Source organism: Drosophila innubila (genome assembly GCF_004354385.1).
Source record: "Drosophila innubila isolate TH190305 chromosome 3L unlocalized genomic scaffold, UK_Dinn_1.0 0_D_3L, whole genome shotgun sequence".
Classification (NCBI taxonomy): domain Eukaryota; kingdom Metazoa; phylum Arthropoda; class Insecta; order Diptera; family Drosophilidae; genus Drosophila; species Drosophila innubila.
The window spans coordinates 22,462,260-22,596,942 of record NW_022995376.1 but is presented as its reverse complement, the minus strand read 5'-3'; the positions used below and the strand labels follow the sequence as shown (position 1 = coordinate 22,596,942).

General features: G+C 36.5%; 11 protein-coding genes, 1 long non-coding RNA gene and 1 other non-coding gene across 17 annotated transcripts in view; 7 read left to right on the top strand and 6 right to left on the bottom strand.

Moving 5' to 3' along the window:
* The window catches only part of LOC117788741 (paired box protein Pax-7), a 12,646-nt gene extending 1,865 nt beyond the window's left edge, over nucleotides 1–10,781 (top strand). Inside the window, exons 2-6 of one of the 2 annotated variants that reach the window (XM_034627584.1) lie at nucleotides 3,035–3,268; nucleotides 7,384–7,524; nucleotides 8,995–9,405; nucleotides 9,468–9,652; nucleotides 9,802–10,781. In XM_034627584.1, the coding sequence (XP_034483475.1) occupies nucleotides 3,035–3,268; nucleotides 7,384–7,524; nucleotides 8,995–9,405; nucleotides 9,468–9,652; nucleotides 9,802–10,398 (1,568 nt within the window). In that variant the 3' untranslated portion in view covers nucleotides 10,399–10,781. The remainder of the gene's footprint in view (nucleotides 1–3,034; nucleotides 3,269–7,383; nucleotides 7,525–8,994; nucleotides 9,406–9,467; nucleotides 9,653–9,801) is intronic. The other variant, XM_034627585.1, reaches the window with a different exon arrangement.
* A 5,572-nt stretch (nucleotides 10,782–16,353) lies between these two features.
* On the bottom strand, nucleotides 16,354–17,130 carry LOC117788404 (moonshiner-like). Its single transcript, XM_034627167.1, has 2 exons — nucleotides 16,566–17,130; nucleotides 16,354–16,446 (listed from the first exon to the last, which is right to left on the bottom strand). The coding sequence occupies exon 1, from the start codon at nucleotides 17,057–17,059 to the stop codon at nucleotides 16,574–16,576; it is 486 nt and encodes a 161-aa protein (XP_034483058.1). The 5' UTR covers nucleotides 17,060–17,130; the 3' UTR covers nucleotides 16,354–16,446; nucleotides 16,566–16,573.
* Nucleotides 17,131–18,124: 994 nt separating this feature from the next.
* On the top strand, nucleotides 18,125–20,904 carry LOC117788009 (ADP-ribosylation factor GTPase-activating protein 1). The gene is made up of 5 exons (XM_034626662.1): nucleotides 18,125–18,487; nucleotides 18,677–19,269; nucleotides 19,455–19,659; nucleotides 19,752–19,811; nucleotides 19,899–20,904. The coding sequence occupies exons 1-5, from the start codon at nucleotides 18,428–18,430 to the stop codon at nucleotides 20,424–20,426; spliced, it is 1,446 nt and encodes a 481-aa protein (XP_034482553.1). The 5' UTR covers nucleotides 18,125–18,427; the 3' UTR covers nucleotides 20,427–20,904.
* Nucleotides 20,905–21,212: 308 nt separating this feature from the next.
* On the top strand, nucleotides 21,213–35,146 carry LOC117786304 (calcium-binding mitochondrial carrier protein SCaMC-3). 3 transcript variants are annotated; one of them, XM_034624487.1, is made up of 9 exons: nucleotides 21,213–21,414; nucleotides 23,119–23,880; nucleotides 24,670–24,796; nucleotides 24,860–24,947; nucleotides 25,014–25,125; nucleotides 31,920–31,988; nucleotides 32,125–32,283; nucleotides 32,875–33,448; nucleotides 33,509–35,146. In XM_034624487.1, exons 2-9 carry the CDS (start codon nucleotides 23,344–23,346, stop codon nucleotides 33,742–33,744), a joined length of 1,902 nt encoding a protein of 633 aa, XP_034480378.1. In that variant the 5' UTR covers nucleotides 21,213–21,414; nucleotides 23,119–23,343; the 3' UTR covers nucleotides 33,745–35,146. The 3 variants fall into 3 exon arrangements, with proteins under 3 accessions (XP_034480378.1, XP_034480379.1, XP_034480380.1); XM_034624488.1 differs by lacking the exon at nucleotides 31,920–31,988; XM_034624489.1 differs by lacking the exons at nucleotides 21,213–21,414; nucleotides 23,119–23,880; nucleotides 24,670–24,796; ... (1 more) ...; nucleotides 25,014–25,125; nucleotides 31,920–31,988 and adding an exon at nucleotides 28,578–29,169.
* An 822-nt stretch (nucleotides 35,147–35,968) lies between these two features.
* On the top strand, nucleotides 35,969–39,256 carry LOC117787223 (SET and MYND domain-containing protein 4). The gene is made up of 4 exons (XM_034625691.1): nucleotides 35,969–36,683; nucleotides 36,738–37,083; nucleotides 37,550–38,308; nucleotides 38,854–39,256. Exons 1-4 carry the CDS (start codon nucleotides 36,110–36,112, stop codon nucleotides 39,161–39,163), a joined length of 1,989 nt encoding a protein of 662 aa, XP_034481582.1. The 5' UTR covers nucleotides 35,969–36,109; the 3' UTR covers nucleotides 39,164–39,256.
* Nucleotides 39,257–39,889: 633 nt separating this feature from the next.
* LOC117788302 (RNA polymerase II-associated protein 1) lies at nucleotides 39,890–45,726 on the top strand. The gene is made up of 14 exons (XM_034627031.1): nucleotides 39,890–40,097; nucleotides 40,161–40,471; nucleotides 40,531–40,777; nucleotides 40,833–41,244; nucleotides 41,309–41,791; nucleotides 41,854–42,017; nucleotides 42,077–42,234; nucleotides 42,298–42,383; nucleotides 43,228–43,462; nucleotides 43,902–44,059; nucleotides 44,124–44,661; nucleotides 44,723–44,861; nucleotides 44,920–45,332; nucleotides 45,391–45,726. The coding sequence occupies exons 1-14, from the start codon at nucleotides 39,971–39,973 to the stop codon at nucleotides 45,562–45,564; spliced, it is 3,645 nt and encodes a 1,214-aa protein (XP_034482922.1). The 5' UTR covers nucleotides 39,890–39,970; the 3' UTR covers nucleotides 45,565–45,726.
* LOC117788303 (general odorant-binding protein 69a) lies at nucleotides 42,194–43,137 on the bottom strand. 2 transcript variants are annotated; one of them, XM_034627032.1, is made up of 5 exons: nucleotides 43,002–43,137; nucleotides 42,865–42,943; nucleotides 42,717–42,808; nucleotides 42,557–42,659; nucleotides 42,194–42,495 (listed from the first exon to the last, which is right to left on the bottom strand). In XM_034627032.1, the coding sequence occupies exons 1-5, from the start codon at nucleotides 43,071–43,073 to the stop codon at nucleotides 42,395–42,397; spliced, it is 447 nt and encodes a 148-aa protein (XP_034482923.1). In that variant the 5' UTR covers nucleotides 43,074–43,137; the 3' UTR covers nucleotides 42,194–42,394. The 2 variants fall into 2 exon arrangements, with proteins under 2 accessions (XP_034482923.1, XP_034482924.1); XM_034627033.1 differs by having other exon boundaries at nucleotides 42,865–42,937.
* A 3,187-nt stretch (nucleotides 45,727–48,913) lies between the features above and the next one.
* LOC117787788 (bumetanide-sensitive sodium-(potassium)-chloride cotransporter) lies at nucleotides 48,914–73,375 on the top strand. The gene is made up of 19 exons (XM_034626402.1): nucleotides 48,914–49,244; nucleotides 60,904–61,412; nucleotides 63,149–63,325; nucleotides 63,880–63,994; nucleotides 65,245–65,503; nucleotides 65,563–65,816; nucleotides 65,889–66,003; nucleotides 66,208–66,347; nucleotides 66,410–66,575; nucleotides 66,641–66,783; nucleotides 66,852–66,961; nucleotides 67,643–67,778; nucleotides 67,981–68,574; nucleotides 69,719–69,947; nucleotides 70,127–70,156; nucleotides 71,076–71,173; nucleotides 71,241–71,470; nucleotides 72,621–72,844; nucleotides 72,907–73,375. Exons 2-19 carry the CDS (start codon nucleotides 61,162–61,164, stop codon nucleotides 73,149–73,151), a joined length of 3,516 nt encoding a protein of 1,171 aa, XP_034482293.1. The 5' UTR covers nucleotides 48,914–49,244; nucleotides 60,904–61,161; the 3' UTR covers nucleotides 73,152–73,375.
* On the bottom strand, nucleotides 61,488–68,637 carry LOC117787790. Its single transcript, XR_004617699.1, has 3 exons — nucleotides 68,625–68,637; nucleotides 62,463–62,469; nucleotides 61,488–61,685 (listed from the first exon to the last, which is right to left on the bottom strand). It is a non-coding gene; the product is annotated as an uncharacterized LOC117787790 (long non-coding RNA).
* A 24,307-nt stretch (nucleotides 73,376–97,682) lies between the features above and the next one.
* LOC117787546 (gonadotropin-releasing hormone receptor) lies at nucleotides 97,683–107,707 on the top strand. The gene is made up of 6 exons (XM_034626094.1): nucleotides 97,683–98,721; nucleotides 104,417–104,567; nucleotides 105,016–105,048; nucleotides 105,141–105,349; nucleotides 106,745–106,896; nucleotides 106,962–107,707. The coding sequence occupies exons 1-6, from the start codon at nucleotides 97,879–97,881 to the stop codon at nucleotides 107,380–107,382; spliced, it is 1,809 nt and encodes a 602-aa protein (XP_034481985.1). The 5' UTR covers nucleotides 97,683–97,878; the 3' UTR covers nucleotides 107,383–107,707.
* On the bottom strand, nucleotides 102,576–102,647 carry Trnad-guc. Its single transcript has one exon. It is a non-coding gene; the product is annotated as a tRNA-Asp (tRNA).
* Nucleotides 107,708–110,205: 2,498 nt separating the features above from the next.
* LOC117787547 (U6 snRNA-associated Sm-like protein LSm2) lies at nucleotides 110,206–111,042 on the bottom strand. Its single transcript, XM_034626095.1, has 3 exons — nucleotides 110,976–111,042; nucleotides 110,849–110,916; nucleotides 110,206–110,765 (listed from the first exon to the last, which is right to left on the bottom strand). Exons 1-3 carry the CDS (start codon nucleotides 110,976–110,978, stop codon nucleotides 110,549–110,551), a joined length of 288 nt encoding a protein of 95 aa, XP_034481986.1. The 5' UTR covers nucleotides 110,979–111,042; the 3' UTR covers nucleotides 110,206–110,548.
* A 1,276-nt stretch (nucleotides 111,043–112,318) lies between these two features.
* Nucleotides 112,319–122,319, bottom strand: LOC117788510 (LIM homeobox transcription factor 1-alpha). Its single transcript, XM_034627293.1, has 3 exons — nucleotides 121,735–122,319; nucleotides 112,800–113,658; nucleotides 112,319–112,730 (listed from the first exon to the last, which is right to left on the bottom strand). Exons 1-3 carry the CDS (start codon nucleotides 122,077–122,079, stop codon nucleotides 112,477–112,479), a joined length of 1,458 nt encoding a protein of 485 aa, XP_034483184.1. The 5' UTR covers nucleotides 122,080–122,319; the 3' UTR covers nucleotides 112,319–112,476.
* Between the last annotated feature and the right edge of the window lie 12,364 nt (nucleotides 122,320–134,683).

Genomic DNA, 134,683 nt, shown 5'->3' with positions numbered 1-134,683 from the left:
TGTCAAAAGAAATAAATAATTCTGCTCTAATAAGTATGCTTTAAGTCATAGTAATGACATTTAAAGATACCCTGTACTTTACCAACTTATATAAAAAACCTCTTAACATGGTAAAAGTCTAGTGACAAAAGCATATTGCTGTTATACGAAAGATATTAAATAAAATACAAAATTTTTCATAAAAAAATCAACTATTCCTAACAAAATAAATTAGGCATTCGTCAGAAAGGTCTCGATACCCCAAAATAACTTTTAGGCCTCAGTGATGAAAAAAATCTAAATTTCAGTGACATCAGTTTCTGACTAAAAAGAAGATAGAACAAATTATTTCTAATATCCCACTTGTAATCTATAGCTAGTCCCTAAAATCGAGGGGACAGTCAAAACTATTTCGACTTGGCGTTTGAGCTTGATTCTACTAGCGAGCATCTAAAAAATAATTAACCTCCCTCTCATATGGGTTCTCCAAGTTATAAAAACATATTAAGCTAAATACCCTATACTATTTCAACTAAACACAAATATATGTCTTGATTCTGAACTTAGTTGATATACCTTGTACACCCAATCGACATATCTGAAGCCTAAAGAGGACTTTTTTAAAAGCCATGCAAAATCAGTTATAAAATTTCATCCAAAAGTAGTTTTTAAGCTTTCTGAGATACAATAAAAGACCTGTTACTTACAAGGAGAAAGACGTACTATATTCTTTTATCAAGCCAACTTAATTGCCTAGTCGTGCATGCCCCATATAGAGTACAGATCACAACATTACGCATTGAAAACCAGAAGCCCCTAGACAACGACTAAATGGGCTGCGCGCGACAAACAAGATCAGCGAGCATGCGGCGGGAAGCAGGGATTGAGGACGAAAGAGAGAGAGAGAGAGAGAGAGAGAGAGAGAGAGAGAAAGAGAGAGAGGGCTGCAAAAAAAAGAGAGAAAAAAGCGGGCAAGTTTAATTTATATGCAGTGCTGGCCGGCTGGCAAAGGCAGCAGGGGCAAAAACTCACCGGTAGCAATAAATCAAACTATCAATTGAATTCCGAGGCGATCATCACTTGTGCTTGTGGCCAGCGAATTCACATACGCGATCTTGCGATCTGGATCTGGATGTGGATGTGGATGTGGACTCTGGATGTGGACTCGGACTGTAGCTGTAGTTGTAGCTGTGGCGGCGTCGCTTCTTGTTATAAGTCGCACGGTGACGTGCGAGTGCGTCGACTGGGGCAGTGGCAACCTCTGTGGCAGCGGCAACAGACAGAGTGTCGGACACAGCGCCAACACTGTTAAAAAAAAAATATTTTAAAATCAATATTTTGGTCTCAAAACTAAGAATTTTGATCTAAAAATGCGTCGAGAACATACAATTCTTGAATTAAGAAGACACATCTTGGTTTTAAGAACATTTAAAATGAGACCATTATTCTTAATTTAAGAATAAATGCTCTTAAAGTTAAAATAAAAATAAATTAAAAATGATTCTTTTTTTATTTTTTTTTTTAATTTCGATTATTATACATTTTATTCTGTCTTGATAATTTTATAAATGCTATTTTAATTTCTTACGAGTGGGATTCGAACCGGCGCCTACTACTGAAGCGGTTTCTCTAACCAGAGCGCCACGGGCCACCATTTGTTTTATAAATGAAATATACAAATAAGATTTTTATTCTTTTATTATGAACTTTGATTATTTAGATTAATTTTCTTAGTATTAGTAATGTGGTCTTAAAATGTTCTTATATCAAGATCAAAATATTTGAGTTAAATGTTCTTGATTTTAGAAGTTGGTCTTTTTTCTCAGTGAAGTCGTGCGATTTTAAGCCGATTTTGCAATTGACTGAGGTTCGTCGTGGAGGCAGCCGTAGCTGTCGCATTGCCGGTAAGATCGGTAGTAAATCATCGCTGGACTTCGATTCCGATTCTGACTACAACTCTGCCAACTCTCCAACTCTCTCGACTGCCACATTCAGTGGCAAGCAGCAAGTTGACATCCGTGGTATAAGCGCAGCCAAAGCGTACTCCAATGTGAACGTCAATTGTGTGTGGAGAGTGCGGCATAAATCAGGCATAACCATAGCCATACCCATAACCACAACCACAGCCGAGACTACAACAATTGGTGCAACATGCGGCTGCAACAAATTGTCGACTAACCGGGAGCTACTACAGCGAATCCGCATCGCCTTTTAATTAGCACGACTGCCAAGGGGTCGACGAGGTCAGCAAAAAAGAAACCAAGTGGCTGAAGAGCATACCAAGGCATCCCACAGTCTCAGAGAGATGCCACACACAGAAGAGAAGCGCGGTAGACGCTCCAAAAAAAGAGGTGTTAAAATGTGTGCAGTTCTCGCGATCAGATAAAATGTCAAAATGAACATAAAAGCTTCTACATCTGAGGAATTGGTAATCGCTGCCACAACAAACGATTTCAGAGCCCATTCCATTCTCAAACGGATCCTAAGTAAACCCCAGCAACAAATTGCCTTGCGACTGTAGGACGGAGACATCAGGAATTTCATAAATTCCAACTCAAATTAGCAGTTGGCACTCGGCACTTGGTAGTCGATAGTCGGTAGTCGATAGTCGGTAGTCTGTCGCTGTCATTGGGCTTGGGCACAACTGATTCACGACAACGTCTTTCACGACGGTAATGGACCACACCACGTCCACTTGACACGCCATTATGACCATAAACGTTGACACTTCCGCCAGCATCTGAAGCGCTTGTTTGTAGTCGTCACTTGGCTTCAATGTCTTCGTCGCTTGCACTCTCTGTCGATCAAAAACAGACCGAAATTTGTCCAATCATCACTGCCCCTCTACCCCCTAGGTCCCCCTAGGCCACCAAGGCCCTACTCCTACCCCCTGACCCTAACTTCACTACAAATTTCTTGGTGTTTGCGTGCCATGCGCGGAATGCTGGCAGCAGCTTCGTTTAAATTCCAATTGACATTTAATGATTCTCTTGCCATCTCATTCACTCACTCTTCTTCTCTCTCTCTCTCTCTCTCGCTCTCTGTCTGCTTTTAGCGCTTACGCACAGCCACTGCTCGTCCAGTTCTGTGGCTCCTGGTACACCACCCGCTCCCACGTTGGCTCTCTTTGCAGGCAACGGCAACGGACCTCCGGGATCGGCGGCAGCTACCAATCTCAGCGCCCTGGCCTCACAGCATCGTCTGCTGGAACTGTCACGCTTTGGACTACGGGGTTACGATCTGGCGCAGCACATGCTTTCCCAGCAAGGTGCAGTCTCTAAGCTGCTGGGTAAGTCTATAATTTGGCACCTCTGTAATGCGATCATGGTTAAGGGATTAGAGAAAGGGGGCAAGTGGTTAAAGAAAAGCGGTAAGAAGTTCAATAAAGGTGCTAAGGCGAAAAGCGTAAGGGAAAGTATATGGTAAAGGGAGAAGGAGAAAAGTCGAAAATGACTAAGGAAGAAAGGGAAGATGGGAAAAAGGTAGTGATGTATATCTTAACTTTAGATCGAGTTTTGAATCGAAATGGAAAATCGCCAAAAATAAGTATTGAGTTGTCGATATCTCGAAAAATAGTAGATCTTTTATTAGAAATCTTATTTTTCTTGCATCGTTTTTATGTTTTATTCAAACCTTGGCAATTTGGTACGACCAAACTTAATTCTACAAATTTCCTACGATGAACAACCTGTGAGTTGTCGATTTTTTATGCAAATCGATTTATTCAACTTGATAGGTCGTCAAAACAATCATCGAGTTGAAGTACTCGATAATCGCTTCCGTGAAAATCGAGCTGTCGATACTTCGATATATTTTTACATCACTAGTAAAATGGTAAGGCGAACGATCATAAGATGTGTCAAAAATGGGTTATGGGGAATGGGTAATGAGAAAGGAGTACGGGATAAGAAGTAAGGAGTAAAGTAAACGAAAATGAGAAAATTTTGAAGGAAAAGAGGAAATGAAGTTAGAGAAAAGGGTTTACAGGAAGGTGGTCGGACATATGCGGATAAAGGAAAAATGAAAACGAATTAGGGCTAAGAAGTTAAAGAAAAGGAAGAAATAGATACGAAGAAAGGATTAAGGAAGCTTTCGAGGGGACTTAAGGGGAATAAGTTATGGAAGATGCAAAAGATGAAAGAGGCTAAGGAGTTAAAATAAAGAGGTAATGAGAATAGGGTTAGAGGGGTAGAGGCTACGGAAAAAGGGAGTGAAACGTAAGGGGTAAGGGTAAGGGGCAAAAAGATGTAAAGTTAGGTAAAGGAATAAATTTAAGGAGTTAAAAACAGAAAAAATAGATTGAGAAATGGGGTTACGGGGGTAAGGTAAATGTGGTTAAGAAAAAATTGTAAGACGATAGAAAGAAAGGTCGAAGCAGGAACGGGAAGATGTTACAGAGGTGGGTAAATGATGACTAGAAGAACAAGAGTAATGGAAAGAACAAAGGGTTAACAGGTTAGGAGAGTCGGGGGAAGAAGGTATAGTGTTATGACTAGGGCTTGGCATTGGCTGTGTGTCTAAGCTCAGCCTGACCAATGTAATCAGTGCTAGCGACATCTTTTGCATAACGCGGAACCACAAAACACGCGCTCCAAATGCAATTGCCATGTGTCCAGCCAAATTAGGGTCTCAAGCGTCCGTAATCGATTTGTGCAGCCTGCAACGGCAACTTTAACTGCAACTGCAACTGAAACTGCACTCCGAGGCCAGGGTCACGTATACACGACAAATCGATTGCACCTTACCATGCCCAAAGTGACACCTGGCCAATCTCTATACACATACACTCAATTCCAGCGTGTGTAATTGAGGTTGCGGCAATCGCACACCTGTTGCCATCTAAGACAAATCTTAGCGCTCCAAATTGAATTCTATGCACTCAATGAAGTGCAGTAACAACAACTGATTTGAGGATATAAAGAGGGGGGAAAGCAGGAAGGCAGCAGGGGAAAAAACTGGAAGAGAGCAGTGGTTAGAGCTGAAAGAAATAGCTATAGATTCCGATTGTGTGTGAGAAGAAGAGTTAAGAGCGAAGTGAGCTGAAGTCAGTAAGTTATTTCATAGTTCTTCCATCCAAGTATAAATCCATTCAAAAATCTTAATTTTGACTTAAGGTACTTTAGAAAAAGCTATCTAAGTAGTTTTTAATTTGTATTCGCTTATGTAAATTATTTTACCTTATTAGTATTATTTATCCATTCTTCCTGTACACATTGCTAGTCTACTTTCGCGCTGCTTTCGTCACTAGCGCGGACTGGCGTCCAGTTTTACTTTTACTTTATAATGAGTCCTCATTGTTTTAAGTACTTCGCTGTACTTAGTCTTCCTTAGACTTTAATTTGGACTTTTTCCTTGGAACATATATTTCCAAATACTCAAGAAAACATTTTAAGCAGGGAATTTCCTTAGTCTTCCTTAGACTTTAATTTGGACTTTTTCCTTGGAACATATATTTCCAAATACTTAAGAAAATATATTAAGCAGGGAATTTCCTTAGTCTTCCTTAGACTTTAATTTGGACTTTTTCCTTGGAACATCTATTGCCAAACACTCAAAAAAACATATTAAGCAGGGAATCTGAGATTTCATTGCCAGTCTTTATTTATAATTAAAGTATACAAAACTAGTTAAACAATAGAACTTGACTTGTAATCATACCTTGATACGTCGTGTATCTAGTTGATTTACTGAGTGCAGTTGATTGTTGAGCACAGCTCAATTCGGTCACTACAACAATTCACTGAGTTATCTTTGAATCATACTCACAAATTGTTCTGATCTGTGCGCAGCCATCACGACGGCAATTCATTCATTTTCAAAGTGTACTCGCCTTCGGGTAAGGGAAATGTAGGGGAGGGGGAGAGTGCCGAAGCTGGTTAATTTGAACTGTGTAAATGTATAAATAATTTCCGTTTTGCGCAAAATCCAATTTACATAAGTACACACACACACATACACACTTGCATTTTACCTGTGCCACTAAAGCGACAAATGCATATATTGACTGAAGCGACTACACTGAGCGAAAGGCATGCTCATAAGAACATATAATGCAATAAAAGCTAAAGCTTGATAATATGAAATTATTTTTATAATTTATTATTTTTTCTCGTTTTAAAGTTCTTTTAATATCGTACTATTTTATTTCGTTTTATTCACTGTAAAGAAAGAATAGGCAAATTTTGAATAACTTAATTTTAAGTCTTGTTTTAGTTAAGCATAATAATGTAAAACTAAATAGTCATAGTCTTGAAAAATTCTGTAAGAATTTTCCAACTATGCCTTCCACAGGTTATTCAATTAATGATCATCCAAATCATACGACTGTAATAAGGTACCAAGCATTATAAGAACAATACGTTTTTAAAGAAACCATTTTTTTTTTTCAATAAATTTTAAATATTTGTAAATATATTAAATATTTTTAGTAAGCAAAATTAGACAGAAATTAAAAATATTTGGCAATAGTTTATTTCACTCATTTATTTGAGAAATATTTAAAAATTGTCAATTTAAATCAAGGAATCAAACCATTAAACGGTAAACGGTTATATTTCGGTTATTTTCTTTTAGTTCCGGTATCAGTACCGGTACGTACCGGTACGGCAGATAAATTAAAACAAAAATAATTAAATGTTAAAAAACAAAAACAAAAAATTTCGGTTAACGGTTCCAGTACCGGTTCCGGTATTACATATTAATATAAATATGTATTAATATATATATGTAGCTGGTATAGAAATAAATTATTTCTATCTACGAGTATTTGATCTAAGCGTTATTTAAAAATTGTCTTTCTAACTTTCGCTAAATATATTTTAAGCAAATGAGCAGTGACAGTATTTTTATTATTATAATCAACTTATCGCCAGTATGTACATTTATATTATTCTTTGATTTCTGAAATCTGTACAAAAATATATGATTTTTCTGCGAGTGTACTCTGAGCTCAACGCCTAATTCACAAGATAAACAGCATACGCCTGTCAGTTGCTTCCGACAAATTATCATTCAAGCTGGGCTGAAACTGAGGCTGACATTGTATATGGAATTGTAGTTGTTGTATTCGTGTCATTTACAAATATTCAAATTAACGCGCTATAGAAAAACGAAACGCGAGTTCAATTGTTTAGCTAGTTAGTCAGTCAGTTAGTCAGTCAGTCAGTCAGTTGGTAAGCTTGTCAGGTAGCCGACGGGCTTTTGACCTGTTGAGAATAACGCCCACACGATTGAGTAAAGTGCGGATTCCAACTCAAACCGGGAGCTGCGATTGATAATGTGAAAATTATGCGATTTGGCCTGAGGCAGAGGTCGCTGGAAGCGCAGAGGTCACACCTGTGTTGGAATGAATGAAAATTGAAATTAGCATAAATCAATTAAAAGATTTCTCTTTCTATTTGGCAGGCACACTGCGTCCACCGGGTCTGATTGGTGGCTCCAAGCCCAAGGTGGCCACACCAACAGTTGTCTCAAAGATCGAGCAATATAAACGCGAAAATCCAACGATATTCGCGTGGGAAATACGCGAGAGACTGATTACCGAAGGTGAGTGAGTAAACTAAATAGAACAATGAGAACAATGCGAACAGAGATGCAGATTAAGAGAGCAGACAAAAAGGGAGCGAGGACAGTCTTCAGAGTTGAGCTAATTAAAATGGCAACTGATGGGAACCCCCCAAAAGCGAAATTGCAGAATCATTGACAAGCCAAGTCAGCAAGTCAGCAACTCAACAATCAATGGTTCATCCAGTGCGTCTGGACGCGCCTCCAACTCCGAACTCAAGTCCAGCTCCAACTTCAGCAGCTGACAGCATCTGCAGCATCTTATTGATGTGTTTATGGTCAGTACTCTGTACTCGTAATACGAATTAGCCAGCAAATTGATCCAGACAGCAACTGTTTGCGTCCTGGCCAAGTTTTCTTCCTCATTTAATGTTGTAAGTTTCGTTGTATTGTTTTCGCTTTTGTCCAAGATTTATCGATTGCTTAATTTATTAACATCCGCTGCAGGCTTAGTCGATTGATATGTAAATGTGCTCACATTTGTGTCACTCACTGTGGTATCCCCCGACTACCCCGACTCCCTGACCAGCCGACTGACCGACTCCCCGACTGCCTGCCTGACTTTCTAGGGGGCCCAGTTGAATTCGCGCTGTGCGATGAATCGTCCGATTGCCATCGCTCACATGAGCTGCTTGGACACACAGAAGTTGGAGACTCAGACTCCAACTCCAACTGAATGATTGTAGATTCGAATCGCAACTGGTCTGCTCATTACAGTCAATCTAATTTGTGTCAGTCGGAGTTCATTTGGAGTTCAAGACGCACTGCATCCGGTTGAAATATCTCTTTATATAGTCTCTGTATTCGGCCCGTATTACTTGTCTTCATCTGTGATCTTTTGCATTTCAGGTGTCTCTACATAATTTGTATTTAAAGTTTGTATTAATTGTCTCCTTGTGTGCTCTTTTCGTCTTTGTCTTCGTCTTGATATTCGTCCTGTAGTACACATTTCCATTCGGGTATCTCTATATTCTTCCTTATATTAAATGTTCCGCTTATGATCTCTTTAAATTAAACTTGTGATCTCTTTCTCTCTTTCAATTGTCAATTGATCTCTTTACTCCTATCCTTCCGTCTTCTGTTGTCTCTATATTGTATCCGTATTAGATATCTCTTCTTCTCTCTTCAGGTGTCTCTGTATTAACTCTTTCCTTTTACGATCTATAGTTCCTTTGGTGTCTATATATTTTAACTACAATATCTCTGTCTTAGATTTCTCTTCCTGTGATCTTTCCCTCATTCCCTTTCTGTAATCCTCTTTTCTTCAGGTGCCTATATATTTTCTCTATATTATTTCTGTATTGCATCTCTCCTTCTACGATCTTCTCCTTTTCAGAATTTCTCTATAAATATTATTTCGCTAATAATTATTTCCTTCTGTGATCTTCTTTTCAGTTCTCTTTATATTCTCTCTTTAATCACTGTTTTCTTTTGCGATCTTCCCATCCTCAGGTGTCTGCACAAATGCCACAGCTCCTTCGGTGAGCAGCATCAACCGCATCCTGAGGAATCGAGCCGCAGAGCGTGCAGCAGCGGAGTTTGCACGAGCTGCCAGTTATGGATATGCCCTGCATCCCACACATCCGCATCCACATCCGTATACGAGTTTTCCGACTTGGCCAGCGACGTTGCCGGGTCACCATCCACTTTGGAGTGCTGTGCCCTTGCCAGGAAGCAGCTCCTTGCCGGGAAGCAGCTACAGCAACTCCGACGGCAACTCGAATCCCAATACGAATAACCACAGCTCCAGTGTCTGTGGTGGCAGCAGCGCCGGCAGTGGACGTCTATCGTTGCCAGCTCTATCGCCGGGATCGGGCAGCAGGGACAGTCAATCGCCGGATGTGGATGCCAATCGCATGATCGGTGAGTTATTTGACTCTTAAGATTCTTCAGCGGATAACAAGCAATCTGCCTGCTTTCCCCAGACATTGAGGGTGAAGATTCGGACTCGGAGGACAGTGATCAGCCGAAGTTTCGTCGCAATCGCACAACGTTCAGTCCGGAGCAGCTGGATGAACTGGAGAAGGAGTTCGAGAAGTCGCATTATCCGTGCGTGAGCACGCGAGAGAAGCTTGCGGCACGCACATCCTTAAGTGAGGCAAGAATCCAGGTGAGTTATGTTTCCCGATGGACAATGGACAGAATATGCTTTATTCCCTCCTGCCTACTAACCAGTTTATACTTAGACCTTGGACATGGACATAGCCCACACTTTTTTTATGAACTAACAAATTATCTCTCCATTGATTGATCAATTAGGTTTGGTTTTCCAACAGACGAGCGAAATGGCGACGTCATCAACGGGTCAATTTGCTGAAACAGCGCGACTCGGCCTCAGCATCGGCATCGACATCCCCGACGCCGCCGCAAATCCAACCCGCAGCAGGATTGGGTGCACTGCCTCTAACCGGGAGCACTACGAGGGAACACAGTCCACAGTCCAGTTACCAATTTGCTCAACATCCCGCCGCCTATCAGCACACGGCACAAGAGCGCAGCACTCGGAGCACCCTCATCTCCAGCACCAGCAGCATAAGCCCTACGGTCCGAGACCCCGATCCGGCGACAGGAACAGGAACACCAACAGCACCGCCGCCTGCCTCACACACAGCATCAGTTCCATTATTAATGGGCGGTGAGCATAGTGCATTTCGTACTGCTCTGCCCACATCTTCAGGATCAGCCTCTTCCACCGCTTCAGCCTCCGCCTCCGCTGCTGCATTTGCTCTGAACTTTGCCCGTCAATATTTGTGGCGACATATGGCAACGCCGCAGAAGGAGCCGAGTGCGGAGGAGCTGGAGGAGGATGAGATCAATGTGGATGCAGAGACGGAAACCGAATCGGAGGCTAACTAAAAAGCAGTGCAATTCAAATCAACTGTACCACAAGGATATGCCCTAGAAAATATATTTGTAATATGTGAATATCCTTCAATATCTATCAGTTTCATTTTCCTAACGCAATTTAGTGCAATTTTTACAACTCTACTCGTAATTTATTCAGTTTCTATATCTACACGCATAAATAATACACGTGCTGAGTACAAATAAAGAATGAATCAATGGACATATAAATACAATCATTCGTGTACATACATATATGTGTGATTGTATCTGTGTGCCTATAAAACAATATAAAATGTTTGTGAAATTCTCACGGGTTTTGTATAATTGGTCGGGAATTCAAGAGTTGACACCCATTGAAAGAGGATCGGTAAAGAGCAGAGTCCAGAGCGAGAGAGGTGAAGCGGGCAGAGTGCAGAGTGAAGCTGGAAGCTCGACGCGCATTCGAAAATAACTCAAGTGGACAAATCTGACAATTTTGTGGCTACCAAGCGAGGCAAACACACAGACACACACACACCAATACAATACACACTCTCACAGAGTGAAGTGCCTGCGACTGGAATTGGAACTGAGCCCAAAAGTCTTCACGAGCCTGGCTTTGAGTACGGGGGCTGGATGATTAATGTGGCTTTAATTACATGCGCTGAGAAGTCGTCGACGTGGTCGTCGTCGTCGTCATCAATGTGTATGCTCGGATGGATCACTATAATTATATAGATGGCCGAATTAAATTTTAATTTAACGCCTGTCAAATCAAAAAATCACTTGTATAATCGTTCGCTTATGCGAACGCTTCGACTCTCTGTACATCCACACATCATCCACACAATATCCACAACGGCAGCCGCAGCACAGTTATTCATTTCACTGTCCGACTGTGGAGAAAATTGAAAGAATCAATCGAAGAGTGCGCCACAACGGCTATTATTAATTGTAATGAGCCACCGAAGGCGTCAACTTCATCATCAAAATCCATAGATCCATAGAGAATGAGAAAACAATTGAAACTATGAAATTTACATACGCTTACCTGCGGCTTTTGATGAGTTGCTGAAAAGCAGCATTGTGTGCGCACTTACATACACAGATGGGATACACAGCGAGAGAGAGAGAGAGAGAGTAAGCAAGGTTGTGGCTGACGTGGCGCTCTGCTTGCATTCTTAATGTAGTTGGTTTTGTGCATGTATGTGTGTATGTGTGACCCATTGGAATGCCTCGATCCACATCCTTGCCATACACTCTCGTAGCTGTGGCTCTTAATTGCCAAAGGCGTTAGTATTAAGTGGTTTTCGTGCTTATTATAAATATCTCTTAATTTTTGCAATCCTCACACAGTTTGATTGTATGTGTATGTGTGTGTATATGAGGGGCAAAATCTTGAAATGGCAATCACCGACTGCCTTCTCAGAGTCACAGTTAAGCAACAACAACAAGACAAGTGGAGGACGACGCGACGTCGTTCCTGTCGTCGGCTTTGTTGTCATTATGTTGTGTTATTTGGCACGATTTGTTGAACCAGAAGGAGCTGTTCAGAGTGAGGCAGAGACTGTGGAAGAGGCAGAGAATGTAGCAGAGACTGAGGCTGTGCGCGGTTGCATGATGCTGCCGATCGATTGAAAATCGATCAGCAACGATCGGCGAATGGCAATGCCAATGCCAATGGAAAAAGTCAGCAGCAGTAGCAGTAGAATCTGTAAGTGTAAATGGCATCCTTGACTCAGCGGCAGCTTCAAATGCCGTCCCTCTTCTTTATTATACCCGTTACTTAAAAAGTAAGTGAAAGGGAATATTGTAAGGGTATAAAATGTATGTAAGAGGAAAAAGAAGGCATATTCGACCCTATTCAGTATTTATATTAAGGCTGTAAACCTCCAAAATTTTGTTAAAGGTTCGAACCATAGAACAAGACATCGGTTCGGTTCGCGAATTGGTTTATATACCCCCTGAACCCAAGGTTTGGTTTCGAACCTTGGTTCATATTGTTATTGTTATACATATTTCTCTACATTTTAAGCTAATTAAATATTTTTTTTTTAAAGAAATCAAATTTTGATGATAATTAAAATTTATTTGAACATTTAAATATGACTTATTTTAATCTAAAGTCTGAAATAATTGCGTAATATTAAAAAACCAAAATAAAACTTATGTAACTATTTTTTTTCGAACCTAACCTCTTATTTTAGAAAGCGGTTCGGTTTAGGTTCGGGCTCGCGAAGTAAATAATTCCAAGGATTCGGTTCATTATCCGGCTCAGGCTGCTTAAAAAACCGAACCGAACCGGTTCTACGAGGTTCGGTTCAGAGCCGGTTTGCAACCTTGGCTTTTATATAACTTTGAAAGTCCTGGTCCTAACAAGAGTTTTAATACTAATCTCGTCCGGATCGGAATTCCGTAGAATTTTCGAAAAAGTACATATTTCAATTCTAAGCCCGGGGACTAGGAACTGATGTTAAAACTTTGGTTTCTTAAGGTTTATGGTTTCTTGGTTAACAAGATTTAATTTTAATTAAAGCGATGTCATCTCTTAAAAGTATGTAACGGGTATTCCAATAGTCGGGCTCTCGACTATAGCCTTTCCCGCTTGTTTTTTGTTTGCCATGGGAGCGGGAGCCAAACTGGCGTCGCTCAGCGCGTATAATTGTCGCATGCAACATCGCGGCTATCACAGACACACACACACACACACATTGATACACTTATACCTATGCCAAGTTGTGTTGTAGAACGACGACGACACGGAATCGTCTGGGACAGGTAGACATGAAAGGTAACGCATTGCGCTGCTTTTGGCTTTAGAGAGGAGAATAAGTAATTCACTTAACGCTTTAATATCGCTGATAAATGCGAAGCAATACCACGATGATACCCTCGACAATTCCCCGTCTGATCCCTATTCCCTTAACCCACTTCATCCCAGGCCTCTTCTCGCCAGGACAGACGGCATACATTGCCACTTAATTGGTGCAATTTTCAACGATTTTGTTTTATTTGCATGTGTTGCACATTTCGGGAAGATCTTGCTGCCTGCGCAGACTTTGTGGCAGCGGCGTGCGAACTACGTTGCGCCTCATTTGCATAAAGTTGCCCCCCTCTCTCTCAGTGTATGTTTGCTTCTTAGGGATATATGTAAGTATGCATATGTGCACAGGCAAATAAAATAAATTAATTATAATAATATTTAGTTGTTAAAAAAAATATACTCATTAATATGACTTGTTAGAAAAAAAGCGTATTTGATTAAATTAATATTACCTTTTTTTAAAAACAGTAGAAATAAATCATATAGAAATATTATATTATAGATATATAATATTGTATTCAAAATTATTTGCGCATAATAAGGGGTGTCCTAAAAATTCCTTTCAACCAAGTTTCCCTTAAAAACCAAATTGTTTTAAGTTCTCAAATCCAAATTATGGCAGTCAAACAATTAACTCCTTTTCTTTTTCCGAGTCAAGTGACCAAAAAATGAAGACCCTAGAAGGAATCCCTACTTTATTTGCGTAAACGGATGCTTAACTTGGGTCTTTAAGTTTTTTTTCTGTTACACCCCCGAATATAACTTTTTAAATACAAAACAAAACAATTAAGTTATTATTACATTGACACTGACATTGCAGACTTCAACCTGTACAAAATTCTTGACTTCGTGCGAGAAATAGTATTGTTGGAGGAGATATTGTCTCAGAAGAGGGCACAATAGTTCCGGAAGGGTCGCAGTGCAGGTTTTCCCATTATAACTACCCATTATAATAAATGTTTATACAAATAATAAAATAAATAATGTGAGTACTAAGGAATTGCAATTATTTTAAATAAAACAAATGGTAAATTCATATTTTATTATTACACTTTTTTTTAAATATACGCTTGCACTCTTTACTTTATTATTTTTTTAATATTTAAAATGTACTACTAATATTATCTTAATGTATTTTTTACTTATTTACTATAACTGATAACTATAAAAGCTTACCTTGAAATTGTTCTTTTACCATATTTGTTTTCTTTTCAATTTATTTATCTACTATTCAAAATTAGCCCATATTTACATTTAATTGATTACCATATTATTTTCTTTAGTTAATTTCAATTTAAAAATTTTCTGTTTAATAATTAATTAACTAAATAAGCTTTAGAAATGTTTTGCTCCTTATTATGATTATAAAACATTAAAGATTAATCATGTATCTGTGGTCACATATGTATGTACGTTGACCGGATGCCAGTTGGCCAACAAAAGCTGCACATGCTCACCCTGGCCAGCTTTAACGTCAGCCACATCCTCTCGGAGCTGCAGACCAAAGACGACGTCTATGCGAGTTTAATGCCAAAGCTAAGCCTATAATTTGATCATATCCACACTATAACTCAGGCTGTGGTGCAAAATGGCCAGTGGCGCTTTACGAGAAGCACAAGGACAAAGGGAGGGGTAGAAGGAGAAGCAGTCGCTGCCCACCAACGGATCCCAGAGAGAGAGCAGTGACAGAGCATGGATAATGAATGCGCAGCAATGCCATTTTTGGCAGCTTGGGGAGTACACAGCGGCTTCTGATAAGACCACCACCAAAGGCAGACCGAGAACCATTCCCAATCCCATTCCCAATCCCATTCTCAGTTCGCATTCGCATCTGCAGTAGTTGTTGAAAGCGTCGAGTGACCAACGAGCCCCGCCAAAAGCCAAGTTAACAGGGCTCACTTAGCAGGCATGCGTCATAACTCAGAGACAGAGTCTGGCGTGGAGTGGAGTGCAATGATATGGAGTGGAGTTCGATCGGATTACCCGGCAGGCATTTCAATTCAACACATCCTTTGGGTCGCGTCGCCTGCCCAATTATACTCGACTCCGACCACGACCACAGCCACGCCCATTTGTGACGCAAATTATAGCAATGCGACTGACTTAAATAAATGCGCGAGTTTGAAAATTGAAAAGAAATTATCCAGATCTGTGAATTGCAAAAATATTGTGCATAATTATATGCTAATGTTCCGATTGAATTCCATATTTATGGTTGTCTACAAAGAGTGTGTGTGTGTGTGTGTGTGAGAGACTGAGAAAGAGGAAGAGAAAATGCTCCCGGCGCCAAAACTCTCTAATCTCCATCTAATTCCATTTGGGACCACACGCGATCTGTTTTTGTATTGGAATCACTCATGGTACTCGTAATTTCATTGTCTGATATTCACCGACAATCGGATGGATTACTGTAAAAGAGTGTGATAAATCTCTGATTTTTATTAATTTTCGGCATGACGTTGCGGAAAATGTGAGAGTCGGAAGAACATGAATGAAATTAATATGAAAATCAGATCAGCATGATTAGTTATAATTTGTTAGACTCGTCATCGATAACACAACCTTAACACGTACCTGAAATTCCAAATACACTCCAATCATAATTAATTACATTTGCTTCAGTTCAGTTCAATAGCTCAGACAGTAAGAAATTACAAATACTTTCAACCAAGCAAAAAAAATATGTTTTACGTTTTAAATTTAAAATTTTTCTACAATTTAACTTTATTATTTATAATTTAAAATAAGTTTTAAGTTTTTAATTATTTAAAACTGGGATTAAAGCCATATTTGAAACCATAACCTCTAACCGGTATTAACCGATTGAAATTGGTTAAACTCTTTTATTCCACCGAATCCGAAAAACCAATATTACTTAAATTAAATTACCCGAATTGTTTAATTCATGTAAGTCGGTTTAATCCAGCAATAAATTCAATTATGTTTTTTAAGGTGTAACATCGTTATTCAAGCTTATTTTGATTTTATATATGATTATTAATCTTATGTTAAATAATATATGTTAACATATTAACCTTTGTCTTTTTCATTTTTACAACTAACTTTTTATCAAGTACGCCGGCTTGCAGTAAAAATTTACTAAAACTAAGTCAAACGATTATTGTTTTTAATTTAAGTTTAACTCAACACTTTTTATTTTCTCGTAACATACTTTTTTATAACTTCGAATTTGGAATGCATGTACATATATTTGAAATTCGATCAAATGCCGTTAAGCAATGTATGGACAGCGACTGCAAAAATTAAAACACAAACAAAACATTTGCAAATGCGAAAATAAACGTGTTAGAAAATTTAAATTAAATTTAAACTTAAATTCATTTATTTTATCAACATATTTGATATTACATACATTGATATTTATGCAGTCTTCAGCATTTCGTCAATATGACGCTGAAATATATTTGTGGCCTCTTCCAGCGGCAATTCCATGACGGTATCCAGTAGCTCCCAATTGATCAGCGGTTCTATTAAATTGTTTTTGCATATATACGCCTTTATCTGGAGATCAATACTGCTGTGGCGCCAATGAGGCCGTAAGCGTGGAATGTTAATGCGATACACAATGTCTAGGTTGTCATCCAAAGTTGTCGGATCCACATACTGTTCATTTTGCATCTCTGTCTTCTCGGACGATATTGTTGTTGTTGTTGTTACTGTGCTTTTACGAGGTTTTCTTGGCGCTCGTTTGGGTTTTGGCAATGGACAAGGATTCGACTCTGGCAGGCGTTCCAAGGGCTTATAATTGATCAGCCACAATTTCTCCAGTTTTTCCAGCTGAGTTTGCTCATTGCGACTCAATTCAATCAATTCATTCTGGTGAAGACTTTTAAAAGTATCCGTCATTACATTCGTAAAAAAGCCGCGGGATTCAGGAATCCAGCTGTCGGCTTTATGATTTGCTTTCTTTCTACCAGCCATTATGAAATCCTTTGACTGGCGTACCAAATTAAAGCCCCTAAACTTTACTTTTATTTTGAATACTTCAATTAAAAACACGCAGTATTCGCAATCAGTGTGTCCACAAGTCAGACAGAAGTGGCAACCTAATTTCTTAGGTGTCAAAACTGCAATAACGTTGCCAGTTGGCGGTTAAAGTTTGAAATTTATCAAATAGACTGTGTGGCGCCACTGTTTTGAAAAGCGCAGCAAACCTCGGTTTCCAGAAAACTGTGTGGCAGCTTTCGTCCCCAGAATCCCGCAAAGTGGAGTTTTTTTGTCATGTCTCTAATTTTCATAATTTTTAACATTTATAATTGTTACCACATTTATTTTATCTAATTTTCAATTAAAATTTGGTAACTAATAATTTAAAGTAATTCTTATAATTAAAAAAGATTTAATATTTTTTAATTTTCGCGCCATGATTCACTTGCTTTAATTGCTCAAGTCGAATGTTGGGTATTCGAAAAATCTGCTATAAAAACAACAATAATTTCCAGTGTGGCCAAGTCTGGTATAGTATCTGGTATAGTATGGTAGAAAGTAAAACAAATTTGCATTTCAAATAAAGGGAAAAAAAATAACGCAAATCGGCGAAAAATGTATTTATTTTTCGTGTGACCATTTTTGACACTGTACACTGTAAAATGGTGCATGCTGCCAGAGCCAAAACATTAGTGTATTTCACAGCACTTGTCCTAAAATAAATCGATTTTTTTAAATCGATTTTATTCCACCATAAAATCAGTGCTGCCAACTTGTCAGGGCCGGAAAAAGCTAAATCAACATTTACTGATTTTGTTACAACAACTTAATTAAAGTGGTGCCAAGCTTTAATATATCGATATGTTGCCAGAAGTTTATTAAAAGCAAAAAAATAACCGTTACAATTCTTAAAAAGCTAGATTTTCCGCCGGTCACAATGTTTCCCGCGTTTCGCATTTGAAATACGTCAGAACTGACGGGAAAAAAGTCAAGTTGGCAGTACTGATTCCAAGTTGAATTGTGTTAAAAGATTTTTTTTGTCAATTAATATTTAAGCCTGCACTTAAGGTTGCGAAATCAAATGCACAGCTTGATTAAATGTGTTAATTCACATGCAAAGAGTTAGTTGGAGTCACCGCAGTTCCAGTTTGCGTGGATGTCGAGTTACAGTGCCTACAAGATTGCAAACTACGCCAACGTCAGCAAAAAAAGTTTTACCCCAACTATAAAAATCAAGGCAGTGTGAAATTGAGTTACAAAGGCTTTTGTTAGTTGTTAGCTGTTGCCATGGCCAGTCCCAGAACACGCCGCGTGCTCCAGGAGCTCAAACCACAAGACGATAATTCGGTAAGCTACCATTAAGAGATTGCACATATTTAGCAAACAGTTGGTCAAGTAATTATTTTGACAAAGATATAATAGCTATTGGTTTATTTTATTATTTAAGTAGATTGTCACAACAATTACTTGAATAGCTATACAACATATTTAAATAATGAGTAATTAAATAAAAGCATTTAATAATCTGCTGCATAGAAATGCTTTGAATGCGGAACCCACAATCCTCAGTGGGTGTCAGTCACCTATGGCATTTGGATCTGCCTGGAATGCTCCGGCAAACATCGCAGCTTGGGCGTACACCTTTCCTTTGTGCGCTCCGTGACAATGGACAAGTGGAAGGACATTGAGCTGGAGAAGATGAAGGTGGGTGGCAATCGAAACGCTCGCGAGTTTCTAGAGGATCAGGATGATTGGAATGAGCGTGCACCGATAACGCAACGTTACAACTGCAAAGCGGCCGCTTTGTATCGTGATAAGATATCAACTCTGGCGCAGGGCAAGAGCTGGAATCAAAAAGACGCTGAGACGCGTCTAAGCAGCAGCAATTCCTTTAGTGGCAACAACTATGGAAACAGTGCCACAGCTGGTGGCAACAACAATTCGCAGAACCGCTCAAACGCAACAGGTTACGGTGGAAACGGCCAGGGTGGGGGCGGAGGCGGCTATCAGAATGGAGGAGGAGCCTATAATGATAACGCGGGTTATCAGCAGTTCCAGACACAAGAGTTTAAAGATCAGAAAGAAGAGTTCTTCAGTCGTCGTCAAATGGAAAATGCTTCACGCCCTGAGTATGTACATAAATTTATAATCAAAAATAATACAAAAAATATGATTAGATCGGAATATGACTAACTGCATCTATACATACAAAATTCCTTGACCTGACTCACTGACTGAAATTTTAACACAACATAGTTAAGATAAATTCATCGTATTAAACATATTTCTATCTAAATCTAAATCCCATTGACAGAAACTTGCCACCGAATCAGGGCGGTAAATACGCTGGTTTTGGTTTTACCCGAGAGGCGCCACCGAAAACGCAATCTCAGGAGATCATTGACTCCACGCTGACAACTTTAGCTTCCGGCTGGAGTCTCTTCTCTTCGAACGCCTCCAAGCTGGCCAATACGGCAAAGGAAAAGGCCGTAACTACAGTAAACCTGGCTTCAACCAAGGTATGCGGAAGTCATTCATTCTACTTTTCATTTATTATTATTTGTATTTTTTGGTATGTTTGTTTTTTTGTTTCCTTTTCATTTGTTTGTAGATTAAAGAAGGCACTTTGCTAGAAACTGTTCAAAGCGGAGTTACAGACGTGGCCTATAAGGTCGGTAGTCGTTTATTCCTATTATCAGTTATTATGTAAATTATTTAGCTGCTTAAACCATTGGCTAACATTTGGTATTTTTTGTAGGTGTCGGATATTGGCAAACGTGGCTGGAATAATTTGTCAGGCAGCAACAACTCCAATTTCCAGGGCGGCTACAACGATCCCAGCTTGGAGGACAATGCCTATCAGCGTTCCCACTCGGTGGGCGGCAATTTGGCTGGTGGCCTGGGACAACAGAGTGGAGCCACAGATAGTGACTGGGGTGGTTGGCAGGAGAACGCCAACAATAAGTCGCACCTAACCAGCTCCAGTTCATATCATAACCAACTTGGCAGCAACATTGCCAGCAGCACACCCAGCAGCGGTCTTACCAATGATGATGATTGGTCTGGCTTCAATACATCGAGCTATCAAAATGCCGAGACATCGTATCAAAATACGCCGTCTGGTGGTCAAACTGCTCGTCGAAACATGAAGTTACAGGAGACATCGCATAAGTTGACCGAAGGATTCGATAATTTGGATGTGAAAAATGTGAAAGCTACAACTCCAGCATCGTCGAGTGGAAAACCAAGCGCCGAAGATGATGCCTGGAATTTGTTAATGAATTAGTAACAGAAACTATCTACTGCAAAGTGTATTTAATTTGTTTTGTACTATTGTTTGTCCTTTTGTTAAAGTAATCCCAATTTATTTGTAAACGCATTTAATGTAATCGTCAACAGATATTAAGTTCAAACTTTCCAACGAATAATTTAACAGGCTAGACCAATTTTAAATGAAAACAAAATATTACAAAACGAATTAATTAGCCAAAATATATATATATGGAATCAAAATTGACAAGCATATTATAAAATCAAGGAATCAAACGTTTCTCAGAATTCACCCCCTGGGGTTGAAATGGGCAGTGCAAGGTGGCTTGGGAGAAAGTTTGCATTCGAATGATAATCTTTCAATGTATATTAAAACAGGCTTCATATAGTATAAGCTGCTATTTGTTATACTGGATAAACTTCTAAATTGGGCGCGAATGGAGTAGTAAACTGTTATAAACAATTAAATGGAAAAATATATATAAATAAGTGACTAAAGGAGCTAAGAAGTTGTATCGGAAAACAAATTAAAATCGCTCAATGTGAAAAATGTCAATGACAATCTACAAACCTTCATTAAAATGATTAGCTGTATTTTATTTAATTTTGAATTAGAAATTTCCATCAAATTATTAATTTATTGCAAAGCTATTGCATTTTGCAATTTGCATTACCTGAAATTTAAACTCGATATGGGGAAGAAAGGTATCGTATTACATATCGTGTATCATATTGCTAATTACGGTTTGAGAATATCGATATATCGATAAGAAAGTATAAGCATTTTTGTCATATTTTCTCTTTTCTTTCATTCTTTTTCGTTTGAACAAACAGAACGGACGCGTTTTATCGTTTTATCGTTTTTGTAGCATACGAGTTGGCAGAGCGCACAGTTTATCCCAAGTGAATTCCGCTGATAGTGTTCTCTATAAAATTTAAAAGTTAATAATATATATATATAAAGAAGTGTCTAAGGACAACCAAAATAAAAGGGAGTTTCGACAGTATGTAGCGCCACGCGTTTCACTTTGATTTTTCGTATTTCTTTGGTATCCATTCGTATTTGTTTCAGCGTGCATGTGTGAGTGTGTGTGTGTGCATGAAAAAAGCGTTTCGCTGAAATTGAATTTTGCCAATTTGGCAAAAATCACAAGAAATTTACGTGAAACTTGAGCCACTGCAAAGTGAAACTAAGCAGATGCCAATCGTTAAAAGCATAATGAACTATTAAAACAGCAAACATTTGTTTAAAGAAAGTTCCAGCATCGTCCTGACTGCTCCCACCTTCACCCCCGCCACAGCACTCTTCCATGACACATGTATTGGTTTCGTGTGCGTGCGTGTGTGTGTGTTTGCAGTGGGAGTTGTTAATTTTCAAGGCTTCTGTTTCTTCCGGGAAAACGCAGCGAAAAAAAAATCAATGATTCAATAGCAATTGCGACTGCCCAGCTGGCAGCCACAAGAAAAGATTACAAATGCAAAAAAATAAAAAAAGAAAAATTAGAGAAAGTGCCCACAAATGACTTCATTTCCATGACATCAAAACTGGTTGCGGTCTTCGCAGCTGATTCGTATCCGACGCCTTGTGGGAATTATTGCACTGAAAACTGTGTGGATTTACTGATGAGCAAGCTGTAGGATTGTATAACGAAAAAAAAAAACACTTTTGCTATCAAGATAAATTAAAATGCCATGCAGAAATGAGCAGTGAACTGTTCAAATGCTGAAAACATGGCTGACTGCCTCCCACTGTATAGATAGTGCTTTCCATTAAGAAGTCCTAATGGGTCGTGTCGTCTGTTTTTGAACCCAGCGAATGAAGCGTGAATGAAATGAATGAATTGTTGCTCATTTAAATAATTTTTCTTTTATAGATATTTAAACAATGCCATTTTGATTATCTCTAGTGTATATATTAGGGTGCATCGATTTTTTAATAAAAAAAGTAACCTGAATTCGAAATTATTGGTCAATTCTTAGATGCTTTCACCAATAAACCATTGTTCAAAAATCAATTTCTTTAGTCCTTGCATGGACAAAAATAATGTTTTAAGGAAAATTGTTCCTTTGGTTCTATGAAACTTAAAAAGTCCTGGTCCTAGCAAGACTTTTGATACCAATCTCGTCAGGATCGGACTTAAAACACTAAAGATAGGCTAAAAACAAAATGTTAACAATTTCAAGTCAAAAAGTGGGGACTAGGAATTGTTTTTAGAACTATGATTTTGCTGGGAAAACATCTTAGAATTGACCGTAGATTACGAACTTGGGTTACCATCTTTCATTTTTGTTGACCCATATAAATCGATGCACCCTAGTGTATATATAGTTCGTAAAGTAATTGTCCTGACAAAATAAAAATATTCACATAGTTTTTTATTTATTGTTTGTTTTTTATTTGATAACATGATCGTATTTAAAAAAACTTTATTTGTCAAAACAACTAATTGACAAATTCATAAATATGTTTGATTTTAAAAAGTAGCTAAATCCATTGGATCGTTTTTTTTATTATTATTTTTTTAAATTGTTTGTTTTTAAATTGTATAAAGAGTCAACAGTAACCATAATGAAAATAAGAAAGAATTAAAAAAAAGTATATGTGCATTTTTAATGTTGTCAAAACAATTACCTAAATAGCTGTATGTATGTAAACCTTTAGGATAATGTGAATAAATAGCGAAAATTGAATATTTCTTTATTTATAGACCTTTTGCAAAACGAAGCGACGCGACGCAACATTCAGTTTCAGTTGAGAGGCAAAAATCAAAATGTGCCAGCCATAAAACAGAACGAACCGACGAAGCATCAACGATTGCTGGGGCACATCTGGGTACCTCAACTTGCAACAGCAACAATACAAGCACTCAATTTTATTTAAACGACTGCAAGAGCAAGTAATACTTGATACAACGTTAAGACGAGTCTGGAGAATGGTTAAAAAGCAAGTCGGTTTTGAAAACAACGCGTCCTTAGTAGTAAGTCAGCAGGTTGAGCAGCTTAAGCAGCAGCAGCAACAACTGAAGGAACAACAACAGCAGCAGCAGCAACAACAACCAAAACCACATCTCGAGCAAGAGCAACGCATTGACATCGACTTGACGCCGGAACAAGATCAGGGTTTTAATTACGCACAGCAGGCAAATGCTATTTATGCACCAGCATTGAAGTCACCAGCAACTCAAAGCTATGAGAAAGTCCTGCCACATAAGTTGCATCAGCAACATGCTTTACTCGCCACAACACCCTACAATCTCAACATTGTGCCGCCGCAGCAGAGCAGCGTCTCTGTCGCCGTCGCCGTCTCAAGCGTGCCGCTTTCCATCATGCCGACTGAGATACCGGCCGAGGATGAGGAGAGGCTCGAGAAGATCTTCAATCAGCTGGACCGCGATGGCGATGGAAAAATCGATATACACGATCTATCGGCGGCATTGCACGATTTTGGACTCTCGAGCGTCTACGCGGTGGTAAGTTGCCATTGCTGTCATTTAAGCTATTTAGTGGCTAAATTTCGCAATTTTGTTATTGCGAAATCAAAAAAATTTATAGAATAAGCTTGGGGTCTAGTTAATTTTTAAGGTGAAATCACTGATGACTTCAATATATATTAAAATCAGTACTACAAAAAAAGTACATTTTAATAAGGAAAATATTGACCAGATATGACTGTACTAAGAAAAACAAGACAAATTTTTTCTTGTTTATGAAAATTACAATTTATAGATTTGTAATTTTTATATTTATTTAAATAAATTTTGACTCTTAAAAAAATAAAGCTGTGGTTTATAGTGGTTTTGATAATGAAGAAATAGTTTATTTTTGTAAAAGATAAGAACAATATGTTATTTATTTATTAACCTTTGCATATAATGGATTCTTTTTTGGTCACTTTTAAAAACTTTAACTATTTATAGCTAAACTTTCAAAGTTTAGTCCCCAAAATGCTGGGAACATTATGTAGATGTTAATTTATTTCCTTATCTTAGGAATTATATGTCAGACTAATTTGCAAATGTTTTTGTTGTGCAAATATGTGATCTTTTGCACGTGCCATTGTCTATTTCATTTACAATAGCATATTATGTATTTACATAGATATATCGATCTTGCTTATGCAATGAATTAATTTCCGCTAACAAGTCATAAGTTGGCAGACATTTTTGGGGACAAGGCCTCGCAAAGCTGTTGCCAAAAAGGGCGGTCAGTCAAGCATATAAATATAATGATTTTACCCATTACTCTTTCACTTGCAACAGAAATTTATGCAGCAGTCGGACAAGGATCAAAGCGGTAACGTAGGATTCGCCGAGTTTCTTCATTATGTGCGTGAGCATGAAAAGAATTTGTGCCTGCAATTCTCGCATCTGGACAAGAATCGGGATGGTAAGTTGTCCATAATATACATATATATTAACACATTTATTTACAAACTATCTTGACTTGCAGGAAAAGTGGACTTGGAGGAACTAATATCGGCTTTTAAGGATCTGGGCCTGGACGTGGACCTCGATGAAGCTAGAAAACTGCTCAGCAGGTGACTTAAATAGTTTTCCAACTTGTGAACAGTTAAAAATTGAATCACTCTTTTATATATTGTTAGAATGGACAAGGATGGCAGCCTCAATATAAGCTTTAATGAATGGCGCGACTTTATGCTGCTCGCTCCGTCGACGGACATTCATGATCTAATCAAATTTTGGCGGCACTCTACTGTAAGTCGAGGAGCAAGTGTTCCCATTAGTTTGTATGGAATTGTTTGTAATTTAATAGATTTATATATAACGCTTTTATGGCCAGAAGTTTGCACAGACGTTTGCCTTTGTTTAGATTGTAAACAGAGCCTGTGCAAACTTGCTAACTGTTTCAGTTACAGCCAAACAATAACTGCAATTTGTACTCTGTTGCGTTCCTTTGTCTAGACTAACATAGTTGTTTATTTTTGTTAATATCGTATTGCATTTGAAACTAATTGTTACACCTTTCTAACCTCCCTGCCCATAAACAAACATTTATTTACCAATATTATTATACTTGACATACTTTCGTACTATAATGCTTAAAATGTAGTTCCTGCAAACACACAATTCCTGACTAACTGAGGATGATTTGAAGGTACATATCAAAGTCAAAGTTAACCTATTACAATAACCATTAATACTCGTAGTCGTTTCTAGTCAACTGCTAAGTAGGGTAATGCTCATCTCATTTCTCTTTTGCTCCTCTTGCACAATTGTGCCGAATGACACTCGCTCACTCACACACATGCATTAGTCAAGTCACGGGGTATCCCAATTCCAAGCAAGCAATGGCCCAATGCACTTAAGAGAGTAAAAAGCTTTACTCAAAGCTTTACTGCTCCACACGTTCTCTTTTGAGAATGCTCTCTTTCGCTCTCGCCAACCTGTTGACTAACGTAAGCTGATCGCTTTATTTCATCACACATTTAGTTGAAAATTGCGACTAGCACAGTCTAGGATGATATTTTATTGTACGCTTATCAGGCTTTTTAGCTATCTAATGATGCGTTGGCATTTGTTGCTGCTGCTGCCATATCAATTTGGGGGACTGACACTTTCATTCATTTATCGGCTTTGTTGTCTGTGAATAATCATTTTGTTTACACTTTTGTTTGTCGTTGTTCTCAGTTCATTCATTTCAATTAATTCGAATTTTGCATATTATGGTAATGTTATGGCACATCATAATATAACAGTTGCTCCCAAGTGATAGTTTCAAATATGCCGGCTAGCTTACTGCAGTTTTTTTGGATTCGTAAGACATTGATTATTCATTAGCTTAACCGGTTCACACTGTCTGCGAAAATGTAAAAGATACAATACCAGTCAGATAATAGAACTATTATATACCTGTCTGGCAGCCGAATATTCGTTTTGTTTCTCGTTGCTACGCAGCCTTTTTTCTTTGTTCCTCATTGGACTAATGAAATATCAAACCCGAATTTTAGTTGTCTTGACATTAAGCATTAGAAAAGCCTGAGTATTAATTAAATTAAGCAGAAGGCTCACATTTGGTAGAATGAATTAGAATTTGCCATAATTAAATTGTTATTTTTGGGCTTAGATATTTTGATGGAATGTCATTAAGGTCTATGGTACAGCTTATTTGCTGAAAATGTAATTGCAAACAACACTAAATAACAAATTTTAAGAACAAAATATTTTCTTGAAAAAATAAATATTTACTAAATTCTATAATCACGTACGAAACAAAGAACCTCTAAGTCTGCCAGTGGGGAAAGCTATTCAAATGGGGGTTTACCGAAACATTCGTATTGCTCTCTTTTTTTTGTATTTTTAATTTTTAAATATTCCAGTACCTGTTTGTAAAATTAGCTTTTGTTTCCCAGTGTAATTGGGCGCTGATAAAGTATTTTTGTTGTTCGTTGATGTGCAAAATGTTTACGCTAAAAATCATTTGTCATTGTCAATAATCATAGGACAACGATGTTTATTAAAGTCAAGTATCCCATAATTCCTGTCTAGAAAATACTTAATTGTAGCATTCCACAATTTTGTATAATTTGAAGACATTTTGCAATTTTGGCTACAGTTTTGATGACATTTTTAAACTACTATAATTAGTTCAGGTAGGTAGCCCTAAGGGTTATACACTTAGTGTAAAAAACCCACAATTTAGCTATTTTTGTATACTGATTTTTTTATGATTAAGCTGCTCTTTAGACTGTTAGTGGTTAACATTTCTCGTCTATCCATTAAAATTTAAATGAATGACTTGATTTTCTTAACATTACTTTAAAACTAGAGTTTAGATGTGTTAAAGTTTCATTTACTTTCTTCTTATTACACATTCTTTGAAAAGCCCTTCACCTTTACATTGACCGTTATCATTATATCTTTAAAAAATGAAATTAATATCAATTGTTCCCTGCTGTTTCCCCATTAATTCAATCTATTAAAGGCATTTTCAGTGACATGCAGCTCGTATTTCTTGTTTATTGATTTCTCGGATACTTTCTGTTGTAATTGTTGTGTCCACTTCCTCCACAAATAACATAAAAATACCAATTGTATTTCAATGTACGATATTAAATGGTGTCGTAAATTAATTAAAACCTCCTGAGTGATTGCAAGCAGTCGAGAAGTTGACTAAAACATTTCCAAGTCATAATAAATGGGTGTGTCAACGTTTTTTATACTTTCCTGGAACTTTCCACCTGATCTATAATCTATGAATTTTGCTTGTTTTTATATTTAATTGCTATTTCCAAGCTGTATTACATAGTACATGTACTGATAACTAATATATTATTGGCTTGTGTACTTTATACCCCGTAGACAGATGCTAAAGGGTATGCTCTGCGTCAGAGATAATCTGCGATGACATAATGAAAGTCTCTTTGGACTTTTGCAAAACATTTTGCAAGGTAACATTCTGACGTTAAATTGCAATCTGTAAAATTTCCATAGCGACAGATAAATGGCAGGCGCGCTTAAATAAAGTTGTAAACATTAGATCCATAACGACGCAGTAGTTGGAGCGTCAGTCTAGTCATACGCCCGTCATGTGGTTATCAACAAAGCCTTCCCCACTTTTCCCAATTGAGGGGAGGTGTGCCCTTCAAAAAGTGCGAAATCGGTGTGAACTGGTTTAACTTGCGAAAAATTGAGTCTGTGATAAAGAAAAGAAAACGAGTAATAAATAGGCAATAGCTTAATACTACTACATGGCCAGACTGTCTGGTTTATTGAATGAAGATATCGTAAATTCAATATTGGGTTTTTTCACCCCCTTTCCAGTCAAATACAATACACATTCCTGCATAAACCACATCTCAGCTTGTGTTTGTCTGCATGCAAGCATCTAATTGACATTATTCGTCGTGCTTTTCTTACTATTCGATGGCTGGACGGGCAGTGGGTGGGAGCAGGGCGGCGTGTTGATTTGCCACCAAATTGTGGAGGCCAAACAAAGAGGAGGGACGCGAGAGCGCGAGTGAGAGAGGGCGGGGAGGGAGAGAGCCACGCGCCAGCTGTTTTGATAAACGAGCAAACGGAACGACAATTTGTACTTTGCAGCGTCTATCGCAGTTGCTCGCAGCGTTGACGTTGACGTTGACGACGACGGCTTCGACGGCGGCAGCGGCAGCGGCGGTGACGTGAGCGCAACGACAGCAATGATCGTTGTTGCTCTTGCTCTCAGTCTTGTGGCAGCTGGCTCACGCGTAGGTTGTGCGCGCGTTAAAAAGCTTCAATCCGCTCCCTGTAGCATTATTATATAATCTTACTGAAGCGAAGAGACGGCTTTGCATTTTTTCGTTGCAACTGTTAACGCGATTTTTGATCAAGTAACGCGTTCTGTGTGCGAATCAAGCAAATGTCAAATACCGCTATATACTCAAATCGTAATTCATAATTAAAAAATTACCAAGAGACTGAGACTGAGTATTTTGTAACAGTGAAAGTTTGCAATTATTTGAAGCGCGGACTGCAACAAAATAGTGAAAGCTTTAAATTAAAAATACATAAATACCCACATTTGGTATACACACGTGCCGCACTTGTAAAAGCGGATATCGGAAATCGGAAATAATACATAACTCTGTGACTTAACACCTCCGTTGGGGTGTTTAAATAATTGTGTTGGCCTAAAAAATGTTGCGGAACGGCACTTACCAATATAATTTACCAGTCGATTACCATAATATACAACAAATGGCAGTCGCTGGCGACATGATGGAGGATTTCGTGGTCATATTCCGTGACATGATGGGACGGGTAGGTGCTCTCAATACTAGATGTTATTTCCCAATGATAAGCGCTAATACTTGGAAAAGTTACCCATGCTTGATGTTTTTCCCCCATCCAGTTGCTGGAATTTGATTACTGGAAGTGATTGCTGAGTCACTAATAAAGCGACTATTGCCCACTTCAATCTTATCGCTTCCAATAAATATTCAGTTGCCATTGTTTAAAGCAGTCTGCCAATTGCAGCTAAAAATACACCAGAAATTGCTAGCGTTGCACATTCCACACTCCACGTTCCACATACGCTCCCTCTCTCCTATCACTGCACTTGTGTGCTGTACGTGTTGTAGCATCTGTCAATGCTTTGATTTGACTCGACTTGACTTCGGCTCGACTTGCCTTTCGCTCTTCGTTGTGTAGTACAATGGGGCGCATGGCAACAGCAACAGCGTGTTTAAAAATTGCCAAGTGCTGATATGGAACCGGTCGATCCCCCCTCCACCGTCCCATAACAGTCGACCTCCCTATTGCCCTAGTCTTCGTCTTAGTCTGTGTCTTCGTTTGTGTCTTCGTCTTTGTCGATCGCTAATTCGTGACGACGACATACTTTACCACACATGCACACACTCACACTCTTGTACTCCCAGCTGATTTGGCGCTCACACACTCTTTGTCTTTAACACTCTCTCTCTCTCTGTCCCTCTCTCTCTCTCTCTCTTTGGCAAGTTGGCGCCTTGCGGGGTTTCAGTTTGCTCTGTTGCTAGGCGCTCTGCGACGTCATTATGCTTTGCTCTTGACAAACTTTATCCATGTACTGCGCTGAGTCATGTGTCTGAAGGGGCGCGCCTATACTCCCTTTCCCTTTTACACCCCCACATTTGAAATGTGCTGTGGTGACGACAAATGCGTAAACAATTGTTTATAAACTTGTTGATCTTAATGTTGCTTACATTGTTTTTCATATCGATGATGCTTGTTTAAGTGAATTGCTAATTCGCCTCCTTAACTGTTTGCGTCATTGGGTCAGACTGCTGACTGGATGATCGGTGATCCACAAATGATCTTGTGAGTCAACTGATTAACTTATTTATCTGATGACGTTCCAAACTGCCTTCTTGTCCCCCTCTTGGCCCAGTTTACCTTCATGCCTTTGCATTGATTACTTAACCTTAAGGCCCACTTCAGTTACGGCCTTGGCTTCGGGTTTCCAAAGCCCGTCTTACTACTGGCCTTATTGTTGAAGTTGTAAGCCAAGTTTTGTATGTGTATGTGCGTTTATGTGTATGTGTGCTTACTGATTGTTATTGCCTTTATGCATTCCACAATCGCTAGCGATAAAAATGCGAGAGCTTTATAAATAGACCCAATTCATAGAAAAAAATAACATATTTTTTGTTTTTGCTTGTCTTGTCATGTGCTCGCTTCCGTTGGCCAAGAGCTGAATAAATACGAATGCGAATACGATTGTGTGTATTCACATAAATATTTGGCAAATGAAAAATCCGCAAGTCAATGCCCATTGAGATGAGACTGCAGCCAATGTCAGTGCCAAATAAATACTTTTATTTAATTAGCAATAACAAAAAGAAATAATTAAAATATTGAATTTACATACATTTTCGTTTGACATAAATTTGCAAGTGTTTCAACAAAAGGAAATTAAATTAGAATGCATTAATTCTATAGTATTGGAGACAGCAGGCAAGAAATTCTTTTATTTAATTAACATCAACAAAATAATTGAAATATAGAATTTACATACATCATGGCAAGTGCTTAAATAAAAGGAAATTAAATTAAAATATACATTAGTTCTATAGTCTTTGAGAATGCAGTGCCAAATAAATACTTTTATTTAATCAACAACAACAAAATAATTGAAATATACACTTTTGTTTATCATACATTTGCAAATGCTTAAATATAAAACATTGATAGTATAGTACAATATATTTAGCTAGTTGAATACTTGTACTTTGCTTTTTGTGCTTGCATTAACTTTTATATGTTGTTGGCTTTTTATTATAATTAATTGCACGCTCGCTGACTTCAATAATAATTGGTGGCTGAGAGAGGCAAATGAACTTTACAAATTATATTAAATTGTCTGTGTTTGCTTTACCTTAAAATCGCATTGTTAATTTACTTAAGTAGTTGAATATTCAAGCTGAAGGTTTCCCGATTTCTTTCTCTTCTCTTCTGGAGTAGGAATTTGCGAATCTATAAAATGTTTTTAAAGATCACAAGACGACTGCCTCGCGCCGTTTGTTTATCACCTTCAGACAGCATTGACGTTCAACTTGTTGTGGCTTATCAACTGCCTCATTGCGTCTTATCAACATAGGGATGTTTGAATCCGCTTGTGAAATGAAACAGCCAACAGCGAACGACGAACAACTCAAACAGCCCTCGAGTTCAAAGTGCACTAAACAGAATTGCCAAATTACGCAATTTGCAAATGGAAGGAGGCACGTCTGGGATAAATAGAAAATCACGCAAATAAAAATTAGTTGTATTATATATACAGACTCGCAAGTGTACATATACATTATATAAAACTTTGCGAGTATTTTGCCTCAACAGTTTTGTTCTTATTTTAGAACACACAACAACTAGAGAAAACACACGTAGCAAGTAGTTTCCGCATTGCTTTTTTTTGGCTTTCACACTGATAGAGAGGGTGACAGAGAGGGGAGATAGAGAGCGCTTAATTTGATTACATTGTGTTGCAATAGGACTTCAATTGGATGATCACAACTAATGCAATACCCTTACCACAGGCAGGCGTTCAAAGCTGGCTAATCTCAGTGATGTGGCTCTCACTCAAAAATGCAAGCAATAAGGATGTGGTCTGAATATAGTTTATTTTATATTATTTTATTTTATTTAGCCATATTCATTATCTTCCATTTAGCATAGTAGTTAGCTAGTTATTAAGAGTACATGTATTTTTTATTAACCTCTGCTTGTCTTGATCCTTTGCAGTACCTCGACATTGGCGAGGATATGAATGTACCTGATGACTTCACGCAAAAGGAAATGCAGACGGGTCTCTGGTGGCGACACCTGGTGGCCGGTGGCATCGCTGGTGCCGTGTCTCGAACTTGCACAGCTCCGCTGGACAGAGTTAAAGTATTTCTGCAGGTAAGCACATTATTTATTTATTGAACGACATATACAATCAATTCAGAAAAAAGTTTAAAAATTGGACATGAGATTTTATAAATAACAGGAATTATCAATATATTGTACATTATATATATTGTTAATTCTTGTTTAGGTGTTTAATTGCAATAATAAATCTTATTTTAATAGTAGATCGTTAATTTTCCTTTGAAACTATTTAATTTCTCCCAAAGCCAAAGGTGGATTCAAAAATTTATTTAACTTAAATTTATACAATTAAAATCATTGGACCACCTAAACAAGGCAATTTAATTTTCTTAATAAAACTAAAAATTTTGTTAGTTTGCGCAACTATCTTCGATGTGCAAATAAGCGAGTTATGCTGTTAAACTATTTTTTAAAATTAAAGAATAAATTACTCAAAAAATTTAAGAATTGCCAAGCTTAAACTAAAACGCTTTAAATGAGATTTTAAAGTAATTGAAATAGAGAATACTCTCTAAAGTCTGTTAAAACTCGCAAAGAATACTTAAAAAAGTTTTGCTTAGTAATTTTAAAATTAATTAAATTAAGCAATTATATTAATCCAACCTTTCTTCGCCTTGACAGGTGCAAACGTGCAGAATGGGAATCTCAGAGTGCATGCAAATCCTGCTGAAGGAGGGTGGCTCTCGCAGCATGTGGCGTGGCAATGGCATCAACGTGCTGAAGATTGCCCCCGAGACGGCGCTTAAGTTTGCCGCCTACGAGCAAATGAAGCGACTGATACGTGGCAACGACACGACGCGGCAAATGACAATTGCGGAACGCTTCTATGCGGGTGCAGCGGCAGGCGGAATTTCCCAGACGATCATATATCCCATGGAAGTATTAAAGACAAGGCTGGCACTAAGGAAGACGGGCCAATACGCGGGCATTGCCGATGCGGCGGCAAAGATTTATAAACACGAAGGCGCACGCAGCTTCTATCGGGGCTATGTGCCCAATATACTAGGAATCTTGCCCTATGCCGGCATCGATTTAGCTGTATACGAAACCCTCAAACGTCGCTACATTGCCAGCCACGACAACAACGAGCAGCCCAGTTTCCTGGTGCTTCTCGCCTGTGGCAGCACATCGAGCGCCTTGGGACAGCTGTGCTCCTATCCATTGGCCCTGGTGCGAACTCGGCTACAGGCACAGGGTAAGTTTGCCACCTCATTTCATTGTAATTCAGTCACTAATTGATTAATTATCGTTGTAGCCGCCGAGACAATTGGTAGTCAAACGCGCAAAACACAGATTCCAATGAAGAGCAGCGATGCACACAGCGGGGAGGAGACCATGATGGGACTGTTCCGCAAGATAGTGCGGCAAGAGGGATTCACAGGACTGTATCGTGGGATTACGCCCAATTTCCTGAAGGTGCTACCCGCCGTATCCATCAGTTACGTTGTCTACGAATATTCAAGTAGAGCGCTGGGCATCAAAATGTCGTGATTTGCTTACTACTCAATCCGATTTGCCGTCTGCAGTGCGGATGGGAATTTCTCTTGTGTTGTGTTGTGGCGATGGTGCGATGTGTCGGTGGTGCGGTGGCAATTGCACCATTTTGTATAGTACTAGTGGAGAGGTGTATGGTGGTTGTGGCATGCCCCACGGCACCCGCCCCCTCAGACATACGCTCTCTCGCCCTTTGGTGCAACATCTCTTTGGAAGACAAACGACGATGACTAAGCTGCTGCTTTCCTTAAGGTGTAGATCAAGTCTCTTCCATGCTCTTGGTGTATATTTCTTTATAATTTCTAGTTAAATTAGTTTGGTTACTTTCTAAAAAAAAATACAAATTAAGTGATACTACGGCTAATTTATTTATAAATATGCAAAATATGATGTTATACATAATTAGGCATGTGTGTGTGTGGTTGTGGTATGTGAGAGATGCAACCCGCAAGTTTCTTAACTTATCCTACAAGCCGTTGTAACTTTAAGTGCTTATTTATTTACGAAAAAAAAAAACATGTGTAGGCAACCAGTCCGTAACAATTGTTTAGACTTATTGCTGCTATATTATACCAAAAACAGATGTAAAACGAAATCAGAAAAACAAATACTGCAGCTGCTTAAGTGAAACGAAACTTTTTAGTTTAACTGCAAGCATTCGTTATGTTGTTAACAAATGAAACGAGGCAACTGATAACAAAATAAACTAAAATCTAAACATTGTGAAAGGGGAGGGAATAAGAAATCAAACGAATAAATACTTAGGAGCGTTTTAAGCTTGTAAACAAAAAGACATAATTTAAAACTACTTGTATTTGTTTAGCATAAAGTTACAAGAAATAACTTAACATTTGAAATGTGATGATAATAGTTAATAATATAAAATACATCTACACATATGCATAAAAACACACACACACACCCACACCCATACATACATAAAATACCAACCTATGCGCTTCTAAACACAGTCGCGGTTTTGTTCGACGGCGAGGCTGAAACTTTTTTGTAGCATTTTATTTGTTTAGTTAAGGTGACATTTGTTCTTAGATTGTATTGCAAGTGAAGCCAACGAGATTAATTGTGACTAAAGCTAACGGATAACAAAATTATATTATTTATTTTATATATCAAACTGAATACAACATCTGTAGTTTAACTGAAAAACCAATGTGTAAATTCTGATTCTGGGAATTATAATTATTAATTATCATTATTATTATGTATGTCACTTACACTTAATTAGCCAATTGAATTTTTTTGTACATTTTTAGTGAAAATAGAACTACAAACTATTGTGAATTCTCTTAACTATTTACTTACGCATTTTTTGTAAACTGGAAGCTGAAAAGTGGAACAACAAATTCAGTTGGATAAATACAAAATTAACACTCATCCATTGAAAACAAAGACAAAATCAACGCATAATAATAAATTCAAACTTTAAACTACAATGACTACTTTTTTGTCTATCAATCGAGCAATCAATTAATTATTTAATTGGTATTTCTGCAGAACGAAACGTGTTAAACATGCTTAATTCTAGTCATAGAAAAAGAAGAAACGTTAAGCTACAAATATCCAAATTAAATGAGCTGTGAGTTATGCTCAATTTGTTTTTTATTTTTCAGAACTATACCCTATACTCCCTATACTCGTAACATGTATGATGTCTAAACAAAAAGTCTTTTCCAAGTAGTTGCAAATCAAATTTAATGTTATTTAAATATATGCCAGTCTACAATTAAATACTTATATTTAAAGAATATACTCCATTAAATTAATATTGTATGAAGGAATTCAACACGATAACTATTTAATATACGAATCTAAGTATAACTGCATATATGTATGTGATGCAGACAGATATACAGACATATATATTGTTATATTTTTGTACGTTTAGCTAATTTTTAAATAAATTATTTAATGTGATTTATATGCCCTACTCAAGTTCAACATATAAACGACTTAACTTAATAAATGCAAAGCATACTTCCTATGTGTACAAGTATTTCCATTTAACATTTTCCAACCTTTTTTTGGCTCACACGGCGTATGCGCAACTTCGATTTCTTTAAGCATTGCACTTGAGCGAACCCTGGCGGCGAACTGGCTAAACTACAGAAAGATTTCGATGCGATATGAAAATAAACTAAGAACTTTTCAGACACTATATTATTTTAAACGTGGCGATACAAGTGATCGGTTGGTTCTATTTTTGGAGGGCAATCGCCCGCCAGCTGTTTCCTATACTCAGAACGGAAAAACGGAAAACGTAGACGAGATTTTCATCGTTTTCACATTGCAACAGTCAAATCATATTGCATTTTACATAATTCTCGACGTGTTTTTGGATGAAATGGAGTACGATACAAACTATCATCAGGTGTGCTCGACCCGTACTGTGCAGTCGGATAAGAAGGGTTTCTTCAACGAGTTCTATTTGGATGTGAAAGATGCATGTGGCGACAAGTGGCTGCAAAACTATTTCGGCAAACTAAAATCAAATGAGGCTCGTATTCTGTCCATATTCAGTGATCGCGAGGTCTGTGATCCCGTGCTTGGCGTCCTGGAGCATGTGCAGCCGGTGTACAAGCAGAAAGATGTGCTTCTCTCGTCACAACGTCGTGCACAGGCTGATAAGTTTTATCTGATGAGTGTCAGCTCCGAGTTGCCGGAGGAAAGCAAAGAGTTGCTGCAACAGTCGTTGGGGCATGCCAATCTGGCTGTGATGCGGGCACCAGCTCCACATTTGGATACAGCCATCGATAATGGTCTCACTCTGGCCATGGCTTATCGTTCCCGTGCTGCAATTCTGATTGCAATGGGCGAGGGGGAGGCGGCCTTGAACGATCTCAAGTTGGCCACCAACTTTGGATTGGAGTCGAAGGAGAGCGTGGATTACTACTGCAAGATGGCCAAGGCGTATGCAGGTTTGAATTGTTATCTTCTTCCTTTAAATATGTCTACAATTTCTGTATTTTTAGTAATGGGCGAGGCTGCACGCGCTGAAATCTCTTTAAAGATTGCTGAGAAGTTGGCTGGCGTTGATTCCAAGGTAGTTGCAGCCTGTCGCAAGGAAATTGCTGCTTTGAACCCTGGCAAACGAGAGAAACCCAAGGAAGCGTTGGCTCCGACACTAACACACGGCGAGAATCCTGCACTTAGTGGGGCTGCCAATGTGGTGAAGCTGGTGGACACCAAGGAGAAGGGCAGATTCGTAGTTGCCAATGAGGGTTTAAAGACTGGCGATGTGGTGCTCTGCGAGAATCCCGTTGCAGCTTGTCTGCTTCCCAGTTTCTTTGGCACCAATTGTCATCATTGCTTCAAGCGGTAAGTTCCAAAGCATTAATATTACATATTAATAAGCCTTGGAATAAGTAGTACCAATAAAATCTCACTTCACTGAAATTTAAAACAAAAGTGCTAATAACATTGGCATTTTATAATCGTTAAAAAAAGTTATAATTAAAATTTTAACCAAAATTACTATTTTTCTTTCGGCATTAAATAATTATTATGATTTTAATATTTCATTACTTTTAATTTAATTTCAATAATCAATATTTTATAACTTTCATTACTTTTAAAATTCAATTATTATAAAAAAATAATATTTCAATAATTAAGATTTTATAACTTTCAATACATTTTAGTTTCAATTATAATAAAAAAAAGTATTTTATTAGAACCACATTTTTCAATTTATTAAATTTTAATTAGCACTAATTTTGCAATACAAATGCATTAAAAATAACTGTAATTATAGAATTTCCGATTAATCTTAAAATGTTCTTAGGCTACGCACTCCGGTTGCCTGTCTAAATTGTTCGGGCATCGCCTTCTGCTCCGCCCAGTGCATGGGAGAGGCCTGTGAGTCTTATCATCGCTTCGAGTGTCAGTTTATGGACTTGTTTATTGGCTCCGGAATGTCGATACTCTGCTTTATAGCGTTGCGCGTCTTTACACAGGCAGCCAGCTTGGAGGATGGTCTAGCAACAGCGAATCTGCTGTTTGAGCACTTGTGCTCCCATCAGGATGTGCGTCAGGCGGATGACTATCTACAACGTGCTCTAATGGCTGGTTTTCTCATGAGAGTGCTACAGAAGGCACAATACTTTGGACGCCGGAAGACCGAAGGCGTCAATCCCACCGCTGTGGAGCTGCAGGTGGCCACAGCATTGCTGGGATTACTCCAAGTTTTGCAGTACAATGCACACGAAATCTATCATACTCTGGTCACGGATGAGCATTGCTTCGAGGGATGCAAGGTGATTTATTTGGGCGCTGGATTGTATGGCACCGGTTCCTACTTCAATCACGAGTGCTGGCCAAGTGTAGCTGGCTATTATGTGGGTAAAAAGTTGGTCCTAACAGCCACAAAGCCGCATCGACCCAACGAGGTAGTTGCTGTTAATTATGGACCCATATTCACCAAGACGAATCTCAAGGAGCGCCAAAGATCGTTACGTGGTCGCTACGCCTTCAGTTGCAATTGTATGACCTGTCAGGAGAATTGGCCATTGTTGCAGAAGATCGACAAGCAGGTCCGATTCTGGTAAGTAAATTAAATTAATGGCGGTTAATAATGATTATTTTGTTTATTTGTTCATTTAATTGAAGAATCATTCTCTTATAGTAACTTTAAGCGATCGTTAAATATACTACTATTATTTCTTAAGGACAATCTATAAAATTTGTCATGATCTTGAAATTTACAATTTTCATTATTTTACTTACGACACAATTATTAACTTTGAGTTATACTCTAAAGCTTAAACAATAATCATTATTTTATGAGATTTTTTTTGGTTATATTATTGTTATTATTAATCATTATTTTATGAGTTTTTTCTTGGTTATAAATAATGATTATTGATTATTAAAACTTAAACAATTATCATTAATTTATGAGTTTTTTTTGCTTATAAATAATGATTTTTGTTTCAGTTTTGAAGAATAACTCAAAGTTAATCAATATTTCGTAAGTAAAATAATAAATACTAAAAATAATGATAATGATGTAATTTTTATTAAAAAAAACGTGTAATAATTACAGCCCTAAATGAAGTTTCATAATGTTTGACATTTGTTTATTTTAAGGTGCACCTCGGCCAATTGTGTGAATCTGCTTAAATTTCCCAAAGATTTGGCCAAGGATGTGCGCTGTCCTCGTTGCCGCAAGAACATTTCATTGAAAGAAAGTGTCGCCAGACTTATAAAGATTGAGGAGTTATATCGGGAGGCTGCCGAAGCAATGCAAGCCCAAAAGACTAGTGAGGCCATTGAGCTCTTCAAGGAAGGAATCGATGCATTTTTCCAAATCGCAGCACTTCCACACAAGGACACTCTAATTGCCCAGCAAGCGTTGCTCAAGTGTTTGGCCGACACGGGAACCACATTTAAAAAGTAACCTGATTTATAGCTGATTTTGTATTGAATGTTTTAAGGAAATTAAATATGTCTATGCGAATAACCAAAAAAATAACAGTTTTAAATAGAACCAGGGCTGACAAATTATTTTCAGGCTACCCAGGTTGGCACACCAAGCAAACTGCATCCAGGTCTCAGCGAAATGTAGATTTTTACCTGAATTATATGCAAACATATTAAACTTGTCAAATAATACCTTCAAAATTAACTTAACCGAATTCTGATAAAAAGATTATCTATGATCATTAATATGTTTGTTTGCTTTTTCATACAATTTGAATTCGCGTCATTTTACGCAGATAAAAATATATCGAAAACCATCGAAGGGCTACCCTAATAGCTCCGCGATAGTGCTAATTGATCAATAGTGCCATCGATAGAGCAGTCTATCGACTCTCTCTACTTCAAGACAGCTATTTTTTCGATTAAAGTTGGCAGCACTGATGCCAACGATTATTGCGATAGATACATTTTTTTTATGTTCTGCACCTAATTTAAATTTTTTAGTTTTTCTGTTTGGCAAAATGTAAGAAATTTGATGAAAATTTATATATTAAATTTAAAGAATTTAAAAATTTATACAAAAAAAAGAGAAAGTTAAAAAAAATTCCGCTATTAAATAAAATTTTTTTTCCGAAATTAACCTATTTTTTTTGATTCAAATCGAGCCAGATCCGAAACTTGTATCGGATGGGCAACCCTCGGTTTAAGGGACTTCTACAGCGAACTTCGCTGTGTTTTATTATTGTTTGTTATTGTTTGTTTATGCAGAAATAAGGGGCGAACAATGTTTAAGAAACTCAAGCCTGGAGAGAGCGAGGATGATGTTCTGCGTATGGCTGCAGAGTTTAATGCAGAGCGACAGAAAAACCCGAATTTTCAACCGGCAGCCACAGTTGTGCGTGTGGAAAAACGTGAGTTTTACAAGTTGTTTATGTTTGTACGAAATTAATGAACTGTTTTGATTTTGTGTAAAGCTGTTGGAAAATCATTGTTTGCTCAAAAGCGGGAGTTAAGCAAACTTAATAGCAAAGCAAGTTTAAGTAATGCCAACACAAAATTAGAGGAAGCACCTTTACAGTTACCGGCAAAAAAGGTTGTCGATGAAAACAATGCCAAAATTTTAACAAGCAAAAAAGTTTTGCTTGATGAAATACATGAGAATATGTTGGGTGACGTTCGGGGAACAAAAGTAAATCCTAATCTGATGGATAATGTGCTAGGAGAAATTGTGGAAAGAAAGGAAGCCGAGCTACGACCTGCAATAGAATATCAGCAGCAAAATCAGGTGAGGTTTAATAAATAAATCAATTAAATTGTATAGATTAAACTAATTAGATTTTAAAGTCCAACAGCAACAAAACAAAAAGTATATTTGCTCAAAAATTCAATGCAAAACACCAAACTGTAAATACAAGCGGTTCTTCAAAGCATATACAAAACAATCAAAAAGCTGATATGGCTTCGGAACGCAGCCGTATTGTTCAAGATCCAAACCATACAAAGGAAATTCACGCAGAAAATATGAGTTTACTGAATCAAATGCGGGAGGAGGATATATTGGCAGAACGCGAAAAATTGTTAAGTTCGTTAGGTAAGTTATTTATTTAATTATTTCCATTGTATACTTTTAAACCCTTGCTCTACAGATCCATCTTTGATTAACCTTTTAACCCGGAGACAAGAAACGCAAAAGAATCTGCCAAAAACTATCCAAATGCCACAAAGCAAAGAGTCACAGCAACTGCCAGCAGTTGATGGCATAAATCTATCAGAGGATAATCCAGCACTGGAGCTACTTCAGCAAAGTGATGAGGGAAATTGGTTAAATTTTAATTTAATTGAAGAGCACAAATTGGCCTGGATGAGGGATATTCCTGCAAAGGTGGCACAGCTTAAACCTGGACATCAATTCAATGCACGCTTCGATTGGAAGGGAGTATTATTGCCACATACAATTGAGGATCTACCGCAAAAGGTCGATGAGCGCGAGTTGTATTTGCACGGCGAGGAGCCCGATCGACCTGGATATACGCTGCAGGAGATCTTTCGTCTGGCGCGGTTGGTGTGACATTTCTACGACTTTCTTATGTTTCTATAATTGATTTAAAATTTACATTTCAAGCTCAACAGTTTTACAGCAGCGTATTTCAGCATTTGGATCAATTGCTGGCATTCTTAGCATCTATAATCAGGGCTTCTATGATCAGGTGCTAACCTTGCCGGTTTCCAAAATATTCTTTCTGTTGCGCTTTGGCCTGGACGATAATACGCCTGCTCAATTGGAAGTTGTGAGCAGAGCTTTAGCCAGATTGTTCTACAACGAAACGGATGAAGTTCTGCTTGATCATATCTGTGAGAATGCCTACTGCCATTGGCAACCAACGCTGCAAGTGCTGATTGATAACGAAGAGTCTGGCGATCCCACATCCTTTGCCTTCCTACAACGTTATATGAAACTGTTGCGCACTAATTCGAATGCTATAAATGCCGATGTTGATGAGGATCAAAAGGAACAGGACAGTCGCCTTTCAATGGATGACTTTCAGCTGGCTGAAACAGATTTGATGAGTTGCCTGCTACGTACTAATATATTGCAGCGCATCTGGTAAGCATAGTTTAGGTCCAATATTTATTTATTAATTTCAATGTACTTTCTATCTATTGTAGTTTTATACTGCGCTCAGTGCGTCCTGAAAACAGTACAGTGGAGTCCTGTTTAAAGCTGCTCATTCGCATCGCTCGCACAAATGTTGACTCTGCCAGGAAATTAGTTCAGGAAAGTCAACTGCTAAATGTGATATTGATGAATTTTATGCCTAAAATATCTTCAGGTAGTAAGCGCATGCTTAACAACTAGTTAGATCATAACATACTTTTATGTTTATTTTAGGAGCTACACAGTCAACATTCTATGGTCATCCTCAGTATCTGTGCCTTAAATTAATACGTGTCCTGATCTGTCAGCACTTGGACATCGCCAAGCAATTGACCAATGATACATTAATCGAAAGTTTGAAAGGCTTTTTATTTTATCGTGATGACATTAAGGTAGCTGATTGTCTTCAAATTTATAAATAATGTTTATTTTAAGGGTTTCATTTGAATTTGCAGGGTAAATTGATACGCGTTCAGATCGAGTCGCTGCGTATTGTACGCTGTCTGCTGATACTTGGAATTCTGGATCGTGAATTGTTTAAGTAAGTTCGCACTAACCGAGTAAATCATCTACAGCCGACTTTATAAAGGGTCCTTCCACATCTATGTAACATTTAACAGATTGAAACGCAGTATCACATCCATCAATGCCCTCTGTGAAGTCAAAAACAAAATCAAAAACAATAATTAATCAGACTACAAGTGTTCTATTTACTTATTGTGCCACATGTTTCGATCATGTTTTTAATCGTAGGATGCGTCTCCTCAGGCAAGACATCCAATAATGCGTCCATGTGCATGACGTGCTCGCTATCAATCTGTGCGAATTGTAAGGAATATGAATATGTATAAGAACTATATAATATTTCACATACCAGACCAAACATTTCAAACATGCAGTGAAGGAAGCATTTAAAGGCTGGATCGTTTGGCAAAGTTAATCCCTTGTGTGCCGCAACGATTGTTTCTGCAAGTAGGAATATCCATTAATATAAGCTCTGATTTCAAAGGAGAGCTGCTCACCTTCAACGACGCCAGTTTGATTCATACAGCGCACATGAACTTTTTTCACCTGTTTCTTAACCACTTCGGGAACCTGAAACTATTCACCAGTTTATAGAACTTTATAAAATTCTCACAAAACAAAACGAAAAACTTACAGCATGTTGTGGTTCTATGAGAAAGTATAAAACGAACATCGCTAAGGCAAGGCCTAAGGACTTGGAGCACATTTTTAGAACAGAATTTTTAGTGCTGATAAATCGAACTGCAAAGCAGATGTTGTTGCGCCTCCAACTGAGCCTAGAACACAAAGAAATTGACTTTTATAGCTGATCAATTTGACATTTATACTTTAATAATACATGTATTATTTTATTGTCACAGGCAATTTGTACCTGCACTAAGGCAGATGCTGGATTGGCATTATAATCATTGCGTTTTCGATGTGGGCGGTCCGGCGCTTATTCGCCAGCACGCAGCTGCCTTGCTGGTTGCCATTGTGGCCAGCGGCGAGAGCGACGTTTGTGATGTTGAGGCACAGAAGTTGTTGATGGAGCCATTGCATAACTGCTGCTGCAGTTGGATGCACAAAGCCACACGTGGCGATGGCCTTAAGGATGTGAGTATATTATTGAAATTGTCTGAAACAGGCAATTAAACCGAAACAAATATCGGTACCAGTTTCGGTTCCGGTACGTCTCAAAGCAACTATTTCGGTTTTTTCCTTTCGATTTCGGTATCAGTACCGGTACGTAACGGTACAACAATTAAATAAATTCAAAAACAAAATTAGATGTTATAAAACAAAAATATATTAACAGATTTATACATATGTACGTATTTTATAGAGACAAACCTAACTTAAACTTTAAGTTATTTTTTAATAAAAAATATATGATATACACATGAAAGTACTCGAAAAATAAAATGTTTTTTCGGTTACGATTCCGGTTCTGTTTTTCAAAACAAAAGGTTAAATTCGGTTAACAGTTCCGGTACCGTTTCTGATATTATTCGCTGGTATAAACAATTTATTTTCATACATTTGTCTCTTGCAGTACGCACAATTGACTCTTTTGAGTGCCGTGCTCTATGCTGTACGTTGGTTTGCCGGTTTTGGTTATCTGGGAACGTCATCTTTTCGTCAGTTCCTGCTTAATATTCTGCCACAGTATGTGTCCTCTACAGGCTTTATTGGTTGCGTGCAGCAGTTGTCGTAAGTACACAGACTCGTTGTTGCAATTAAGTTGCTTTAATTACTAACTCTTAATATTCCACAGCCGCGGGTCTATAATTTTGAGAAGCTTTGGGGATCGTCGCAATGTGCATGCACCGTTGCCAAATGTGGGCGCTGTATTGATGCACGACTGTGGTCCACAGTTGGTTGTCAGCGATTTATATCCGGTACAGTTGTTGAGTAACCTCTGGGCATTTCTGGTGGAGCCACTAGAGGATGGCCACGATCTTCTGCTCAAAGCTCTAATGAAACCTTCTGTGCTGGAGCCCTTGAGCGATTACCTTAAGCAGTTGAGCCTGCAGCTAAATCGATTTCTGGCCAGCAACTTTTTTGCACGTAGCGAATTGAAGTTTGTCCATCAACTACTCATCACCGACGGGATTGAAACCTATTTATCCAACACGCAGTTGCTGCAGTTGGTTTACAATTATCTGTGCTGTTTGCCGTCGGCTCAGGCCAGGCAAATTAAGAGTATTTTTGAAAAATACATCTTTAGTGGAAAGTACGTTCAGTTAGATGAAGTATCCTTGGAGCTGCTACAAACAACTTGCCTGGAAATTATCTACACACAATTTATAGCAGTAAGTTTACTGCTTGTCTAGAAGGGATCGAAATTAATAATTATTAAAATGTATGTTACAGGACAACAAGGAACCCAGCTTGACACTTTCTTACACTCAAGCACCAGTTTTACCCGCCGACTGGCCTTACATTCAGCTGCGTCATATACTTAACAACTATTTGCAAAATGTGCAACAGCATCCGGCTGTCATAGTTTCAGGTGAGCATAAAGACAAGTCATTTACAGAGAAACTTAAAAACGCATTTCTTGCCCACAGAGAATCAGGTGGTGCGTATGACCTTGACGTTTGTAGAGCAGCTGGAGCAGCAGGGTCTGCAAATTGTCACTCCCCTTGAAAAACTCATGTACCTGATGATAGCGTTTATGGGTCCCGACAGTCAGTTTCTCGAGCCGGAGCTTCACATGCTACTCATTGGCCAACTGAACAATTTCTACGCTCAGAACGCAACACATCATTTCGACTTTGAGGCCACGTATGAGGACAAGGCGAATTTTGAGCCACTTTACTACTTGTTTGTTAATCACTTTGAGGCTGCCAGCTACGGAGATGAGCTTTTCAGTTCCCTGGTGCTGCTCCCATTGGCTCAAAAGTACGATAACAAATGGCGGCGACGCATTTGGTCTGAGCACGTTCAGGCACTGCGATTCTTAAACTGCAATGAGAGTTTGGTAGGGTCTTTATACAATTTTGTCAGGGATCTTCTTACAATTTTATTGCTTTTTTCAGCTGATCGGTGGGCTGTCTGCCTATTTAGAACCTTTAGAGGAGGAGCCCTCCCTACTTCAACTTTATGGGGATGCATTGGAGCGTCAACTGGTGCGACCAGGCAGTATTGCTTACAAGATTGCCAGGCATCATTTCAACAACTCGCAGGCAATTCAAAAGACAAAACTATTTTGACAAGGACACCTCCTTGGACATTGAAGATTGTAATTTGTTGTCCTGATTTAATTTGTAATTAATTCGAAATACATGTGTATAACTGAATTTATTTTTCGTCTCGCCAAACGTGGTTAAATTGCTATTCTAGGCCATTTGCACAATAGATTATGCAGAAATCAATTAATATTGTGTCTTAATTTTTTGTTGTACTTTGGTTCGTCGTCGCCTGCGGATTGTTATTCAATTAAATGGCCGAGTGGAGCTCATGCACCAGTCTTATGTAAGAATATATGTGTATGTATGTTGATACATTAAAAATATGTCATTTGTAATTGCATGTGAGTTAACTGCTTCTAGCAGGTTGTGCCTGCCAGTTGCAGAGCATTTCACTATCACCCTCAATTAATTAACATCACTTGACTTATTGACAATCGCCACACAAGAGCCGCTGGCTCTGACTGCTGATAAAATATATGTAATTATAGTGAACGCAATTGAAAGGCCAGTGCTAATTAAATTATACGCTCGCAATACGCCATACGGCTTTTTGTTTTATTTCAGCATGTGTGTGTGTGTGTGTGTGTGTGTGCACACACAACTAAAAAGATGTTTCGCCCACAAACCTACAGTCAAATGTCAAGTCATAAGGTCTTTCGTGTGGCATGTGGCGTATGAGTAATGTGCTTACCGCACAATGCGTTGTGGCAACAACAAATTGCCAGGCGTAAGCATTAAACTTACAGTTATCAGCTTTTGAAATAAATCATAACTAAAGTTTCCTGTTTTCATGAGCATTTAAATAATTTCAGTTTTAAGTAAACTGAAGATTTTATAAGTCCACTGGGATAGCAATATACAATTAGTTCAATGCATATATTGGTCTATTTTTTTTATTGTTAAAATATAAGTCATTTAAAGCTTTTATAAATTTACATTTGTCTTACCTTAATCGCGTTTTAAAATATGTTTGCTTCATGTACATAATGAAATATGTACTTTGCTGCCTAAAATTTCCTCAGGACTTTTTAAAATTATATATTAAATACATTTTTGCTTATACTTTTTGGAGTTTCCTTTCCGGCTTGCAATCATACTCATACTATGTACTCAAGCATGATAGATGTTTTCACATATCTCCTCGCTGTGATATGTAGGCGCATGGTAGGGGCACGTGCACCAGTTGGGTCTTATGCCCAATGATTTGAGTTTTGGATGGATAACATACAAGTACATTGCCATATGGTTGAAGTATGAATATACAATTTGAGTTTGATTTATTGCCAATTTTGTTTTTTTTTTTTTAAACAAAATTTTAAGTAATGGCTTTTTGTCAGGCTGTAAATTTAAGGGGAACAGTTGCCCATAGATATGAGCTAACTTTGTTTTAACTATATTTATAAATTACCTTTAAGTAATTTATTCGTATTTTTTTTTAATTACAAACATCACAAAAAATCCATTGCATTTATTTCAATTTTTATTAATACCAAGTCCACAATCCTTGATTAACTTGTGCAATTCACGACACATAATTTCAAGTATTATAGATAAACACAGACAAATATTTGTATTGACATATTTGTTAAAGGATTATCATGTTTACTATATATGCACATTTTATTGCATATTTATTTGTAGCAAATGCATACTCCCAACTGAAATGGGTACAATTTCTGTTTGTCAATGATATTCAGACAAAAATTTGCATGTGTCAATGTAAAAGTAACTTTCAATATTCGATATTTAGGGCTTCCTCTCTTCTGCTCTCTCTCGCTCCTTCTGAATGTCATACAGGCAAGCTTCACATTTCCAACTTTTTTTTAGTACATTTTTTTAATTACAGTGTGCACGTTAATTATGAATGAGGGGATTAAACAAAAAATATATATATTTTTTTTTGCTTTTGAGTTCAATAATTTTTTAATAATCAATGGAGAGATTAATGGAGATTTTTCTGGCAACAGAAAGGACAGACTGTTTTTTCCCATATTTTGGAAAAATCAAAAATTCAAATAGGAATGAGTATGAAGATATTAAGCCAAAAGAATCTACTGATTTAGTTAAATAAATTTATTTAAAATGCATTTAAGCCTTTAGTTTTCATTTTAAGCATGAATTTATTTTAATTCTAGCAGATTGACATTTTCATAAATTTCTTTTTTTATATTTTGATTTTTAAATGTCACTAATGTGGCTTTCAGGTTGTTGGAGACTTGTAGAATATGTTTGAAATCTTTTATATCTAACTGTAGTTTTATACATACACTGGCAAACTAAATTAGTGATACAGTAAATGCACTTGTGAGTATATGTTCATTAAGTTAATAAAGTACTCTAGGCGGTACATTAAAGAATTCTCAATAAGGGTGTAGGAAACTAACCACCCTAATAGGCAAAGGCAAATAACTGAAGCTCAAAAGAGGCAGAGCCATCGCTGCTGAATTGAGGCATCTGTGTAAGAGCCACACACACACTCACACACACGGAGACGCAAGCAGCGACACATAAAAATGAACATTCACACAAACTCAGAGTTTTATTTTTCGCTCATAACTCCATGTACATATGAACGTTGAGTGGAATTTTAATATTGCCCGCTTCAGCGATTTGTCATCGATCACGTCACAACTTTAAGCGTGAGGGGAAACGCTGCTTTGCATGAGTGTTTGTATTTGTTCACGTATGTGTGTGTGTGTGTGTGTATCTATGTATTCATCGCATTTTAGGTTCGTCGTCGCTTTGCGGGTTCGTCGGGTTCTGTGTCGCTGCTTTTAGTATTTTTCTGCTGATCGCGCGAACTGTTCGTTTCAGTTTCTCTTTGGCTCTCTGCACGTGCGGAACCGTTGGATTGGCTTCTTCGCCTTTGCCATCTCAAGTCAATAGTCGCTTGACCGCGCAGGGTGTGTTGTAGTCGAAGTACAAATTTCCATTTGAAAATTTTTCAAGTGCCAAAGAATACAAAGGAAAATAAAAATATAGAGTTTATTTTCGGTACTGCATAAAAAGTGGATATTTACATATGTTCCAAAAGAATTTAAATACTCGGGCATACTAAGAATTTTCTGCTTGGTGAATCGAGACCCCTTGAGTGTAGATTGTGGCTACAGGTGATCGCTGGAATACTTATCAGCGTGTGGAAATGCATTTTCCACACACATAACAAAAGTGTTGTGATTTAAAGAAAAACAATGCATTGGTACAAATTTAAAATTGTTTCTTATTTCAAAGCTGCACGTGTATTCCACGTGTGTTCAAACATGCTTACTTCCACATGTTTGTTAGATTTATAATTAAATTCAATTCTTACGAATATGTATTTGTATGCAAGTATTGTATTTTATTATACAATTTTTCTAAATACAAGTAAGCATGTTATATGGCGGTGTTTTTGTGCCATTTGCTGATAATAACCATTGAATTGTGTTTCATTTACAAAAAAATACGTGTTTTGTTTTGTTTTTTCGTGTAGATAAAAAACTGTTTGCATATTTGCTTGTTTGACTTCTTGCCGGATGGCAAGTCTAGAGCGAGTGTATTTAACGTATCAATTGTTACACAAATATTAAGGGCTCTATTGTGGAACAAGACAGAGAAACCCATGAACATTTAAAATAGATTCAGTTATTAAATATCCGTCCACGAATGTCTTCACAAAAGCTTCGTTCTTAATAGGATTTAATTTATGCTCAATAAACTTGGTAAGTTTCCAAAACTAAAAAATACATTATATATATAGCCTGTAAAAAATGTATTCAATAAATTAATACTGGCACTTTTTTCAACGAAATCTGTAACTTATGAGACTAATAACTTGGTACGGACTTCATTATGACCTAAGACTTGCTGACAATTCGTTACTTTTTTTTTTTGGGATTTCCGGTTTTAAACTCATAATGAATGTTAATGTTTTTTGAGTAGTTACTTTTTTCTGCATTCACTTTTCTTTTGTCCTCTCTGTGCAATTCTACTTTAAGCATGAAAATTTGTATAAATATTCACATTTAGTTTGCAACTGACCCCGACCTAAAAAGTTCGCCTAACTCAGCTTATATATTTTTTTTATAAGAGAAAAAGTATTCGCTGAGTGTAGCATTTAAAATAAAGTATGTATGTAAGTATAGTGGTATACACTTACGTACATAAGTATTCATATGCCATTTTACTTCAAGTGTCTCTTAGTTAAAATGCACATGAACTTGAAATCTGTAATTGTTATCTGGCTCGGGACCCGGGTCTTGAGTTATGCATATATATACGAGTACCTTCATATTGTAGCCCCTGTGCTTTGGTACTTTTATTTTGACTTCCTTGTTAGTTTCCTTAGTCGTTTCTCTGCCCACTTTCATTTGGCGCTTTTAGCTTGTCGTCGTCGTTTATTGTTTCAATAGATGACAGTGAACCATATTGTTTAAGTATTTGTAATAGGAAACCAAGATCTCAGTATCTACTTACTGCTACATACAAATAACTAATATATCATATATATGACGAAAAACAATGTAATAGGTGACAAGTCATCATGTTTCTTGTTACATGTGGTATCTAAGCGAATGGAGCACTCATATCATATCTACATTTTTGGAATACTCGTATTTATCGGTTGAGTAATCGAAGACTCGTTGATGGAACTTTGGCAGTACAGCAGAGGGTAACATATTAGAACTACCACAATTTTGAATTGTTCAGAGTTTAAAATAAGGAAGAAGAATTTCCAATTTGTGTATAGAAATAAAAAATACTTAATATTATGTTGAAAATTTAAAATAATTTTTCAATACATATTATAGTTAAGTAAAAATGTTAAAAAAAAACTACTATATACATTTTTCAAGTGAACTCGAAATATTAATTTATGGGACCACATTTAAACAGTTAAAAAATTTGACATTTTGCTAATTTGTACTAACTAAAGTGGTACTAAAATGTGAAAAACTACTGTACTTTAAATTAATATTTTTGTTTTTTTTTTTTTATCAGAGTTACAGCCAAATAATTATCTTTGCCCTACTTAACTGACAAATGCACAACTTTTGGGTAACATTTCTGAAATTAATATGAGTACGTACACCTGCCTGAGGGTTCTCGCATTTGTATATTCCGAATGTTTGGTAGACTATTAACTTTCCTGAACTGAGTGCATCTGCTATCAAGTTAGCTGCACATGCGCACAGATGGCAATCAACCCTTAACTGGGAGTAGAGCAATCGTATTCGTATTCCCTTTCCTTTGCATAGCAACAACTCGTTGGGCAAGGGAAGGGCTGACATAGGATACGTTAAGGGGGTTGCTTTTAATGATGACGATTGTAAAAAACACATATTTATATATATATAAACATATGGAATCGCAGCTGATAGGAATGCGACTCTGCCTCTGCCGGCTGGACACGCGCTAAGACTCAGTTGTCAGAGACTATATTGCTGTGCATTCATCAATCTAGAGCGAATTTAATTCAAATGCAGCTAATGGACTAATAGCTTCTGACTTGACTCGACACTGAGCTGGGAATTCTGAGAACAAGTGGCGCTTGCGTTGGACTCAGCCAACGGCTTTTCATGTCAGCAGTAAAACAGACAATAAATAAAGAAAATGGGAAAAGTAAATGACACTGTGTGACAGGCAATGGCACAAATGGACAAAGAAAAGTCATAGCAAAATGCACGAGTTGAATGTAGAATGAAACTTGGAGACACTGTGCCAAAGCCGCGAGCTAAACTATTAAATCATTGACCTTGCGAACCTTGACAAAGAGAAAACACGACACGACAGTCTGGCAGAAGAGTCTGAAACTTGACTGCACCCGCCGATAAGTGAGCTGAAATTCTGGTGGTTGTGGTGGTTGCGGTGATGGAGGTGTAGGTGGTGATGTGGTTTGTCGGTTGTCGGGTGTGTCTATCGTGGCACAACGGAAATAATCGTACGTATAGCTATGAAAGCGACATGGAAATTATGCAAAAATCGTCAAACAACGAAAATAGTAATCGTCTCTTGCTTAAATGCGGACAATTTTCACCTTTTCGCTACATTTTCCGCTTTTAATCAAGATTTATGGCAATTGACGGAACGACAGACCAAGTAAAGCGTAGGATTGAAAAGAAGCAGCAAAACAGCAGAAAACCTTTTGCATCAACAACAACGATGAATTTGCCTCGTGTTCTGCTAATCAAAGCGATTTTTGTCTTGTCGGACCCATAAACCAAATCTTGCGGTAGCGGCTATTAATTGAATACGCCTTTAATTAAAATCGCGCGGAGTCTGTTACCCGCTACCCGCTACCCTCTAACCGTTACACGCTTAATCCGCTCCCTTGAAATAGATTTTTGAAGCTGAAGCTGAAGCGATTGTGCAGACCACTTGAAGATTAGAATTTGAATTTCTTGCTTTGATGTGTGCCGGAATTGTTGGGTCTAAGGTCAAAGTCAGGGTCAGCTTTGAGTAGATGAGGTCTCAGCCCTCATAAATTCCAACCGCTGCCATTAAATTCTTAAAAAAAAGCCCTGAACTAAACTGACAAGCGTATTGGAATCAAAAGCAAATTGAACAATGTTCATAATCCTGGCAAGCTTACAACGTGCTTACGTGGATTAGAATGAGAATATATGAAATTTATAATTTACATATGCACTCAGAAAAAAATATTGTTCTGCGTACTAGCTCGAATGAATACTCAAATTTAATTTTCTACATATTTTGAGTATGCACGGTCTCAATATAAGTATTTAAAATAATAAATATAGTCTGAAACGCGCTTGGAATAAGTACAAAAAGTTCTTGAACTTATCCCAAAAGTACTTAAAAAGTCTAGAATCAAGTATTTTAGGATTAAGTAAAAAATACTTGAAATTAGAATTTTGTACTTGAATCAAGAATTTTCGGGATAGGCGCAATTCTGACATCGATCGTAATTGATTTGAATACGGAATACATGATTTTTTTCTGAGTGTGGCAAATGAAAACAAAAAACGAGGCTTATAGAAACGTATAAACGCTCAGCCGTACAATTATGTAAACTATTTTCATACGGATTCACCCAATTAACAGGCAGACAGACAGACTACACATAATCACCTGGAGAGCGGACCGAAGGGAAGGTTGTATAAAGGTGCTTATGTGTGTTTTGAGCTAATTTTAGATTTTGATGAAGTACTCGTACCTAATGCGCTTATTTCGCTGTGAATCTATCGCAATCACTTGCCATGAATTTTCTTAAGCTCTCTTGTATTTATTGTTCCATCTTTCAACCAGTGTTCTCAAATAAACAATTTAATATTAATTGTTTTTTGAGTGTCTATCACGTGAGATGCTTAAGTGGCTACACACACAGTCATTTCTGTTTATCAAAGTTCTTGATTAGCTTCGATTTTAGTGAATTCGTTTAATAAGTTAGCTCGTGCAAATGACCTTTGACTTAAGTTTCAGTATTATAAATAATTTGTTAGATTCTGGAACCAAAACTTTGCTTCTTCGCGTGCTCCAATGCAATTTCCGTTTCCCTTAATGCCACCTCAAACTATTCATTAGTTGGGTTCTTTATGAAACTTTCGGCTTGTTTCATTATGGCATGCAGGGTATTTAACAACTAATCAGCATACAAGTATAATTCCCAATTATAATTTGGTAATGAAATCCCGACCTGAATACGTAAACACTGCCTGAAATTACTTCTGGATGTGTTTTTGATGTAATTCAAATTATGGGAAATTACATACTCGAAAGAGCATCGATTGCTTAGGTCAATGTCGGTATAAATATATATTTAATTTCATAAGCGAAATGACTCTCTTCATTTATAATTAAGCAATAATATAAAGCATATGACAAGTAACCTTGATTTTTAAAAGCAAAAGGATTATTTTTCTCACATTTCTAGGTAAGCAATAAAATTGAGTATACGACAAGTAAGCTTGATTTGCAAACTTTTGACGGTTAAATTCTTCATGCTAAATTTAAAGTTACTGTCAAGTACGTGTATGATTCAAAGGAATCTGTCATGACTTTTTTTAGCATTATAGAGTTTGCTTTTATTAAATTCAACGAATTCATTTCATGACTTTTTTTCATTTTGTACCTGGAAGCGGACTGTATGCAAGTAAGACTCGGACATGAAAAAATGCACATAGAGTCCAATTACGTGAAAAACTAAAATATTTCTGAAATGCCTGTAGAACATTCTCGGAAATAACTTTTTAAGCTCTTCATAAAGAGGTTCTCACCAGAGAACTGCAACGGGTAAGAGATGTTCGATCAGACTCGAACATTGACTCGTACTCGTTGTGATTTTTTCACTTTGCTCAAGCGATCGGAGCGGATCGTTCGAACTGAGCGTTTGATTCGAACGGTCAGTTCGAATCAAATCGTCCGCAATCATGCTGATCGTTTGTGAGCGTTCGTTTCGATCCAATCACGTTCGAGTAGCAATGATCGAAATGATTTTTGAGCGTTTGTGAGCGTTCGTTTCGATCGAGTCACGAGTCATGATCGAACTTGCTGACTGATTTGATTTGATTGTGATTGTTCGAGTACGATCGAAAACGACACTGTTGATTTTGTATTTTTTTTCCTGCTTCTTCTTCTAAGTAAATGTGCGCATATATGTACATACATTTATATTTATGTAATTATATTATATTTATGTAAATGCATATTTATATGAACGCAATTATGTACACACATTTTATTAAAACTATTATTTATAATTTATTTATTTATTATTAATTATTTATTTAGATTTAAATATTTTTTTATTTATTTAATGTCAACTTAGAATAGTTTATAAAATTTAAAATAATATGATGAAAAATGTCTGTCAAAAATTTAAATTTTAAATTAAAAGTAAAATGAAAAAATTAAATTAATTAATATTATAAAAGTATAATTTATTTTAAATAATTTAAAGTTTGATAGTTTTTCCAGTCTTTAAAAAAATTAAAATAGTATTATTTTATTATGGGCATGTGTAATTGCATGTATGTATGTACGTATGTATACGCAGCCCGTAATAAATTTTACAATAAACGTCTTAAGCATAAATACTATTGCATTTATACACATATTTCCGCACATAAATACATATAATTGCAAGCGCAAACGCTGCCACGTGCGCGCTCTGCCTCGCACATTTTCTGAACGAGTCAACTCGAGTATGACTCGATGATTGATCCGATCGTTTGAACAAAACGGGTATGAATCAAATCAAATCAACCAGCAAGTTCGATCATGACTCGTGACTCGATCGAAACGAACGCTCACAAACGCTCAAAAATCATTTCGATCATTGCTACTCGAACGTGATTGGATCGAAACGAACGCTCACAAACGATCACGATCCATGACGATCGCTGCTACTCGAACGTGATCGGATCGAAACGAACGCTCACAAGCAATCACAATCAAATCAGATCGTATGACTCGAACGCTACTCGACCCGAATTGTTCGAAAGCAAAAAAAATCATACCCGCGACTTGATCGTAAACAAAGAGACCCGTGACTCGATCGAACCCGTTGCGACCGAGTCTCTGAGTTGATTTGATCGAACTTGTCGCTCTGGTGCTCAATCATACTCGAACATACCCGTTGCAGTTCTCTGGTTCTCACATGATCAACCATCCCAGTCAGTTGCATTCATTTAAACGGTCGTCACAAAATTGAGGCCAATGCCATTTTCTAAAGCTTCTAAGTCCCCCCTTGCATAGCAAATCTTAGCATTTAGCCAATCGGCACGATTTTAAAATGACCAACTGGTATGAAAAACAATTTGGATTGAAACTCGGGCGTATGCGTAATTTATTTCTGTTAACTTTTATTAGAAGCAATTTTAGTTTCTTAAATGATGAAAAGCTTGAGCTTGTTGTGAGGGCCACCTGAATCGCTTCCTTTTTTATGGCTTTGTATGAATTTCGTTAAAATCCCTCGCATTTTCTGCTCAGCAACTTTATTTATTGCAATGGAAGCGAAGTTGGAAGCGTGGGAAGTGACCATAAAAATGGAACCGGCCAAATGCCATTGATTTTGTCAAAACAATTTTCCTTATGCTCGTAATACATTTTTTATTGACCTTTTAATGCTGGCAGCATTGTTTCGTATGCATGTATATGGATATACGTCTTAGAGTAGTCATACATATGTATATTTGTATGCTTGCATGTATTTGTTTTTTGTAGATTTTTGCACTTAATTTATGTTGCCGCAAATGAAGCAAATAAAAGCCGCAGTCAGAGCATGTGAACTGCGTCCGGGCCTTGGGGACAGCCGGCTCCGGGTACTTACCGACGAATGCCATTCCATTTCTGGGTCGTAAATTTATGCTGCCACAAATTTACGACTTTAAATCATAAAAAACATCGCTTATTGGAATTCGGCTATTCGAGTTTGTACCAGAGGAACACTCAACCTTGTATCATATCCCGGACCCTGTATGCCACAATATATGAAAGTACTCGTACAAAAGTGCGTAACATGCTCAAGTACAATCCAAAAGGCGACTTGTGGCTGCCACTCAGTTCGGTACAACTTGCCTGGGTTGGTTCACTTCACAGATTTCCCGTTGGCCACATAAAAACATCTTGAAATAATATTTATGGCACTTTTCAATGCAAATTTATAGCTGAAAAATAATATGAAATACTCGAACTCACACTTACATAACCAAGTCGACTCGACCGCCGAAAAGTGTCGACTTTACACTTGAAAGTCTTGGCTACTCAAAGTCATTTTGAAGAGCCCTTACACATAAAAATAAGACAATTATATTACATCAAGTTTAAATCAAGCCAAAATAGTTGACGCTTTGCATGTTTCTTTTCCAACAATTATCCAACTATGTCGGAATACTTTTCGTTTTTTAGTACGAATATATTATTTTTGTTGCCTAAGGGCTTCACATTCTCATTTTTATTCATAGTCACATTTATGTCATTAAAAAACTGGAAAATTAAGAAAAGTATATTCAGTATGCTACAAAATTCAGAAATTTCAAAGTTTTTTATTCAAGCTATGAAACTGTTGCTATGGCTTTAGTTCAGTTGAAAACCTGTTGAATTAATACAGGTTTTTTTTTGGTAAGAATTTGATTTGTTATTAATCTTAGTTGTTGTGTATTCTTCGTAAGGAAAAAAACAAAATAAATTGGAGTTTAGAAAGGTTACAAGAAATTCTTGTTGTGTATTCTTCGTAAGAAAAAAAACAAAATAAATGGGAATTTAAAAAGGTTACAAGAAATTCTTAGAGCTTTAACTTTTTGGAAAGTCTATTATAGTTTAAGAAATTGCATACATTTCACTTTTTTGCTCATCATTTTAAGACTACCTTTTTAAGGTAATTTGTTGCTGAAATTCCTTGACGAAAAGTTTGCCTTTATGCACTTTAGTTTCGCTTAAATTCATTAAAGATTGTTGTTGGGCATCCTTTAAATATTCAAACATAAATAATACAACTTTCAATTAGTACCAAAACCTTTCTAGTTTTTCTTAGGCTGAAAAATGCACATAGATATTAGATATTATATGTTCATTAGTTGACTTTGTTCTTGGGCTGTTTAATATTAAACATTTTGCGTTTTCTACTTTGGGTATTAGTTTGGCCCGCAGTTGATTGTGTTTGGGCCATGGTCAATATAATACTCGGCGGATCAGCACACGCTTGACTTGTTGTAACTTTTGTTGTATGTTTTTGACACATTTTTTCTTTGCCGTGCTGTCAGCTGCTGTCTCTTTCCTTTACTTCCGTTTCGGACTCCATGTCGGTCTCGGCTTGTTAATCAGCTTTGATGCGCGTGTCTATTCCAGTGTGTACACACTACTCGTAGACTTGCTTTCACTTGTTTTTCACCGCCTTCTGTCATGCGTTGATGGACGGTCGGTCGAGGCATTTGTGGGAACATGGCTAAAATATGTATGGTCAGGGGCATGGCCTTTTGACCGTTGCTAAAGTTTTGTTTGTGTGCGTGCTGTTTTGCTGATTACTGTTTAGACATGTATCGCTTCTCATCTTGTAGAAAAACGATTGATATCAATATTAGGGCATAAACTTTGCCCATCAACAATATGTGTGTCGCTTGACACTCTTGGTATCACGTCCATTCTCCATGTTCTGCCATTCCAATTCCAATGATGTTTTGTCATTAAGACCTGCTGCATCAGCATCAGCAATACCATATTTTATGGTTGTTCTGTTTTATTTTTTTCAACATTGGACTTTGAGTTATTGAGGTCATGCAATAAAATATTTGTGTATTGTAGGTGTGCTCTTATATACGAGTACAATACCAATTAAATATCTTATTTCGTCTCTTTTGATGCTGCGAATTGTTGGATGTAAAGGTTTTACTGTATCACACAATTGTCTAATTCTTTGCTCTTGTTGAAAATCTCTCAACTCTTTACGAGCCAGATCCAAAGTTGAATTTATCTGTTGGCCATTAAGAAGGCAGCTAGCTTTTGGCTTACAACATTTAATTCGGTCATATAGCAAAGGGCGTCGTCGAACAAGCCTTATATATAGGGGGATCTCAAAGACCACCAAAGTAGTAAAAATCTTATTTTATTGTGGCAATTGAAATGCGAATGGGCGTTGAATTGGGCAATGAAAAGAAAGCGTAGCAGCGCTTAAATACGCATACTCACATAGGCTTTTCCATAGTCAAATTTGTAGAGTGAGTATACTTCCCTATAGGAAAAATAAGCAGCGCACAGTGGCGCCATTTCTCATTTTGCTTTGCAAAAATCAAATCTTTTAAACAAGGCAAGATAATTTCAAAATTTTAAAAGCATTTGACAGAAAACGTCTTAAGCTTTAAAATGACAGCTTGCACATCTAGTTATTTTCCATCAAAGTTAAAAATAGTCTAATTTTCGTGCTTTTATACATTGCTGGTTAAACAAATAAATAAGTTAAGAAACAATTTTTTTAAAATTATTTTATTAGAAATGACCATACTTTTCAGATTAAATCAAAAGCAATAAGATCGGTGGCATAAATTGTCTGCAATTCAGTTTTAAAGTTTGCATTTCTTGAAAAATTTTAAACGATTTCAATAACCTTTTGTATTCGTAGTCTTTGTAGACTTTTTTATCGAATGCATATGTTACTTTTTACGAACGCTTTCGTCAAAAAAAAAAAAGATTTTTGTCCCGTTTTTTTGGCCTGCGGCCCCAGTGTGCAGCGGGAGCAATTGGCCCATTGTAGGGCCATTAAAGTTGCTCTGTCCCTAGCTCGGGCCTCAGCCGTTTTCCTCGCTCGGACAATGGCAACAATTATTCAGATAAGTTTTTTACAACTTTTCCTCGTTGTTTTATGTCATGCCTTTTAGCAGCTGTCAAGCGATTTCACAGAGCCGGGAAGAGGGACACAGCAAATGGTGCTTTGTGTAAGATAAATTCAAGTTGGCAAAAAAATAAAAATCAATGTGGCCTGCCTCATGCTACCTGAGAGATACGGTGACAAAATGCGAATGAATTTGTTGAATTTGTTTATAGCACAATTAATCAAATTCTAGGCCTGGCTTGATCATAAATCAGTCATCTACTTTTGATGCCATCATCATCATTACAAAATGGTTTAATTTCCAAAAGTGGTCGCCTTGAGACTGTTAACCCCACAGCTTATAGCCTTAATAAGTTTTAACATTTGGACTCACCTGTCCCTTGGCAAGGTTATAGGTCATCGGTTGCCTTCTTAACGTGTGTCTCTGTCGCTGTCCGATAAGAAAAAGTCAAAGTTTCGAATGAACAAGCTGCAGTTGTTGCCTTTCCCATGCCATTGACTCATTGACTCATTGAATTAAGCTCTTAATTGCTCCAATAAATTTGTGCACATTCCATGTTGCACGTTAAACGTTGCATGTTGCACGTTGCTCGCTGCACGAGTTCCCATCATATTCTGTGTACTATACAAATTTCGAAATGAAAAATGTCATAATTGGCGTAATTATTTCGCGCTTTCATTTAGGTCGCTTAGCGTTTTTCTTTCTATTCTATTGCGAGTATCTGTCACTTGTTATGCTAATTGCTTTTGTTTTTTGTCTTAAGTTTAACTTGACCCATAAATTCCAGGCCTCCGAAAAATTCCTCGCATCTGTGACAAATTGCCGCCGCTTTGCAATCAATTCTTGTAATTCCTTTGGGTTTAGTACGTATACGCCAGGTGTGCCAGGGTAAGGTTTGAAATCCACTTGCCACACATGACAACCATGGCAAACACTGGAAACCATGGCAAGCTCTGGTCCCCTCTGGGATCACAAAGACTCTCCTAATCATGATTAATTTGCATCAATTTACTTGTGCCATTTTTAGCAACCGATTTGTGCACAAATTTCAACTGAAATTGCTCAATTTGTGGCGGACGCACTTCTTAAAATCTATTTAATACAAACTTTTAGTTTCTTGATGGCTTTCACAGACAAACAAGTGCACAGATACTCAGTCAATATCTATGTATAAAACAACATAAGATAAACCTTTTTAAAGGCATTTATTCCCTTGGGATATGTTTAGGCAATTGCTTCTATGACAACTCAAGTAATTCAAGATGAACGTCAAAGCATTGTTAATTTAAGCTAATGAAAGCCTTGACTTCGGAAACATACAACTTTTGCCAGGAAACTCCAATGATGTTTCCTGTAATAAGCATTTCTATACTCCAAGATTTAATTCCGAAAGTCTCATTCAGATTATAAAACAATCTGATATAAGCTTACTTTAGTAGTGATGATATTTGTTGTATGTTTATTAGAGTCGTTCAGTTTTTTTTAGGGGCTTGTATTTATTTAATTATATTAAAACTAATATATTACAGCCGTTCTACTTGCCCGATCCAAATAATTTTTATTTCTAAATTCATCATAAATCGGGCTCTATTTGGGGTTTTATTATTATATTTTTTGGGGTTACACCTAACGAACAAGTACTCAAATAATAATCACGTATGCATAACTTCTCCTTACAAAGTGGAAGCTCGATATTGATTTTACACCCATGGTTTCTTTCTAGAATTCATCGTAGATTACGATTTTTTACTTCATACAAATTGACCCACTGTAATGCTTGTATCTGATAAGAATTGAAATATTTAAATATTTATATTTAGTTTTTTGTGTCTGGAGAAATGTTTTTGTAGTTTGCCATAAAAGTATTATGAATATGAAAATAATAAAATTAATTAAGAGATTAATTTTACAGAAATTATAGTATATATGGGTTATATAATAAATAAAGCCACTGTTTAGTTCTATTAAAAGTAATCACAGTAATAAAGCTTTATTACTGTTTGATTAGAATGAAATATAATTAGAACCGTTTATTGGAACGTAATTGACATGTGGTATATTTACTAATTGATTGATTTTGTAACCATGTTTACAGCGACATATTTGCGGATCAGCGGAAAACAATTAGTCGTGTAAAAAAGTACAAGAAAATAATAAAGTCGAATGCTGTGTTTTGTCTAAGGAAAAGAAAATACTCATAGATAAAAGGAATTAATACAGCTGATTTACACAACAACGAGTTGAAGTGAACAAAAAGGACTAAATCTTGTTTGAATTAGCTGTCCATAGAGGTTCAAAACTTTTTGTTAAAAATTGGAAACACACAGACACAGACACAGACACAGACGAAGACATGTCAGAAACGGCTTCATTTGAAATGGGCTCGGTGGATCGACCCAACCGCTTCCAAGTGAATCCTGTAAACCATCAAAAGAACAACAACGACAACGAAAACCGCAAATCACACGCCTCTTCGGCCGACCCAGACTCGGATGGACCGCACGAAGTTTACCGCCGGCTGACCAACATCGAGGGAGACCTTCTCGAGGACGACATTTTCGATGCGACACAGTTGCTGAACAAACAACAGCCCCGGCAACAGAGGTGAGTTTCCCATGACCTTGTCTTTCCCCATTTGCCCCGCCGAACTTTTCTGAAGGAACTGTCAACTTTTTTGAATCTTTTTACATTCTGTTAATTGTTTTGCTTTGCGTCAACCATTATTATCTTATAAATTTCTTTGTTTCCTGTCTAACCTAACCTTTCTGTCTATCTTCGACCTTATTTTCAATTCCACGTTCCGTTCCGGTTTGTGATTCTGTCGACCGTTTTTATTATTTGCTAACAGTATGTTAGATGCGCTCATTACACAGAGGTCTTTGGTATAGTATATTATGCGATAAAGATATCTAGCGTGTCGTATGAATCAAATTAAAGTTCGTTTGAGTTTTTACAATTTTTATACATTTATTCTAACTCTCCTTAAAACAAATTAAATTTCGACTTTATTAAAAAAAAAAGATATTCTAATTTAAGATGTCTCCCGATATTTCTTTTTACTGAGAAAATATAATGCAGGGTATTCTTTAGCATAAGCCCTCATGATATTAAATTTGAAATTTGAGTTAGCACATATCTGTCTCGTACACACTCGAATTTCAATCTAAATTTTAAAATTGGCTGAGCATGATGCATCTATCAAATTCATTTAAAGTTTATCGACCCGCTCGCTGTCCAAAAGTTCAACAAACAGAACCTCCGTCGCTGTTGAGACCAGCTGCCTCTAGAGATGGGACTCCGGGGTCAAAGGGAGAATGCACTGCAATAGACGTCGACAATACATTCAATCAGAGAAAAAGAAATACAAATAATTTGTATTGGTAGTCGATGAATGCAGGCGAATCAACATTGACTTTGAGTTCATTTTCGTAGTCAATTCCTTCACAAAATATATATATATATATTGGCCACAATCGACTAAAGACATTGTTTGGTTGATAACTGGAATTTAAACAACTTTGCGATGCGGTTTTATTGCCTGTTGTTGATTTTTCATTTGAGTACATTTTATTTAACTTATAACATATTTAATTTGAATGCAAAAGTAGATTTCCAAATATCTTAAATGTGCAATTTGCCAATTATTTTCTAAACCTTTGATCTAACTGCTTCTACCAAAAATTAGTCTCTCCAAATAGACCACAAATTGTAATTTAAGCCATAATTCCCTCTCAACAATGTGAATTGAAATGCGCATTTATGAGTTTGGGAGTAATCAGTACATTGGCTTGCTGGTTGCCGAGACATCACATAACCATCCATATATTAGATTGCGTGAGTGTTTATGAGATTTTGGATTTGCTTCTGGCTGTTGGTCAAAGTCAATTGTTTAATTCAGCAGGGATTCAGTCAGTCATAGAACAACACATCATCAACAGTAATAACAACTGGAGTCATTTTGGGTCCTTGTTCGTCTAGAATTCCTGTCTACGCATGTGGGCGTGTCCTGTGGCTATGTGCACGTAAAGAGCACAGCGAGAGACAATCAGAAGTGAATACTCTGTCCTTTGGACTTGAATACTTTATAAGTTTTAAGCTACTTAATTAACATTTAGTTGAAAATTATCATGGAAATAAAAAGAACAAAACAATGATGAATGTCGTGTTAAATGAAATCTTTATTCAACTTTTAAAATGAGTGCTTACTGTACTCTTAAGTAATTAATGTATGCATGTATAATTATACATGTTGCAAACTTTACCGCCAAGGGCAATGCAGATTTTTCTGTTCTTTCTGCTCAAATAATTAATAATTGTTTTTCACTTTCTTCTTTGTACAGGCCGTCCATCAAGAGCAGTTTTCGCGACAAGGATAAACCGTCGCGATTTAAGGATATGCAGACAACAACACGTTTTCAAGTGGAACCACAAAACGAGGAATCTGATTCGAATGATTCACAAGAGGATCGCGAACTGCTGGACAATGAATACGACACAAAATATGCAAAAAGCTTTAGGTAAGTTCTAACTGTTGATGACCTTTTAATTTATTAGGGCAATGCCAAGTATGGTAGTCGACTATAGAAATAAGTTTAACATTACATTCCTAATTAAATCGGTAACCTAAATTTTAAATTAACAATAAAATTAAGATTCCAAAATAAATTATATAAATAAAATAAATCAAATGAAAATAATTTGCTTTATCGGACAATATAAATAAAATAATTAAGTCTGGATTGAACATAATCTCTACTAATTGAAATAACTTAACAATAAGAAAAACTAATTTTTCAGTGTCAAATTAAATTTAAAAAAAGTGCATAAAATATTAATAAAATAAAAGCATCATAATTTATAAGGTCAACTTTTAGTGTAAGGTTGCTGAATAAAGTGATTAATAATAATATGCACAATTTAAACCTAAGACTTTTAAAAGCATTCAAAAAAGACCAATCTAATTAATATATAAACAAGAAGACTGCTCGTATGAACTAAGATTCTTAAGATTCTTGTAGCTGTTAGTTATGGTCTTTAATATATAAATTAATAATCTGCTTTCTGTATCTAGGCACTTTACGCGTGAGGCACTGCCACGCCTCGATAATTATCGCAACATGATGTCAATACAGGCCGCCTACCGCCCCACGCTCGATGAACTGCATAATGCAACTCTGACTGGAAAAGTGAGTGCCGTTTTTGATTAATGTTTATTCATTTTCCCTGTAATGATGGCTTAATGGTTCTGCCTCAAGAGGTGTGTAAGGCACATGCATTTAAAGGTTCTCGGTCGCATACAACAGAATGTTGTTGTGAACTTTTGCAGTTTCGGAAAAAGCAATTTTCATCGTCGGTGAAGCGTTGCAACACGTTGTCGCAGTCTGAAACTGCCAACAGTCAATCATGGCCAACAGTTGGGGTCATTAGCATAGCGACAAAAGCGTGTCCTACGAGGTTCGAGGAACGCTCAGTCAGCTCTGCTGCGTGACAGGAAAACCGCCGAGAATGGAGTCTAATAAACTCAAGCACATTTACATTTTCGAGCTATAATCAAGTGCAGCTGCCATTATTTTAATTAGCTGCAAGTGAGAAACTTAGCCGAACTCTGATTGTTTGATTGTACACAGAGTTCGAGGAAAATTGTGTGACCTCTACACCTACGGTTCAGTCACTTTAGGGCGCTGACTTTTCAATTGACTATCTAACTTTTCGAAGCGTGTTTTTCCGTCTTTTTTTGTGGGCGCGTGGCGTCGCAAATACAATTTGTAAGACAATCAATTGTCACTAATTGATTTTTCATTTTGAAAATTGTGTTTTGTGGCTTTTTATATCGTGTCAATTGGACGTGGGAGTGCATGAGTTCAGAGGTCTAAACGCAGAGATACCCTGTAGGCAAATAAACTCACACAAAGATGCAGGGATTGCAAAACTTAATTTTCTTATGCTCTTTGAAACCAAAACTATCCCATTTAGTGTGTACAGAGTATAACAAAAGTGTCAATAAGCAAGAAAATTGGGCAATTATTTGGCTATTGTTATAACAGGTTTCCATTCCATATATATATATGACAAGTCAGTGTAAAATGTCCTTCAAAAATATCCTGTACTTCCTAAAATAAACAGAAGAACAGTTGCTGCTTCGTTTGCGGTGGCGTATGATTAATTTTATGAGCAAGTGAGCAAAGGCTCAGCTGACCTGGCTTTCAGCTGACGGCAAATTAAAGTCAACGCTGCTTGAGAATTTACGGATTATCGTCGGCTGGGAAGTGGAAAGTCCCAGAGTGTCATTTCTGGGTGGCATCATTTATCAACACTAGACAGCTTGATTGAAAATTGCCCAGCCCTGAGCTTAAATCATCTTTGACTTTTTTTAGGGGGGTCTGCTCACTCTCTTACTTTCTCACTCACTCTCTTTCTCTGTCTCTTTCTGTCGTAGAACACGCACAGCCTACAACGTAATCAGGATTTAGAGTCGGGCAATATGAATGGCATGCTGAAATTCGGTTGGATCAAAGGTGTACTCATTCGATGCCTGCTCAACATATGGGGTGTAATGCTGTTTCTGCGCCTCAGCTGGGTCGTGGGACAGGCTGGCATCATCGAGGGTTTTGTATTAATACTGACAACGACTGCTGTCACGACTATCACGGCGTTGTCAATGTCGGCGATAAGCACCAACGGTGTCATCAAAGGAGGTGAGTCCTGGCTCCTTGTCATTTAATGTTTTTAAATGGTTTTTAATACGCTTGGCTAGGTGGCACCTACTACATGATATCCCGTTCCCTTGGCCCCGAATTTGGTGGCTCTATTGGCCTGATTTTCTCACTCGCAAATGTCGTTGCCTGTGCGATGTATGTGGTCGGTTTCTGTGAATCGATGCAGGCCATGATGTCGAGCATGGATCTGAAAATTGTTGATGGTGACATCACGGATGTTCGCATCGTTGGCAGCGTCACCATTTTACTTCTACTCATCATAGTTGTTGTCGGCATGGAATGGGAGGCCAAGGTGCGTATGATTGATTTATCAATTTTCAAAACATTTCCATAAATTTGTATTGACAATAATCGGATCTTTAAGGCACAAATCGGCCTGCTCGTCATTTTGCTGGCTGCGATTGCTGACTTCCTCATTGGCAGCTTTATTGGTCCCAAGAGCGAGGAGGAGAAGGCCAAGGGATTCCTTGGGTACAATGGTAAGTGTAATATTCATAAAAAATCTCATTATCTTAAGTTAGATTCTTCAAAGGTAAGGTATTAAGCAATTTAATAGGCTTAAAAAAAATCAAGGAAAATATTAAATCAATTAAGAAATGAAGTATTAATCCAAAAATAATCAAAAAACCCAATAACTTGTTTTGCCTTGCTTTTAAAAGAAGTTTAATAAATTTTCTCCACAGCCACATTATTCCAAATGAATCTGTTTGCGGACTACCGTAAGGAGGATGATGTCCAGCATGATTTCTTCTCCGTCTTTGCGATATTCTTTCCCGCTGCAACAGGCATTCTGGCGGGTGCCAACATCTCTGGCGACTTGAAGGTATGTCTCACCGAACAAAAGCAAGGCCAACGATTGGCAATTATGAGTGCTTTGTATTTTAGGACCCCCAAAAGTCCATACCCAAGGGTACAATCTTGGCCATAGTCCTCACAACAGGCACTTATCTGCTCATGGTCGTCGTCTGTGGAAGCGTTGTGGCCCGCGATGCTACCGGCAACTTGACCGACATTGTCAACGGGTCGTATGAGTTTCTCAACTGCACAATGGGTAAGCATAAAAGAGGCCTCTCTCTTTTTTTTTGACCGAAAGGTGTAATTAAGTTGCGTCAACAGGTGAATGCGACTTTGGGCTGCAGAATTCATTCCAGGTAATTGAGTTGGTCTCTGGTTTCGGACCTCTCATCTATGCTGGTTGCTTTGCCGCAACATTGTCGTCAGCATTAGCCAGTTTGGTGTCCGCACCAAAGGTCTTTCAGGTAAGAGTTAAAGATATATAAAGAGGAAAGGAAATGCTCGTAATATGCTATTCCACTTCTATTTGCAGGCACTGTGCAAAGATGAATTGTATCCAAAGATCGTGTGGTTTGCCAAAGGCTACGGCAAGAATAATGAGCCAGTTCGAGGCTACGTTTTGACGTTTATCATTGCAACGGCGTACGTATATATACAAGCACAGATTATACGATATCGATATATTAACTTCTTTTAATTTAAAAATTATTTTTCGGACATATTTCTGCGAAACTTGAGTATTTGAAATAAATATTTTATTATTTACTTATGACGTAAGTACTGAGTAATAGTTAAATACTTGAGATATAATTGTGTTTGGCACCAAGGTATGATTACATTAATTTAGATAAATTAAATAAAAATTCATTGAAATACGCAAAGTCAAGTTCCGAAATTCAAATATTTAGACAGGAAAATTTAAATGCATTACCTTCACTGGAAGCTCTTTAATTAAAGCTTCTGGAAATTTCTTTTTTGGTTTAGTTTAGAGTGCTTGCAGTTTGACAAAAAAATTAGAAAAAGTGAGATTTAAAAATAAAATATAAAAATAAAAGTGGTTTAGTCACTTTCGTACTTTTAGTGATGCTTTTGACATGTGTGATGACTGACGTCCACAGTGATGCAAATACAATTTGTATGCATACAAGATAACAATTGGCTATTTTATATTTCGTAGAATTGGAGAATTTGCGTTTTCTATCGCATTTTACTAGATAATAAAAAGTACAGATATTGTAACTTTTCGCTGAAGAACCAATTAATTTTTGCAGTTTAATAAATGTCTATGAATAAGTATAATAAATGAATAATTTATCTTTTTAGCTTTATCCTCATAGGCGAACTCAACTTGATTGCACCACTCATCTCTAATTTCTTCCTGGCCGCCTACATGCTAATCAACTTTAGTACATTCCATGCCAGTCTGGCTAAGCCCGTGGGCTGGCGACCAACTTTCAAGGTAGGTCATTTGTTCTATTTTTAAGAATTATTTTACACAAATAAATAAAAGAATTTATTGTTTATTTAAATAATTGTACAAACATTTAACTAATTTTAGAATAAAATAATTAACTTACTTTAGTAAGCTTAAAAACACTTTGATTTAAATTAAAACATAGATTTTCTTTTACTTTTCCACTCCTTATTCTTTCTTCTTTTAGTATTATAATATGTGGCTGAGTCTGTTGGGCGCCGTGCTCTGTGTGGCGGTTATGTTCCTGATTTCCTGGGCCACAGCTCTCATCACGTTCTGTGTGGTGCTGGCGTTGTACTTAATTGTTGCATATCGCAAGCCAGATGTCAACTGGGGATCCACAACTCAGGCGCAGACCTACAAGAATGCACTGATGTCCGTGCAGCAGCTGAACAATGTGGAGGATCATGTTAAGAATTATCGGCCGCAGATTCTGGTCTTGTCCGGATTGCCCAATACACGACCTGTCCTGGTTGACTTTGCGTACATGTTGACCAAGAATCTATCGCTGTTGGTGTGCGGACATGTGCTGAAAGGATCTGGTTCGCAAAAGTATCGCAATTACCTTAAGGAGCGCGCCTCGAACTGGTTCAGGAAACATACTGTCAAAGGCTTCTATGCGCTGGTCGATGGCGAGGACTTTGAAGGAGGAACTCGGGCTCTCATGCAGGCCACGGGCATTGGCAAACTGAAGCCTAATATTATTCTGATGGGCTACAAATCGGACTGGCAGACTTGTGAGCGCAAGGAGCTCGTGCAGTATTTCAATGTCATGCATAAGGTAAGCTAGGCAACAGATTTGATAGATATGGCCCGCATTTGACACAAAACATTTTTATACCCGTTACTTAAAAAATAAGTAAAAAGGTATATTTTGTTCATTGGAATGTATGTAACAGGGAGAAGGAGGCATCTCCGACCCAATAAAGTAAATATATTCTTGATCAGCATCAACACCCGAGTCGATATATCCATGTCCGTCTTTCCGTCTGTCTGTCCGTGTTAGCGCTTAGATCTCAGAGACTATAAGAAGAAGAAGTCTGAAGACTCCACGCAGGTCAAGTTTATTTTAAATTTTAGATACGCCTTCTTCTGTCCCTGCGAATTGCGAAAGATCATCACACCCACAGTTTTTTATGGTAATTAACGTTATCTTTTAATATTATCGATTAGCTCAACTAACCGCAGCAAGATCGGATTAGTAGTAGTAGCTTATCAAAGTTATTAAAAGTTAAGTTAATACAAACACCCAAAACTATGCAGAAGTTTTTATTATGTAGCAATATCTATAAAGTACTTAAATATACATTGAAATAAGTAACGGGTATTCCATGGTCGGGATCTCGACTATAGCATTTTCAAAAAGTTTTTTTTTGAGCGAAGTTTTTTTTTTTAAATTTGTAAAATTTCGACTTAGTTTTTAGCGTTTTTCAGAGGTTGGCTTGCATTTCTCAACATTTGTAAAAAATGCCTTAACAGATTTTAGTACGCTTTAGATTTCAATAGTTCAAAAATCCATTCGCGCTTTCCCTGAATTTTAATCTTAAAAAATCGTAAAAACCTTTAAAAATCATTATTTTCTTAATTCAAAAAGTTATTGATTAAAACGAATGATTTATATTTTTAACTGTTAATACCTGAATTGTAGATAAATTCATAAGCTTTAAGAAAATGTAAAGCTTTATTTAATCGGTCATGGCAATTTCGAAAAATGATGACAAATGAATGCGCACCTCTTAAAACAGCTAAGAAAAAAGCTACATTTTAAAAAAGTTAATTAAAATACTACCATAGTAGAAAAAGCTTTGTGTCATATGAGTCCCCAAATGTGTCAAAATAAATGGGTTTAGTTCAGAAGAAAAATGTGCGAATTTGTTGCCGTCATTCTGTAAAGAAAGCTAATGAATAAAAATCTTCTCTATCAGGCTCTGGATATGTATTTATCTGTGGCCATATTACGTGTACCCCAAGGTCTGGACTGCTCTCAGCTGCTGGGCTCACCCGAGGGTATTTGGTCAACTGCAGCTAACAATCTAGATGTGCCACGCACTTTGCAGCCCAATGAGAGCTCCGGCGACTTGCAGGCAACTGAGCACAGCGCCAGGAACGTTCTCAGTGGCAGCGTGGACTCCCTAAGTCGAAATGTCTCCCAAGGTGAGTTGGATTGAAGTCGCTTAGGAAATCCGATTAATATTCTTTTGTTAATTATTTTTGCATGGTCTACAACAAATCGCACTTGTGAACATACAAAACACAAACACTTGCCACCACTTTTAACTTTAACTCTGCACACATCTCAATTTCTATCTGCAAACTCAAATTTTATGTTGCAGCCAAGAATTTGGGCCTGAAAATAGTCAAAAGTAAGTAAAATGTTCGTTGATCAAACTTTGTGGAAATAATTTTGTGTTATTTTTTTTTTCCTAAATGGGACGTATTTGCATTTCCGTTTCCGTTTTCGTTTCCGTCTATGTCTCTGTTTATTTTCAACTTTCCTAGTGCGTTTCAATCAAGGCCTGCGTAGAATACGCTCTTGGCCAGCTGCTGAACTAGAGTGTAAGATCAATTTAACGTGTCTTAAGCTACTTGATTGGAATGTGATGTTATTGTGTAGGGTTACCTCTGCCAGTAGGTAAATATGTATGAACATTGAGCAGACTCTACCTTCTCCCTTTTCCCCCTATGAGCACTTAAAGCATGTTTTACCTTAAATCTTATAGCTGACAATCATTAGGCCAACAAATTAATCTCGTCTTTTGCACAAAACTAATTCAAAACTAACTGTAAACTTCAACAACCGCAACACGGCTCAACTTCTAACTTCTAAGGTCTCGACAGGGACATGAACATGAATAAGGGGAATCTCCTCGCCAGATGTGACAAAAACCCTTTGCCAATTTGTGCTGCTGTTGAGCCCAAATTAATAAATGCTCGTAAATTTGAATTTAAATTTATACAATGTCCCCAAAAAGACCTTGTCCAAGGAAAGGGCTGACTGTGTGCGAATTCATATGCCACCTCACCAAAAAAAAAAAATAGAGGGGATGTAACAGCACGTGCATGTTTTGGGCTTTATGTTTTGCATACAATTTCCCAATTTTCAAACTGAATGAATGTGTAAATGGGCGAACTGACGATAAAAGGGAATAGAATTTGCTTATATGTATTTATTATATTTAATGAAATAATTCTGAGAATGAGAATGGAGCATGGCTTGAATGCGTTAATATTCTTCTTGCATGAATTAGTTAAAGATTGAAGTATAATTTATTTTTTCTATAGCTTCTAGCACCAGTGACTTATCCTTTATTGCCGGCAATCAAACAAAGGATGTTTCAGGTGTGCCCGATCCCTTGGAAGTTAAGGCCGCCATTGAACAGGTATGAGCTAGACTTGTGACCTGATCGCATTCTTAAATAAAACAAATGAATTTAATTTGCCACATAGCCAAACGCAATAAGGAAATCGAAGAAGAAACACGATGATCCCGTCTCACTCTACCGAGGTCCAGGTGGCGTCGAGTTGCCCAAGGACGTGCTGGCTGATTTGACGCAATTTACGCGAAAACGCAGCCATGCCATCATCGATGTCTGGTGGTTATATGACGACGGAGGACTCACTTTGCTGCTGCCTTACATCATAAGTACGAGGCGCACCTGGCAATCATGTAAATTGAGGTAAGTACCTAATAGCGGGAAATATAATGCCCAGTAGATTCGAGTTGAGTTTTTATACACCACATAAGTACATGAGTGTTATGGCTTAATGGTTAGGAATGTAACTGGCAGATGGAGATATCTGTGCATCTTTAAAGTTTAAAGTAGAAAGTTAAACTAAATTTTTTTGTATTTTTGTTAATGTTATTTTTTCGATTTCTAGTTTGACTTTCGGAATATGAATATATATTTTATTTTTTTGTTGTACTATTATTTGGATTTGTTTTTTATCGAGAATTAAGTATCTCGCTGACTTTTTTTTACTTTTGTTAATATTATTTTTCTGATTTCTAGTTTGATCTTCGGAATGTAAATATTTATTTTATTTTGTTTGTTTTACTGTTATTTTGATTGTCTTTACAAGAATTAAGTATCTCGCTATCTAGCATATTCATAAGCAGAGTCTACACTCAAGAAAAAAATTAACAGAAACTCCACAAAAAGAGTCAAAAACAATTTTTTTTATTCATGTCTTAAACTTTTTTGAAGCGTTCATGAAAATTAAATAAACGTAGTTTCCCTGTTTTGTGTACATTCTTTTTTGTTATTCTACCTGCTTTTGCCGAGTGCACTTGTTTAAAATGAGAAAGGAATGAAAGCAAGGTCCCAAGGTGCTTAAGCAGACCCCCTAGCATAAAATGCCTCAGCAGATTTATTTGGTATGAATTGAATTTGAATTCAGTTAAGAATGGAGGCAGCTTTTTAGAGCAAAATACTTCTCTGCCAGATGTTGTGTATTTATTTGAATGAGAGTCGGGTCATGTGCAAGGGAATGGACATGAAACTGACTGACTGGCGGAATGATTTCTTTAGATTTTCAAATGACAGACATTTGCCATGTGAATAGACATAAACAGCTCATCAGCTTTGTTGGTTTTTGTTTTAAAATTTAAGCACAGTCACTTGGGGAAAATGAAATTTATATTGATACGGATACGAACACGGATATAGATATTGCTATTGTAGTATGCAGTGAGGCGTTAAGTGTAGTTGGTGGTGGAGCAAGTGAAGCGATTGATTTGACTTCTGGGTGTCAATGTCTACAGATATGTCTGTACACTTGGACAGCTTTAAATTGAATTTAATGGTTTTTGTGTTATCCATCGAACAGAGTTTATGCATTGGCCAACAAACAGGCGGAATTGGAGTTCGAGCAGCGATCCATGGCCAGTTTGCTGTCTAAGTTCCGCATTGACTACTCGGATCTAACTCTGATACCGGATATTACCAAGAAGCCGCTGGAAACATCCACGCAATTCTTCAATGAACTTATCAAGGATTTCATGGTGGCCGAAAAGGAGAATGGCAGCAAAGCCACACTCATCGAGGATGAAGGTGAGACATCGTTAGGTGTTAATAAAAATATCTTCCTAATACACATATATTTTTCCGATCAGCTCTCATTAGCGAAGATGATCTGCTGGCTGTTGTGGACAAAACAAATCGTTATCTGCGTATTCGCGAATATTTGCACGAGCAATCAACGAACTCGGATCTCGTCGTCATGACGCTGCCGATGCCCCGCAAAAACATCGTCTCAGCGCCCCACTACATGGCCTGGCTGGAGAGTCTTAGCCAGAATATGCCACCATTCCTCTTTGTGCGAGGCAATCAGACGAGTGTGCTCACATTCTATTCGTAGTCAAGAGAATCGACGTTTTAATTAACCATAGACAAAAACTCACTTTTATTGTTACGCGTAGTTAAATGAGCACACGATTTTTACCATTATTCTAGTTATACCATAAATGTATTTATATTTGTATTTATACTAATACTTATGTTTATATAGGCTACCCGAAATCACACGCAAACCGAATCCCAAACGCACGCGAGAACATTAAATGTTATACAGAGTTGTAGACATTTTTGTTTGTTTTGTTTTTTTGAGGAATTGCTACCTTTTGTTTTGACTTTCATTGCATGTTGCGACTGCTGCTCGCATTATAAATGACCCTTGTCTAATCAGCCTCGACTTTCAGGCAGCTCACGTCTGAGTTCCTGATACCAACTGCATTGGCGTGTAATTGAAATAATGTCGACCTGACCATGCTTACAACTTACAAGTACTTTCTGGGCAATGCTTGGGATTTTCTTGGTTTGCCGCTCGGCATATTAATTTCTTCATTTGGCTTTTAACTGTTATGACCTTTCCCCTTTCGTTTGACGATTTCAATTCCGATAGAATGAGCATGATAGTCGTCAACGGGCTATGTTGAAGCTCTTTTAACTGTTTGGTTACGACTCGTAAACTCGCAATTCAATTTATTACTAAGTAACTAAGTTTTGTTTTTTAATTGCTGGTACGTTTTCGGTTCAATACACTTAATGCTGCTGCCTGGAACGTTTCATGCGATGAATTGAAAGTTCTGACTCTTGGTCACCGAACGCATGAAATACAGAGTTGGCATTCAATGAGTACTTACAGGAATTTGAAACCGGTTCCTAGTCGTTACCATAAATAATAAAGATAGGAAGCTCTGCGTTTAATAATGACCATGTTCTTACCTTATCTTTGCAGCTCCCTATTTTCTTAATTGTTTTTTTTTTCTTTTTTTGTGATTGTCAATTTTTGTAAATACATTATTATTATTCTGACATTTGCTTGATACTTGAATCACTTTATGATTTTGTGTGTGAGCTTCAAATAATATTGCACTGAATTTGTAATTTTAATCAACATTTTTGATTGAATTTCCATATTCATTTATTTAATTGCTCTATGTTAAAAAATAATTGAATATGGGAAATGGATTTAACTTTAGTAATTTTCTTAAAATATTAATAAATTTCCAACTTTTTCTTTATTACCTGACACCATATATGGTCACTTTCCCTGTCATTTTTTCCTTTTACTTTTTTCACTTAAATAAATAATATTAATAAATATTGCATGTGCGAGACATTGTTACTAAGACACAAGCACTGTTTGTTTTTTGCCAACGATGTCTGCTTGGAGGTCAAGAATCGTTTTGGGCAGACAATTGAACAGTTTTCAGTTTGTTGCACTTATTGTCGATTTCCTCTCGAGGCCAACGGTTGTTCACTTTTGTTTTGTACTACTTTTATTGTTTATCAATTTTCTTTTGGGTTGCTAACTCACACACAGTCCATTAAAGTTCTTTTTCTGACATTTTTACACCTCCCATTTGCTGTTCATCACAACGTGGCGTATACGTAACTTATTTTGGCTTTAGCTGCGTTTGACGCTGAAAAATTGCCGCTTTTGCTTTGAGAGGCAATTAAACGCTTCTGTGCCGAATACTTAAGACAATATATATAGTCTTAAGCTCACTCATACATGCATATGCATGTATATGTTTGCATTAACATGAAACTTGTACTTCATATCAACTGTGTGCGCCTCAAAGTATGCAGCATACTAATAAATTTGGGTACACCTACGCAGAGAAAGCCTTATTAGTTAATGTCTGTGTGGGAGTGGGAGTGACTGTGTGGGAGTGTGGTGTGTGTGTTAAGTCGTGTAATGGACTAAATTTCACATGCGAGCGGTCGTTGCTTAAATCAATTAAGTTTTTGTTTAAGGAATAAACGAACGCGAAGTGAACTCGTGCGTGTCGTAAGTGTTTGGTTGCGAATGCTGTGAATCATCATCATCATGTAAGCCAGGACAAAACACAACACTTTGCCATCCGTTTAAACACTAGACGTGATGTATTTGCCGCCGTATTGTTAAAGTTCTGTCAACCACAAAGAAAAACAGTGGCTGAACTTTGTTATTTGATTGCTCAAGTTGAAGTCAAAGTCTCGGTCTCTGTCGATGTATGTGTGTTCAGCTCACATTGTCACTACACTTGACAGCGATAAGCTCTCTGTCAGTTGTGAAACTTAAGGAACAAAGTCAAACTGGCTCAAGACCAGCGATAAATTGAACAGATTGATTCCTGGAAAAAACACGGCAGTTCAATCCTTGCAATTTCAAATAGGTTTTTTGAATTACTGCTTTGAAACTGATGCGGTGTTCTCTTAGGATTTCTTATATCCGAACAGGTTTTATTTGTTTGTGTATGTTATAGCATATATAAGAGCTTCTTGTGTCTATTGTTGTTGTTGTTGTTGTTGTACTTATTTCACGCCCAAGCAAATGCTGTCTTTGTCGTTGTCTTTCCTCATAAATCGCATCGAATTGTTGCTGCTGCTTAATTTAAACGTGTTGTACACATGTCTATGACCGAATGACTTTGTTGTTGTTTAATATTCCCTTTTTTGGTTTTATGCTTTTTACAAACAAAACATATGTGCACAAGAGGGAGAATTTCATTAAAATTATATGTGAAAAGTTGTCGAGAGCAGCAGGAAATTACTTCAGTTGTACTCCTTGAAATAGCTACTAAGGGTTCAGCTAATTGCGCTTTCATACTCGTAAATCGTACAGAAAACGAGAATCTGAACGTATCCTTAGTCTTGTGACACAAATACTTGGCTATGAAAGCCGCTTAGCCTGAAGGCGTTCTTAAATTTTCTATTTTTATATATTTATACCTGTTACTTAAAAAACAAGTAAGAGGGTATATTGTACCCTTTGGAATGTATGTAACAGGGAAAAGGAGGCATCTCCGACCCCATAAAGTATATATATTCTTGATCAGCATCAACAGCAGAGTCTATATAGCCATGTCCGTCTGTCCGCCTGTCTGTATGTCTGAACAAAAGGATCTCAGAGACTATAAGAGGTAGAGCAACGAAATTTTGGCACACAAATTTCTATATACCCCACGCAGATCAAGTTTTTTTAAAATTTAAGACACCGAAAATCGCGAAAGTCCCCCACACCCACAGTTTTAAAGATAATAGAGTTTTTATGGTATTAAAGGTTATCTATTAATATTATCTATGATATCACTTAACCGCAGCAAGATCGGACAAGTAGAACGGGAGTAATAGCTGACCAAAGTTATTAATAAAGTTATTATTTCAATACAATCACCTAAAGGTATGCAGTAGTTTTTATTAAGTAGTAATTTCATTAAAGTACTTTTATATATATTGAAATAAGTGACGGGTATCCCACGGTCGAGATCTCGACTTGTTTTTTTTTTTGTAATCTTTTTATTGTCACAAAATTGTTTGATAAGCCACTTTCCAAGACTTGTTAATGCCGAAAGCACAAATTTGCCACGCATCGTAATTTTCAACTGCGACGCAATTGCGTAAGCCCTTAAACTTATTTTAAGGAATGGTATTTTGTTGTCGTCCTTCAATTAATCCAGTGTCATAAGCCTTTTTGTTTCGACTTCTCACAGGCTGTTTTGATTGGGGATTTAAATGTTGATTGCGAAATCGATTTATAATTTAATCCAATTAGACAATTATAGAGAAAAGTACATTGTACAATACTGCCTGCTACTGGCTTTGACTACTTGTTTTCTTCTTACAAGATTCTCGAGTCTCCATAATCGCTGCATTGTCAATTGAATTCCAAGACTGTTGCGCACGAATGCCTGAGAGGTTTGAGAAGCTTGATAAATGATTCGAGGACGCAAGTGTAACTATTTGGCCCATTTTAGAGAGCACAGCCTTCTGACCTATATCAATAATTCAGTTATGTTCTCGACGCGGTAATTAAAAATTGAAAGCACGTTGGCAGCGTGCAAAGTGTTGCCTACTTTTAGGCAGGGCATAAATCACACGGATACGGCAAGACACGTGCGGGTCGTAAAGGCTAGCGCCACATTAAGCTGTCAGCACGACGCGGGCATAATTACAAATTCCAGGCCACACATTCTAGTCCTAAATCAAACGCAATGCGGAAACGTTAATGTGGTCGCAATTGCATGAAATTATCACGCACAAACGACAGGCAACTTCAGCGAGTCGATAACATGAGCTGAGGAAACAACGCACTCTATGGGCCGACTGTGAATTCGGAGCTGTATGTCATTAGCTTGCAGTAAACTAACATTGGCACCATAGCACGCGGCGTATACGTAACGTCACGCTTAAATTGCGGCGACGCGTCGCGACGGTGGCTGTGGCGACGGACAGTCTGCAAAGTTGCAAGTGCAAGTGTGGGCAATGATTTAAGCAGAAAATCGAGGGAAACCAAACAAATCTTTGAATAATTAAAAGGCGCTGACTTTGCGTATTTAGATGCCAGTGATTCGGCAATCCACAAAGATGAATTAAAGATATTCATGGAGCGATAGACAAACGCTTTAAAAAAAATACCAGAAGCGTTCGCGTGAAGGCAAATAAACAAATTCTTTTTTTAGCAAGAATTTATTTGTTCTCAACCCAAAGATTGCTCTGAGTTGCGGATACCCCAAAAAGAAGAAGTCCCCTGGATGCCTTAAAATGACTGCAAGGAGGGGTAAACTTTACATAGCAGAGTAAGTCGACTCCGCCTGGTCGATTTCTCGTGCAGGATTTTACGAGTATGTTCCTGCTCGCACTCGAACTCGCACTCGTGGCATTATGTTTCTAAAATTATATTTGACACGCGTTTATCGCATAAATACTGCGCGTGTAGTATCTGGCCTGTAAACTCAACGCACTAAGAGTACATGCGTATCTGAGTATATGTGTGTGTGCGTGTGTATCCGTCTCGCATGTGCTCAGTAGATGCTCCCTGTCCATTTAAATGGTTGTCCGCATCATCGTCATCGAAGCTGCGAGTTGCTATCTAACCTTTTGTATCGTAACTTCACAGAGGTCCTTATGTCCTTTCATGCCTTTCATGGAATTCGCCAAGTATCCACAGCATCAGCATCAACATCCTCTTTTTTTTTCATATAAAGTGAGCAGCGTAGTTTGTTTGTTAAGCTTTAAGCATGGCCCGTAACGAGGACTTCTAAATTATTTACTAAGAATTTATTTATATATATACAGGAACCCAGGACAATATACGCGACATGATGGCTGGCTGGCCTGGAGAATAAAGCACTAAACATTTTTAATGAAGCTGCAAATCGAAAGTTGCCGTTTATATGCTGTCGACCATGTCGCGGATGCCTTCAGGGACCGCCAATGAACAATTTCAAAGACAGTGACAATTGCAATATTTGGCATGTCACGTGTATACAATAAAATGCTCCTACCTCCTCCTTTCATAACTGCATCCCTCTCTCTCTCAGGCTCAGAGGCCGCCTTCTGTTAAAATTGTGGCTCTTGCTCTTAAAATTCTTGAGTTTTTCTTACATTTCAAAGCTTAAATTTGCCTTTAGCTCGCATGGGATGTGAAATGAAAAAATTATCGCTGGCATTAGCCAAAAGTTACGGCAAATTAGCAAGACGATGACACAATTTTCGCCATACTTCCGCTTTAGATATGTACGAGTATGTATATATGTTTAAAGTTTGTAACTTTGTATGTGCCTAATTCATTTGTGACATTATACGAGTATTTGCTGATGCCTTTCTACGCTTGCTTTAACTTATTATTTGTCTTTTATTTGCAACAGCTTCCTGAATCTTTTTCCTGCTTTTCAAAAGTATCCATATCATAAAGATACATGTGCCTTTTTTAAATTTAGAAATAGAATTTAAATCTGTCATTATTTTTTGTTCTATGCTTTGCTTTTATAGTGAAATTCTATAGCTGAAAAAAAGTTTAGTGTTTCTTTTTGCCTTAAACTATCAGCTATAAATTTCTTTCATACTTTTTGTGGGTTCAAGTATCTAGAGAATGTGTATATACATGTGTATGTATGTATGTAGCGAACTTGGACTATTTGTTCTCATTACTAATTACTGTGAATAAGCAATTAAGTTGTGTGTTCTGAATGATGATGATGATAATATTCCATTGAGACATTAGGTTAATTTAATTAGAGTATTCGTATCCACATTTGTATCTGCAAAATCACAGACATTTCATATACAGCAGTGCTGACAAAATGTAGGGTATAAAACACTCTTTTTATCATATGTATGAAATTTTAGCTTTTTTTATTTTAAATCCAACCAGACTGCACTATACTTATAGTAATTTTCCAAGTATATTGGATTCACAGTTAAGGTCACACCTTTACCTTTTGTAAATTGGTAGTTGCTCGGCAGTAAAGCAGCTAAATGTGACCAAAGAAATGATTTAGCTGAGACATAAATTAAAGCAAGGTCGTACACTTTTTTTTTATAGAACTGCCGCCTATAAATCTATTTAAAGGCAGGATTAGTTTGAAATAAGCACAAGTCTCTGCTGAAAAAAAAAACTTATTACCTGCTGTCACGTTAAAATAGACCGTTAAATGTGTTCTGTTCCACTCATACAACAACAATAAGAACAACAATAGCAACATCAGCATGAAAAACATTTACAATCTACTGCGTTGTTGTTACTTGATTAATTTAATTTAATTTAATCGTCTGCGTTAATGAAGACGCTTCCGAGTGGCACTTAAGGCGTGTCCGAATACCACGGTCCTCCATTTGGACGAAACCAAAATGCAAACATTGCCCATACGCCGTGTGTGCAGATGTTAGGCCAACACTCGAGGGCTCTCTTGTGCAATTTGTTATAAAAATAATGTAAATTAATTGCCTTTAGCAAGAGGACTCTGTCCAGATCTGTTTTTACTCTCTCTCTCTTTCTCTTTTCAACAAGGCTAAAAGTATAATAACAATACTGGTTGAGTGGTGCTGGCATTTCAATTTCCCCCGCCCGCAAGGTGTAAATTATTTCTATTATTATTGCACCATATGCTCCTTTATTGCCTCTAACTCTTATAGCTTGGTCCCTAAATAGATTGTAATATAAGAGAGACGACGCTTCTCGGAATCATGAGAATCTTTTTGAGATATTTAAATTATTTTCATTAAGGGCAAACGTGAAAACGACACATGGCAGGATGGTAGGGAAAAAGGGAGAAAGTTCAAGAGTTCAAGAATTTTTTCGGCAAACAAGTCACGTGGCTTCAGAAGTTTCTTTATGGCATTTGTCGTATTTTATTTGTCTTAATTCCTCACAACCAAAAAGTTACAACATTCACATATTAAAAAGTGTTTTTTTTTTTTTTTTGGGTTTTACTGAATGTTGTCACTTGGTATTTATTTTAAAGTCTATAGGCCCTGTTGGACTCTCAACTTTCACAGAGAATACTTACTTGTATTTACTCTTGATGTATTTAATTAGCAATTAGTATTGTGTTTGACATTAAATGAGTGAACCAGGCATAAATCACGCCCACCCAATGTGCAGCATTTTGCAGAAAGAAGCAATGTATTTATTAGCTTTTTAACTAAATGCCACTAATTACCACAAGTGGCTTTAACCGACCAACAAATCGACCGACTGAGTTCGCATTGCCTACATTTTTATAACGCATAAAATATTTATGACCTGGCCAGGCTAATAAAATGGTAAAATGTCGGGGCATACACTTGTTCAAATACTCTCGCCCAAAAAGACTCATAAAATCCTTGCCCATTTCCAATGTCCAGGGAAGTAAGCTGCTGCTGAGCTGGGCGTGTTTTTGTGGGTGTGTCCCAGGACTATTTCTGTTGTTGTTGTTGTTGTTAACGGACTGCTTTGTATGCGCCACGTTGTCGCCGTTTTGTTTGCCATAAATGTTTAAATTCTGCATAACTTCTTAATAATTAAGCAATGCCCATGAACCATGAATCAGAAACACAAAATCGCAGGACAACCGCAGAGACAGCTGCAGGGTGAGTAATTCATAAATTAATTCACAGCATTACATTTATTATTGCATTGTGTTTTTCTGTCATTATACATTTTGGTTTTAGTTTATTTATTTGGGATCCTAATTGCCTTGGAGGTGCTAATCAAAATGTTTCCAAAGAATCCACAACTCGTACTTTGAACTTATATATAGAGTACTGCCATTCGTTCTGTCTGAAGTGCCAACAGCTGTCTGGCTCTGTAAATGGCCTTAAATGAGTATTGCAGTGACTCCTCTTGGTGTTTTGTGCGCTTAGCTTAGCCACAATTTATGGCTGAGCAATGTGATCCGCTTGTGAAAACGGGGCGAAAGACGAGCCGAGAAAACTCTGCCCTTTGACATACCTCTAACCTCCCAGTTGTTTGGCTAACTCTCTCTTTCTCTAGTTCTTAACGTATAAAAGGAACTGAAACATAAACATCAAGTTGGTTGAGCAAAGCCTCAAGTTAAGGAACATCAACAGCAACAACATCAACATGTACGACTCGCCCATGAACAACATAAATAAGAAGCTGTGAGCGAGGCATGAACAGCGTGTTTCCCTGAGGCTTTGTGTGGCACCTGTAGACATTGCCAGTCACCGGGAAAAACGCTTGTGGCTTGCTGTTTTGTCAGGTGATGAATCGGTTTCTTAACCCTTTCACTTTCACCCATTTATTGTGCCAAGCAAATGGCCGTCGTATTCGTCTTTTTGTAGCATAATTTTCAGCGCAAGATGGCAGGACGTGTTTCGCATACGAGTATGTGATCAATTGGTTAAAGCGGTCAGAATTGAAATTAAATATTCATAACAATTTATTTCCATAATATATGTATTTATGTCTGCTTATTTTCATTATAGAAATTTATTTTAATTATCTCATATTAAATAAGTCGGATTAATGATAAAAACATTTTTGCTTATTAAAAAAATTGATTTTAACTAACAAAAGATTAGTTAATAGCCCATTGTACTATGTAATTGAAATGAATTTAAAAAAATTACCTTTTGTTTAATAAATTGATAAAATTCCAACAGAATAAACCTATTTTATTCTTAGTTTAATAGACATGAAAATGAATGCCCAATGAATTTGTATCTGTTTTTAGACCCCTTACTTAAAAAAAGTACAGGGGTCTCTTGGGTTTTAAAGAACATGTGCGTATCAGGCAGAAGGAGTAGTGGCAGACCCTATAAAGTATATATATTCCTGATCAGCATCAATAGCCGAGTCGGTATAGCAATGTCCGTCTGTCCGGCTGTCTGTCTGTCTGTCTAGACCTCAGAGACTATAAGAGCTAGAGTCATCAAATTTGGTATGTAGACTCCTCTATATTGAAGGCAGATAAAGATTGTTTCTTTTTTGGATTGAACCACTATATCATATATGTCCCTTAGGAACAATCGGTCGAAAATCAAGTTTTAGTATGAAAAACTTTTTTGATTTATGAGATATCGTAACCAAACTAATAAAATATGCATAAAACTTGGTTTTATATATCCTGACCGAAGTTGGTTCAAATCGGACCACTATAGCATATAGCTGTCATAGGACCGTTTGTGATTTGGTTTTATAAGATATCTCAACCAACCAATACAGTATGCATTTTACTTGGATTAGTATATCCTGAACGAAGTTGGTTCATATTGGATAGGTCATAGGACCGATCGGGCGACAATCGTAACCGAACTGACGGAATATGCTTTGAAGCTAGTCTTATACATCCTTACCAAATTGCAGAAATTAGTCGAAAATGTAATAAAGCGCTCTGCAAGGGCGTCGAGTGAGCTAAATATTTTTGGATTTTTAGCGGTCTTTGCTTTTTTCATAGTAAGCTTGGGGCTTTCGACAGTCGAATATGCTCGATTTCAGCACCGCGAGCAAAGCGTGCAGGGGGCGGAGCCCCCAAGTTTATTTGCAAACTTGTAATATAAAACATTTCAATATATTTTAATTTATTTAAATTTAATGGACTATCTCGTGCTGTCGGAATTTAACTATTTTTTGCAACACTTTATAGACACAATTTTTTTTTTTGTATGAATAAATTTAAATATTTTTTACCGACTTACAGCTCGTGTTACACTGTACTTGAATTTGATAGAATTAATCGAAATTATTTCAAGAGCTTTACACATGATACGCGTATATTATCCCAGCAGTGAGTCTTTGCTTTACGAATTTTTTCTCTTTTCTTTTTTTGGTTTTAACCCGAACTTGAACTTAAGTTTCTTGAACCAACGTCCAGTTCAAGACACAGTCAAGTAGAAAATAGAATAAGAAATCACTGAGGCACCTTTTCACACTAAAAGCTTCTCTTCTTGGGAGACAGACAAAATTGATTTTAACATACGAGTGTAAACACTCAGTACATATATTATTGTGGCTTTATTTATTTGCTACCTTTTCCAAGCCATTTATATGCCAGACTCGACTAGTCTTCATAGCTCGGTTGTGTGATTTCCCGGATGCTAAGACTGCTTACCAGCTCAACATAAAGCAGCCTCAATCTGAGCCAAACACAACTGCACACACTCACATATACACATAAGCATACACATACACAGTCATATTTACTCTCTCACAGACAGGCGCCGTCAATCACCGGACGTAATGGTCGCCCCGGGACAAGGGACTTCACTCTTCAGACCGAAATGTGTTTTATTAGTGTGTTTATTTTCTTGGCTTTGGAAGTCCGTTTTGATTTAACACCTTTTCAAGGTGTTTTGTTCATTTGTAGACAAATTTTTGCCGTGCCACATTTAATTATGTGGATTTGCTTAATTATCTTGATTTCTAATTCAATGAAATCAAAAGGAAAACTGTCAAAGCCAAAAGGGGAACGCCTTAATTAGAATCCATTGCAATTGAATTGATAACAAGTATAGTGGGTATGTGTGAATAGCTATTCAATATTGAACATACTCGCAAGTTCTTTTATAACTTTCAGCTTTGAATAGCGTCAACTTAGTTAAAGCTCTTTATGGATTTTGACTGGTGTTTCCAAACAAGTGTAAAGTTAAGAACAGCTGCTGTTGACACATTAGCGAGTGTAAACAGTTTGTTAGCTTTCTCTTTCTGGAATTAATTCAAAAAGGGCACTAGAGCTCGAATTTTTGTAAAACCACGATTTATTTATTTTTCTTTTCAATTTTCAATTTTCTTTGATATAGTCGAATGAAGTTATTTTGCCTTTGCGCAAGTGAAATTTAAGTGGTTTTCAATTGATTTATTTGCTATTGCCAGTTTGCTTTTTGCAAATTGCAATTTGCTTTACATCTACTTAGATAAGGAATAAAGAAGTTTTGGTCAGAGAATCAAAATTGTAATCACTTTTTTCAATTAGTGATTTATTAGAGTCTTTGAATCAATTTCAATTTAGAAAGTATTCATTGAATGTTTGTCGTAAGTCGCAGTTAAGTTTTCGCTTCAAACAAACAACCACGTTTATTGGGTCAATTGGCTCAAAGGTTAAGTATTCTATAGCATAAAGGCAGTCTTAAGCACAGGCTTATTGATAAAGGCTGATGAAGGTTCCCTTTTGTTCAACCCAATGTCTTACTTTCGAAAGCCGATTACAAGTGTAGATTCGCTTGCCAAGTTTGTATACTGTAGTCATCGAGTTAACACATGTCCGTGTCTCACATTTAACCTGATACTCGGCACCTGTGCACACCTGCGAAAGGACTAGACTCAAAGCTAGGACTAACCGACTAACTTCTGGCTCGATAGGCCTTTTGAAAGCTTAGATACAAAGTGTTAAACATATTAATGATTACTTTAGCATCGTTGTTAGTTTTTGTGGATAGAGGCGTCTCCCTTTTAAGCGTATTAAAGGCAACTGTTGAAGGTTTTCTTTAGAATAAAAATCGGGTATATTAAAAATTAAATTACCCTATATGTTGCAAGTAAAAGTATGAAATGAATCGCATTTTTAAATGCGTCATATTAAATAAAAAAAAAGACGTTAAATCCTCCAAGAAAAGTCTTTGGAAATTTTTTTTTTAAATATTCCTTGAAATAAGATTAAATAAATTTAATAATAAAATAAATAATATTGAGTTAAAAATTTTTTAATTTTAAATTTTGCATTTAATCAACTTACTGTCTATTTTAAGGCTTTTCAGCTAATCCAAACATTTGTATTATTTAATTGGCATGTTTTAGTCGAGCACTTTTCATGTTTTGCAATCGAAACAATACATGTACTTGATATTAGTTTTTGGCTGTGGGCCTATAAAATTTTATATGCACTTTCCTCGACTATCTTTCGGTTTTGCAGCCGTCTTATTGAAATGGCGACTGTTCAAGCTGAAAAGTGGAATGAGAATACGATTTCACCCGTCAGCTGTCACTGTTGTATTGTTGTATTGTTGTTGCTTTTGTCATTTTGGTTTCGGTTCATTTTGTGCCCAATTCCCGGTGTCCGCTTTGGTTATAGCCAAGCATTGGCGCACAATTTTCGCCACATTGGGCAGCACGTGAAGCGTGCGCTGCCACAGCCGCAGCCACGCCCCAACGCCTCTAAAAACCCACACGCCCAACTAAGCCAGAAGAAGGCGTCCATCCGACCAACCGACCAACCGTTCGTCCGTCCACAGAGAACAAAAGAAGTTCGAAAGGCGGCAAAGTGCCTGCCATATGCACGTCTCCCTCTAATGCCGCGTAAGTCGTCCAAAGTTGTTGCGTTAGTTATCCAAATGAGTAGAATAGAATGAGAGAAAAGGTTCCATTGGGCAGAAAAATCAATACGCAGCCAACCTGAGCGATGAAGAATGAGACATTCGGGCACAGATATAGGCTACTCAATAATTGAGCACTGAAATGCAGGGGCTAACTTGGACTTGGAGGTGAACTTGGTTGGGGACTTAGTCCTTAGGTCTTAGGTCTTAGGCTATTGCTGTCACAGCTAATTCCTTATTCATTCGGCCTTTCATTGAATTTGTCCTCGGAGAGAGAGAGAGAGAAAGTATGTGTGGAAGAGACTGAGAGAGAGTTAGAGAGAGGGGAAAAGTGAATGGTCATTTTGTAGGCTCGTGTTTGGATTTCATACTTAGTTATATTCGCCCACGCATGTGTATGTGTTTCCCAGATTTGTGTAACTATGGCACGCATTCAATTATGTATGACCCCTGACCTCACCTTCCGCAAACTGCAAGTTGTACGAGTTATGTCGCATAGCAAACATACACCCAACGAAAATTCTCTGAAATTTTATTAATTAAGCGTAGAATATGCAATTAGTCCAACTAAAATGTATGTACTTTTCTTATAAAAACTTAATATTACAAATTGAATTAATTTAAATTTAATTAACTTAATTTTTAAGAAATATGATTTAGATGAAAAATTAGTGTGGCATTATTAATTTAAGAAATTTTGGTACTTTGGATAATTTATAATTTTGTTTTACTATACTCATTTTATATTTACTTTGACATTTAAAATTGCATTTAGTTCAATTAAATTATTTTATATTTAAAATAAATTCGAGTTCTATTTAAATGAATGGTAATATGGTCAAATAAAAAATGACTATATATTTATTATTACCAAGCGTTTTCTTCTGGGTGTAGTAAAAACAAAAACATAAGCCCCCACAATGCCAAATGGCCACATTGCGACATGACGAGTTTGCCACTTGGAATTTGACCAAGTTTCCAAATGCGACACCCATTCACGATTTGGCTTAATTAATACACATGGCTGTGGCTGCTTATTAATACGCCGTAATTGTTGAAATTGTCCGCCCATTCTGTTGTGAACTCAGTGATTTCCCCGCGATTGTCCCGTTAGTTATCCTGCCCATTTTCGGAAGGAGTTGTCATTAGAGCGCGTTAAATAATTGTTATTTATTATTGGGCCGTAAACTGCGTATGTTTGTGCCACCATTAAGGGTCAAATACGCTTTCTGCTCGACTGACAAGTGGCCCCTAATTGCCCAGAAGGTAATCTGTGTGTTTTCCTGCGTTAGGTGACTGATTAACGCTGTCCAGCGAGGTGAGTTTCCTGACTCTGACGGCTGCTCAATTTTGTCGAATTAATAGTTGCACGAAACATAAATATGAAAAAATGAAGACGACAACGAAGTGGTTTGACCTCAAGGGAATTGTTGCCTGTTTAAGACAGAGCACTTTGTTGGCTGCTTGTTAACAGTTTGCGTGATTTTTGCTGTATGTTCAAGTATGCTTTTCGACAGCAAAAACACAAATAAGACGGAGAGAGATAGATGGGAAAAACACAACACAAAGGAAAACCAAAGCTACAAGTCTGCACCTTGACTGGAGCTTATATATCGGAATTCTCCTCACCTAGTCCTCATTTCGCGTGTTCTTGTCAGGTGGTACAGGTCCCTCATTATACAGCGGACAGAAGAGAGGCGGATATCCTCTGTGTGAATCTTGAGCTGTTCATTTTCTGCTTGTTTTTCTTGTCCTTGTTGTTAGCTTTTTTACCAAGTGTTTTGTTTGATTCAATATCAATTTAAGCGCATAAGGCGACGCCTGATCACAGTTTAAACACGGGGCGTATGATTAATGTGCTGACTGTTATCCCGTGAATGATGATTAGCGCTGTTTGGATAGCTGTCTGGTATGGAAATATGTTAATTTACTACTCAACTCGTATATGCTAAGTAGCTTGAGCTCATTTCAACCAGTCAGCTTTAAAGTACGAGTAGAGTCGAAAATTGACAGCCTGCTCCACATCCTGATTAAATTATAGCTTTTGCCAATCAACTTTGGCACTTCGACTATGTAAATTGGGCTGAGTAAAGTAGACAACATGATGATTTATATTTTTGCAGCTGTTCTTTGTGTCGAACCCTTTTATACGACAATTTTCTGTTTGTTGTTTTCAGAGAAAGGTCAACGGGACAGAATGTGAGTTTTCCATGGTGCAGACAGAAATTATGAATGCGAAATTGTCAATTGCCTCGACGTGACATATAATTTGTCGGGTATTGACTGATGTAGGTTAGTTTGACGCATTCAGCGATGGTTGATTGACCGACTGTCCGTCCGTCTATAGACACCCATAGAAGGAAGCACTCCGCAATTCATTGTGTTACCAGCTAGAAATTAAAGCAAAGACTTTGTCAGGCCACTTGAAATCTGGGCACGCTCACGGAATGCTGTGTGAACGACATTAAAATGCTATATGCCTTCGTTAATGACAGTTTTATTTGACGGTCATTAAAAATGTTTAATTAGTTTTTGCTAAGTAATTATGTGCGGGGCATAAATGGCATAAAATTGCTGAAGATCATATCAAGAGTAAAAATAAGGTGCATTTATAGATATAAACTTGAAGAAACTGGTTTGGAAAAAATCCAAAAAACAATGCATTAATATTTCACTATTATTAATTAAATTATTAGACATTATATATCATCAGTAATAAAGTTTCCTTATAATATCAATAATTCTTTCGTTCTAGCTAAAGGGTATTGGATAGTCTTTAATTTTAATTTACGAATTTATTTTTTAATTATGTATGTGAACAACGTAGTATTGTAAAATACTTAATCGTACTTATGTGATTTCAGGAAATTATGTATTCTTAAAACAGTTTATATTCTTAAAAATAAATGTACAATAATTAAAAATGCAGTGACTTTTTTCCAACAATTTGCTGAAAAATAGCACACTTAGATGGCCAGAGCTCGGCTTTGGCCTTTTTAACATCAAGTTGACCACAATAATATTCTTTGTTGTCCCCATAGCCTTTCAGATCATATTATTTTCATAAAAAATGTCATCGAAATGGCTTCACCATTTACATATTACAAAAATGCATGGCAACGCACTAGAAATTCATTTAATTTAATTTCACAAACACTGCGGGGGGGAATGTTTCAGGTTCCAGAATGTGTTCATATAAATAAATAAATGAAAGTATATTGTGCTGCGGAAAGCTCATGCTGTTTGTATTATAATTGAATAAAGGGCAGTGAATACAAAAACACAAGAAAGCAACTATTTTAGTTATTTCAGTTGCATGCTAAAAGGATTAAGTCAATTAAAAATAAATAACTTGAATAACTTGACTACACTTTGTTATTTGTTCGGCTCTTCCATGTAGTATTCACAGAATTAATTATAAGAATTACTTATTTAAAAAGTATGAAAGCTATGCAGCTTATAGTTTAAATTGAATTATAGTAAAGTATATTGAATTTTTATTATCCTTGCCTATACTTCAGCATCTATTTTCAGACAAAATATGCAACAGTTTTTGTAATAAACAAGACTTCATTTAAAATTGACTGCATAAAATGTGTAGTGCAATAAATTTTCCTGCCAGAGGAAAACAAATATTTTGTAAAATATACGCAACAACTCGCAAAGTAACGTGAACTTTAGTTTAATTTTAATATCTCGAGTTGGGACCAAGTGAACTTGTTCGCCCAACTCATAACAGTTAAGTATACATTTTTAACATTAAGATGAGGTACAACAAAAAATGGACAGGAAAAGGGCAACAGTCGACCATGAGTTTCATTTATGGTATGTCGAGTTGGCAGGATTTTAAAGCCGGTCCGCACTTCAAACAAACAGTCATCCAAATAAAGTAGTTTGAAGCCAAAGCCAAAGCAAAAGAGATGCCCAGACAGCACCGGCAAATGGAAACAAAGTGAGCCCATGCCTGAGCAGCATATAAAAATATGTTTGAAATACTTAAGAAAATGAGGGAAGCCTTCTCCGTCGGAATGCCGAACGGACGAGGCAATTCTAATGGAAGGCAACGGAAAAAGCAATGCGAAAAGCAATAGCATAATGAAAGAAAAACCGAAATGAAAATCATTGCTTACTCAATGCAAGAATGTGGCCGCGTTTTACGGGAAATGTCCGAGATGCTCGGGCTGAAGGTTACCCAAAGGCTAACTAAATTATTGTTGGCGGGAAAATCAATTTGTTGGCCCAAGAAACGGGCATTTGAGTTGGATCAATGGAACGTGCTTAGCGCGTGTTTCAATTTAGAGCACCGATGTTGATCATGATCAGAGAAATAAGCAGACAATCAGCAAGTAACTTGGTCATAATTAAAGCCAGTTTAACAAAGTTTCACCCAGACAGTTAGATACACTGAAAAAAATAACAACTTCTAAATTCAAGAGCATTCATCTTAAAAATTTTGTTCTTGAAATACGAACATTTTAAGACCATATTAATAATACTAAGAATATTAATCAAAAAAATCAAAGTTCTTATTACAAGAATAAAAATCTTAAATTGTTAGGCAAATATAAATATGTATGAATAGCATTTATAAAATTACCAAGACAGAATAAAACGTATAAAAGTCAAAATTAAAAAAAAAAATTATAAATTTCAAAAATAAAATTTAATATTTTTATTTTTTACTTTAATTTTTAGATCATTTATTTTTAAAAAAAGAACTTGGTCTAATTTGAACTGTTCTTAAAACCAAGATGTGTTTTCTTAATTTAAGAATTTTATGTTCTCCACACATTTTTTTGACCTAAATTCTTAGTTTTGAAACCAAAATCTTGACTTTAGAAAATTTTTTTTTACCAGTGTATGTCGTCATCAGCTGGCTGCATGTAAGTACTATTACATAAATATGTAAAATACATAATCACAAGTATGATTTACATGAACTCTCAATAGATTACACAAGTCGGATAACTTTTTCTAGCTTGGCCTCAACGACAGACAGCAAAGCAATAATCCAGCTCGTAGTCCAAGTCAAGAGCTGTGTCAACTTTGTCCAAAATGGAAATAAATCACCCGAGAAATTGGAGGACGCACAGTAGCTGTTTCTGGACCCGTGCTGTAATTTTCTATGCCGAATTATGCATTTGTTTGCGGCACACACACATGAATGAAGACAGGTCCTTTGTGACTGGAATTTGCAACAGAGTTTTTTTTTTCCCGGAGCTGCTTTAAAGTTAAGCCATGAAATTGAAATTGGTATTAGGATGAGGATGTGGATGAAGATATGAATGAGGATGTAGATAAAAAAGCGAGTGTGGGTGAAAATGAGAATATTCTGGCGAAACGAAATTTGAGCTCGTGCCATCAAGCAACTGTTTATATTATTCTATAATCATGCAAATTAAATTGAGCTTTCACCACAGAATAGTTTTGGTTTCTTCTACGAATGCCTGAAAGTATGCAACAGCTCCCCTTGCAAGACGACAGCCGCAAGGACACAAAGGATTAGTGGGGCAACCTAGCCACAGGCTGTCAGCTCACTATCAAAGTGATACTGCTGTGTTTGACATGCCTCTAACCAACTGGCAACAGCTTCCCAACGATAACGATTGCGGTAGCTCACACGAATGTCCTTCCATTATGCGCTATTTGTATGTGTGTGTGTGTGTGTGTGTGTGGAATGCGTGCGTGTGTGTGTGTGTGGAGGTGACCGGACCTCAGGCCCATCATTTGTCAACTTGTTGTGTGACATATAAAAATTAACTCTTACGAATTGTGATTTCGCAGCACTTACATTTACATAACTCTCTGAAAAAATAACAGGAGAAATTAATGATAAAATACTTCTTAAATTGAAATCGATTAATTACTGCCTTGATGCTGTTCATTTATCAAAAATTTAATTTAGTTTCTTAAGTAAAAAAGAAAATACATTTTGAATAAAATAATATTTTCCTTTCAGTAAAAAAAATATTATTTTATATTGATTCAATATGAATGGGGCATGATGTAAATGATCCTACTGGCATTGCAGGCACATAAGCTTACCTTAAATATAAAGCATTTTTACACAGTAAAATAAATAAAGCCTTTTGCATAAATATACTTGAATTTCGCTGATACAGAGCTCAATTTTCTTCTGCATCAAATATGAATCTTTTATGAGTTAAAGGACATCATTTATATACATTTTAAAATAAATATATAAAAACTTTCCAATATAGTCTTCCACAAATGCCTGTGGATTTTGCAAAACGTGTGAACCAATTATATATTTATATATAAATTTACTTAATTATGTAAATGATACATGCTAACTTTAATCAGTCGACAGAAAGAAATTTATATAACATTATATTAATTAATAGAAATATAATATGCGGATATATGATGAGACAAGGCGTCTGGTTTTTCCCTAAATTAATCAGTTGAGCTTTCATATTTGCCTTGGGAGACTGAGAAGGATCAAAGTGATGACAGTCATGTTATTTCTCAGGCTTCCAAAAGTGATTTTGTTTCTAGTTTTGGAAGTAGAGGAAGGAAGACCAACAAATTTATTACACTTACCTGTCGAGTTTTTTCTGTCTCTAGTGTATTTTCACTGTCTAGTTTGGCTTTGGTAGATTTAGGTAATTAATTTGAATATTCATGCATGGTAGCCGGTGTACGTACAATGCTTTAATTAGCTACCAAAAATATGTTTCAGCAAAACTAAATTAATGTCATAGCAACAACAGACTGTTGAAGTTATAGACAATTAAATAGTTGGTTTGTTTGTTACGAAATGAATTGGAAAGAAAGAAAGAGAAACTTACGCAGTAACTTCAAGAGTTGAACGAGTCAACGATTTTATTCAAATAAATTCCAAGAATGGGAGGAATGTACGAGTAAGCCAACAGTTAGTTTTGTCTAACAGGAAGTTTTTGTCATCGTAGCCGACGTCACACTGTGCGTATACGTTATGTTTGCCGAACATTGCCCTCTGGCAAAGTAGCTCTGGGTTAAAGTTTGCGCGGGCGAACATGTTGCAAGTTGCGTGTTGCATGTTGCATGCGGTATTGAGGTCAGGCGAGGGCTAAGAGTTCGTGCAGCTTCTGTTTGGCACCGTTGTCGAGATTTTATGAATGAAACTGAAGCAACTTGCGACTTGCACATTGTTGACCGAACTTGTGCATGCTCGAACACGCAGTATTTCGTCCGACTCTCGCACGAAGCACGAACAGTTCGCAACGAACAACTGAACTTAACGGATCGGAGCGGACGGTACATCAGTTGCTAGAACTCGATGTGAGGCAGCGGTTGTAAACCACGGCAGATGAAATAATCAAACACCCCTCTTAGAGGTCCCAATGTGATACACGACATCGGGCAATATATTGAAATTGGCAGCAGAAGCTGAAGCGAACCAAGTGATAAGATAAGATTTCGAAAAGTGCCAATAAAGCAAAAGAAAAGTGAAAGCCATTGATAAATATTGTGAATTTATTCAAATTTCAAGATGTTTATTTTGTTAAGTATTGCAATTGAAGTGCGAAATTGAAATAAATATATAATTACATTCACGAAAGGAAGTAATTAGTTAATGCCAAAGCAGTTATATGTGTGTATAAAATTCGTATAAACAAAATCAACAGCAAATTGGTCATTGACATGAGAATAACTAATACTTTTTCCTTGATGTGTTTATTAACTCAACTGTTAATAATTAAAAATAACAAATAAAAGGAATATTCAACGGCAATGGAAAATATTCACAAAAAAAAGGCAAGTGGCTCAAAGGTTCATCGGATTACATATGAAATTGGCATTGAGAAGTAATTTGTGTACCTGTGGGTGGAAGTGTGTTTGTGCGTATTCTTAGATGCTTAGCTATTCAAAATGTATTCAAATATGGATTCTTATTCGCTTCTGACACCCACACGATATTAAGCAAACAAATTTGTGCAAATAATTGAAAAATTTCGAATAAATGTGCTTTGATAGTCGAATGTCAAAAATTTATGCAGCAAATAGAAAGATACTTACCTGCTGTTTCTCTCTGCCAAAAAAAAAAAATAAAATAAAAGAAAAATTAAAGTACATATAAATAAATATATGATGATGTGTTGATATTAAAATTGAAAAGACACAATCGTACCGGTAACACTTGAGTTTGTCATACTTATAATAATATTTCAATTAGAGTGTAGAAGATGTAGAAGTTGAAAAATAAATATGTCTAAAAGGTTCGACAACTGTGCAAATAACTCAACTGTTTCGGCCAAGAAGAAGCTAAAAAGCGTCAAAAATAATGTGCTATACAACATGCGATCAGAATAAAATACGTGTATATTGTACAGGCATCATCCAGAACCATAGTAAAAATATATATGAGCTGTATTTAGTATACAGAGAGTGTCTTTCTTTGCTTTCCAATTGACTCTTTTAAAGTAACTTAGATATTATTTCTTTCCGTGTATCACACAGAACAGATCTTTTCATTTTCTACAACCGCATTCAATGAGTTCTTAGTTAGTTGAACTTTTTGAAATGTTGTTCTGCAATTAGGAAGAACAAATGATGTTACAGTCGCTCTCGCAAATGAACTCAATTTCTGTAAATGAGCAAAGTTTTTCGACAGACAAAATAGAAAACAAAGGAAGAACGAATATACATACAAATAAAAAGGTGTTTGATTTGACGATACCCTGTGTTAAGTTAAATTCTCAGTTACAGATAGAGAAAGGCTTTTATCAGCTTTAAAAATATGTCTTCTACATCTGCAACCACTCTTCGCACTTTGATTTACTGGGTATCCGCATTGATAAGCAGCCAATGGTAATAATGTTTTGCCATTTCCAAATATTTTGGACAAAAACAAGCACAAAAGAACATCCGCGAAGTGGACGACAGATAATCATCATTTCAAATGGCCTTTGGCCAAACCATTAACAATGAAAATACAAATGCCAGTGCTGCTGCCAATGCTAATACTAATGTCAATGCCAACAATGCCCAACGGCGCTAACGAAGAAAGTTTAAAAGCTGCGTTGTCTGGACAAGAGAACCACTTAAATAATTTCCATTGTCAATTATAACATCTAAGTTGCGTATACGCAGCGTATGACACCTTCTGACTATGCAACGTTATTTCAAAGTTGCGAAATATTTTTGAAATATTTAAATTTATATTGTGCTGACAATAATCACTTAAGGACCATAAAGTCCAGGGGCGTCTAGACATTTGGGTCATGTCTTCAATTCATGATACATCATATGCAAATCAATCAGAAAGAGGGATGGCAGGCAACAGTTTGGCAGGTTGCCTGCCTGCCTCAACAGACGATCGATCAATCAAATGCGCATTTGTATATTAATCGCGCTGATTAAGCACCCCAAGAATTATAAACTTTTATCCCAGCATGCGGGTACAACAAAGCAATTTTCGCACGTTCTCGAAGCACATATATGTGACAGTGAGTGCTGCTGGCGATTAAGCAGACAATCCGACAATCCGACAATCTGACAATCTAACAATCTATCAATAATTTTATGAGCAAGTGCGCTTGTAATTGATTTTAGATCGAGTTCAGTTAATTACATAAAAGATAAAATAAAATAAAAATTTAAGTTACTTTCAGATTGCGAGCTTAAATTAATCAATTAATATTAATTTAGTGCACGTTAAAAGTTGGCAATGTTATTTATTGTAATTGATGCTATATAATTAAATATTAATTCAGTATTTTGATAAATTGATTAAATTTGTGTGAAGAATCGCATAAGCTCAGTTTCTATATGGCGTGTGCACATGTGGCGTATGCTTGATTTTGACAGAGCTTTAACTGAACTCTGTTTATTTTGTTGAACTGGTTTCATTGTTTACCCATTGCCAAGCCACAGGCAAAATATCATCCCTAACTAAGCATTCAATTTAATTTATGTTCATAAATTAATTTTGAAAATGAAATTTTATGGAATTTTACTTTGAACTTGCACTGGAAATCGTCGACTCGCAATCAGACTGGCCTGACAATGCCACTGACTTTAGCGCAAAGTCGACAGCCGACTTGTTGTCGTGGTATCCATTAAAGCTAATTCGCGGGCTTTGTACTGAATTTCACAGTGCTATCCACCATTTGATGAGAGGGAGAGAGGAAGACAGGTGGAGAGTTTGAGGCATTAACCACATTTACTTTAGAGCCCCCCTTTGTAATTACGGAAGTCTAATTGTACCTGGATGGCAAAGGTCAATGACGGCCAGCGATGTTGCAATATTACTTATTTAAATTGACTGCATCGGCAACAAATAGTATGAAAAATAAGGCCGATAGTGTGCAAATTGATGCTAAGAGTCATTTACATTGAAACCTGAACAAATGAAAATGCTTAATTACTCGGTCTGTAATTAAATTACAACTAGTTCTAAGCTAGAAATACTATTTATTTTTTACCTGTGTCATTCTAAAGTGTTCGTTTGATAACGTAAAATTACCAATCAAATAGTATGAATATTTTAGTGTTGAATTCTTCTTCCAAGTTTGGACAACAGCTTTAAATCAACGTTCAAGTTCCTTGGGATTTCTCTGTGATTCAGTGAAAAAATTGCAGAAATGTCGTAACTTTTGCATTTAGAATTGATTTTTTTTTCAGTATTTGCTACACGTTCAACAACTTTCAACAACTTTTTACTTAGCTCTGCTGTCAGAGTTAACTTGGCTAATAAATCTAGAACTACTAAATCGATGTTATGGAAATAAATCAAAAAGACTCATATCAATATCTTTTACTTCCGTTTATTGATGATGCTTCTGCTAATATAATAAATTTTTTGTTTGTATAATGTAAAATGCTAAAAACATTTTGATTATTAATATGGAATTTAATTTAAATTTTATTAAACTATCTAAGCTAACCAGTGCCCACAGATATCGATTTAATAAATATAGTAAGCAAAATATATAAACAAAATTTTGAGTTCATTTGACCATTCCTACCCTGACCGCCATTGCGGATACGTAATCTTCACATAAAAAGGAAATTGCTCTGGAAATTGAGATTTTTAATATGAAAACATAAATATTTAGTGAATTATAACTAATTTTTAGGTGGTCAAAACTACATATATATTCGTATGTTGTCGATCAAACGGTCAGGAGCGTTGCAAGCTTACCTGCAAAATGAAAATACCGAAAAGCCCGCAAAAAGCGGCAAAAAGCATTACAAATATTAATTAATATAACCGTTCTACTTTAATTTAGCATACATTACAGACCGCAGAAACCCGTAGAAAGTTAGTTTTTACTCCACAGAAGACAAGCATTTTTCTTGAATTTTCTTCATTTTTGGACAAAATAAAACAGTACACATTAACGACAAATAGAAATAGTTAACAACATATTTTTTGGTTTATCCAGTCTTCATTCCCTGACCTTCAATATCCAATATAAACAATAAGTTTGGCTCCAAAAGTGTGCAAATGCCAAGCACGATAAGTCAATAAAAATTTCCCGCCAATTTTATCAATTTAAACAGCTGACTAAACACCTGACTTTGAAACCCGATAAAACTTGAACGGTTGCAGTAATACCAAAAACAATTATCAATTATTCATAGATGAAGTATTTGCTTTGATAATGTTATACTAAAATTTTTGTTTTAATTCCATGAAACTTTCGACTTTATGCCAAATATATTATTTCACGATTTGGCCCAGTGTGCAGTGTCAAGAGCAAAATATTGAAAATTTTCTTCATTAAAATATCTCTAGAGTTCAACAGGTTCTACTTTCTTTGTAATAAATATAAATTAAGCAAATTCTTGAGAATAAATATATTTTGATGATACACAGACTGCATTCAACCTAATTAAAATTATATAAATTTACAGCTCAACTTGGTTTTATTTCCAACAAACTTCTAACCTCAGAATGAAATCAAACGAATTTACACATTTACGATAAATCGAAAAGCATTGTCAAAATGCCAACTAGTTAATGTGGATGCCAATGCAAAAGGCTGGCAACACGACGTAAAACCACCGATACCACCAGTGAAAACTGAAACTAACAAACCATAAAAACCAGAACAATGGAAGCTTTTGAAGAACCCTCCAATTTACGATTGTCTGTAGACAATAATGAAAGCACACCTCCCGCATCTCTGGACCTGCTGGATAATTCCTTTAATGATTCAGATAGTAATTGGTCGACAATGGCGAACTTTCCACGTCTGTTTGCAGCAGCTGCTGTTGAAGCAGCTCCTAAAATTGCCAACTACACGCTGAATTTGTTAGACGTGGGTCTGTCCCTGGCCACAGAAGCTAGTGACGCCACTCCAATAGCGATTCCCACCACCAGCCGAACCACTGAGACTGCCTTTTCCATTATGAGCAACTCTCAATTAAATATCTCAACGTTGGGACACATCGACAGTCTGCATGATTCATCGCCGGTGGCCGAGCAGGTTCCCGAGCATATCATGGATCATGCTCCACAATTGTCACGGTCTGGTCTGCTCAAGGTTTACGTGTTGACTGTGATGGCATTGTTCTCTCTGTTGGGCAACTTGCTGACCATTTGGAATATATACAAGACTCGCATCACGCGTCGCAATTCTCGACACACCTGGAGCGCCATTTACTCTCTGATGTTTCATTTGTCCATCGCAGATGTCCTTGTCACAGGATTTTGCCTGATTGGGGAGGCAGCCTGGTGCTATACAGTTCAATGGTTGGCAAATGAATTGACCTGCAAGCTGGTGAAGCTCTTCCAGATGTTCAGTCTCTATTTATCGACCTATGTGTTGGTTTTAATTGGCGTCGATCGCTGGATTGCAGTCAAATATCCGATGAAGTCACTCAACATGGCGAAGCGCTGCCATCGTCTTCTGGGAGGAACCTATATACTCTCGCTGGTGCTCAGCTTGCCCCAGGTAAGTGCTCCATTTAGTTAATCCTACGGCAAATCAATTCAAATTGTTATGTTTTTTCATACGTTACTTTCAAAAGCAGCACAATTGCTAAATTTTGGCAGCAATTTGTTGCCTGCCACTAAGTCAAGACCAGGCCTCAGGCTGCGTGCCGCAGTTGACATAATACGTTTGCTTTATGGCACGCATACGCCCCGTTGTCCCACGTAAATATTCCTAAGAAGGCGTCGGTGCGTGCGCTGGCATTAAAAGTGATTGCTTTCTGCATAAGAGCTCACTAAACGCAGCTTTGGAAATTGCCACGCCCTTCATCCTTCGCCGTTCGCCATTTTCGACCTAGTGTCACTTTCTGCCAAATAAACTTAATTTTATCAAAAGGGGAAACCCATCGAGAGAGAGAGGTCCTTTAACTGGTTAGCTGGCAGTTGTAGCAGTTGTAAATGTTGCAAAATTTATATTCCCGGCATATTTTCAAGCATTCTCAGTTAGCTTTGGGATATTCTTTACATACTTACATACTTATATGCTACTCACAAGTCCTTTGGTCGGTCCTTCTCTCGCTTAAGGCTACTTATCTGCCCTGTTGGCATCCTTTTGCTTTTTGCCTTCTCCCCATCTTTAATCATAAATAAACACCCAACATTTCGACCATTTTTTCGCTATAATCCTTTATTTTCACACGTTTATTGCATTATTTATGTGTGCCGTGTAGGTTTTTGTGTTTCTGTCGTCCGATTGTATATATAATTGAGTTGCCCAACAGATTTATGGCCCAACAGCATTTTAATAGTCTTTGCTTTAGGGATGCGACTAACCACGATTAGAAGATTAGTAACTGGCATTGACTTTATTAAATTGTGGCATTTTAATTTATTACTAAATATACAAAACAATTGTATACAGTAAGCTATATTAGTTACTTTTTTGTATCTGTGTTTATCAAGGCTGTATTTTTGTATATTTTATGTATATTTATCAATTTTTGGGAGAAGGTCTGTTTAGAAAAGTAGAGCAACATTTTGGTGCGGTTTACAGACCATATTAAATAATAATATTATGTTCCTCATTGATTTTAATGCCACTTTTGAAAATTGTTAACTAAAGGAATTGTCATATTTTAAAGTGTTTATTAAAAATATGATTTAATTATTATTTTTTATTTTGTGTTTGTTATTTAACCTTTGTGAAAAACTCATTTTTATACATTTTTATACTTTTACACTTATATTTTAGCTGTCAACATTCTGGCAACACTGATTAAATACAAGCTATAATAGAAAGCAATTTCTATTTAAAATTAACGGGCACTCCTTAAATTTATTTACTTAGAGCGTAAAATTATCTGTCAATTTGACGATGAAGTCTATTTGACGAAGGCTGAAATAGTTTAGATGAACACATGGAACTCAGTTCTCAGGCCCTTTAAGTGTCTGGGGAGCTCTAAGCGGTATTCAATACAGCCTCCCTCTGGCATTGTAAGCAGACAGCAAAAATTAAAGTGTGGGCAAAGGTTGAAATTATGCAAAATGTAACCTTTATGTCTTTCTCTTGATTTTCGTTTTTTTTCGTTCTGTCAGCCAATCTACATATGGATGTAGGCACTTTGATACATTTCTGTGGCAACTTTTGGCAAGTTTCCTATCAGTTGTTTGTCCCAAAAAAAGCAACTTTAGCAGTTTTCAGCGTTTTTTTGAATAGTTGTTTCCCAGTTTCGTAAGCCACTTTATATAAATTTGCATAGTTTCCGCATTAAGCAAGGTGTTTTGAGCAGGAGAAAGCGTTGAAATGTATGCTACGTTTTTGTGAATTATTTAACACATTTAATTATAAAAATCTGACAATTATGCGCATTGTTTTGGTTTACCTGGCAAACAGCACCATTAGACAGTCGGCTGTTTTCTTATCTCTTATCAGTGCCTCATGATTATTTAAGTAACAATTCAGGGTTGGACGATGATTATGTTTGCATACGAGCATAATTAGGACTCACTGTAGAACATTTGTGTGTTGATGGAAGTGTTTGTAGCACGCATCACGTGTGTTTGCCAACTTATTTAAATAATACAATAAATATTAATTATAATTAGATTTTTATCTTAGGATGGTCTACAGGAATTTACACTTGGTGTCTCTAGCTTTTAGAGTCTGTTAGATAGACTTTCTGATATATATTTGACTTTTAGAATTTATCAAATAGTAATAAATAAATGTAATATGACCTACATATAAATTCTATATGAAACATATAAAACGTATTGCAAATTGTACCTAGAATACTTGGCCAATATAAATACGAACTTCATTCAAATGCCAACTTCCAACTGCCAATTGCCATCTGCATGTTCTTATGGACGCGGAATTCAAAGAAAATAAAATAATGGGAACTCTTTTATAAATATTTGCTATACACTTTGGAAAAATATATAAAACCCGTTCCATGAGACTAACAATGGCAGCCGTAGTTGAAGCATATTCCAACTAGCTTTTGCCTGTTGTATAGCTTTATTGCATTGCATTTTTAAATGAATATTTCTCACCATCTTTCTTTTTTTTATCCAGAATGAATGCAGCACTCTAAACTTTTATTAAGTACGCGTGGAAAGTACTCGCAGCTAAAGCCTCTTACTAAAACTTAGTGCACTTTTCACTCGCCTTAATTACTTAATTTAAAGTTTTGCAACTGTCAAAAGCGTTGAATATTTCAGTCCAATTAATGGACATTTCGCAATCATGTCGGTTTTTTATAGGTCTGTTGTTTTGCAAATTGCCAGTCCAGAAGTCGCCAGAATGTTGCAGCTTGTCTGCCGAGTCTGTTGCGTGTTGCATGCCCCAAGGCGATACTTTTCTCATTTGACTTTATCGAATATGTCACATAAAACTCATGAGGCCTTTAAACGTGACACTTGGCTCGCTTCAAGTTGCCGCCACTGTTGCCGAGTTATTCGATTGCATAATTCGAAAACTTCATTCACAATATTTTCCACATATTTTTATTCCACAATCTCCCACTCACGCACTCGCGTCGTCGCTTCGATAATCAATAGACATCGTATCAAATTCAATATTCTCGTCCCTCTTTTCATCCTCCTATTCGTCCTCTTATTCGTCCTCTCATGTTGCCGTGTCGCAGCCTGCTGTTCATTTCACGCGTCTCAAATAATAAAACAAAATGAAAATTTACTTCCTTTGGCAATAAACAACAAATGTTGATCCTGTCCCAATACCTCTTACTCACTCGCTCTCTCTCTCTGTCCCTATCTCTCTCTATTACTCTTTTTCTCTCTCTCTCTCTCTCTCTTTTTGTGTATGTGTGTTTGTGTGTGTCTGCATCCGGCATAAGTACGTTTGTATTACACTATGCAAGAGTATCTCCTTCCCGCACTTGCTGGCGTGAAACCGAAATTCCTTCCGCATTTAACATTTAAAGAATGAAATTCGCAAGCATTTCCTTTTATTGGGACACATTCACTTTTGGCATAAACATGTTCACATTATTACACACAATGCACACATACATATGCATGTGCACAGAAATTCTTATTGTTGAACTGCCAAATGAGGATATACCATAAAATTGACATATGCTTTTGATAAGTGCAAGTTTGATTAAAGCCTAACATACTACTCTTATTTAATATATTCTTAAAAAATTTATTGAGTTTCATTATCTCATTCAAGCATGTTTTATACAATAAGCTACATAAATACATATTAAAGTTATATTCTTTATTTTTTTCATTTAATACAAATTTAAAAATAGCAACATATTTGCTTGTGAAATGCTTTTTAATGCGATAGATTTAATTTAAAATATGATTGGAAAATAGTTTAAAAAAAAAAGAGGTGAATTACCACACCTCCCCGACGGGGAATTGAACCCCGGTCTCCCGCGTGACAGGCGGGGATACTAACCACTATACTATCGAGGACGTTGAACGAGATCAAGCAGAATATCTTCTCGAAATATAGCAGTTCCTGTTCTAACATTGATACACAAACAAAATGACATGAATGAAGTTTTAGTTTCTTTCGACAGAATATCTTGTTGTTTCTTATTTCAGCTAAAATTATAATATGCTACAGGAAATAACATCGTATCGTTCAATTGCTTGGAAGTTATAAATGTGCGAAATTAATAAAAATCAGTCTTAATACGGGCGTTGTTCACGTTCTGTTTTAGTGTTTTAGTTTTACTACTATACGCTCAGCGAAGCACTGCAGATGTGTTTCCAGTCGCGCCAGCTGTTGACACATCACTCTGGAGTCCAGACACCAGACTCCAGCACTGAAACCGAGAAAAGGTCATAAAATGTGCAAATGAAAGGACTTTTAATGTATTAGTTATAATCACAACTGTGCCAGAGAGCCTGGATTATAACCACAACAGCACTTTAACTAGATTTATTGACATTAACGAGGGATATACGAGTAACAAGTTGAGTTGAAATGATTTCTAAAAGTAAAGATTTGTTCAACTGAAGGATAATTTAATTAAATGCATAACAGGTGATACTCATAAGTATGATGCATTTGTCGAGCTTTAACACAAATTCGAACGTAAACGAGTGTGTTTTTGTGTCCAATGGAAAATGGTAGAAAATCCAAAGTCCTTGGTCCTTTGCTAACTGCAATTTGAGACTGTTGAGAATGCGAGATGCTAAGCTGCAGTTCTGTGAAACGTGTGATTACAATCGATAATCAAGCTAACACATACACACATACAATTCTTACCGTAAAATCACCCTAAAACAGTCAATTTTCACACTAAAATATAGAAAATCGGCCTAGAAAAGGCGCCAAAGGCGACTGGGCGTCAATTTAAAAAAAAAATTTCTAAATTTTCTAAAATTAAAAGATAATTTTCTAAAGCTTTTTCTAGATATTAAGGTGACTCGCCCTAAATAATAGAAATTTGTCTAAAAATTACTCTGAAATTTTAACAAATTTTTTTTTGCATTAAAGTAAAAACAAATTTCAAATTTATTTCTTTATTTTTTGTTGTTGTTCACTTAATAAGTTTTCTTTATTTGCTTTATTTTTGTGTATTTTATTTTTTTTTTTGTTCTTCTTCTTGTTCTTTATTTTAGTTTTTTTTTCAATTTTATTTTTATGAATTTAAAAAACATTTTAAATCATTTTCTTCATGACTTCTGGTACTGAGATTCGAACACAGTTGCCCAGACTGAAAATGTTGCAGGTTAGCATCTCTAACAACAGAGCCACGGAACTTATGAAATCTACACCACACAACTTAGAAACCTTTTCATTGTGAATAGAATAGCCTACTCTATGTCTCGAAGTCTTTTTTTTTTGTGCGATTTTAAAGGCGATTCACCGTAAAATGCATTAAGACTTTTGAGCAGCTGATCAAAGGCAATTTTGCTAAATTTTAGAAAACTTTTAGTTTTTGGAAAAATAAACCCTAAACAATTTATTTTAGAAGAAAAATATTTCTCACAATTAGAAAATTTATGGCGATTTTCTTGAATATAGAAAATAAATTTTCTGAGTGTACACACTCTCACTCTCTCAAAAGTTTAATCATTGGTTTCCTTTGACTCGATTGTTAGAAACTGATAAACATATTCAATCAAATACTCTCCTGCATGTTTCCAGGGAAATTTAATCAAACTGCGTGTGTCATCTTTTTAACAATCTCCCCATCACTTTTCCCCTTTTCCCTACTTGTTACCCGCAGTTCTTTATTTTCCATGTGGCACGAGGTCCCTTTGTCGAGGAGTTCTATCAGTGTGTAACTCACGGAACCTATACCGCCGACTGGCAGGAACAGATGTATGCCACATTTACACTCGTCTTTACTTTCCTGCTGCCACTCTGCATACTCTTTGGTAAATATAAACATAAAAATGCATACACAAAATATCAACTAAAAGTTGTCAACCAATAATCATATATAGGGACTGTTAACATTATAAGTTTTATTATAAAATAACCTAAAAATTTATTAAGATACACTCAACATGTAGTTACAGTAATACTAATAAAGAAAACTTGTTTTTAACATGTTAACATAAGAAAACATTAAAAGTAATATACAAAAAATACAATCTTAGAATAAAGTTGATTTTTTTTAGTTTAAATAAAATTTATTTCAAAATTGTCGTCTAAAATATTCTTTGAAAACACAAATTTTGTATGAGTGCTCCACGGGCGATAAATGAGTATATTTTTAGTGTACAAACGAACAACGCCAGTTTACATTATACTTTTAATATTACCACATACTTTTGTGTACAAACGTTTTCTAATGTGAGCCAACTAATTTAAATATTTCAGGCACCTACATGTCAACATTCCGAACCATTTCAAGTAAGTCCAACCAAAACCATGATAACTAAAGCAGCTGCATACCTCACACACATTTTTCCCCCTTTCATTATTTTTTTTTTCCTTTTTGGCAGGCAGTGAAAAAATGTTTCAGGGCTCCAAGTTGGCCAACTATTCGACAACGAAGCAGCTGCCACAGCAGACAAACCGTCAACGCTTGATACACAAGGCCAAAATGAAATCATTGCGCATCTCTGTAGTCATCATCATTGCGTTTCTCATTTGCTGGACACCCTACTACGTAATGATGATAATCTTCATGTTCTGGAATCCAGATAAAAGGGCAAGTATGCGAATGCGTGGGCAGGAATAGTGTTCTTTTGTAGGCGTGGGTCATTCTGTTACAAGCTCGTTTACCAATGGGAAAAAATTGCCAATTTAAAAGGGTTGTTATTCTTGTAGATTGTTTTTAATACTTCTAGTTCTTCTTGAGCTTGAGCTTAAGTCCGCATTGTGATTGAACTAGTATCAAAGCCATAAACATAAAATGTTTCGTCACGCCAACGTCTATAGAACCAATCGCCCAATTTTAAATTAATTCGATTTTCCTGAAACTAATACCCCTATTAAGTTCGAATCATATAATAGATCTATTCTATACATATCTTCCTCATATTAATTTAACTAAAATAATCGAAAAGAATAAAATTAATTAGATTTTCTTAAACAGGTTCTCAGAAATCTGAAATCCATTCTCAAGTTTGAATCATATAATAGATCTATTCCATAAATATCTTCCTCATATTAATTAAACTAATATATTTAAAATGAATTCAATTTATTAGATTTTTCTAAACAGAAGCTCAGAAATCTGAAATTCATTCTCAAATTTGAATCATATAATTTAGCTATTCTATACATATCTTCCTCCTTATATTATTTTAACTAAAATTTGAAAATTACTGCAGTTTTAAATAAGTATTTTAATAATATTATAGTATAATTAATTAAATGATTAGTTATTTTTCTTCTATTTCTTTAGACTTTTCACAGTCTATTATATGTAAATCATCTACAGAGGTAGTCAAAAGAACCTATTTTTTTATACTAAATGTTCCTTCATCTGTATGTCATTTCTTTCATCTCTATATCTTATTCTAGCGTTTTCATTTAAATACTCCCTCGGTGGTATATTTTTATTAGAAACATTTAACATTTACGAGTTACTTTTGAACGCCCATCAATCAGCAGCAAACTGGGAGTGTCCGTGGTGTGAGATTCCCCTTTGTTGTTTTGTTTGACGTGACTAATATTACGGCTTGTGTCGGCTGTAAAATGAGCATATACTTGTACTCTTAGCCATACTCCTACTCCTTTTAGCCAAAATAAGCGGCCTGTCTTTCAATGGAATCAGTTGGAAGCTGTTCTCAAATCCTTTTTATGACTGAATCTTTTCTTTGCGCTCTTCGACAGCGGGTCAAAGTGCTTTTTAGAGGCCGAGAGCACTTAAGAATTATTTCTTATGGCAATTTTTTAATTAATGGCCGCATTGTTGACTTGGTTACGCGTGCTAGGGATTGGGATTACCCTTGTGACCAGATAATGAAAATCCTCACAAAGGTAGCACAAACGACGGCTCAAGCTGTGGCATGCCACAAAGGCTGGACCTAAAAACCACAAACAAAAGCATTTACAAAGGGACTGGAAATTAATTTGAATTTTACTGGTTCACTTGCAGCTGGGCGATGATTTGCAGGATGCCATCTTCTTCTTTGGCATGTCCAACAGCCTGGTTAACCCGCTCATCTATGGCGCCTTTCATCTGTGCCCCGGCAGAAGCAACAAATCGGGAACTCCCGGTGGCAACAACAACGCATATAGCCTGAACCGGTAGGTTATGTTTCTTTTTCTCGCTCGCTCTTTCGCTATACTCTTTCACTCTCTCCATCCCACAGGGGCGACTCGCAGCGCACTCCCTCCATGCTGACGGCCGTGACACAGGTGGATGCGTCGGGCGGCAGTGCACGGCAAATGCGCACATTCCGTCAGCAGAGCTACTACCGTAGTTCCAGCAATGGCACCGGAGGCGTACCGTTCAAGGAACAGGTGGGTCTGTTGCACGCCACGCCGCAGATGATGAGGAAGAGCTCCGCGGTGCGTAGTCCGCATCTCAATCACAGCTCGGCGATTGCTGCTCGTCACTCGGGTTGCCTGCGGGAACAGCAACAGCTGCTGCTGCAGACGCCTCCATCCACGCTGGTGCTCAACTATGACAGCCAGCGGGGCGGTGTGGGTGTGGGCGTGGCCAATGGGCTGAAGCTAATGACGGGAGTTGGCCTCCACGGCGATAACGACGAGCACGTGTCGAGTGTGTGAGCAGAGCTAGCGGCGATGGTGGCGGTTGAGGCGGGGGTGGGTGCAATGATGCGCGCAGCAGAGGATGCATGCTCCTGCTGCCGCTGCCTGAGCCAGGAGCTAGTGCGACGCCAACAGGGACTCCTAGAGGCACCCAACGTGGCAACACACTAAAAAAGTAGTAAATACACTAAATACAGATATAGTCATAGAGGTTGTTCAAGCGAGGTGAGGTGGGAGCATCCACGATGATCAGATCATCGAACCGCGTTACATTTGATTAGTCCAACTAATTGAGAGTTAAGTCTTTGAACACTGTTCGTGTGCTTAGTTGTAATTGAGATAAGGAAAATATTAATTAGAGCCAAAAATAGTTTTCGAAGATATAATAAGTTACTAAATATGTATATGTATCAATAGTTGTGGCTTAAGTTGAAACTAATATATAGTAGACTCTCACAAATTTGATATTGCAAAATAGTTATATTTTTAGAATTTTTAATTTTATATGAAAAACCTCAAAAAGGGATGCAAAATTCACAATTAACAAAATAAGATTAAAATTAAAGGTTTGACTCCTTACTTTAATTTTTTACTTACTATTCATTTAGTTCTCAGCTTGATTAAAAAAAAAAAAATACGATATTAAATCGATATCTTAAATAAGATTATTTAATAAATTTAAATATTTTGTTTAATTACTGTGCAGTTTGTTTATATTTTTTTTTAGCGCAAATAAGATTCTAATTTCTTGACAATACCAACTAGTGAGAGTTCTGATTTGTGAGCCTATACTGTCTTTGTATATCTGAATGTTAACTTCAAAATAGTTTCGTAGCTTACAACATATAAGGGAGTGATCAGTGCCAATTGTTGCTCATAGCCAATGGACTCAAAGTTACTCTAACTAACTTGCTCGTCTGTAAACACACACAAACTGGATACCGAATTAGCTGTAATGTTATTGCAAATGCGAAATTTGAGCAGAGCTAACAGATTAACACAGAAGCTGCAATCTACACAGGTTAATTACTCTGTGTAAATCCCCCTAAATACTTAAGCAACGTGTACTTAACTTTTATATGTACATACAAATATACTAACACTGTTTACACGCCATTGCCAAATGAAGGTCCAGTTCACGCAACTTGTGGCAAAAAAAAAAAGAAAAAAAAGAAATAGTAGCAAAAGTCAAAAGTAAAAGATTGACTTGAATTCCAAGCTCCGTTCTATGAAAAAGCCTATGGTTTTTATATAAATAAATAAATAACTCTATGCTTGCTTGTCACACATGTTTGACTCATCCTCTGTATGTATTTTTTAGATTGTAAGGATAATCTCTGTAAAATTTGTATAGTTTATTTTTTAATAAAAACTGAATGAGCATAACCAAAAAAATTTTACGATTCAAATTTAAGCACCAAGCACAACTCAACATGTTGATGAACTACCGCCTATGCCTATAACTTGGCCTATGCCTCGTAAATCCAGCAAGACTCACACCCACAACTCGAGTCGTGTGCTCGTATCCAACCAAGCACATTATACTCTTATGCTCGGCTTTCAGCACCACCCACAGGGGTTGCTTCCCGACATGGCTACATATTTTATAACTGCAAAGTTCGTGTTCAAATGCAAAACAAAATGAGGCCCAAAGCGGCGCCCAAATATGTGCTACAAACATTTTTTTTTAGCCGCTGCGCAACCAATTTATAAAAATAATGGAAAACGTGGATGACCCCCAGTCAAAGGAAGAAGGATGCTTGATACTTGACTGAAGTTTCTTTTTATTCGCGTCCATTGCAGACTCGCCAGGAGGTCGACTCGACAGTCGACTGCCCAAAAGTGACCACGTCCATTGTCAGTCCTTGGCTCAATTATGCGCAGTCAGACGACCAAAAACTGAACGACACGTCCGTCATTTGAAGGAGGGCATGACGATTATTCAGCAAGTAATTCCCAAAATGGGCATTTGTTTGGTATTTAGATACTGCCTTGACAATTGTAAAAACGTGAATTTAAATTCAAATGCCATAAACTGTTCCGAGTTTTGTTGTTTTTATTATTTTTATTATATGTACATACATAGGTGCACGTCCGTTTCACACACAGAACAATAATAAATTCGGGAACCCACTTTACAAGCACTTCTTATACAGTCGACGAAGGAAGACCCCTTAAAATTAAACGCATTCCGCTTGCCTACCCTGTTTTAATGATGATTCAATGGCACGACCAAGAACAGAGGTCAAAATGGAGGCGTTGTTATTCTTCTCTGAAACTGACAGCAAGAACATTGGTCATCCCCTTGTCGCTGATCCATGAATAAGAACAATCATAAAATCTATTGTACATAAATAGAACTACTCTATATGTCGTTGCGTTAAACATATAACAAGTCGCAACGAACCCTTATTACAAAAATGTACCTAGACAAACCTTTGACCTACATACATTATAGCCAATGTCTTTTTTTCTTGGTACTAAGAAATTACTTTGTATACATTAATATATTGTTTTGTATACATACATAAATCTTGTATCTCATAGACAAACTTATAGATGGTATTGTCTTGCACATCCTGAACCAATTTGGTAAAGCGAAACGACTATTAATATTAGATGATATAGGAGCAATCAATCGAATATTAAAATCAGTGCTCAGCAACTGTATAAGGTCTGCAGCATGCCATGAAGATACCCTTTCTTTCTATCTGTTTATTTTATCAGCCGACAACTGCCTTTTATTATAGAATTCGCAAGGATTAATTTTATTCAAGCGTAGTCCAATAACGATTTCCCAGCACATCAAAACAAAAACATAAAAATACAAATACAGACATATAAATAAAGAGTCGCTCCTTGGGCTCCAGAGCCACAAACCCCAAGTGACTCATGAAAAATTTATGAGCCGTTTATGTAGAAGATAAATGAATTGCATACGTATGTAGTACAACAATGCCCTAATTATACAATTCGAACAAAAGCGCAATAACAATGAATAATGTTTGATTTCCTGTGGATAATCGTGTTTTCATTCAAATCGAATTTCTTGGCTGGCTTTAACAATTTTGCACTTTGATGTAGTTTACACAATGTACATCGCAAAGTGTAGACATTCTTAAAATTGATATTTCGGCTTAAATTAAAATGCATTCTTCGTTGCTCCTCCGACACATTCTGGTTTCTACCTCGTGCTCACCACAGCCTCCTTGCGCGCCGCGTCCTGCAGCAGCTGCGTATCCACCTCGTCGCCGGGCAACTGCACGTAACGCACCACAGAGCCGCGGATGAAGCAATTCTTGACGCTCAGCATGTGCGGATATTTGTCGGGATCTGTCACGCTGATGTCTGTTAGCTTTATGTTCAGATACTGGTCCACGGAGTGCAGCGTCCCGCAAATGCTACAATAAATGTCCAAGTTAGTTAATTCTTTAGATTTAGAGGCACATTTTCTTTGCACGCGCCAAATGCGGCATTTACTCACCTGAGGTCATTTTTCAACTCAACCACGACTTCTTTGCCCACAAGGGATTTAAAGAATGAATAAAATAACTGTAATGAGGTTAAAGTTTCGTTTTAAATACTCATGCGCATATTTATAGTTTGCTTACCATCACAAATCAAATGTTTTTTAATGCTGAAATATTTTTGGTCCAAATTTGTTTTGTTGTGTTTTTTGAAAGACGCTGCCACCTGGCAGAATAAATACCGATAGTTTGAATGTCTGGCAGCCTTCGTTCACACTGTTACACTAGTTCCGGTGAGAATTAAGGGCCGTTCAAGTGTGAACTTATTTTTAGTTCATTTAGCAATAATGTTGCAATTGTAGAAATGAACTCTGCAAAAAAATAGCAGAAATTCTTGATAAATTTTTAAAACTCTTCAAATTGAACAAAAAACATTTGGATATGGTAAGATATATAAATATCGCACTTTTATTGAATATAAAGGCTGCCACACGTTGAGGCCATAGGAAATATATTTCTGACATATGGCATCGACAATGAAACGGCAGCACTCACAATTTTGTGAGGAGCAGCACAGCGCCATCTACTGGCTGGTGAGTGTGGTGAGCTTGGATGGGCGCAAATTTTGACTCACGCACGCAAATGGCTCACTGTGGTGAAACAATGTGGAAAAATTTTAAATAAAGGTGAGTTACTGTATAAAGGTTGGAAAAACCAAAATTCGGAAAAACTCTAAGCTTTAAATAGTATTTCAAAATTGTAGCTTTAAAGTAAAAAAGAAATTCTTGGAAAAGACATTGAAATAAAAAGCGATCAAGATCTTGTCGACATATTCTTTTAAAAATTAGAATCATCTTGGATAAGAATATACCAACACCATATATTTTAAAGCGTAAAAAAGTCGTGGAAAGTTTTGTGCGGCAACATACAAAGTACAGGAAGTGTCCATAGGCACGTCAGTCCGGGGACTTTTTGAACAATCTAGTATATTTAATATACATAATACCGAACAATTGTGCAGAGCAACATTATTGAAGTAAGTTATTGCTCCACTCGGGGATACCCTGCAAAAAATGAATTTTGCGCTATATTAATTCCTCCTATATTTTCAAAAGTGATTGGCTTTTGTTATAACTTTCCGAACATAATATTCACCAACTTTTTATGATATTAAAATCAATTTTGATGATTGATTGTCGGGGCTACAAATTTACCAGTATTAATTGAAATCAATTGATTTTGCACTTGCTAATACATAATTTATTGACTTTTTAAATTTAAATTACATTTTTATAACAATTTTTGGGTCTAAAACTATATACAAACATAGGCTTATATGGATTAAACCTTTGGGTAGATCTACTTCCTCAGTTCAAACTAACAATATACATTACATAGTGCATTATAGTACGTCTCGCTTATATCGATCTGTTCGTAATGCAATTTCCCTTAAAAACTTCGTTTAGCTTAAAAATCACATTTGATATATTTTTTTGCTTAAAATCTCAACTGTTTGTGTGTTGCTTGCCAAAATTGCCGAATGGCCAAATTTCGTAGTGTTGAAGACAGTGTCTGCCAACAGATTACTTATACGCCGCAATTCTAAACACTAATAAATTCGTATGACTACGATTTGCATCTTTGCCTAATGTTCTGAACTAAAGTATGAATTCTGCATAAGATACAGCTTGTCGATGGGATTAATAAGGCTCGTATTCAAATTGGCCAGCATATCATGTGGATTCGAGTGCTGATTGTGATTCCCCGACGAACTGGTCGACTGCAGTTCCAAGTTATTCAACGACAGCGAATCCGCATCGTCATCCAACTGGTCAAAGTTGCTGCCATCCAGCGAAAGATCCGAGCTGCAGAAGCTATCATTCGAGTTGGCTGGATAATCTAAGAGAATATAAGAGAGAGAGAGATTAGTTTAAGTGGGTTAAAATGATAGAAAGAGAGGGAGCTTACCATCCGGTGAAAAGGGCAAGTTCGGATTGAGCGGTTGGCTGGCAAAGGCGCTGTCCATGCCGCCCAAGAAACCAGCCACATTGTCGACTCCATGCTCCTGTTTCACGCACTTCTCCTCCTTCTCACTCGTGTCCTTGTCATCGGAGGAGCTTGCCAGATTCCCTTTGCCAGCTCCGCCCGCTGAGCTGCCTCCATTTTGCTTCGCCTTACGCTGTATCTTCTTCATTTTGGCACGTTGATTTTGAAACCACACCTGCACCACACGCACCGACAGTCCCGTATCCTTGGCCAAGGCTTCCCTCACCTTGCGACATGGCTTTGGCGACTGATCAAAGGATGCCTTGAACTGTTTGCGCTGCTGTGAGGTTAGAATCGTACGCGGTCGCTTTGGACCACGTCTGCCGTCCCTTGGCCGCAACAGATCCTCCTCATCGAGGCCAACGAAGCCACAGTGCTGAGCGGCGGCTGCTGCCAGAAACATCTCCTTCTCGAGGTCATGGCGATAGCAGAAGAGTTGTCCATCCCGCAGCATGAACTGCTCCCCCTTCTGGAGGGGCAGACGACAGGCGTAGCACACAAAGCACGGCAGATGGAATACATAGTTGGGAATGGGACGCATGACCAGCTCCTGTGGCAAAATGGCATGACAACAGGCGGCACACTTGACGCCAAAGAGTCGATCGTAGTCCAGCTTACAGTAGAGCTTCGAGTTGCGCACGTGACAGGTGTGATGCAGTTGCATGCCACAGTAGCAACAAGCCAGGCACTGCTCATGCCAATTGGCATCTCCCACATTCATCAGATATCGGTCGTGTATCTTCTGACCGCATCCCTCACACAGCTCATAGTTCTTCTCGCACTTGATGTGGCCCACTTCTGATGAAGAAAAAGAGATGAGGAGGGAATGTATTAGTATGCTATAGAATCGATGCCACTTCCAACTATAAGGGCTGGCAACATGTGTTGCTCCCTCAATAATCATGACGAGAATGAGGATGAAGTGCGTTGTCAAATCGTTTGCAAATGTTTCGCTGTGTTATGTGCTTCGCTGCTTTTTTTGTTTGACTATGCACTATGGGGCCTAAGGCCGAAAATTGTGACCACAAATCATACAAAAAATTATTACCAACAATTTTTATATAATTTAAATCTTCGTAAACACTTATTTTATTATGTAAGCAATTGAAATAACAAAAGTATTTTGTAAAAATTGTATAGCTTTCCATATTCCGCGTTTATTAAGTAATCAATGTTGTTTTTGAAGAGTATTTTGCAAAGTTAATCAGATACATCAATAAAATAAAATTAATTACTAAATCAATTAACCAAAAATCGCACCATATTTTTAAATGGTAAATATTTTTTACTTTTTAAAATAAAGGCAAACATCTTGATTGTAAGTTGCCTTGTTTAAAAACAATTTTTGAAGAAAAAAATTTCTTTACTTTAGAAATCAATGCAAAGACTACTATATATTGTTTTGATATATAAAAAAAATTTAATATAATTAGAAAATTATTTTGAGCTTCCATAGTAATAGAAATAGATGTTTTTTATACCAGAACGATTTCTGGTCTACTTAAGCCGAAAAATTTTAAACAAAAATAATTTTAAAGATTAGCAAATGTTTATTTTTTTAAATTTTAAAAATAGCTTTCTTAGTAAAAAATGTCCCACTTTTGAAAAGGAAAATGACTAAATTCCCCACTGTGCATCGCACTATGGTCCGGATGAAGATTTTTTAGGAATAAAGTCATTTTATAAACATGTTCAAAGTACCGATATTTTGATGGCGATGTATTCAAAACACATCAAGCTCAAATGTTGCATAACTAAAATTTTAACATTTCTCAACACTGTTCAGCAATCAGCTGTTAAACAGAGTTGATTTGAACAAAGAGCACATGAAACGCATATTTTTATTTTTAAGGTTAATTTTAATTGTCTTACAACACGTATTTAAAAGCTTTATTAACAAAATTTATCATGGATTATATTCATTGTGGTTTGTATTTTGTGTATATATATCTGTGTTGCTTAGAATCAAAATGCTATATGTTGCCATCTGTAATTTAAAAACTAGCCTCGAAATAACATTTTTTCATTTAAATTTTATCTTTAATAAGATATAACTGATTTTGTCAGCACTTGTCAGCAATGTGACTATATGCATTTTAAAGATTGATCAATTCTAAAATTGTACTATTAAGCTCAAGTTGCGCATTTTTGCGCATTTTTCACAATTTCACTTTATTTCAGCTAACCTCACGTTAAAAAATGCGTATTCGTTTAAAGTGTGACGACAACACATGAGACAAAATGACCAAAATGATGGTTTTTTGGCTTATTTTATAGTGCGCATTGGCGAAAATTACAAAAACTCGTGTTTACGTATTGAATAAATGATAAATCTTTACAATCGACAAAAAATAAAAATTTCTTGTTTCATACAAAAAGTTAGTTCACGACCGATTTTAATAATTTGAACAATATGATATTATAAATGATAGTATTCCGATCTTGATATATGTTGGTCAGAATGTCAGTAGCATAATATCACTTATATACGATCAGTTTGGTCAGATATTTTGGAAAAAAATAGCGTTTTTAGAAAAAAAATGACTTTTCGACTGATAATTCCTATTATTTCTATATGATATAGTTGTCCGATTTGGATGAAATTTTGCCAACACGTTACGGGCATAGTAACACGTCTAACCTGTGAGTTTGGTCATGATAGCTTGAAAAACAAAAAATTGAAATATCACAGAATCCAAAATAAAGGCGGAACCACGCCCACTTTTCTAGGCCATTTGCTTATTGATATCATAAGCCCAATGCAAAAAACTAGATCAAGAAAACTTTATTCGTTCTCGAGTTATTAATTTATTCCTAAAAAATCTTCATCCGGACCATAGTGCATCGTTTGTTTCCCCACATCTCTTCTGATTTGGCTTGGACAGAAAAAAATTATCTGTCGCCGTCTCTGGCTGTAACAGCTTGTATTGATAGCTTCTTGATGCGTAATTGAAACGTAAAGTTCGCTGTGCGTTTTTTTTTTTTTGTGGAATCGCAGATTCACACACTGTCATCAGCCTTGAGTGCCCGACTAATCTCTGTACACACACACACACACACACACACACATATACAGTACACACACTGTTGAGCTTTGTAAACCAGTCATAAAAAGTAGTACCCCAAAAAATATGAGCGAAAGCTGCAGTACTCGTAAACATAAAAAATATATATGACGAGAATTCGTTGGCAGCAACTGAAATATGGAGAGGGTGGCTAGAGAGGAGGGGGAGACATTCTCTCACAACTCTCGGTATTATATGACTGCGGCTTCGCTGGCAGAAAAATGTACATGATTTATGGTTGGCACAATAGCAACTCCTTTCCCCGACTTAACTGATGTTGGAGCTAAGCGAGCGGAGCTAAAACAGCTTAAACTCATACACAAATGTGTGCTGTGTGAGGATGTGTGGGTGTGGCCAAAACCAGTTAGCTTTGGATGAGTTAAGCCAGTGTAGCGTAAAGTTGACAAAGGCAGCTGCATCATGGCAACATCATCATAGAGGCAGCATCTCCAACATTGATGATGCAAGCAAAAGGAGCCCGAAAAAGTATGCTACGAAAAACCAATAGCTCTGCTGTTGATTGTGCTCAACAGTAAAATACTCAGTACCCCTAAACTTTTAATCAAATAGACAGAAAAATAATATTTCAGGGATTTGAATTGGGAAAACTTCGATATAAGACACTCGATTCAATGTAGGCAAAAATAAGCGTTGGCAGTTAGCTTGTTATGTGATAGATATATTTTAAAGATTTTTATTTGTTTTCTTTTCGCGGGTTCATTTAAGCTCTGCCTTTTGAAAGCAATTTTTATTATTATTATTTTTAGTCTAGTTTTTTTTTTAATTGTCCAATAAGTACAACTACGTGTGTCTATACTATTAAAATTTATATAATTAGTCGAAGAATAAGTTTGAATACAGCTTTTTAAATAACTTTTGAATTTATTGTTAAACAGATATGAAATTTATACGATTCTCAGGTGTTTTTTTTTTACGTCTAGTATGGATCTCTGTTAAATATACAGATTTTGATGGAAAAATGTTCATCGTTAAATATAAAATGAAAGAATATCTCTCAGTCAGTCTCAGAATATTTGTAAATTAAATGGGAAAAATTTAAAACTAAAATAAATTGTTTAAGCATATTAGAGAATTGTCACCAAATTTGGCAAATCTAGCTCTAATCTAATTGTCTTTTTCTGCCTCTTGCATAAATTGTCCCTAAGCTATAATACTCTTGTACCCGTGGTTACTAAATATATAAAAAAAAGTGTGCATTTCCAATCCTATTGGAGATAACAGATTTTAGAAGAGAATCTGAGCATCGTAAAAGCATTATTTTTTTAGTAAGTCTTGTTTTGAAGTTGGAGCCGTTATTTTAAGCTATTGTGTTTTATTTTTAGGAGCTGCATTGTCCTGTTTGTGCAGTGCCTATTGTGGATGCGATATTGCGGTATTGTCATGCTATGGTGCTATCCATTTACACTTTGCTTTTGTGTAATCTAATCGGAATTTATGGCCCTGGCCAGGGCTGCAGTTTTATGAAGACTTTTTGCTGCATTTGCCATTGACAACGCCATTGACATCAAAAGGACAATTTGACAGTGTGTGTGCGTGTGTGTGTGTGTGTGTGCGTGTGTTTTTGTAGTGTGATTATTTGAAATATGTTTTTGCGTTATTTGTTGTTCGTATTCAATTCAGAAGTCCAATGAACAGAAGGGACTGCTGATTGATAACAAGCTTCATTCATTCGAATGCCTTTAACAGGTGAAAATTGTTGAATAGCAAACGAATAACACTCATGTCAAATACTCGTACTCGCACTCATACTCATACTCAGATTAAACAGCAGATAATTCCAAAATCAACTCGATGATAAACATTAACGACGGCAACTATAAAATACAACCAGATAATGGACAAACAGCACCCAAAGCCTCTGTTATCAAAACTCTCTGATCGCGTTATCAAATGCTTATCAACATAGGGCGGCTATGATTAGAGCTAACTCCCTTCCCCCTTTAAGAGCTCCGTGGGGACATCCCACGCTTTATGGCACATTTATTGACACATTGACAGGCAAGCGCAGGTCTATGAAGCTAAATTGACAGGCAGCCAAAAAGTTGTGGCATAAATTGTTGGGCTCAAGTTTTGTGACCCAAAGTCCACGTGCCACGCAGATTTTCATAGGTTTTCGTTGATTTTGGGCAGACAGCCCGAATGACAGGTGGGCTTTAATTACGACACGTTTGCCGCAATTTAAAGCGAAAGTGACAAAGCTACGAGTCTGTTAATTCCACATTTACAGTTTCACCTTCGCCATTTCTATGTGCAATTCTAAACCAACTAAATATTTATTACACTCAGCTCAAACAGAGGACACTACAGAAACACAACAAATACCAAGTGAGAATATAGAATGTGCAGTGCTGCCAGAATAACAAGATATAAAAAAGATAATTTGATAAAATTATAGGAGCTAAGAATATTTAAAGAAATTATCTAGGTACTAAAAAAATTGCATAGTAAATTATTAATAAAATAAATGTAATATGAATCCCTTTTTAATTAATAAACAAAGTTGGGTATTAATATTTATTTAATTTATTATTAATTTATGCCATTTGGTATAAATATATATATTGGTATTTGTTATATTTCAGAGATCACAAAATAAAAATTATTTCCGTCTTTTTTTAATTAAAAAAATCAACGACAACGAGGAAAGATACAAGAAAAAGAATAACACCGTAATAATCGTTTCTATTTATGAAATCCTTACATTTTCGCAATGATTTAAAAATATTGATTTTTATTAATATTCATCAATATTAATGATTATTTTTAAATAAAAAAAAAATTAAAATCACATATAATCATTGCTTTGATTTTTTATTTTTGTGATGAAAATAAAAATTAATTGCATTTTAAAGCTTCATTATTGTTGATGCTTATTTTAAAAAATCATCAAGTAATCATTAGTAATGTATTTCATTACTATGTAATTTTTAAAAATAAAATATTTTAAATAAAATATTCAAGGAACGACAGATTTTTTATATTTGTCTGTTAAATTATGTAATTCATTTACTAGCCTATGGCTGAAAAAACATTTACCGCTATTAACTGCATTATATTTTGTAAGCTGAACTTTAAAATATTTTTTTACAATTTTACAGCAACCGTAATTTGTTTCTAATTGATAATTATAATGCATTCTATTTTGTAAGCTGAACTTTAAAATATTTTTTTACAATTTTACAGCAACCGTAATTTGTTTCTAATTGACAAAATTATTTTTGACGTAACACAATCGAGCTTTCATATTATTAAAATATTTTTTCGACAGATTTTTAAGTGATTTTCTTAAGTAATTTGGTAATGGTATATATTCTAATCATTTTAAGAAATAGACTAATTTTTAGCTGGTGGCATTTCTTTCAATTGTCTGTTGCAGTTAGACAAAAGCTAACTCTAGCTATTAAATTGCTAAAAAGGCAGCACTTTGTGTGTGTGATTATGGACTGGTGAGTGTGTTCATTTCCGAGACTGCAGCTCTAAACGTTGCCACAAATGCCTTAAAATTCCTTGCCTTCCTTTCTAAATGTCGGCGTCAAATTCAAATACAAATACAAATTCAAATTGAAATCATAGTCGTAGTCGTAGTCGTAGAAGATGAGCAATGCTCAAGTCTAAAGTGATTGGCAAGTTGGAGACGATGAACGGCAACGGAAACAATTTGCCAGCCATTTTGTGCAAAAGTCATACATTAATAGAAATTTCATATGCAAATATGGAAACGAGCTGTAAACCCTTTGCCTGCCAAAGAGCCTCAACCTGTGGTTGCTCTCTCTGTGTGTGTGTGTATGTGTGTGTGTGTATGTGTGTGTGTGTGTGTGGGTGTGGCAAATTATTTGCGTGCTTGACAGAGCACGCCCAGTCAGAGTCCGGGTCCGGGTCCCGGTCTGAGTCCGGACTCGCATATGCATCACACATTGTTAGCACACTTTGCATTTTGGCCAGAAATTTCGTAAAGTTTGCAAGCAACACTTTCGTTGCAGCTGCTAAAAACCGTTGCCTACTTTCAGCTGCAACAACAATTAACATACGTATGTGTGCGTGAGTATCTATGTAAGTTAGCTTTGGCAGCCTTAATCGCCTTTTATTGGACTATACGAACTATACTCGAACTCGTAGATGGTGTGCAGTTGGGTTCATTGTCAAAATTATTTTGTGGTCAACTTGTGTTCATATTTTTGGCATATAACATACTCATACGAGTACTCGCAATTGCATTCACATTCACACTCACACACACTCGTTCATCCGTCGGCATGATTTATATCGTTCACAAATCTATTGAAATTTATTTGGTTGCATTTTTGGCCACACTTTTGGCCTGAAATGCTTTCACTTTTGTACAGCCAAATAAATTGCCTGCAGTTCGTCAATTGCTTATTTAAAATATGGCATATTATTAAAATTAAAATAGGCTAAATCAATCGTCTATCAGTACTATAAAAAAAACAGATTCATTTATAATATGGAGTACTATAATATACGTTTTGAATTTTTGAATAAATAAATCTGATACATCGTGAAATCCATTCAAATTATTTTTAGATTTATTGAAACATTCTTGTATATTTTTTTGAATTCATTTACATTCAAGGGAAAAATAAATATAAGAAGCAATTTAAAACGTCACATCGAGCAATCAAAATTATTTTGATAACAGAAATAAAATTTTTTTTTAATTTAAACTGAAACATTTCATGTACATACACCTTTTTTTAAACTGATGTACATTTTATTTAAGATTACATTTAATTAATTTCATACAAAATATCTATCAGTTAGTTACTCGAGACTTTTGCTAGACATTGTAAGCTTGGACTTAAGTGTCATATTTATGCAATAAATTAATTTGTATTCAATTTATCAAGCTCATAATCTACTTTGCTCGACAATTTATATATTTTAACTGTAAACAATTGTATTTAATGATTACTAATTTCCTAAATATTTAAAATCATAAATGTAAACTGAATTATTTAAACTTGGTTAATAAATACCAATAAATATCCGTTGATTTCAACCATTTACTCGTATTACAAAGAAGTCAACTATGTTACTTTCAAGCAAATGAAATCAAAATTCCTTTAAGTGATTATCAAGCGTTTGCCAGATGAAAATTGTGCTATTATTGCCCCAAATGTTGAATTAAAGCTGCAACAGCTACCTTGCCACATTAGCGGTAAATTCGGCATGAAGCCCCAAAACCTAGAATATCACACGCAAATTGCAAAAATAATTTGGGCCAACTTTAAGGGGGCAACAGCAACGATGCAAACTAGCCGTAAGTCCTGGCCAGACCAGGACGTATATCAGGCTCCCTCACTCCCCCTTCCCCTTCTCTTTCACACACACACACACACACACATAGACACAGCACGCCGCACGCACACACAACTATGCCAAAAACGAAAAAGGGAACGGAACGGAAAACAGAAAACGGAAAAGGAGCGAGAGCCGGTAAATGCCTCAACTGCCGGTGCAAAATACTTTTGGAACATACCTGTGCGTCCACTGCAATCAGCAGACAATTTCGATGTCGAGTTTCCCGCTGCCAACGTCGACGCCGTCGCTGCTCCTCCCACACCGACTCCGCCACCGAGTCCAATTCCAGCTCCTGCTGCTGCCGCTGTTGCTGCTGTTGCTGTTGCTGCTGTTGGGGCAGAGATTGCTGCTGTTGCTGTTGCTGCGGCAGCAGCAGCAGCTGTTAATGTGTTGCAGGCAGAATTTTGATTCTTGTTGTTGTTGCTGTTGTTGTTATTATTATTATTGTTGTTGTTGCTGCTGGGACTATGACCTGTGGGCGTTGGGCAGCTGTTAATTGGCGCTGGTGAGACGGCGTGTTGCTGTTGTTGTTGTTGCGAGGAAATTACAGCTGTTGTTAATGAAGCTGTTGCTATCGAGCTGTTATTGTTGCTGTTGCTGTTGTTGTTGTTGCTGCTGTTATGGTTGTTGCTGTTGCTGTTGTTGGTCAAACAGGCGGATGTCATGTTGCCGTTGTTTACATTTGCCGTTGCACTCGGACTGTCCAGGAAACGTGCACCGCCATGATTCTGTTGCAGCGAATACAAACTGCTACCAACTTGATTTAGGTTCGTGGGCATTGGATAAAACTCCAACATTGTATTGACACAATTAAAAACACCTTCACTATTGCCTCTTTTTTTTTTGTTAGCGAATCAGTTTCAAGGGCTGATTTCAATTGAGTTATAAATATATATTTAGTTTGCCCACACTTGACACGTACTTAGAAACAAAATACTAATCGCGATTCACACGTTACGTTTACACGACGAGTTCAGTTGAGAGTTTAAAGTTGATTTGATATTTGCGCGCTGACAACCAGCTGAGTCCGCTGTCAGTTTGCATGTGATCGAACAATCAGCGAAATCAAAGCATTTCACTTTGCCTACAGAGTCAACTGTCGCCGTCGCCGTCGTCGTCGACGTCGCTGCTGCCGAAAAGTCCCAGCATAAAATGTACCCACGCATACAGATACACTCACACAAATACACAAACACACACACTCACACCCTTGCAACTGTATTGTGTAAAGCGCCTGCGCATGTTTACAATAGCAACGGCAACAACAAAAACAACTCCAACTGCCACTCTCACACCAAAGAGCGTGAGAGAGAGTGAGAGAGAGTGAGTTGTAATAATTTCCCATTGCATGTGAAGGGTTGCATGCAGGCCAATGTCCAACCACCGAAACAAATTGCCCCTGAGCAAGCAGTGCGCGTGTCTCAAGTGATTATAAGCAGCGAGGGAAATTTACTCATGCGGAATTTCCCTTTACCCACTGAGGCCACACCTCAGCGGCGCTGCCATTGGCCGTACGCTTCCCCGGCAACCATTTTGGGGTATTGCGCATGCCGCTGAAGCATTTTGTAGGGGAACTGCAAGACACTTTGTTGTTGTTGTAGTCGCAATCGAAGTTGTCATCGGCTGTGTTTTTTAACCGACTCCGACTAAGACTCTTGACTTGAACTTTTCTATTTTTTATCGTCTTGGCATAAATTTGAAGCAAAAGTTACCGGCTGGTAGGATGGTCTGGCCCTTGGTATTTGGTATTCGGCTTGACGATTTTTGGTGTTTGCTGAGACAAACACACACACACACACACAAAAACGCTTACAGTAGCGGCAACTTTGGCGTGTTCGGTTCAAATGGATGTCAGCGGCCATTTCTTATGGTTTCCACGTTGTAAGTACGAGTATTTGCGGCGGCCTTGCTTTTTTTTTGCATTTCGGTTGACTACTTTTTATTTGTGGCTGCAACAAAGCCAAACGTTGCAGTGACAGTTGCCTCTCTGCCTGACTTAAGCTGACCGTCAAGCAGTCAAGCACAGATTCACAACCCCACAAAACGCACACTCCCACAAAACCTGCCACACACACACACACTCAGAGGGAAGAAAAAAGGCCGAGCAACAAAAAGTAGAAGACGGAAGCTGAAAAGACAAACCAAACATGGCGCTGGGAATAAAAGTTTGGTGCTACTTTTGCTGCCTTTACATTGGCTTTAGCTTTGGCTGTGGCTTTGGCTATGGCTTTGGCTATGACTACGTCTTTGGGCCCTGTTCCTGCTGATGCTGATGATGCTTGTGCTTGTGCTGGTTTCCTTCTTTTGTCTCGTGCTTTTGGCAACTTCTTGTTGGCTTTTGGCTTAAGACTGGGCTTTAGCTTCGACGATTTTGCACAAAACTTTTCTTCTGTTGTTCTTGTTCTTCTTCCTCTTTTTGTTATTGTTCGTCTAACTGCTGCTACTGCTATTTCTGCTTTCTATGCCAAGAAACTGTTGATGCCAATGATTTCGACTGCCAGTCACGGCTAAACATGATTTCTACCAGTATCGAGGAATTTATACTGTTTGACTGTGCACTCTCCTCAAATCAGAGAGCTTTGTCAAGAAAGTTTTGAACAACTCGCAGACATTGATAACATTTGAACTCAATGTCTGCTAATCAATATCGAAAAAAACTATGTGTTTATTATGTAAACAATGGCATCAATTCCTATTTACATTTTTTTAATATATAAAAATGTATTAGGTACTATATCTCAAGTAATTTTTATCATCACTGAATGCTAATTAAACACTTCATTTAAAACTAAATATGCTAGTAATAAAATATCAGTCATATTGTTATTTGTGAATAATGAATATTTTATTTAATCGTTAATCGTTAAACTAGTGAACATCTTAAGTAAAATAGAGAACAAACACTAAGTTCATATAATCAAACAAAAAAGAAGTCAATTTTTTTTAATACTTTTCGAACAATAAATTGTTTTAAGATATTTGTAATTTATTAGTTCTGTGTTACAATATTGTATGAAATTCTTGTATATGATAAAGCTCACTAAACTGAGCTCATTGTAAATCTTTTCTAATGCACAAAGAACCTTTATTGTTTAACAATTTATTAGAGATACGTTTTTGGAAGATTAACAATAAAGCAACGTAAATTTTTAAAATCCCTGAAATGATTTATAAAATGTTGAAATTTTCTTAAGCCATTTCTTTTTACAAGTCATTGGTTTTATTTGAATTAAACTATAAGGGTAATTACTTTTACTTAATTATATCAAAGTCCGCGTCTAAAAATTATATTTTATAGCCTTTAATCACCACCATTTCGGGGGCGTATGCATAATAAATTCAACACGAACTCTAACTCGACCCGAGATACCACATCTGTGATCGTCATCATGATCATAACCATAATCATAATCAATTTTGTGTAGCCGTAACAAATGCTGCAAATTATTGTTTACAGGCGCTATAAAGATTAGCCAGATCATATATATTGTTGGGGTACTCATATCTGGGAAAGATACCAATCAGCGCATGCAAGCGGCAATTCAATTAGCCTTGGCAACAGTCATACCAAAATGATAGCCCGGTTGCTTATCTAAGAAAGAAAGGAAACCCCATCCTCAAGCGCGGGTATAAAATAGGTAAAACGATGACAACATCAATGTTAATAGCGGTGGATGTAATGAAATCAAATTGACAATGCTAAAGAGTGGAAAATGTCAAAGGACGAAAGGGCAGAAACAGGGACAGGATTGCCAGGCGGAAGCAAAATGTTTGGGTACTAGAAACAAATTTAATAAAATAACTAAAAACAAAAAGGAAAAAAAAAACAGCAAAGGGTAGCATTGTGTATGCATGTATGTATGTGCGTCCATGTGTATGTGTATGAGTGGTTATTGTGGGCAAAGTAATATTGAATAACCACAACAGCAACAACGAGCACGCTCGACAGCCCGAGGATAAATAGTTTTTGTGTGGCACTTCAATTATCATTTGAGCATGATAAGCGCTAAAGAGGCATAAAGAACAAGTAAACTGCCAGCCTGAAGTTGGAAAGTGGTAAAAAAAATAGAAGAAGCCACACGAGACGGCTTCAAAATATGCCCCAGGACGAAGAAGGACATACACTGAAAAAAATACCAACTTCTAAAATCAAGAACATTCATCTTACATATTTTATTCTTAAAGTAAGACCACATTAAAAATATTCAGAACATTAATCTTAATAATCAATGTTCTTAATACAAGAATACAAATCTTATATTGTTAGGAAAGTATAATTATGTACTATTTTATATTAAACAAAATGTGAACCCGTGGCGCTCTGGTTGGCTTCAGTTGAAAAAGAATTAGGCGACGGTTCGAGTCCCACTCTCGTTACAAGATAAAATAACATTTATAAAGTTAGCAAGACAGATTGTATTCTGTCTGTGTATATTAGGGTGTATCGGTATTAGTTTGGCCAAAAAAAAATTGAAAGATGGTAACCCAGTTTCATAATCTACGGTTAATTCTAAGATGTTTTTTGAGGTTGAAAAATTAATATTTTCGAAATTGTTTTCATGTTATTATTGGCATATCTTTACTGTTTTAAGTCAGATCCTAAAAGGTTTGGTATAAAAACTCTTGATAGGAACAGGACTCTGAAAACTATATAGAATTATCATAGCATCAAGGGACCAACAATTGTCCTTAAAACACAACGTAAAACTAAAAACACAAAATATTTCAACTCAAAGAGCGGGGACTAAGAATTAATTTAAAAACTATGGTTTCTTTGTGAAAACATCTTAGAATTGACCGTAGATTACGAATTTGGGTTACCAATTTCAAACCAATTCTCAAAAATCAAAAGTCATTTTGAATTTATATATTTCTTGACTTTAATTTTAAGAACATTTATTCTTGGTCTTATTCGAAATGTTCTTAAACCAAAATGTGTTTCTTTACTTTAAGAATTTTTTGTTCTCGACGCACTTTTTATACCAAAATTTATAGTTTTGAGACAAAAGTCTTGATTTTCGAGCATTCTTTTTTGTCAGTGTAGGCAATGGGACCACCTTGTGGCGTTTGTGTGTGAAATCAAGCAGCAAACACAGCAGAAGAAGAAAAAGAGAAGGACTCTCGATACATGTTAAGGGATGCGCGCGATAGGGGAAGAGAGAATAGGGGTCATTAGGGGCTCGAGCTAGGGAGCAACTCGTATTCACATTCACATTCTCATTCTCATTCATTCACATTCACCATAACATTTACATTGATGTCGAGCAGTCAAGTAGAAGAGATCCTTGTGGTCTGGTCGGGCGGGTGGTGTCATTGCTTTTCTTATCGACAGCTCCTACAACATTGCTTTACTTTTACTTTTATTTTCATAGGCATCTTGGCAACAATAACAAGAACTGCAATGCAGCTGCATTTCAGTCGGCAAAGGCTAAAACTGTCGCGTGCTGGCCACTGAAGTTGTGTAAACAATGAGGCGCCCAAGGATGATGATGATAATAATGATGATGATGATGATGAGTTGAGTTTGCACCCGCTATGAATACATATATAAGGGGCATGCCACGCAGCGCGCTCACAACTGAAGTGGGCTAATTTGACGAGCCCCTGTGTGGCAGAGAGCAACCCCCAACTTTAATTTCAACTCGAACTCAAAGGCGAACTCCAACTCCAACTCCAATTCCAATTCCAAAACAAAAGTGTTAAAGGATTTATGCGCGTAATTTTGCAGATGTTTAGATTTCAGTTTTCAGACACAACTCAGACTTAAATTGGTTTGCTGCCCGGTGTGCGGACTTGTGTCAACATGTCGACCCTGTTCCTGTTCCTGTTCCTGTCCCTCTTTCAGTTCCATTTCCAGTTTCAGTTTCAGTTGCAGCAGCATTGATAGACACGCTGTCTGCCCGAAGAGTGAGATACAGATTGCTGTTAATGCGTGTGTGTGTGTGTGTGTATCTGTGCGAAGTGCACACACACAGCGTGTGCACATTTCACTTTTGGTCAATCTCTCGCTCTGTGTGAATGTTATGAATAATATGTTCTGTTTGCTTAATGTCAACTTCATCGAGTCCCACACAAGTGCCTAAAATTGGCCAATCGCACATATTTACTTCATATAAACTAAACTCAAAACTGGCACTGGGAATTTCAATTTATTCCTTCGTTTATCGAAACTCTGTTTATTCGCATTTTGTGTGGTTTGTTTGTCTTGGCAAATGCCAATGTAGCTTTGACAGAGTTTTGTTTATAGCCAGCTCAATGCATATCGACTTGTCTGTCGCACAATGTTTATGCACATTTAGAATTTAATTGCAATCCATTTTTTTTTAATCGTGTGAACATTTTACTCGCCGTAGCTCTAAATCTGTATCTGTATCTATAGCTGCAGCTGTTAATTAAAATTTAAGCATATTTTTCAATGAAAAAAAAAAACATTTCTTAAAGTTTTTTTTTATTTTTTTTCAATATTTTAAAATATATTTCTTAGAACAAGATAATTAGAAGAAATGATGACAATAGTTAAAAAGTTTTAAAATTAACTAATAATTTTACTAAGTCAAGCAATTTTCTTGACTAAGACTTACATTATTTTCTTGTTTTTGTTCCACTTTTATTATTCATATTTTTAATGTATAATAACAAATTTTTTGAAACCTCTAGGCGACAATCTTTAAACATATCTACTTTTATTTTCATTTTAGTTTTAAATTTAAATTAATAATTTCAAACTGTTTAATAAAAATATATTTATAAAATATTATTTTATTTTTTAACATCTACAATCTATTTTAATTGTTAATGTAAATCATATTTCATCAATTAATTTTATTTTTAATTTACCTTCTGAATCACCTTTGGTCATTTGCTCTTCGATGACTTTATATATAGTTATATAAATATAAAAGTAAAGATAATTGAAATTTTAGATAATCAAGTAATTTTGACAAAATATTAAGTAATATAATATAAAAAAAATTAATTTATACATAATATATATAAAATAATAAATAAATTACATAAAATTGTATATCAATCATAATTGTTTTTGATTTCTTAACTATAAGAGAACTTTTTGCAAAAAAAAAATAGCAAATACATATTCTACTTTTCTTTTGTCAAAACAATTGTTTGGCATACTGTTAATGTATTTCGCATTGCCGAGTGTCAAATTGAAAATGATACTTTGGAGTTTTTGGCAAACGACAGCGCCAAACACAAACACAAATACGGATAGAAACACAAATACAAAACCGACTGCGAAATACAAATATTGGCAATACGCTGAGACCAAAATCAAATAGTTGCAGTGCTTTGGCAGCCTGGCAATTCTGGCTGCCAGCCCAATATTCATTTGGCGTGCAACGAAGCGGCAATAAATCGCCGCCTCACTTTCGCCCAGGACATGACCAGGCTGGAATTGTGCGGGGAGAGTGGCCGGGTATAGGAGTGGGCGACCAATTCAAATGCGCGCTTTGAGTCGATCCGCATAAACCATAAACGCATAAAAATAATTTTCAAACGGTCGCATTGCGTATCGATGGATGGCCTCTCAAATTGTTCGCGTTCTGCTTTTGGCTTTTGACTTTGGCGTTGGCGTTGGCTTTGGCTTTTGGCTTTTGGCCTTCTCTGTTTGACTATTTTTCATTTCGCTAGCCATTCGACTGCTCATATTTTCTTTTCGCTTGCCAGCACATTTTCCAATTTCAGTTGAGCTGCGGATGCGGAATGTGAACGCGGCTTTCTACACTGATAAAAATAATGTTTTAAAATCAAGACTTTGGTCTCAAAACTAAGAATTTTAGTCTAAAAAATGCGTTGAGAACAGCAAATTCTAGAATTAAGTTATTATTTTAAATAATAAATGTTCTTATTAAAAGATTAAATGTTCTTAAAATGTATGTCAAAATTTTAAAAATTAGAAATGATTTTTAAAACTTATGATTTTTTATTGTTGTTTTAATTTTGAGATGGCTTGGTAATTTTATAAATGTTATTTTAAATTCTTATTTTAAGAATAAATGTTCTTATTATAAGAATAAACTTTCTTAAAATGTAAGTCAAAAATTTTAAAATTAGAAATGATTTTTAAAATTTATAATTTTTTATAGTTGTTTTAATTTTAATATTGCTTGGTAATTTTATAAATGTTATTTTAATTTGTTACGAGTTGGATTTGAACCGACGCCCAAAGCTTCACAACAGAAGCAGCTTCTCTACCACCATTTGACTTATTTGAAATAGTACATATTTATATTTTCTTAACAATTTTAGATTTTTATTCTTGTATTAAGAACTTAGATTTTTTAGATTATATTCTTTGTATTATTAATATGGTCTTAAAATGGTCTTACTTTGGGAACAAAATATTTAAGATGAATGTTCTTGATTTTAGAAGTTGGACTTTTTGTCAGTGTATAGCATTTTGGCCAGGGCGCATTCATCATGGGCCCCTGGCAGGACCTGCGTGAGAGGGAGTGGGAAAAGAAGTGGGTGCCATCCTGGCCATGCTGGCACAGTCATCATCATCGTCATCGTCATCGGCATTGGCATTGGCCGCGTCATGGACAGCCGTTTTGGCCGTTTGAAAAAGCAACATTTCGGTCATATTTTTTCTTGCTTTCAATTTGGCGTTGGTCATTTTTCATAGGGCTTTTGATGCGTAACCCGCCATTTCTCGTCCCCCTTCCAAGCGGCCTTTTGTTAGCACAAATCGCATAAAACGCATTGGAGTTGGCATCGACATCGCCATCGCCATTGCCATCAGCGTTGTTGGCCCATTGCCTTTGAGCGATTTGAAGTCAAGTGTAAAAAGCGTTTTTGGCTAACATAAAACAAAATAAAAATAAAGCCGCTTAGCAAAAGCCAAGTGTTTTTTAAGTTTAATTTGAAAAATATTTGAATTTTGCTCATTTCTTGGTTCACTGGACACCTCTTGGTTCCTTGCCCTCAGCAATTGGTGGGAACTTTTTGCCCTTTGTCCCCCCGTCAATAGACAATGACAGCTATCGGTCAGTTAGTGGGAAAATCTATTTGAAACGATTCAAATACTCGCTATTTATCTGTGAAAGTAATTCATAGTTCACAAGGGCAAACATCAAATATTGAAGGCGGACATCCCTATTTCAATTTGCCAGTCAAACAACCCTCGACTTCCCTTAGTCCTCAGTTCTCAACTCTCACTTCACATCTCCAATCAGCCGCACAATCTTTGATTTTCTGATTTTGATGTGATGAAGATCTCATGCCTTGGACCAAAATGTTTCAATATTTACACAAATTGTGCGTAGACCTCACAAATCGCAATTCCGACCGTACTTCATAGTCAATATACGACCCTAAAAATTGTCATTGTGTGTGTGTGTGTGTGTGAGTGTTCCCTTGGGTACAATTCTGAGGCTTGTATTGGGTTTATTTAAATCTGTAATGTGTGTGTCGTCTTGATAACAATATAACCAGTTTTCTTTTTTATATTATATTAACTCTACTGTTTTGCGAGGGTTAATCGAAAATATTTAAAAGCTTCAAAAAAGAAAAACTTACTTAAAAGCTTAGCAATTAATTAAATATTAAAAATAAGGGATATAAAAGGAAGTGAAATTGCTTTAAACTTACTAATCCTGTATTTAATAATTTGCAACCAAAATACTTTTGTGATACTCATTAAAACTATTTTTGTTCTCTCAGTCTCTCTGTCTCGCTTTCTTTCTCCTTTATTCTTTTGTTAACGACAAAAGTTAGCTGTAAAAAAATTTTAACGTATTGGTATATTTAATAAATTTTCTTTGAAATCAAACTATTTCAAAGGAGTTACAATTTAAATGTGCCATTTGAGCTCTCTTTATCTATCTATAAAAATGTGGTATAATTTAAGGTTTAATAAATAATTAAAATGTATGTTTTACTTAAAAGAATATTCATATGTGTATTATGTTTATGATAAAGCCTAGCTGACCTTATATAAAGAATAATCTTAATAAAAAGGTGATAAAATTTCTGTTCAATTATTAAAAAATATTTTACACATAAAATTTTTTGTTTTGGAGAGTCTAATTGGTCAGTACCTTTGTAAATAAAAGATAAAAAATACTTATAATAATAGAAAACCACTAAGAAAATGCAAACATTGAAATTTTATTTAATTCATTTTTTACAACTGACTTTTAAATTTGTTATCAATTTTTATTAGTATTGTGCAAGCATGAATATTATATGTTCAATTTATTGGTCAAAAATTCAATTCAATTTTATGCGCTGACCAAGCAATATAAATATACGAACATATTTATTTTTGGCTGACCATTGAATGGTCAGTGAGAGGAGCTATAAAAAGAAATTTAGCTCGGGGTCATTCTAGAAAAATACAGAGCCATAAAAATACTGTGAAAGAGTGTAGAAAAAAAATACCAAAGCAAATTCGTATGTAGGTATTTTTTTTAGCAGTAGTTTTTGTACTCACAGTTGTTGTTTTATAGCCTATAGCTGGCGACAAAGCAACAACGACAACAACAACTACCCAATATACACATATATAGTACAATATGTAGAGAGAGAGGGAGAGATAGAAAGACGGAGATAGACACACTCACAGGGGTTATCTCATACATATTCCGTTTACGTAGCCCGTTCGTTTAACTGTTGTTTTTATGCGCTGCAGACAAATATTTGCTTTCCGACAATAGTCATAAATACCAAAAGCTACATGCTCGGCATACTTAGAAATACACACACACACACACACAAACACATTCACGTACACATTGGAGCCAGGGCAAATAGAAATCGGGCAAAAGCAAATAGCGCACAGGATATGGTTTTTGGCAGCAGCAGCAGTTATCCTGACCAGAATAGTGCCAAAAAGCGAGACAAAAGAAAGGCAACTGGCAATGCGACTCTACGATTCTACAACTGGCACTGGTCCATTCAATGGGACCAGTCGGACCAGCTAGCCAACAAAATGGTTGCGCAAAAAGCGTCAGCAGTCGCCGAAAATATTAGAAAAAATTCTCTAACCAAAATTCTGCCAATACACACACTCACAAGTAGTGTGTAGACACTTAAGGACAACAAATTATATACATAGGATTTAAATGCTTATAAACTAAAATACCTTAAATAAATGCAAAAGGAACGACTTTTTAGGAATTTTAACAGTATATAGTATTTTAACAATTCACCGAAACTATACAAAACATTACTTTGTATATTAGATCAAATGTTTTACATATACCGCTATTTACTAATATTATAAAGATAAATAAAAATATCATCTTAATTGTCAATCATCATCAACAAAATCCTTTGTTTTTAGTTGTAAACAATTTTTAATTACAAGTGTCTGTTGTAATATTTTTTTGATTTTAAATTAACAATAAAATAAAAGAAATGAATTTTAGTTTCTGTTCAAGAAACATTTTTGCTTAGTAAAAAAGAGACACATAATTTTTCAATTAAACTCAAATTATTATAGTTTAAAGAAATGATGCTGATGTAGATATTATTTTGACCAGGAGTATATGTGTAGTAATGGCTGCTGGGACATCCCAAAACGTTTAACGAAATGGCGGCCAACAACTGTGACCACACACACACACACACAAATATATATATGTCTCTTCGTGTGTGTGATTGCAAGTTCTTGAAGTAGCCAACTCAATCGCGTTGGTGGCAACTTCAAAGCAAGCCAAAACTTTGGACTCGCGAATGAGAAAATGGAAAACTGGGAAGCTGGGATGTTGGGAAGTTGGTCGCCAACGAAAAGCTTATCCATGTGAAAAATCTATGGCGCGTGTGCGAGTTGCACGCGCTGAAGCTGCCATTGATGGTGCCTTTGGTTCGCTTTGTGACTGCCCTTAACGCATTACACCTTCATGGAGACGACGAGCCAATAGGCAAACAAACAAACAAATAAACACACCAGGCGCTCACGTGCCGCACTGAGGATTATCCGCGCATCACAATCAAAACAACAACAATCCAAACTACCCGGCGAGTTGCGCCTTCGGTCAGGGTCCCAGTACCGTACCCGCACCCGTTCCCGTTCCCAGTGCGACGACCTGTTTGATTTGCAACCCGTGTCCGCTTTTTTGCGATGCTAATCTATGCGAAATGTTACAAAATGTTTAACAATTAAGTACCGACACGCGCTGCCACGTTTCGAGTGTGTGAGTGTGTGAGTGCGAGTATAAATGTCCTCGAGCTGCCCTCGGGCATTTTTTATTGATAGATATCGCTTACAGATACGCGCCACTTGAGGCAATTGAGCAAGCTGCAAGGGGGCAGGCCACTTGACGATAATGTACAATAGATACAGATACAGATACAGTTGTAGATGTATATCAGATTCATGTTGCATAAAATAGGGCTAATTTGCAGCCATTATTCGAAATAAGGACTTATTGAAGATATAACACTTATGTAATCAGCAAATTTCAAATATTCAATTTATATTATTTAGATTTATTTATTTATTCGCAAAAAGGACATGTTTTAAAAATGTTACGCCTATGTGAACATTAATAAATAATATTTATTCTATTGTATATTGTAAATATTGATATATAAATATTTATTAAAAATAGAGAGTTGATTTATAATATGAGACACTTACGTCCTCTAGTTATTTAAATATTCATTCACTTTGTTTATATAAAACTTTTTGATTTATTTAATATAAAATACATCTGTTGCCAACGTTAAAGAAAATTAAAAATAATATCGGGAGTTTAGATTTAAGTTATCTATTAAATTAAGATAATATACATATTACAAATTTTTTAAAAACAACATTAAATTATAAAATTTATTCAATGCATTGATTTAATGAAATATTGTTCCTTGAATTGATTATCTAAAATTATTTAAAACTTTTTTTTTGGGACTTACATTATCTTTTAATTTGTAGCAAATATATGTCCAAAACCAAAAGAAAAATCATCAAAGAAAGCTTAATTGCCACTGAGGTATACTTAAGCATCAGTTCTCTTGAGATTAAAATGCAATCTTGAGAGGATCTTCTAATTGTAAGTACGAAGTGCATGTGTGTAGGTGTAAGCCTGTTAGTTTGAATGTGGCCAAAACACGTTCCGTCAAAGCCACAGGAAATGCGAGCATCAAAAGCCAAAAGCATAACATGGCGTTGATGGTTGCTTGGGACAACTTGGCGTATGCCGAATGTACGAGGCACTTATTAAAAAACAGGGGAAAAGGGACAAAAAAGGAGCCAAAAAAGCGAGTACGAGTAGGAATACGAGTACAATATGCAGCAGGAGCAGCAGCTGCAGCAACAACTGCCAAAGTGACTAACAGAAGACGAGCTGGTTGATGAGCAGGACAAGAACAAGGAAACGATGAAAGCAGCAACCGGCAACGACAACAACAATAACAACAAGGACAACAAGGACAACG

Bases quoted from the DNA above. Each gene is read 5' to 3' on its own strand.
- LOC117788404 (XM_034627167.1), bottom strand. From the start codon at position 17,059: ATGACGGATACTTTTAAAAGTCTTCACCAGAATGAATTGATTGAATTG.
- LOC117788009 (XM_034626662.1), top strand. From the start codon at position 18,428: ATGGCCAGTCCCAGAACACGCCGCGTGCTCCAGGAGCTCAAACCACAA. The intron at 18,488-18,676 runs GTAAGCTACCAT...TCTGCTGCATAG, and splicing joins AACCACAAGACGATAATTCG to AAATGCTTTGAATGCGGAAC. The intron at 19,660-19,751 runs GTATGCGGAAGT...ATTTGTTTGTAG, and splicing joins TAAACCTGGCTTCAACCAAG to ATTAAAGAAGGCACTTTGCT.
- LOC117786304 (XM_034624487.1), top strand. From the start codon at position 23,344: ATGGTTAAAAAGCAAGTCGGTTTTGAAAACAACGCGTCCTTAGTAGTA. The intron at 24,948-25,013 runs GTGACTTAAATA...ATATATTGTTAG, and splicing joins GCTAGAAAACTGCTCAGCAG to AATGGACAAGGATGGCAGCC. The intron at 31,989-32,124 runs GTCTGAATATAG...GATCCTTTGCAG, and splicing joins ATGCAAGCAATAAGGATGTG to TACCTCGACATTGGCGAGGA.
- LOC117787223 (XM_034625691.1), top strand. From the start codon at position 36,110: ATGGAGTACGATACAAACTATCATCAGGTGTGCTCGACCCGTACTGTG. The intron at 37,084-37,549 runs GTAAGTTCCAAA...AAATGTTCTTAG, and splicing joins TGTCATCATTGCTTCAAGCG to GCTACGCACTCCGGTTGCCT. The intron at 38,309-38,853 runs GTAAGTAAATTA...GTTTATTTTAAG, and splicing joins GACAAGCAGGTCCGATTCTG to GTGCACCTCGGCCAATTGTG.
- LOC117788302 (XM_034627031.1), top strand. From the start codon at position 39,971: ATGTTTAAGAAACTCAAGCCTGGAGAGAGCGAGGATGATGTTCTGCGT. The intron at 42,384-43,227 runs GTAAGTTCGCAC...TTATTGTCACAG, and splicing joins CTGGATCGTGAATTGTTTAA to GCAATTTGTACCTGCACTAA. The intron at 45,333-45,390 runs GTAGGGTCTTTA...TGCTTTTTTCAG, and splicing joins TAAACTGCAATGAGAGTTTG to CTGATCGGTGGGCTGTCTGC.
- LOC117788303 (XM_034627032.1), bottom strand. From the start codon at position 43,073: ATGTGCTCCAAGTCCTTAGGCCTTGCCTTAGCGATGTTCGTTTTATAC. The intron at 42,944-43,001 runs GTAAGTTTTTCG...ACTGGTGAATAG, and splicing joins TCATAGAACCACAACATGCT to TTTCAGGTTCCCGAAGTGGT. The intron at 42,496-42,556 runs GTAAATAGAACA...TTGACTTCACAG, and splicing joins CGAAACATGTGGCACAATAA to AGGGCATTGATGGATGTGAT.
- LOC117787788 (XM_034626402.1), top strand. From the start codon at position 61,162: ATGTCAGAAACGGCTTCATTTGAAATGGGCTCGGTGGATCGACCCAAC. The intron at 61,413-63,148 runs GTGAGTTTCCCA...TTCTTTGTACAG, and splicing joins CAACAGCCCCGGCAACAGAG to GCCGTCCATCAAGAGCAGTT. The intron at 70,157-71,075 runs GTAAGTAAAATG...TTTTTTCTATAG, and splicing joins GGGCCTGAAAATAGTCAAAA to CTTCTAGCACCAGTGACTTA.
- LOC117787546 (XM_034626094.1), top strand. From the start codon at position 97,879: ATGGAAGCTTTTGAAGAACCCTCCAATTTACGATTGTCTGTAGACAAT. The intron at 105,049-105,140 runs GTAAGTCCAACC...CCTTTTTGGCAG, and splicing joins AACATTCCGAACCATTTCAA to GCAGTGAAAAAATGTTTCAG. The intron at 106,897-106,961 runs GTAGGTTATGTT...TCCATCCCACAG, and splicing joins AACGCATATAGCCTGAACCG to GGGCGACTCGCAGCGCACTC.
- LOC117787547 (XM_034626095.1), bottom strand. The intron at 110,766-110,848 runs GTGAGTAAATGC...CATTTATTGTAG, and splicing joins GAGTTGAAAAATGACCTCAG to CATTTGCGGGACGCTGCACT.
- LOC117788510 (XM_034627293.1), bottom strand. From the start codon at position 122,079: ATGTTGGAGTTTTATCCAATGCCCACGAACCTAAATCAAGTTGGTAGC. The intron at 113,659-121,734 runs AACAACAATAAT...GGCCACATCAAG, and splicing joins GTCATAGTCCCAGCAGCAAC to TGCGAGAAGAACTATGAGCT. The intron at 112,731-112,799 runs GTAAGCTCCCTC...ATATTCTCTTAG, and splicing joins CTTGCCCTTTTCACCGGATG to ATTATCCAGCCAACTCGAAT.